The sequence below is a fragment of the Oncorhynchus keta genome, unplaced genomic scaffold (genome assembly GCF_023373465.1).
Source record: "Oncorhynchus keta strain PuntledgeMale-10-30-2019 unplaced genomic scaffold, Oket_V2 Un_contig_1189_pilon_pilon, whole genome shotgun sequence".
In the NCBI taxonomy this organism is placed as follows: domain Eukaryota; kingdom Metazoa; phylum Chordata; class Actinopteri; order Salmoniformes; family Salmonidae; genus Oncorhynchus; species Oncorhynchus keta.
In genome coordinates, this window is record NW_026277673.1 from 130852 (window position 1) to 275030 (window position 144179).

General features: G+C 45.8%; 5 protein-coding genes and 1 long non-coding RNA gene across 7 annotated transcripts; 3 read left to right on the forward strand and 3 right to left on the reverse strand.

Moving 5' to 3' along the window:
* Window positions 1-42122: 42122 nt before the first annotated feature.
* On the reverse strand, window positions 42123-55955 carry LOC127917727 (adhesion G protein-coupled receptor E1-like). Its single transcript, XM_052500745.1, has 17 exons — window positions 55826-55955; window positions 51625-51768; window positions 51344-51490; window positions 50924-50961; window positions 49865-49945; window positions 49318-49347; window positions 48549-48732; window positions 48220-48327; window positions 47865-48040; window positions 46979-47164; window positions 46666-46872; window positions 46163-46398; window positions 45898-45964; window positions 45607-45698; window positions 44843-45002; window positions 44665-44727; window positions 42123-44473 (listed from the first exon to the last, which is right to left on the reverse strand). Exons 5-17 carry the CDS (start codon window positions 49928-49930, stop codon window positions 44396-44398), a joined length of 1653 nt encoding a protein of 550 aa, XP_052356705.1. The 5' UTR covers window positions 49931-49945; window positions 50924-50961; window positions 51344-51490; window positions 51625-51768; window positions 55826-55955; the 3' UTR covers window positions 42123-44395.
* Window positions 55956-56207: 252 nt separating this feature from the next.
* LOC127917730 (adhesion G protein-coupled receptor E1-like) lies at window positions 56208-58503 on the reverse strand. Its single transcript, XM_052500749.1, has 6 exons — window positions 58473-58503; window positions 58341-58379; window positions 57645-58022; window positions 57191-57328; window positions 56705-56854; window positions 56208-56435 (listed from the first exon to the last, which is right to left on the reverse strand). The coding sequence occupies exons 1-6, from the start codon at window positions 58501-58503 to the stop codon at window positions 56302-56304; spliced, it is 870 nt and encodes a 289-aa protein (XP_052356709.1). The 3' UTR covers window positions 56208-56301.
* Window positions 58504-63771: 5268 nt separating this feature from the next.
* On the forward strand, window positions 63772-105995 carry LOC118382167 (general transcription factor IIF subunit 1-like). Its single transcript, XM_052500747.1, is given in 17 exon segments — window positions 63772-63969; window positions 64230-64304; window positions 65587-65633; window positions 66524-66596; window positions 70749-70786; window positions 70788-70873; window positions 70876-70939; window positions 71144-71314; window positions 71492-71700; window positions 98403-98418; window positions 99134-99274; window positions 102509-102567; window positions 102641-102766; window positions 103836-103909; window positions 104469-104610; window positions 104838-104991; window positions 105178-105995. Coding segments are annotated over 16 exon segments (1617 nt in total). The 5' UTR covers window positions 63772-63969; window positions 64230-64292; the 3' UTR covers window positions 105383-105995.
* LOC127917728 (dentin sialophosphoprotein-like) lies at window positions 72508-83382 on the forward strand. Its single transcript, XM_052500746.1, has 4 exons — window positions 72508-72709; window positions 76106-76265; window positions 77496-77603; window positions 82243-83382. The coding sequence occupies exons 1-4, from the start codon at window positions 72683-72685 to the stop codon at window positions 83265-83267; spliced, it is 1320 nt and encodes a 439-aa protein (XP_052356706.1). The 5' UTR covers window positions 72508-72682; the 3' UTR covers window positions 83268-83382.
* LOC127917729 (uncharacterized) lies at window positions 73087-75434 on the forward strand. Of its 2 annotated transcripts, none has more exons than XR_008097647.1 (3): window positions 73087-73400; window positions 74703-74756; window positions 75245-75434. It is a non-coding gene; the product is annotated as an uncharacterized LOC127917729 (long non-coding RNA). The 2 variants fall into 2 exon arrangements; XR_008097648.1 differs by lacking the exon at window positions 74703-74756 and adding an exon at window positions 75086-75193.
* Window positions 105996-106505: 510 nt separating the features above from the next.
* Window positions 106506-115798, reverse strand: LOC118378835 (GDP-L-fucose synthase-like). Its single transcript, XM_052500748.1, has 11 exons — window positions 115700-115798; window positions 114661-114823; window positions 114056-114170; window positions 113085-113213; window positions 112711-112784; window positions 110067-110200; window positions 109185-109249; window positions 109017-109083; window positions 108811-108890; window positions 108392-108491; window positions 106506-108157 (listed from the first exon to the last, which is right to left on the reverse strand). Exons 2-11 carry the CDS (start codon window positions 114813-114815, stop codon window positions 108102-108104), a joined length of 975 nt encoding a protein of 324 aa, XP_052356708.1. The 5' UTR covers window positions 114816-114823; window positions 115700-115798; the 3' UTR covers window positions 106506-108101.
* Window positions 115799-144179: the final 28381 nt, after the last annotated feature.

Genomic DNA, 144179 nt, shown 5'->3' on the forward strand with positions numbered 1-144179 from the left:
TCCATGAGGACACTGTTACATACTGTAACATCCTCCATACTAGTAGATGGAAAGCTTCCATGTAGACACTGTTACATACTGTAACATCCTCCATACTAGTAGATGGAAAGCTTCCATGTAGACACTGTTACATACTGTAACATCCTCCATACTAGTAGATGGAAAGCTTCCATGAGGACACTGTTACATACTGTAACATCCTCCATACTAGTAGATGGAAAGCTTCCATGTAGACACTGTTACATACTGTAACATCCTCCATACTAGTAGATGGAAAGCTTCCATGTAGACACTGTTACATACTGTAACATCCTCCATACTAGTAGATGGAAAGCTTCCATGTAGACACTGTTACATACTGTAACATCCTCCATACTAATAGATGGAAAGCATCCATGAGGACACTGTTACATACTGTAACATCCTCCATACTAAGAGATGGAAAGCTTCCATGTAGACACTGTTACATACTGTAACATCCTCCATACTAGTAGATGGAAAGCTTCCATGTAGACACTGTTACATACTGTAACATCCTCCATACTAGTAGATGGAATGCTTCCATGTAGACACTGTTACATACTGTAACATCCTCCATACTAGTAGATGGAAAGCTTCCATGTAGACACTGTTACATACTGTAACATCCTCCATACTAGTAGATGGAAAGCTTCCATGTAGACACTGTTACATACTGTAACATCCTCCATATTAGTAGATGGAAAGCTTCCATGTAGACACTGTTACATACTGTAACATCCTCCATACTAAGAGATGGAAAGCTTCCATGTAGACACTGTTACATACTGTAACATCCTCCATACTAGTAGATGGAAAGCTTCCATGTAGACACTGTTACATACTGTAACATCCTCCATACTAGTAGATGGAAAGCTTCCATGTAGACACTGTTACATACTGTAACATCCTCCATACTAGTAGATGGAAAGCTTCCATGAGGACACTGTTACATACTGTAACATCCTCCATACTAGTAGATGGAAAGCTTCCATGTAGACACTGTTACATACTGTAACATCCTCCATACTAGTAGATGGAAAGCTTCCATGTAGACACTGTTACATACTGTAACATCCTCCATACTAGTAGATGGAAAGCTTCCATGTAGACACTGTTACATACAGTAACATCCTCCATACTAAGGGATGGAAAGCTTCCATGTAGACACTGTTACATACTGTAACATCCTCCATACTAGTAGATGGAAAGCTTCCATGAGGACACTGTTACATACTGTAACATCCTCCATACTAGTAGATGGAAAGCTTCCATGTAGACACTGTTACATACTGTAACATCCTCCATACTAGTAGATGGAAAGCTTCCATGTAGACACTGTTACATACTGTAACATCCTCCATACTAGTAGATGGAAAGCTTCCATGAGGACACTGTTACATACTGTAACATCCTCCATACTAGTAGATGGAAAGCTTCCATGTAGACACTGTTACATACTGTAACATCCTCCATACTAGTAGATGGAAAGCTTCCATGTAGACACTGTTACATACTGTAACATCCTCCATACTAGTAGATGGAAAGCTTCCATGTAGACACTGTTACATACTGTAACATCCTCCATACTAATAGATGGAAAGCATCCATGAGGACACTGTTACATACTGTAACATCCTCCATACTAAGAGATGGAAAGCTTCCATGTAGACACTGTTACATACTGTAACATCCTCCATACTAGTAGATGGAAAGCTTCCATGTAGACACTGTTACATACTGTAACATCCTCCATACTAGTAGATGGAATGCTTCCATGTAGACACTGTTACATACTGTAACATCCTCCATACTAGTAGATGGAAAGCTTCCATGTAGACACTGTTACATACTGTAACATCCTCCATACTAGTAGATGGAAAGCTTCCATGTAGACACTGTTACATACTGTAACATCCTCCATATTAGTAGATGGAAAGCTTCCATGTAGACACTGTTACATACTGTAACATCCTCCATACTAAGAGATGGAAAGCTTCCATGTAGACACTGTTACATACTGTAACATCCTCCATACTAGTAGATGGAAAGCTTCCATGTAGACACTGTTACATACTGTAACATCCTCCATACTAGTAGATGGAAAGCTTCCATGTAGACACTGTTACATACTGTAACATCCTCCATACTAGTAGATGGAAAGCTTCCATGAAGACACTGTTACATACTGTAACATCCTCCATACTAGTAGATGGAAAGCTTCCATGTAGACACTGTTACATACTGTAACATCCTCCATACTAAGAGATGGAAAGCTTCCATGTAGACACTGTTACATACTGTAACATCCTCCATACTAGTAGATGGAAAGCTTCCATGTAGACACTGTTACATACTGTAACATCCTCCATACTAGTAGATGGAAAGCTTCCATGTAGACACTGTTACATACTGTAACATCCTCCATACTAGTAGATGGAAAGCTTCCATGTAGACACTGTTACATACTGTAACATCCTCCATACTAAGGGATGGAAAGCTTCCATGTAGACACTGTTACATACTGTAACATCCTCCATACTAGTAGATGGAAAGCTTCCATGTAGACACTGTTACATACTGTAACATCCTCCATACTAATAGATGGAAAGCATCCATGAGGACACTGTTACATACTGTAACATCCTCCATACTAGTAGATGGAAAGCTTCCATGTAGACACTGTTACATACTGTAACATCCTCCATACTAAGAGATGGAAAGCTTCCATGTAGACACTGTTACATACTGTAACATCCTCCATACTAGTAGATGGAAAGCTTCCATGTAGACACTGTTACATACTGTAACATCCTCCATACTAGTAGATGGAAAGCTTCCATGTAGACACTGTTACATACTGTAACATCCTCCATACTAGTAGATGGAAAGCTTCCATGTAGACACTGTTACATACTGTAACATCCTCCATACTAGTAGATGGAAAGCTTCCATGAGGACACTGTTACATACTGTAACATCCTCCATACTAGTAGATGGAAAGCTTCCATGTAGACACTGTTACATACTGTAATATCCTCCATACTAGTAGATGGAAAGCTTCCATGTAGACACTGTTACATACTGTAACATCCTCCATACTAGTAGATGGAAAGCTTCCATGTAGACACTGTTACATACTGTAACATCCTCCATACTAATAGATGGAAAGCATCCATGAGGACACTGTTACATACTGTAACATCCTCCATACTAAGAGATGGAAAGCTTCCATGTAGACACTGTTACATACTGTAACATCCTCCATACTAGTAGATGGAAAGCTTCCATGTAGACACTGTTACATACTGTAACATCCTCCATACTAGTAGATGGAAAGCTTCCATGTAGACACTGTTACATACTGTAACATCCTCCATACTAGTAGATGGAAAGCTTCCATGTAGACACTGTTACATACTGTAACATCCTCCATACTAGTAGATGGAAAGCTTCCATGTAGACACTGTTACATACTGTAACATCCTCCATACTAGTAGATGGAAAGCTTCCATGTAGACACTGTTACATACTGTAACATCCTCCATACTAAGAGATGGAAAGCTTCCATGTAGACACTGTTACATACTGTAACATCCTCCATACTAGTAGATGGAAAGCTTCCATGTAGACACTGTTACATACTGTAACATCCTCCATACTAGTAGATTGAAAGCTTCCATGTAGACACTGTTACATACTGTAACATCCTCCATACTAAGGGATGGAAAGCTTCCATGTAGACACTGTTACATACTGTAACATCCTCCATACTAGTAGATGGAAAGCTTCCATGAGGACACTGTTACATACTGTAACATCCTCCATACTAGTAGATGGAAAGCTTCCATGTAGACACTGTTACATACTGTAACATCCTCCATACTAGTAGATGGAAAGCTTCCATGTAGACACTGTTACATACTGTAACATCCTCCATACTAGTAGATGGAAAGCTTCCATGAGGACACTGTTATATACTGTAACATCCTCCATACTAGTAGATGGAAAGCTTCCATGTAGACACTGTTACATACTGTAACATCCTCCATACTAGTAGATGGAAAGCTTCCATGTAGACACTGTTACATACTGTAACATCCTCCATACTAGTAGATGGAAAGCTTCCATGTAGACACTGTTACATACAGTAACATCCTCCATACTAAGGGATGGAAAGCTTCCATGTAGACACTGTTACATACTGTAACATCCTCCATACTAGTAGATGGAAAGCTTCCATGAGGACACTGTTACATACTGTAACATCCTCCATACTAGTAGATGGAAAGCTTCCATGTAGACACTGTTACATACTGTAACATCCTCCATACTAGTAGATGGAAAGCTTCCATGTAGACACTGTTACATACTGTAACATCCTCCATACTAGTAGATGGAAAGCTTCCATGAGGACACTGTTACATACTGTAACATCCTCCATACTAGTAGATGGAAAGCTTCCATGTAGACACTGTTACATACTGTAACATCCTCCATACTAGTAGATGGAAAGCTTCCATGTAGACACTGTTACATACTGTAACATCCTCCATACTAGTAGATGGAAAGCTTCCATGTAGACACTGTTACATACTGTAACATCCTCCATACTAATAGATGGAAAGCATCCATGAGGACACTGTTACATACTGTAACATCCTCCATACTAAGAGATGGAAAGCTTCCATGTAGACACTGTTACATACTGTAACATCCTCCATACTAGTAGATGGAAAGCTTCCATGTAGACACTGTTACATACTGTAACATCCTCCATACTAGTAGATGGAAAGCTTCCATGTAGACACTGTTACATACTGTAACATCCTCCATACTAGTAGATGGAAAGCTTCCATGTAGACACTGTTACATACTGTAACATCCTCCATACTAGTAGATGGAAAGCTTCCATGTAGACACTGTTACATACTGTAACATCCTCCATACTAGTAGATGGAAAGCTTCCATGTAGACACTGTTACATACTGTAACATCCTCCATACTAGTAGATGGAAAGCTTCCATGTAGACACTGTTACATACTGTAACATCCTCCATACTAGTAGATGGAAAGCTTCCATGAGGACACTGTTACATACTGTAACATCCTCCATACTAGTAGATGGAAAGCTTCCATGTAGACACTGTTACATACTGTAATATCCTCCATACTAGTAGATGGAAAGCTTCCATGTAGACACTGTTACATACTGTAACATCCTCCATACTAGTAGATGGAAAGCTTCCATGTAGACACTGTTACATACTGTAACATCCTCCATACTAATAGATGGAAAGCATCCATGAGGACACTGTTACATACTGTAACATCCTCCATACTAAGAGATGGAAAGCTTCCATGTAGACACTGTTACATACTGTAACATCCTCCATACTAGTAGATGGAAAGCTTCCATGTAGACACTGTTACATACTGTAACATCCTCCATACTAGTAGATGGAAAGCTTCCATGTAGACACTGTTACATACTGTAACATCCTCCATACTAGTAGATGGAAAGCTTCCATGTAGACACTGTTACATACTGTAACATCCTCCATACTAGTAGATGGAAAGCTTCCATGTAGACACTGTTACATACTGTAACATCCTCCATACTAGTAGATGGAAAGCTTCCATGTAGACACTGTTACATACTGTAACATCCTCCATACTAAGAGATGGAAAGCTTCCATGTAGACACTGTTACATACTGTAACATCCTCCATACTAGTAGATGGAAAGCTTCCATGTAGACACTGTTACATACTGTAACATCCTCCATACTAGTAGATGGAAAGCTTCCATGTAGACACTGTTACATACTGTAACATCCTCCATACTAGTAGATGGAAAGCTTCCATGAAGACACTGTTACATACTGTAACATCCTCCATACTAAGGGATGGAAAGCTTCCATGTAGACACTGTTACATACTGTAACATCCTCCATACTAGTAGATGGAAAGCTTCCATGTAGACACTGTTACATACTGTAACATCCTCCATACTAAGAGATGGAAAGCTTCCATGTAGACACTGTTACATACTGTAACATCCTCCATACTAGTAGATGGAAAGCTTCCATGTAGACACTGTTACATACTGTAACATCCTCCATACTAGTAGATGGAAAGCTTCCATGTAGACACTGTTACATACTGTAACATCCTCCATACTAGTAGATGGAAAGCTTCCATGTAGACACTGTTACATACTGTAACATCCTCCATACTAAGGGATGGAAAGCTTCCATGTAGACACTGTTACATACTGTAACATCCTCCATACTAGTAGATGGAAAGCTTCCATGTAGACACTGTTACATACTGTAACATCCTCCATACTAATAGATGGAAAGCATCCATGAGGACACTGTTACATACTGTAGCATCCTCCATACTAGTAGATGGAAAGCTTCCATGTAGACACACTCTGGATAAGAGCGTCTGCTAAATGACTTAAATGTAAATGTAAAAATGTAGACACTGTTACATACTGTAACATCCTCCATACTAGTAGATGGAAAGCTTCCATGTAGACACTGTTACATACTGTAACATCCTCCATACTAGTAGATGGAAAGCTTCCATGTAGACACTGTTACATACTGTAACATCCTCCATACTAGTAGATGGAAAGCTTCCATGTAGACACTGTTACATACTGTAACATCCTCCATACTAGTAGATGGAAAGCTTCCATGTAGACACTGTTACATACTGTAACATCCTCCATACTAGTAGATGGAAAGCTTCCATGTAGACACTGTTACATACTGTAACATCCTCCATACTAGTAGATGGAAAGCTTCCATGTAGACACTGTTACATACTGTAACATCCTCCATACTAAGAGATGGAAAGCTTCCATGTAGACACTGTTACATACTGTAACATCCTCCATACTAGTAGATGGAAAGCTTCCATGTAGACACTGTTACATACTGTAACATCCTCCATACTAGTAGATGGAAAGCTTCCATGTAGACACTGTTACATACTGTAACATCCTCCATACTAGTAGATGGAAAGCTTCCATGAAGACACTGTTACATACTGTAACATCCTCCATACTAAGGGATGGAAAGCTTCCATGTAGACACTGTTACATACTGTAACATCCTCCATACTAGTAGATGGAAAGCTTCCATGTAGACACTGTTACATTCTGTAACATCCTCCATACTAAGAGATGGAAAGCTTCCATGTAGACACTGTTACATACTGTAACATCCTCCATACTAATAGATGGAAAGCATCCATGAGGACACTGTTACATACTGTAGCATCCTCCATACTAGTAGATGGAAAGCTTCCATGTAGACACTGTTACATACTGTAACATCCTCCATACTAGTAGATGGAAAGCTTCCATGTAGACACTGTTACATACTGTAACATCCTCCATACTAAGGGATGGAAAGCTTCCATGTAGACACTGTTACATACTGTAACATCCTCCATACTAGTAGATGGAAAGCTTCCATGTAGACACTGTTACATACTGTAACATCCTCCATACTAGTAGATGGAAAGCTTCCATGTAGACACTGTTACATACTGTAACATCCTCCATACTAGTAGATGGAAAGCTTCCATGTAGACACTGTTACATACTGTAACATCCTCCATACTAGTAGATGGAAAGCTTCCATGTAGACACTGTTACATACTGTAACATCCTCCATACTAAGAGATGGAAAGCTTCCATGGCAGAATAAAAGAGGTGTAGAAGAGAGGAGGATAAATGGGATACATTGAGACAGATACTCATGACTACTGTCACTGTGCTCCAATCCCAGTGTCCTGTTAAATGCGTGTGAATATGTGAGTGGTCGCCTGTTAACGACCTGACTGAGACAACCCACACTCCCCGGCAGCCCTGCATGACCTCGTGTGCAGCCACTTCCTTATTCCCGGTCTTTTTCTCTGTCCGCGTGTGTGTGTGTGTGTGTGTGTGTGTGTGTGTGTGTGTGTGTGTGTGTGTGTGTGTGTGTGTGTGTGTGTGTGTGTGTGTGTGTGTGTGTGTGTGTGTGTGTGTGTGTGTGTGTGTGTGTGTCTGTCCATTCTGCTCTTAGTGTCGTGACAGGGTGACCTATCAGTTGACTTCACACAATGTCCTCTGAAGTTGCTAATGTCTGTCCTAGGTTGGGGTTATGTTGATGCGAATGTTGTGAGAACATTCATGGGTCTTATTGGGCTCGCTCCATTGACCAGGATGATTCTGTCCGCCCTTCCCTCTCTCTCTCTTTCTCTCTCTCTCTCTCTCTCCCTCTCTGTATCTTTCGCTCTCTCTCTCTCTCTCTCTCTCTCTCTCTCTCTCTCTCTCTCTCTCTCTCTCTCTCTCTCTCTCACACTCTTTCTCTCTCACTCTTTCTCTCTCTCCTTCTAACCCCTGAGCGTAACAGTGCCCTGGGACATGTCCTCAAATTAGTGGGGCGTGAGAATCCTTCTCCCCCTGCTTCCTTTCCCTCCCCCTCTTTCTATCCCTCACTCTCCATTTTCCTTTACCTTTCTCTCACCTCATCACTCAACCATTCATCTTCCCCAACCCTCTGTCCATCAGCCTGTTTTATCATCCTATAAAAAACACTCTATCCATCCTCCCCTCCTTTGTGTTTGACTGTGGATAGCTGCTGTGCATCAGACCCTATCCCTCCATCTGAACACTATTAAACAGTCTATAGGCCACACACACACACACACACACACACACACACACACACACACACACACACACACACACACACACACACACACACACACACACACACACACACACACACACACACACACACACACACACACACACACACACACACACACACACACATACCGACACACACCTAATCACTATCTTTCTGCTTTTAACCATTTTATCTCTACACCCCATGCACCCCATCAGGCTGCTCACTACAGCGTTACCAGAAAATGGTTTGAATGGCTCAAAACACACACATCAGTGAAGATCTGGCTGCTTCACACGGTAATGGGACGGCATGGGGCAGGAATGGGTTGGAGAGTGAGAGAAGAAAAGAGAGAGACAGGAGACAGCATGGAACCTCTTTCAGAGAAGACTGAAGACAGTGTGCTGTGTATTTGGTCACCCCTGAGCTTGTTAAACCCACCCATTTACAGTAATCCACATCAGGGTAGCTAATCTCCCTCCCCACAGAGGCCTGCTAACACATGAACACCCTGCCACTACCACTGTCTCTCGCAATACTCCAAGTGGCTTCCTTTCCTCGTTTCCTTACAGAATTACTGCTACCATCCACTACCTTTGTGCCCCAGAGCAAGACACTTCCCTATATACTGTACCTCCAGAGGAGCTGCGCTGCAGCAGACTGGCTAACCTTGTGCTCCTAACACATTATTGTATGTTGAGTGTATGTCGTTGACGTCAGGGAGGGTTGGGATTGGTAGCAGAGCCAAAGACACATTTCCTTCACCAAATAAAGGACTATTCTAATTATGCTCATCAGTGCTCCCACGTTAATGGGAATTGTCTCATGCCAGCTAGACTTCTAGTTGGATGAGCAGAGAGGATGATGATTCACCATGACTGCATCAGGCCTATGTGTCATAACTTACCATGTTTGGTTTGAGCCTCAAATAGTGGGCTTTTGGGCCAAAGGAGAATTGAGGAATGGAGAGACGAAAAGAAGGCATCTACTAAGAACATAACTTAGCATCTACTAAGAACATAACTTAGCATCTACTAAGAACATAACTTAGCATCTACTAAGAACATAACTTAGCATCTACTAAGAACATAACTTAGCATCTACTAAGAACATAACTTAGCATCTACTAAGAACATAACTTAGCATCGACTAAGAACATAACTTAGCATCTACTAAGAACATAACTTAGCATCTACTAAGAACATAACTTAGCATCTACTAAGAACATAACTTAGCATCGACTAAGAACATAACTTAGCATCTACTAAGAACATAACTTAGCATCTACTAAGAACATAACTTAGCATCTACTAAGAACATAACTTAGCATCTACTAAGAACATAACTTAGCATCTACTAAGAACATAACTTAGCATCTACTAAGAACATAACTTAGCATCTACTAAGAACATAACTTAGCATCTACTAAGAACATAACTTAGCATCTACTAAGAACATAACTTAGCATCTACTAAGAACATAACTTAGCATCTACTAAGAACATAACTTAGCATCTACTAAGAACATAACTTAGCATCTACTAAGAACATAACTTAGCATCTACTAAGAACATAACTTAGCATCTACTAAGAACATAACTTAGCATCGACTAAGAACATAACTTAGCATCTACTAAGAACATAACTTAGCATCTACTAAGAACATAACTTAGCATCTACTAAGAACATAACTTAGCATCTACTAAGAACATAACTTAGCATCTACTAAGAACATAACTTAGCATCTACTAAGAACATAACTTAGCATCTACTAAGAACATAACTTAGCATCTACTAAGAACATAACTTAGCATCTACTAAGAACATAACTTAGCATCTACTAAGAACATAACTTACCATCTACTAAGAACATAACTTCATGTAAAAAGGATGTCAGAAGAAGAAAAAGTCCTGTCTGTATGTAATGCTCTAGGCTGTGATGATGTGGTCCTGTCCTGTGTTTTGTTATGTGTTATACTGTATGTCTAACCAGAGTATGGCTAGTAAGGTGGCTCTACTGTGTAGCCTGGGACAACTATGTTTATGTTGGTTAATGTTTGAACCATTTATTTAAGAGGACCACAATGGAAATACGTTTTCAAACCTTTTTGTGTCATCCTCGATGATCGTAAAAAATATATATTTATTTATTTATTTCACCTTTATTTAACCAGGTAAGCTAGTTGCGAAAAGTTCTCATTTGCAACTGCGACCTGGCCAAGATAAAGCAGTTTGACACATACAACAACACAGAGTTACACATGGAATGAACAAAACATACAGTCAATAATACATTAGAAAAAAAAGAAAACAAAGCCTACATACAGTCAGTGCAAATAAGGTCAAATAAGGGAGTTAAGGCAATAAATAGGCCATGGTGGCGAAGTAATTACAATATGGGAATCAAACACTGGAATGGTAGATGTGCAATTAGCATAATACAAAAATCCCCATCAAAATCTGTCTGTTTAAGATCTTGATATCTACATTTTGTATTCAATGCATTTCTATCGATTAATAGCAGTAAAACCAAATTCAATCAATGTAATCAAATTATTTTGTTGTATTTTTATATACTGACAGGGGTACTAAACTTCTAAATCAAATAGCTAAATTATCTTTGGATTGACCATCTTAAAACAATTCCATAACTTAGCTTAGTAGAAACCTGGCCCTGGGCCCTTAGACCTTGAGTGGACATCCACTCTACTACTAGAAGTTGTCAGACAGTCTCCTGGGAACGTTGTAGAACGGAACAAGAGAGAATAGGGAGCTAGCTGGAGAATCCTCTTCTCATAGTCATACTGGCGCAGACAGAGATGGCCGCCTCGCTTCGCGTTCCTAGGAAACTATGCAGTTTTTTGTTTTTTTACGTGTTATTTCTTACACTAGTACCCCAGTTCATCTTAGGTTTCATTACATACAGTCGAGAAGAACTACTGAATATAAGATCAGCGTCAACTCACCATCAGTACGACCAAGAATATGTTTTTCGCGACGCGGATCCTGTGTTCTGCCTTGCAAACAGGACAACGGAATGGTCCCATGTAGCGACCCAAAAAAACGACTCCGAAAAAGAGGGAAACGAGGCGGTCTTCTGGTCAGACTCCGGAGACGGGCACACCGTGCACCACTCCCTAGCATTCTTCATGCCAATGTCCAGTCGCTTGACAACGAGGTTGATGAAATCCGAGCAAGGGTAGCATTCCAGAGGGATATCAGAGACTGTAACGTTCTTTGCTTCACGGAAACATGGCTCACTGGAGAGACGCTATCCGAGGCGGTGCAGCCAACGGGTTTCTCCACGCATTGCGCCGACAGAAACAAACATCTTTCTGGTAAGAAGAGTGGCGGGGGCGTATGCCTAATGGCTAACGAGACATGGTGTGATGAAAGAAACATACAGGAACTCAAATCCTTCTGTTCACCTGATTTAGAATTCCTCACAATCAAATGTCGACCGCATTATCTACCAAGAGAATTCTCTTCGATTATAATCACAGCCGTATATATCCCCCCCCAAGCCGACACATCGATGGCTCTGAACAAACTTTATTTAACTCTTTGCAAACTGGAAACCATTTATCCGGAGGCTGCATTCATTGTAGCTCGGGATTTTAACAAGGCTAATCTGAAAACAAGACTCCCTAAATTTTATCAGCATATCGATTGCGCAACCAGGGGTGGAAAAACCTTGGATCATTGTTACTCTAACTTCCGCGACGCATATAAGGCCCTGCCCCGCCCCCCTTTCGGAAAAGCTGACCACGACTCCATTTTGTTGATCCCTGCCTACAGACAGAAACTAAAACAAGAGGCTCCCACGCTGAGGTCTGTCCAACGCTGGTCCGACCAAGATGACTCCACACTCCAAGACTGCTTCCATCACGTGGACTGGGATATGTTTCGTATTGCGTTAGATAACAATATTGACGAATACGCTGATTCGGTGTGCGAGTTCATTAGAACGTGCGTTGAAGATGTCGTTCCCTTAGCAACGATTAAAACATTCCCTAACCAGAAACCGTGGATTGATGGCAGCATTCGCGTGAAACTGAAAGCACGAACCACTGCTTTTAATCAGGGCAAGGTGACTGGTAACATGACCGAATACAAACAGTGCAGCTATTCCCTCCGCAAGGCTATCAAACAAGCTAAGTGTCAGTACAGAGTCAAAGTAGAATCTCAATTCAAAGGCTCAGACACAAGAGGCATGTGGCAGGGTCTACAGTCAATCACGGACTACAAGAAGAAATCCAGCCCAGTCACGGACCAGGATGTCTTGCTCCCAGGCAGACTAAATAACTTTTTTGCCCGCTTTGAGGACAATACAGTGCCACTGACATGGCCTGCAACGAAAACATGCGGTCTCTCCTTCACTGCAGCCGAGGTGAGTAAGACATTTAAACGTGTTAACCCTCGCAAGGCTGCAGGCCCAGACGGCATCCCCAGCCGCGCCCTCAGAGCATGCGCAGACCAGCTGGCCGGTGTGTTTACGGACATAGTCAATCAATCCCTATTACCAGTCTGCTGTTCCCACATGCTTCAAGAGGGCCACCATTGTCCCTGTTCCCAAGAAAACTAAGGTAACTGAGCTAAACGACTACCGCCCCGTAGCACTCACTTCCGTCATCATGAAGTGCTTTGAGAGACTAGTCAAGGACCATATCACCTCCAGCCTACCTGACACCCTAGACCCACTCCAATTTGCTTACCGCCCAAATAGGTCCACAGACGATGCAATCTCAACCACACTGCACACTGCCCTAACCCATCTGGACAAGAGGAAACCTATGTGAGAATGCTGTTCATCGACTACAGCTCGGCATTCAACACCATAGTACCCTCCAAGCTCGTCATCAAGCTCGAGACCCCGAGTCTCGACCCCGCCCTGTGCAACTAGGTACTGGACTTCCTGACGGGCCGCCCCCAGGTGGTGAGGGTAGGCAACAACATCTCCTCCCCGCTGATCCTCAACACTGGGGCCCCACAAGGGTGCGTTCTGAGCCCTCTCCTGTACTCCCTGTTCACCCACGATTGCGTGGCCACGCACGTCTCCAACTCAATCATCAAGTTTGCGGACGACACAACAGTGGTAGGCTTGATTACCAACAACGACGAAACGGCCTACAGGGAGGAGGTGAGGGCCCTCGGAGTGTGGTGTCAGGAAAATAACCTCACACGCCTCAACGTCAACAAAACTAAGGAGATGATTGTGGACTTCAGGAAAGAGCAGAGGGAACACCCCCCTATCCACATCGATGGAACAGTAGTGGAGAGGGAAGCAAGTTTTAAGTTCCTCGGCATACACATCACAGACAAACTGAATTGGTCCACTCACACAGACAGCATCGTGAAGAAGGCGCAGCAGCGCCTCTTCAACCTCAGGAGGCTGAAGAAATTTGGCTTGTCACCAAAAGCACTCACAAACTTCTACAGATGCACAATCGAGAGCATCCTGGCGGGCTGTATCACCGCCTGGTACGGCAACTGCTCCGCCCTCAACCGTAAGGCTCTCCAGAGGGTAGTGAGGTCTGCACAATGCATCACCGGGGGCAAACTACCTGCCCTCCAGGACACCTACACCACCCGGTGTTACAGGAAGGCCATAAAGATCATCAAGGACATCAACCACCCGAGCCACTGCCTGTTCACCCCGCTATCATCCAGAAGGCGAGGTCAGTACAGGTGCATCAAAGCTGGGACCGAGAGACTGAAAAACAGCTTCTACCTCAAGGCCATCAGACTGTTAAACAGCCACCACTAACATTGAGTGGCTGCTGCCAACACACTGACACTGACACTGACTCAACTCCAGTCACTTTAATAATGGGAATTGATGGGAAATGATGTAAATATATCACTAGCCACTTTAAACAATGCTACCTTATATAATGTTACTTACCCTACATTATTCATCTCATATGCATACGTATATACTGTACTCTATATCATCGACTGCATCCCTATGTAATACATGTACCACTAGCCAATTTAACTATGCCACTTTGTTTACATACTCATCTCATATGTATATACTGTACTCGATACCATCTACTGTATCTTGCCTATGCTGCTCTGTACCATCACTCATTCATATATCCTTATGTACATATTCTTCATCCCCTTACACCAACTGTGTATAAGACAGTAGTTTTGGAATTGTTAGTTAGATTACTTGTTGGTTATTACTGCATTGTCGGAACTAGAAGCACAAGCATTTCGCTACACTCGCATTAACATCTGCTAACCATGTGTATGTGACAAATAAAATTGAATTTGATTTGATTTGTATTACACACACACACACACACACACACACACACACACACACGTACTCTGACTGAATAACATTCCAACGCACCATGTTAGCAGACAGACAGGGACATACCGTATAGCGGAGCACAAAGGAGGATCTAACTACCACATGGTGGATAACTCTGGAGGTCCTGGAGGATCTAACTACCACATGGTGGATAACTCTAGAGATCCTGGAGGATCTAACTATCACATGGTAGATAACTCTGGAGGTCCTGGAGGATCTAACTATCACAGGGTGGATAACTCTGGAGGTCCTGGAGGATCTAACTACCACATGGTGGATAACTCTAGAGATCCTGGAGGATCTAACTACCACATGGTAGATAACTCTGGAGGTCCTGGAGGATCTAACTACCACATGGTGGATAACTCTGGAGGTCCTGGAGGATCTAACTACCACAGGGTGGATAACACTGGAAGTCCTGGAGGATCTAACTATCACAGGGTGGATAACTCAGAGGATCTAACTACCACAGGGTGGATAACTCTGGAAGTCCTGGAGGATCTAACTATCACAGGGTGGATAACTCTAGAGATCCTGGAGGATCTAACTACCACAGGGTGGATAACTCTGGAGGTCCTGGAGGATCTAACTACCACAGGGTGGATAACTCTGGAGATCCTGGAGGATCTAACTACCATAGGGTGGATAACTCTAGAGATCCTGGAGGATCTAACTACCACAGGGTGGATAACTCTGGAGATCCTGGAGGATCTAACTACCACAGGGTGGATAACTCTGGAGATCCTGGAGGATCTAACTACCACAGGGTGGATAACTCTAGAGATCCTGGAGGATCTAACTACCACATGGTGGATAATTCTGGAGGTCTTGGAGGATCTAACTACCACAGGGTGGATAACTCTGGAGATCCTGGAGGATCTAACTACAACAGGGTGGATAACTCTGGAGGTCCTGGAGGATCTAACTACCACAGGGTGGATAACTCTAGAGATCCTGGAGGATCTAACTACCACAGGGTGGATAACTCTGGAGGTCCTGGAGGATCTAACTACCACAGGGTGGATAACTCTGGAGATCCTGGAGGATCTAACTACCACAGGGTGGATAACTCTAGAGATCCTGGAGGATCTAACTACCACAGGGTGGATAACTCTGGAGGTCCTTGAAGATCTAACTACCACAGGGTGGATAACTCTAGAGATCCTGGAGGATCTAACTACCACAGGGTGGATAACTCTAGAGATCCTGGAGGATCTAACTACCACAGGGTGGATAACTCTAGAGATCCTGGAGGATCTAACTACCACAGGGTAGATAACTCTGGAGATCCTGGAGGATCTAACTACCACAGGGTGGATAACTCTAGATATCCTGGAGGATCTAACTACCACAGGGTGGAAAACTCTGGAAGTCCTGGAGGATCTAACTATCACAGGGTGGATAACTCTGGAGGTCCTGGAGGATCTAACTACCACAGGGTGGATAACTCTGGAAGTCCTGGAGGATCTAACTACCACAGGGTGGATAACTCTAGAGATCCTGGAGGATCTAACTACCACAGGGTAGATAACTCTGGAGATCCTGGAGGATCTAACTACCACAGGGTGGATAACTCTAGAGATCCTGGAGGATCTAACTACCACAGGGTAGATAACTCTGGAGATCCTGGAGGATCTAACTACCACAGGGTGGATAACTCTAGAGATCCTGGAGGATCTAACTACCACAGGGTAGATAACTCTGGAGATCCTGGAGGATCTAACTACCACAGGGTGGATAACTCTGGAGGTCCTGGAGGATCTAACTACCACAGGGTGGAAAACTCTGGAAGTCCTGGAGGATCTAACTATCACAGGGTGGATAACTCTAGAGATCCTGGAGGATCTAACTACCACAGGGTGGATAACTCTGGAGATCCTGGAGGATCTAACTATCACAGGGTGGATAACTCTAGAGATCCTGGAGGATGTAACTACCACAGGGTGGATAACTCTGGAGATCCTGGAGGATCTAACTACCACAGGGTGGATAACTCTGGAGGTCCTGGAGGATCTAACTACCACAGGGTGGATAACTCTGGAGGTCCTGGAGGATCTAACTACCACAGGGTGGATAACTCTGGAAGTCCTGGAGGATCTAACTATCACAGGGTGGATAACTCTGGAGATCCTGGAGGATCTAACTACCACAGGGTGGATAACTCAGGAGATCCTGGAGGATCTAACTATCACAGGGTGGATAACTCTAGAGATCCCGGAGGATCTAACTACCACAGGGTGGATAACTCTGGAGGTCCTGGAGGATCTAACTACCACAGGGTGGATAACTCAGAGGATCTAACTACCACAGGGTGGATAACTCTGGAGGTCCTGGAGGATCTAACTACCACAGGGTGGATAACTCTGGAGGTCCTGGATGATCTAACTATCACAGGGTGGATAACTCTAGAGATCCTGGAGGATCTAACTACCACAGGGTGGATAACTCTAGAGATCCTGGAGGATCTAACTATCACAGGGTGGATAACTCTGGAGGTCCTGGATGATCTAACTACCACAGGGTGGATAACTCTGGAAGTCCTGGAGGATCTAACTACCACAGGGTGGATAACTCTGGAAGTCCTGGAGGATCTAACTATCACAGGGTGGATAACTCTGGAAGTCCTGGAGAATCTAACTATCACAGGGTGGATAAATCTGGAGATCCTGGAGGATCTAACTATCACAGGGTGGATAACTCTGGAAGTCCTGGAGGATCTAACTATCACAGGGTGGATAACTCTGGAGGTCCTTGAGGATCTAACTACCACAGGGTGGATAACTCTAGATATCCTGGAGGATCTAACTACCACATGGTGGATAACTCTGGAGGTCCTGGAGGATCTAACTACCACAGGGTGGATAACTCTGGAAGTCCTGGAGGATCTAACTATCACAGGGTGGATAACTCTGGAGGTCCTGGAGGATCTAACTACCACAGGGTGGATAACTCTGGAAGTCCTGGAGGATCTAACTATCACAGGGTGGATAACTCAGAGGATCTAACTACCACAGGGTGGATAACTATGGAGGTCCTGAAGGATCTAACTACCACAGGGTGGATAACTCTGAAGGATCTAACTACCACAGGGTGGATAACTCTGGAGGTCCTGGAGGATCTAACTACCACAGGGTGGATAACTCTGGAGGATCTAACTACCACAGGGTGGATAACTCTGGAGGATCTAACTACCACAGGGTGGATAACTCTTGAAGAATCTAACTACCACAGGGTGGATAACTCTGTGAAGGTCCTGGAGGATCTAAATTCATCTTGGGTCTTCAATCTAGAGCTGTGTTGGAACAAAAGCCTGCACATACTGCGGCACTCCAGGACCTGTGTTACATAACTACATGCTAACTATGTAACTTTCCATAGAGTGTGACCATGTACTGTAAACTATGATTCCAGCTACATACTGTAAAGTTAATGGCAGCGAGAGTGAGGAGACAAGGAAAGGAAGCCATTTCAGATCAGTAGGGCATGCTAGTCTCTATAGATAAGAGAGGGTGTCATGTTCAAAGCTCCAAGAACTCAAACTCTCCTTCTAACTCCAACAGTTAACTTCTCATCTCACACATTCCCTTTTTTCTTTCCCAAGGCTATGTACTCTCTGCTAATGATGTCAATGCTTCAATAGTGGATAAAAAAGTGTGCATTTAACACATAAATCAGGCTTTCTAACAGGCCCGCCACGATCCTTGCTGCCTTTGTAGTGCATCCAACGTTAGATTAAGTGTCAGTGTTATTGAATTCATACTGTACCCTTGGGATGCCAGGGAGTGGAGAGGTTGTGGGAGGGGGTGCGAGGATCAGGGGGGGGGGCGTGTCTGCGTGTGTGCTCGTCCCGGGCCTGCGTATGTATGTTTGTGCGTGCGTGTGTACATGTGTGTGCGTTCGTTCGGTTAAATGAAATGAAATGACTGCAGTCTGAGAGACTTAGCTTTAGACTTCGTGTTAAGTGTTAAGGAGGATATGTCCGAGTCGATATTGACTCATGAGATAGAAGCCATTTGTTTTGCTATTGATTAGCTGATGCTCACAGCTTGTTTCCTGGTATTTGCTTGATCATGGAGCTCTAGGTGTGGGATAAATATTGAGAGCAGAGAATGAACACACTGCTGGATGACTGGCTGAATCATGCAGGAAATCCAGACAGAAACGACGTGATTGTAGCTCTCTGGCTGATACATCCTGTATACACATGCATCACTCAGCCGTGCCACAGTACTGACACAAGTCACCTGCAGTATGGTATAGGCAGTAGACAGACACACAAACATAGCACATAGGCTGCAATAGGACACAAATACAAAAGTACATGTTCATGCACACACACACTGCCCTGAGGACATCCATAGGTCTTGCGAGTGTCATTGTCACAGTTGATTCAGCATGTCTTTTTGTGTTTTAGTACTATATCTCTTGACACAATGATAAAAATAATCATGGCCTCTAAACCTTCAAGCTGCATACTGGACCCTATTCCAACTAAACTACTGAAAGAGCTGCTTCCTGTGCGTGGCCCTCCTATGTTGAACATAATAAATGGCTCTCTATCCACCACTAAAAGTGGCAGTAATAAAGCCTCTCTTGAAAAAGCCAAACCTTGACCCAGGAAATATAAAAAACTATCGGCCTATATCGAATCTTCCATTCCTCTCAAAATGTTTAGAAAAGGCTGTTGCGCAGCAACTCACTGCCTTCCTGAAGACAAACAATGTATACAAAATGCTTCAGTCTGGTTTTAGACCCCATCATAGCACTGAGACTGCACTTGTGAGGGTGGTAAATGACCTTTTAATGGCATCAGACCGAGGCTCTGCATCTGTCCTCGTGCTCCTAGACCTGAGTGCTGCTTTTGATAACATCGATCACCACATTCTTTTGGAGAGATTGGAAACCCAAATTGGTCTACACGGACAAGTTCTGGCCTGGTATAGATCTTATCTGTCGGACAGCCAGAAGAGGACTGGCCACCCCACATAGCCTGGTTCCTATCTAGGTTTCTTCCTAGGTTTTGGCCTTTCTAGGGAGTATTTCCTAGCCACCGTGTTTTCCCCCATGCATTGCTTGCTGTTTGGGGTTTTAGGCTGTGTTTCTGTACAGCACTTTGAGATATCAGCTGATGTACGAAGGGCTATATAAATACATTTGATTTGATGTCTGAAGGGCATCATTATGTCTCCCCCATCCTTACTCAACATTGACAGGAGGCTCCAAACAAAAGACAATTACTAAATTGACAAAAGTGGTAAATAGAATAAAGTCAACCAAAACGTGTAGCATAGGTTGTGCACTCTGCAAACAAAGTATACACGCCGACAATTAATACGGTAAAAGACTGGAATAATAAATCATATATTGAATTTATTAACAGAAATTAAAGTAACTAAACAAACATTGTAGATAAATTATAGGAATGAACAGTAAATGTACTAGTGGTGATATATGTTTTTATTTATTTTTATTTTACCTTTATTTAACTAGGCAAGTCAGTTAAGAACACATTATTATTTTCAATGACGGCCTGGGAACAGTGGGTTAAATGCCTGTTCAGGGGCAGAACGACAGATTTGTACCTAGTCAGCTCGGGGGTTTGAACTCGCAACCTTCCAGTTACTAGTTCAACGCTCTAACCACTAGGCTACGCTGCTGTCCCAAATGGGGGATTGATAGACACTAACAATCAAACAAAAACAATTCACACAATTAAGTTTTAAAACAATGAATGTGCACAAATTGTCAGGAGAGAGCACATTCTGGAGAGAGACGTGCATTGTGCATCTCAGCCACATTCCCCTTCTTCTTGGACTGTACCATCCCCGTGGCCTGCGCAATGAATTCATCTCAGCCACATTCCCCTTCTTCTTGGACTGTACCATCCCCGTGGCCTGCGCAATGAATTCATCTCAGCCACATTCCCCTTCTTCTTGGACTGTACCATCCCCGTGGCCTGCGCAATGAATTCATCTCAGCCACATTCCCCTTCTTCTTGGACTGTACCATCCCCGTGGCCTGCGCAATGAATTCATCTCAGCCACATTCCCCTTCTTCTTGGACTGTACCATCCCCGTGGCCTGCGCAATGAATTCATCTCAGCCACATTCCCCTTCTTCTTGGACTGTACCATCCCCGTGGCCTGCGCAATGGATTCATCTCAGCCACATTCCCCTTCTTCTTGGACTGTACCATCCCCGTGGCCTACGCAATGGATTCATCTCAGCCACAATCCCCTTCTTCTTGGACTGTACCATCCCCGTGGCCTACGCAATGAATTCATCTCAGCCTCATTCCCCTTCTTCTTGGACTGTACCATCCCCGTGGCCTGCGCAATGGATTCATCTCAGCCACATTCCCCTTCTTTTTGGACTGTACCATCCCTGTGGCCTGCGCAATGAATTCATCTCAGCCACATTCCCCTTCTTTTTGGACTGTACCATCCCCGTGGCCTGCGCAATGAATTCATCTCAGCCACATTCCCCTTCTTCTTGGACTGTACCATCCCCGTGGCCTGCGCAATGAATTCATCTCAGCCACATTCCCCTTCTTCTTGGAATGTACCATCCCCGTGGCCTGCGCAATGGATTCATCTCAGCCACATTCCCCTTCTTTTTGGACTGTACCATCCCCGTGGCCTGCGCAATGAATTCATCTCAGCCACATTCCCCTTCTTCTTGGACTGTACCATCCCCGTGGCCTGCGCAATGAATTCATCTCAGCCACATTCCCCTTCTTCTTGGACTGTACCATCCCCGTGGCCTGCGCAATGAATTCATCTCAGCCACATTCCCCTTCTTTTTGGACTGTACCATCCCCGTGGCCTGCGCAATGAATTCATCTCAGCCACATTCCCCTTCTTCTTGGAATGTACCATCCCCGTGGCCTGCGCAATGAATTCATCTCAGCCACATTCCCCTTCTTCTTGGACTGTACCATCCCCGTGGCCTGCGCAATGAATTAATCTTAGCCACATTCCCCTTCTTCTTGGAATGTACCATCCCCGTGGCCTGCGCAATGAATTCATCTCAGCCACATTCCCCTTCTTCTTGGACTGTACCATCCCCGTGGCCTGCGCAATGAATTCATCTCAGCCACATTCTCCTTCTTCTTGGACTGTACCATCCCCGTGGCCTGCGCAATGAATTAATCTTAGCCACATTCCCTTCTTCTTGGAATGTACCATCCCCGTGGCCTGCGCAATGAATTCATCTCAGCCACATTCCCCTTCTTCTTGGACTGTACCATCCCCGTGGCCTGCGCAATGAATTCATCTCAGCCACATTCACCTTCTTCTTGGACTGTACCATCCCGTGGCCTGCACAATGAATTCATCTCAGCCACATTCCCCTTCTTCTTGGACTGTACCATCCCCGTGGCCTGCGCAATGAATTCATCTCAGCCACATTCCCCTTCTTCTTGGACTGTACCATCCCCGTGGCCTGCGCAATGAATTCATCTCAGCCACATTCCCCTTCTTTTGGACTGTACCATCCCCGTGGCCTGCACAATGAATTCATCTCAGCCACATTCCCCTTCTTCTTGGACTGTACCATCCCCGTGGCCTGCGCAATGAATTCATCTCAGCCACATTCCCCTTCTTTTTGGACTGTACCATCCCGTGGCCTGCACAATGAATTCATCTCAGCCACATTCCCCTTCTTCTTGGAATGTACCATCCCCGTGGCCTGCGCAATGAATTCATCTCAGCCACATTCCCCTTCTTCTTGGACTGTACCATCCCCGTGGCCTGCGCAATGAATTCATCTCAGCCACATTCCCCTTCTTCTTGGACTGTACCATCCCCGTGGCCTGCGCAATGAATTCATCTCAGCCACATTCCCCTTCTTCTTGGACTGTACCATCCCCGTGGCCTGCACAATGAATTCGTCTCAGCCTCAGCAATGGATAGCTCCCTGAGATGGGCGTGAATAAGACCGGTGTCTCGTGTGCCATATATATATACTGTATATATACTGTGTACACTGAACAAACATGTAAATGCAACATGCAACAACTTCAAAGATTTGACTTACAGTTCATAGAAGGAAATAGAAGGAAATCAGTCAATTGAAATAAATTCATTAGGTCCTAATCTATGGATTTCACATGGGAATACAGATACCTTAAAAAAGGGGAGGGGCATAGATCAGAAAACCAGTCAGTATCTGGTGTGATCACCATTTGCTTCATGCAGAGTGACACATCTCCTTTACATAGAGTTGATCAGGCTGTTGAATGTGGCCTGTGGAATGTTGTCCCATTCCTCTTCAATGGTTGTGCGAAGTTGCTGGATATTGACGGGAACTGGAACACGCTGTCCTACACATCGATCCAGAGCATCCCAAACATTCTCAATGGGTGGTGTGTGGTGAGTATGCAGGCCGTGGAAGAACTGGGACATTTTCAGCTTGCAGGAGTTGTGTACAGATCCTTGCGTCATGGGGCCGTGTATTATCATGCTGAAACATGAGGTGAGGTGATGGAGGTGGATGAATGGCATGACAATGGATCTCGGCAGGGTATCTCTGTAGCTTATGCCTGCACATACCATAACAGCGCCACCACCATGGGGCACTCTGGTTACAACATTGACATCAGCAAACCTCTCGCCCACACGACTCCATACACGTGAACTGCGGTTGTGAGGTCGGTAGGACATCCTGCCAAATTCTCCAAAATGACTTTGGAGGTGGCTTATGGTAGAGAAGTTTACATTACATTCTCTGGCAACAGCTCTGCTGGACATTCTTGCAGTCATCAAGTCAGTTGCACGCTCATTCAAAAGACATCCGTGGTATTGTGTTGTGACAAAACTGCACATTTTCGAGTGGCCTTTTATTGTCCCCAACACAAGGTGCACCTATGTAATGAGCATGCTGTTTAATCAGCTTCTTGATATGCCACACCTGCCTGGTGGAAGGAATATCTTGGCAAAGAAGAAATGCTCACCAACAATGATGTAAAGAAATTTGTGCAAAACATTTGAGAGAAATAAGCCCTGTGCGTATGGAAGATTTCTGGCATCTTTAATTTCAGCTCATGAAACATGGGATCAACACTATTTTTCTTTACATGTTGCATTGATATTTTCTTTCCATGTATATATTTGCTACTGCTTGACAAAAAAATATTGGTCCTCCAACAACCTATCAACCAAACAATCGACCAGTCGAATAATTTGGATCAGCACTAGTCTACTTAGACGCACACAAACGTAGCCTGGTCCCAGATCTGTCTGTGCTGTCTTGCCAACTCGCATGGTCAGTGGCAAGACGGCACAAACAGATCTGGGACCAACAGAGTAACACCGACCACATGCAGAGTCAAAACACAGCACAAGCACACCTTGCATGAAGGATTGTTGTTCAGGATAAATGGAAAACACAAGCAGGTGGCCAAGCAGAACTCATGTCTGGTCTCTGATAAACAACAGATGACTGGTTGATGTAGAGGCTAGCCAGGCTAAGGCCCATGGTTGGCTGGGCTTTTGTTGCATTGTGTACTGTAAAGTTCTCCACAGGGTGTATAGATCTGCCAAGTAGCCAATCCCCACGCACAGGAGGTGAGCTGTTACAACTCAAGAAACATCCCATTTGGCTCCATTTCTCTCTCTTTTCTCTCTCTATTTCTCTCTCTCATTCTCTCTCTTTCTTAAAGCTGTCTCTCTCTTGTTCTCTCTCGCTCTTCCCCTCTCTTTCTCTTCCTCACTTTCTCTCTCTCTCTCTCTGTCAGTGTCTCTGAGCGTTACCACTACCACTGTTTTCCAACGATTTGTTGCACCGGGAACCTGAATTCTATGGTTCTCCTTCTTGAGGGACTACTTCTTTAAAACTAGCTGTTGAGAACTGACTGATTCTGTGTTAGAGGGATATCAAATGTCAAATGTCACTAATAGCACAGAGACTAGTGCTTCTCCATGGTTTAAGAGTGATATTTAATGTGCGTTTTGGCCACTGACTGTATTTGTCCCAATCCTAATTGGACAGCTAGACTCTATGGTCTATGCACTTGTTGGAAATCTGAGATGATTTAACAGGTGCAATCAATTTGGTAATAGTTCCACTTTGCCCTCTAATAGGCAAGGTAGAACAGTCCCCATATTGCTTATATCAATCAATGAATCTCAAGTGCAAAGGGTGTAGGGTCTAGAGGTCCACTTGGGTATGGGCCTTGGTACACAGATGTTTTCCCTGTTAGGAACAATGAAGATGTAGTGGTGTGAAGTCAGAACTCTGTGTAAACAGATCCGTCTGTGTGGCGGCTCAACAGATTGTGTTAGCTGGTGTGTGTGTCTCTATCTGAATTAGCCCTAATGGGCGGGAAAGATAAACTTACTGACAATATCAAAATGAATGTGACAGCCTCTCAATTCCCATTCAATTTTATGGCAAAGTTTTGTAGAGAATCTGTATAAAGTGTGAGGGTATTTTCTAGGTCAAAACAGGTGTTTGAACATTTTAGCTGCCCCCTGTTGCCTGTTGTTCTGTATTGCTAACTAAATGTGTATTGTCATCCAAGCCTTTCTCTGTGTCTGTTCTTTTGATATAGTTGTCAAGATGTGAACTTGTTGTCATACAGGGTTGTACTCATTATGGCACGAAACAGAAAAAGGTTTCAAAACATTTTGCAACAGAAAATGAAAATAAGTGTTTCTGATTGGTCAAGTGCAGGTAAACTTCCCTGTTTCAGTCAGTTTTTTCTCCGTTTTGGTGCCTAATGAAAACCCTGGTAACAAGCTGCTGAATGTCTACTCAAATCTATGAAATTAGGACATATTGGTTACTGCTGTACTCGTCAAAGTTTAGTCAACATCTCACATTTAGAGAGTTAGAAGTCCATGAATATGCAAGGGAAAATTCACATCAAAACAAAACCACTTAAGTCCCTTCACATGTCATTATAAAGCACTCTGAATTACAATATATTAAAGGAAAACACACACACACCACACATGCATACTGACAGATATGCACACCTGCACAAACACACATACACCACACATGCATACTGACAGATATGCACACCTGCACAAACACACATACACCACACATGCATACTGACAGATATGCACACCTGCACAAACACACATACACCACACATGCATACTGACAGATATGCACACCTGCACAAACACACATACACCACACATGCATACTGACAGATATGCACGCCTGCACAAACACACATACACCACACATGCATACTGACAGATATGCACACCTGCACAAACACACATACACCACACATGCATACTGACAGATATGCACACCTGCACAAACACACATACACCACACATGCATACTGACAGATATGCACACCTGCACAAACACACATACACCACACATGCATACTGACAGATATGCACACCTGCACAAACACACATACACCACACATGCATACTGACAGATATGCACACCTGCACAAACACACATACACTACACATGCAAACCGCAAACACACACATACAGACACGTATGAACACACACATACAGACACGCATACAAACCCACTGAGGGGAGAAGAGTCATTCTGTCTTATTACAACTACAGTTGGACAATACCAGTCTGCTTAGATAGAATGAAGGAGCTAAACTCCTCTCCTCTGAGGGACTGGTAGCTACAGCACACACACACACACACACACACACACACACACACACACACACACACACACACACACACACACACACACACACACACACACACACACACACACACACACACACACACACATACAGTACAAATGCAGAAACACAGAGATTATGTTTACAGTGCAATCCCAGCTGCTGTGGGTGACAGGGCTAAAATATTTATGCCCAGATCTTGGCACAGATACCAATATGTGTGTGGTGTGTCTGTGTGTGTGCATCTGCGTCTGACAGCAGAAGAGAGAGAAAAAGAGAGTGAAAAAAAGAGAGAGAGAGAGAGAGAGAGAGAGAGAGAGAGAGAGAGAGAGAGAGAGAGAGAGAGAGAGAGAGAGAGAGAGAGAGAGAGATGAGTGTGCAGCACAGATGCCAAACAGAACTGGGGCAGTACAAAAAACCAAAGGCATTATTCCAAACTCCCCTCTGCTTGTGTGTGTGTGTGTGTGTGTGTGTGTGTGTGTGTGTGTGTGCGTGCGTGCGTGCGCGCGTGCGTGTGCGTGTGCGTGTGCGTGCGTGCGTGCGTGCGTGTGTGTGTGTGTGTGCGTGCGTGTGCGTGTGCGTGTGCGTGTGCGTGTGTGTGTGTGCATGCATGCATGTGTTGGGTGGGTGTGTCGGTAGATTTATGTTTGCATGCTCATATGTGTTTGTTTGAGTGTGTTTTGTGCACTGTGTACAGGACAGTCAGTGGAAAATGCAACAGAGGCGCTACAAAAATGGCAAAGGGAAATAGATTTCTAGAAATACCACTAACTCTCCCTCTCCATTGTTCTATCCATCTACCCAACCTCACAAATACAGTATGGTCTACTTCTACCCTCCCCTTCATCGCTCCTCTCTCCCTCTCTCCTCACTCTCTACTCTCTACTCCCCCCTTCCTCTCTCCTCAGTCTCTACCCTCCCCTCCCTCTCTCCTCACTCTGTACCCTCTCCTCTCTCTCTCTCCTCACTCTCTACTCTCCCCTCCCTCTCTCCTCAGTCTCTACCCTCCCCTCCCTCTCTATCTCCCTCTCCATTGTTCTATCCATCTACCCAACCTCACAAATACAGTATGGTCTACTTCTACCCTCCCCTTCATCGCTCCTCTCTCCCTCTCTCCTCACTCTCTACTCTCCCCTCCCTCTCTCCTCGCTCTGTAACCCTCTCCTCTCTCCCTCTCTCCTCACTCTCTACTCCCCCCTCCCTCTCTCCTCACTCTCTACTCTCCCCTCCCTCTCTCCATTGTTCTATCCATCTACCCAACCTCACAAATACAGTATGGTCTACTTCTACCCTCCCCTTCATCGCTCCTCTCTCCCTCTCTCCTCACTCTCTACTCTCCCCTCCCTCTCTCCTCACTCTGTACCCTCTCCTCTCTCTCTCTCCTCACTCTCTACTCTCCACTCCCTCTCTCCTTACTCTGTACCCTCTCCTCTCTCTCTCTCCTCACTCTCTACTCCCCCTCCCTCTCTCCTCACTCTCTACTCTCCCCTCCCTCTCTCCTCACTCTGTACCCTCTCCTCTCTCCCTCTCTCCTCACTCTCTACTCTCCCCTCCCTCTCTCCTCACTCTCTACCCTCCCCTCCCTCTCTATCTCCCTCTCCTCATTGGAGGAGGAGGAGTGGAGGAGGGGGTAGTTGGCATGGAGCAGAGAGGATGCCAGATGGTGCCCCCTCTTGACACCAACAAGCTCTCACAGTCTCACGTCAGAATTAGACGTTCATCCATGTTTCTCAAATGTCACATTTCTAAGTTGTTCCAAACGTCAAATTTCTAAAAGTTTGGTTACTTCTCTATATTGTTCCAAGGTTACGTTTAGGCATTAACTCTGAATTCTTAAGGTGAGGCATTAACTCCAAATGGTTACGGTAAGGATTAAGGTTTGGGATAGGCTTTAGACAAAAATATAAAAAAAACAACTTTTTATTGCTGGAATTGAACATGCAAGCATTGGAACCAGAGGCAGATGCTTACACCCACAACGCCCTAGCAAAACCAAAACCTACTTGGAGGTAACAGCTCTAACAGCCCCTAGTGGCCGGTTTGCACGACATCTCCTGACATCCTCTCCTGACATCCTCAGACATGGACGGACACACACACACACACACACACACACACACACACACACACACACACACACACACACACACACACACACACACACACACACACAGAAACACACATACAAGTCTTTGTGCCAGACTTGTACAGGGTTCCTCCACAAACACACACACACACACACACACACACACACACACACACACACACACACACACACACACACACCACACACACACACACACACACACACACACACACACACACACACACACACACACACACACACACACACACACACACAATCAAACATACCTACACACAGAAACACACATACAAGTCTTTGTGCCAGACTTGTACAGGGTTCCTCCACACACACACACACAATCAAACATACCTACACACAGAAACACACATACGAGTCTTTGTGCCAGAATTGGACAGGGTCGGAGTGTTGTCACCAGTCTGCTACCAGTAGGCAACCTTAACACCTTCCTGTCAACAACCCACACACTCTCACACAACAAACACCACTTCATCGTCTCTACCAACATACCAGTATAAGCACCGTGGCACACCGGTGACAGGACTGGTGCACACACACACACACACACACACACACACACACACACACACACACACACACACACACACACACACACACACACACACACACACACACACACACACACACACACACACACACACACACACACACACACACACAGATAGTGGCTCCGCACACAGGCTGTCTGTCACACCTCCCACCACCAACCTGAATCACCAGACCACTAGCAACTCAATCAGACCTTCTAACCTACAGTAACACACACACACTCATACACACACACTCACACAGACACACACTCACACAGACACACACTCACTCACTCACTCACTCACTCACTCACTCACTCACTCACTCACTCACTCACTCACTCACTCACATAAACACACAGACACACACTCACACAGACACATGCATCGGTGCACACATGCACACAGACACACACACACACACACACACACACACACATACACACACACACACTGACATAAACACACACAAAGACACACTCACACAGATCACACAGATGCATGTATGGTGTACACATGTACACAGTCACACACACACATGAACACACACACCACCTATTACTCAATCAGACCTCAATTACTGCAACAGACTGGGAATGTCACCGGCACACGCAATCACTACTCAGTGTGTGTATGACAGGAATGAATTCACACACACACACAACACACTTTGAATCACCTCACGGTGCGTAGGTAGCAGTTCTCGACAACACCAGTAACACCTGTAATTATTGTCAGGTCATGTCACACTGCTGTCTAATTTGTATTACCATTACTGTGATAGTTCTTAATAGAAATGTCAAAAAATATTTTTCCTAATTGCTCTCAGGTCCTTGAATATATCTGTAATATAGGGACACAACTTTCACTGGGGATGGGGGGACATGTCCCCCCCACATTATGAAATTGTATTTTTGGCCTCCCCAGTTTTATCATTGGAATGTGATACAAAACGAGGCAACGGTGTGCTTTAGGACCATGCGGACACTTCTGAGCGGTTTGGCGTGTTTATCCGACTGGATAGAAAATGTAAGTAAAAAATAAATATTATGTACCCCCCATTGTACTGTTGGATAGAGGCGCGTGACCAGAAAGCATGGTTCAGTTTGTTTTCTTCCTGTATTGAACACAGATCATCCCATCTTCAATTTGATCGATATTTACATTCAAAAATACCTAACGTTGTATTACAACGGACTCTATATATGTGGTTATGTTAGCAGAGCCGTAGGGGGCTCTATATATGTGGTTATGTTAGCAGGATCGTAGGGGGCTCTATCTATGTGGCTATGTTAGCAGAGCTGTCGGGGACTCTATCTATATGGTTATGTTAGCAGAGCTGTAGGGGGCTCTATCTATATGGTTATGTTAGCAGAGCCGTAGGGGGCTCTATCTATGTGGTTATGTTAGCAGAGCTGTAGGGGGCTCTATCTATATGGTTATGTTAGCAGAGCCGTAGGGGGCTCTATCTATGTGGTTATGTTAGCAGGGTCGTAGGGGGCTCTATCTATGTGGCTATGTTAGCAGAGCTGTAGGGGGCTCTATCTATATGGTTATGTTAGCAGAGCTGTAGGGGACTCTATCTATATGGTTATGTTAGCAGAGCCGTAGGGGGCTCTATCTATATGGTTATGTTAGCAGAGCCGTAGGGGGCTCTATCTATATGGTTATGTTAGCAGAGCCGTAGGGGGCTCTATCTATATGGTTATGTTAGCAGAGCCGTAGGGGGCTCTATCTATGTGGTTATGTTAGCAGAGCTGTAGGGGGCTCTATCTATATGGTTATGTTAGCAGAGCCGTAGGGGGCTCTATCTATGTGGTTATGTTAGCAGAGCTGTAGGGGGCTCTATCTATATGGTTATGTTAGCAGAGCCGTAGGGGGCTCTATCTATGTGGTTATGTTAGCAGGGTCGTAGGGGACTCTATCGATGTGGTTATGTTAGCAGGGTCGTAGGAGACTCTATCTATGTGGTTATGTTAGCAGGGTCGTAGGGGACTCTATCTATGTGGTTATGTTAGCAGGGTCGTAGGGGACTCTATCTATGTGGTTATGTTAGCAGGGTCGTAGGGGACTCTATCTATGTGGTTATGTTAGCAGAGCCGTAGGGGACTCTATCTATGTGGTTATGTTAGCAGGGTCGTAGGGGACTCTATCTATGTGGTTATGTTAGCAGGGTCGTAGGAGACTCTATCTATGTGGTTATGTTAGCAGGGTCGTAGGAGACTCTATCTATGTGGCTATGTTAGCAGGGTCGTAGGGGACTCTATCTATGTGGTTATGTTAGCAGAGCCGTAGGGGGCTCTATCTATGTGGTTATGTTAGCAGAGCCGTAGGGGACTCTATCTATGTGGCTATGTTAGCAGAGTCGTAGGAGACTCTATCTATGTGGCTATGTTAGCAGAGCTGTCAGGGACTCTATCTATATGGTTATGTTAGCAGGGTCGTAGGGGGCTCTATCTAATATGGTTATGTTAGCAGGGTCGTAGGGGGCTCTATCTATGTGGCTATGTTAGCAGGGTCGTAGGGGGCTCTATCTATGTGGCTATGTTAGCAGGGTCGTAGGAGACTCTATCTATATGGTTATGTTAGCAGGGTCGTAGGGGGCTCTATCTATATGGTTATGTTAGCAGGGTCGTAGGGGGCTCTATCTATATGGTTATGTTAGCAGGGTCGTAGGGGGCTCTATCTATGTGGTTATGTTAGCAGGGTCGTAGGGGACTCTATCTATATGGTTATGTTAGCAGGGTCGTAGGGGGCTCTATCTATGTGGTTATGTTAGCAGGGTCGTAGGGGACTATCTATGTGGCTATGTTAGCAGGGTCGTAGGGGACTCTATCTATGTGGTTATGTTAGCAGGGTCGTAGGGGACTCTATCTATGTGGTTATGTTAGCAGGGTCGTAGGGGACTCTATCTATGTGATTATGTTAGCAGGGTCGTAGGGGGCTCTATCTATGTGGTTATCTTAGCAGGGTCGTAGGGGACTATCTATGTGGCTATGTTAGCAGGGTCGTAGGGGACTCTATCTTTGTGGTTATGTTAGCAGGGTCGTAGGGGACTCTATCTATGTGGTTATGTTAGCAGGGTCGTAGGGGACTCTATCTATGTGGTTATGTTAGCAGGGTCGTAGGGGACTCTATCTATGTGGTTATGTTAGCAGGGTCGTAGGGGACTCTATCTATGTGATTATGTTAGCAGGGTCGTAGGGGGCTCTATCTATGTGGTTATCTTAGCAGGGTCGTAGGGGACTATCTATGTGGTTATGTTAGCAGGGTCGTGGGGGACTCTATCTATGTGGCTATGTTAGCAGAGGCATAGGGGGCTCTATCTATGTTGTTATGTTAGCAGGGTCGTAGGGGCCTGTCTGGTTGCATTTTGGGGTCATAAAAAGCTAATGGGTTAACATTCAACACTGGCTGACTGGATGAATTGCCAAAGCCCTCTGGCCTATGGTCCATTCACCAGAGTGGATGGGTCATATTCAGGGGCTGGAGCAGGGGGTAGCATAGGTAACCCTGGGTTGACCCGGGCCTGGAGTGCTGCAAGGTTTAGTTCCAACCAGGCACCGCACCTGACGCTCCTGAAAACTCTGGAGGGCTGGATACTGTACAAGCACCATCATGTTTTAACCTGCCCTCTCGTGATACCCGCTGAATCAGCATGATGCACTGTCCATGGTGCTGACAGACAGCACTAGCCTTTTTCAACATGCAACTCTCTCTCATAAAGATCCCACTTGACACAGACATCAATTCAACTTCTATTCCACGTTAGTTCAACCTAATTTCACTGAAATGGTGGAAAGAACGTTGATTCAACCACTGTGTGCCTAATGGGATATTCTCACAGTGAAGACTAATAATATACCTAGTAAAATAGACATCATCTCATAAAGCTAACTTGAAGAAGTAACTGTAAAACAGACTAGATATACAGAAAGGAGAACTAGGCAGCCTAATGAAAACTCAGTGCAGTGATCATGATTCATATGTATGTCTTTGATTATAACAAATCAGGGTTCTGCGTTCAGCTCAGTTCTCATGCCATCCGTTCAGGGAAACGTGTGGGCGGGTGAATTGTTTTCACTGTCGGTCGGGAGTGTGATTGGTGTCTTAACTTCCAAATGGCAGACGGTGGAGAAGGGGACACCGTGGTGTGTCAACATCTGCTGATAGCAAGCCATCTCTCTCTCGCTCTCTCTCCCCCCTTAGCCTCCACACTCACACGCGTCGCAGACACATTTTCAGTATTATTTCAAGAAGTACAACCAATGCTGTTCAGCCAATACTCTTAAATACTTTCTCATATAATCCATATTATCCAACGTGCACACGCTTGCTTGTGACATTCGGTCAGCCTTGCGTTATGCAGAGAGAGAAAGAGAGAGAGAGAGAGAAAGAAAGAAATATATATAACACAAACTTGTCTAGAGAACACATCACATGCAGAACGTCACAGTATTATCCCCGCGTGATTCCCCTCCTCCCTCCAAATCCCCCTCTCACATCTGTCCATCCGCGCGCCCAACCGTCGATCTATCGACCGACACCGTCTTTCTCATTCTTTTTCCCAAGCAGCCTGAACACATATAATGTTTCGTATAGATGTATCGCCGCACAAACATATGCAACAACTGTAACTCAAATAGGCAACATTTCCATTATGCTATTGCGTCTTCCACGAATTATAGCCAAGATCATTAAACTGAATTCCAACATTTAAAAAACTAACAACACAATCACCAACACAAAATCGGCTATTGAAAGCAGTAGGCTTTGCCTACAGAACCATGTCGTCTACTCGTGCTGCTGCGTCGATAGACAGACAACGCAGAGCTTATGTTTAGGGCAGGTGGCTGCTCTGCAAGCAACAGCATTCGCCCGGTACCATCGATCCGTTTCCCTCTGAACTATTCATTACTATGCGACTACAGGAGCATGCCATTTACAAAATAATTCACATTCGCGTGGAAGGTAAACAAATTATTACAGTACCTCCTCTGATTTCCGTTCCAAAATATTCTTCCAACGCTTGAAGCAAAGAGGCAGATTTTTTTATATTCTCTGCCAACGCCGTAGTTCAGCTGCACAGCGCGCGAGTGATGAGAGCGCGCACGAGATAGAGAGAGCGACAGAGAGAGAGAGAGACCTCTATGTGGAGGTAATGCCACTCCTGCTTAGATTTAATTGCAATGGGCTCAGTGGAGGCTCCTCGGAGGAGGAAGGGGAGGACCATCATCCTCTGTTTGCAACTGTTGGACTAATGATTACAGCCTAGATAAGCTAGATGCTGTCAAGAGTGTGTAAGGCGGTATTGAATGTGCCACTGTCTGTCCATGTCCATCATAAACGGCACTGACCGCCACTGACTGGGCTATTTGCTACTAACATAACAACAACTAGACCTACTATAAATGAACAGTAGGCTAATGTCAATGAATATATCTTATTTGTCTGCAAATGTAATGTCTTAGACACATCTCACTTTGACACAATCAAACTAGTCATTCCTCAGAGTGATTTTATGGGTTTTATCAGGTAAATCTGGTATTCCACTCACTCAGCAATGCAGAGAGCCCCTAGCACCTGTAGAGGAGGTGGGTGCATTGACTAATCCTCTGATGCCCTCACCCTAACTCAATCCCTTTCTGACTCACCCTACCTCACCCCTCAACAGCTGTTACATACTGTGTACAACCTCAGCCTTCAATACCCCCCACACCCCAACCAACCTCACCCCTCAATAGCTGTTATATACTGTATACAACCTCAGCCTTCAATACCCCCACACCCCAACCAACCTCACCCCTCAACAGCTGTTACATACTGTGTACAACCTCAGCCTTCAATACCCCCACACCCCAACCAACCTCACCCCTCAATAGCTGTTATATACTGTGTACAACCTCAGCCTTCAATACCCCCCTCCCCAAACAAACTCACCCCTCAATAGCTCTGTTACATACTGTATACAACCTCAGCCTTCAATACCCCCCACTCCCCAACCAACCTCACCCCTCAATAGTTTTGTTACATGCTGTGTACAACCTCAGCCTTCAATACCCCCCACTCCCCAACCAACCTCACCCCTCAATAGTTCTGTTACATGCTGTGTACAACCTCAGCCTTCAATACCCCCCACTCCCCAACCAACCTCACCCCTCAATAGCTCTGTTACATACGGTATACAACCTCAGCCTTCAATACCCCCCTCCCCAAACAACCTCACCCCTCAATAGCTCTGTTACATACTGTATACAACCTCAGCCTTCAATACCCCCCACACCCCAACCAACCTCACACCTCAATAGTTCTGTTACATACTGTATACAACCTCAGCCTTCAATACCCCCCACTCCCCAACCAACCTCACCCCTCAATAGCTCTGTTACATACGGTATACAACCTCAGCCTTCAATACCCCCCTCCCCAAACAACCTCACCCCTCAATAGCTCTGTTACATACTGTATACAACCTCAGCCTTCAATACCCCCCACTCCCCAACCAACCTCACCCCTCAATAGTTTTGTTACATGCTGTGTACAACCTCAGCCTTCAATACCCCCCACTCCCCAACCAACCTCACCCCTCAATAGTTCTGTTACATGCTGTGTACAACCTCAGCCTTCAATACCCCCACTCCCCAACCAACCTCACCCCCTCAATAGCTCTGTTACATACTGTATACAACCTCAGCCTTCAATACCCCCACTCCCCAACCAACCTCACCCCCAATAGCTCTGTTACATACTGTGTACAACCTCAGCCTTCAATACCCCCACTCCCCAACCAACCTCACCCCTCAATAGCTCTGTTACATACGGTATACAACCTCAGCCTTCAATACCCCCCTCCCCAAACAACCTCACCCCTCAATAGCTCTGTTACATACTGTATACAACCTCAGCCTTCAATACCCCCCACTCCCCAACCAACCTCACCCCTCAATAGTTCTGTTACATGCTGTGTACAACCTCAGCCTTCAATACCCCCCACTCCCCAACCAACCTCACCCCTCAATAGTTTTGTTACATGCTGTGTACAACCTCAGCCTTCAATACCCTCCACTCCCCAACCAACCTCACCCCTCAATAGTTCTGTTACATGCTGTGTACAACCTCAGCCTTCAATACCCCCCACTCCCCAACCAACCTCACCCCTCAATAGCTCTGTTACATACTGTATACAACCTCAGCCTTCAATACCCCCACTCCCCAACCAACCTCACCCCTCAATAGCTCTGTTACATACTGTGTACAACCTCAGCCTTCAATACCCCCCACTCCCCAACCAACCTCACCCCTCAATAGTTCTGTTACATGCTGTGTACAACCTCAGCCTTCAATACCCCCCACTCCCCAACCAACCTCACCCCTCAATAGCTCTGTTACATACTGTGTACAACCTCAGCCTTCAATACCCCCCACTCCCCAACCAACCTCACCCCTCAATAGCTCTGTTACATACTGTGTACAACCTCAGCCTTCAATACTCCCCACTCCCCAACCAACCTCACCCCTCAATAGCTCTGTTACATACTGTATACAACCTCAGCCTTCAATACCCCCCACTCCCCAACCAACCTCACCCCTCAATAGCTCTGTTACATACTGTGTACAACCTCAGCCTTCAATACCCCCCACTCCCCAGCCAACCTCACCCCTCAATAGTTCTGTTACATGCTGTGTACAACCTCAGCCTTCAATACCCCCCACTCCCCAACCAACCTTACCCCTCAATAGCTCTGTTACATACTGTGTACAACCTCAGCCTTCAATACCCCCCACTAACCAACCAACCTCACCCCTCAGTAGCTCTGTTACATACTGTGTACAACCTCAGCCTTCAATACTCCCCACTCCCCAACCAACCTTACCCCTCAATAGCTCTGTTACATACTGTATACAACCTCAGCCTTCAATACCCCCCACTCCCCAACCAACCTCACCCCTCAATAGCTCTGTTACATACTGTGTACAACCTCAGCCTTCAATACCCCCCACTCCCCAACCAACCTCACCCCTCAATAGCTCTGTTACATACTGTGTACAACCTCAGCCTTCAATACTCCCCACTCCCCAACCAACCTCACCCCTCAATACCCCCCCCCCAACAATACTCTCCTCACCAACCAACCTCACCCCTTATCACCCCATCAATCTAGACAGAGATAGAAAGAAAAGGGGTAGGAGACAGGAGTAGGAGAGAGAGAAAAGCCCTTATGAGTGTCTGTGTGTCGTCTTCTGTTGGACGGGTGTTGGACCAGACCAGTGGTGATACAGGGAGTATGGAGCTGTGGCCAGAAACACCTGTCAGAGGATTATCCCACAGGAAAACATGGAACACTGAGGAAGCTGCATCTAATGGGAACTGTGTGTGTGTGTGTGTGTGTGTGTGTGTGTGTGTGTGTGTGTGTGTGTGTGTGTGTGTGTGTGTGTGTGTGTGTGTGTGTGTGTGTGTGTGTGTGTGTGTGTGTGTGTGTGTGTGTGTGTGTGTGTGTGTGTGTGTGTGTGAAAAAAGTGAATGAATTAATATATGGGAAGATGTACAGTATATTATCTCTTCAGGCTATGTGGGAAGATATGATATAAACAAGGGTAAAGAAGTGGGGATGTTGAACCAGTCTGGTACACATATATGAACATGCTCAAACTCAAATAGTACATCTCTCAAACTGTGTGTGTGTGTCTGTGTCTGTGCGTGTGTCTGTGCGTGTGCGTGTCTGTGTGTGTGTGTGTGTGTGTGTGTGTGTGTGTGTGTGTGTGTGTGTGTGTGTGTGTGTGTGTGTGTGTGTGTGTGTGTGTGTGTGTGTGTGTGTGTGTGTGTGTGTGTGTGTGTGTGTGTGTGTGTGTGTGTGTGTGTGTGTGTGTGTGTGTGTGTGCGTGCGTGCGTGTGTGTGCGTGCGTGTGTGTGCCAATGTCCTAGTGACTCAAGTATCGGGCTGAGTATGATAATACAAGGTAGAGAACTGAGAATGCTGCATAGATACGTGTATGATACACCCCTGTCATGTGCAGACGTGCAGTTCTCCACATCCAGCACCTAAAGCATCATCGGGGAGCAGTAAGACGACTTGATTGTTAAGAGAATCGTGTTCTCAATGTTCATAAACTGAACCTCAATTAAACTGCTCAGTCTGCAACCCAGAATTTGTAAGATTCTAGTTGAATGAAACAGACAGAGTCCCAGCCTACAATAGCCGGAATGTTTATTTACGAGAGCTCTGAAAATCATACAATGCACATAGCCTTTTATACCTCACATTTGGTCATACCATATACCATACCCCTTATAAATGCCCCTCTTCTCTAACAGTGTCAATGCTTTTTACAAGTCTACACCAACACATACGTTGCTTATCATATCCTGCAACATGTTACATAATCTACTGCAAGCCTAACGGTTTCTCCCCTTCCTGGGTGGGGAGACCTTCTTCCCTGTTATTAGTTTCACAGTGGTCACACGTTGTCTGCCACAGTTCCTTGTCTGGGGCGGCAGGGTAGCCTAGTGGTTAGAGCGTTGGACTAATAACCGGAAGGTTGCAAGTTCAAATCCCTGAGCTGACAAGGTACAAATCTATCGTTCTGCCCCTGAACAAGGCATTTAACACACTGTCATTGAAAATAAGTATTTGTTCTTAACTGACTTGCCTAGTTAAATAAAGGTAAAAAAACAGTTCCTCTTTTTCTATGCACAATTTTAGTCTTATGATTCAAATACATCTCACTCCATTATCCAGTGACAGGGTGGAATACTGTTATTAACATTAATTTTAAAGTATAAATCATTTAGTCATTATCTTACCTTAAACATACCATAACATTGATAGATTACAAACTATAAACTGATTCATCATAATTATGTCCCTAGACCAGAGACAGAGTGGGGGCAACAGGATCTCTTCCTGGGTCTTTTTGGTTCCAACCTTCAGGGCATGTGTTGAGAAAGAGAGCAACTGCGTTTGGGCTGATCTGTGACCCACTAGCACCTCCCTCGGTAAGAGGGGAATGATGCAACCTCACTTACACACCAGGATACTTTATTGACACACACGCACACGCACACGCACGCACACACACACACACACACACACACACACACACACACACACACACACACGCACACGCACGCACGCACGCACGCACGCACGCACGCACGCACACACACACACACACACACACACACACACACACACACACACACACACACACACACACACACACACACACACACACACACACACACACACACACACACATGCAAAGGTAGGTTGAATGGTAGTGGTTGTGAAACAGACGAAACAGAGGTAATGAATCCCCTGTACAGAACGCTATAACTGATAGCACAAGTAGACCAACAAGGATATTATCAAGGGAAGGATGAAAATGTACTCTGAACAAAAATATAAATACAACATGCAACAATTTCAAAGATTTTACTGAGTTATAATTCATATAAGGAAAACAGTCAATTGAAATAAATGTATTAGGCCTTAATCTATGGATTTGTCATGCAGAATACAGATATGCATCTGATGGTCACAGATACCGTAACCCTAGTCTAAACTGTGTCTAAGCAAGGGGAGAGGATCATATCAAAGATCATTTAGCTATTTGATTTCGAATTTAACCCCTTAAGGTATCAAAATATATATAAAAAAATGATTGGATGAAACATTGAATTTGGCAAAATATCTCCTTTCCATAAACAAATTGAACTGGTACCAGGGACCTTCAGAAGAGTGTTGTGAGGCTTGTGTCCTAGAGAAAAATGGAGAACACCGGTATGTTTGTGAGAGTCTCAGCTGTCCACAGAGTGGTTATATTAGTGTGTAGCCCAAACCATTTTGACACTATAGACAGAAGTTGGCAGAAGAGGCTGTTCCGACGTCAGACCAGTCTTGTGAGGTTTGTGGGCTTCCTTGAGCAAAATTGAGAACACCAGTGTGTTCTTTCAATAGAGTGGTCATAATCATTTGTAGGCAATTCGAACATTACAGACATTTTTGCGAGAAGACCGATTTTCAGGATGCTTCATGCTCTGACAAACCCCGCTCCAGCTCTGCCACCTTTCACCACAGATGCGGGAGGGATATTGGCGGATGCGGTGGATTGCCTCATGCTCTGACAAACCCCGCTCCAGCTCTGCCACCTTTCACCACAGATGCGGGAGGGATATTGGCGGATGTGGTGGATTGCCTCATGCTCTGACAAACCCCGCTCCAGCTCTGCCACCTTTCACCACAGATGTGGGAGGGATATTGGCGGATGCGGTGGATTGCCTCATGCTCTGACAAACCCCGCTCCAGCTCTGCCACCTTTCACCACAGATGCGGAAGGGATATTGGCGGATGCGGTGGATTGCCTCATGCTCTGACAAACCCCGCTCCAGCTCTGCCACCTTTCACCACAGATGTGGGAGGGATATTGGCGGATGCGGTGGATTGCCTCATGCTCTGACAAACCCCGCTCCAGCTCTGCCACCTTTCACCACAGATGTGGGAGGGATATTGGCAGATGCGGTGGATTGCCTCATGCTCTGACAAACCCCGCTCCAGCTCTGCCACCTTTCACCACAGATGCGGGAGGGATATTGGCAGATGCGGTGGATTGCCTCATGCTCTGACAAACCCCGCTCCAGCTCTTCCACCTTTCACCACAGATGCAGGAGGGGGATATTGGCAGATGCGATGGATTGAGCACTTGCAGAAAAACTGATATCTCTAGCTTAAACAAACAGATTTTGATGGGGATTGTTTTATTATGTTAATTCGATTTCTGGAAATTGTAGGCTAAGAGTTTTTAAAAGAAGGTAGGGGCGTGGATCAGAAAACCAGTCAGTATCTGGTGTGACCACCATTTGCCTCATGCAGAGTGACACATCTCCTTTGTGGAGATTTGATCAGACTGTTCCTTATGGCCTATGGAATGTTGTCCCACTCCTCTTTAATGTCTATTCGAAGTTGTTGGATATTGGCGGGAACTGGAACACGCTGTCGTGCACGTCCATTCAGAGCATCCCAAACATTCTCAATGGGTGACATGTCTGGTGAGTATGCAGGCCGTGGAAGAACTGGGACATTTTCAGCTTGCAGGAGTTGTGTACAGATCCTTGCGACATGGGGCCGTGTATTATCATGCTGAAACATGAGGTGATGGCGGTGGATGAATGGCACAACAATGGGCTTCAGTGAGGACGACGAGCAAGCAGGTGAGATTCCCAGAGACGATTTCTGACCGTTTGTGCAGAAAATCTTCAGTTTTGCAAACGCACAGTTTCATCAGCTGTCCGGGTGGCTGGTCTCAGATGATCCCACAGGTGAAGAAGCCGGAAGTGGGGCTCCTGAGCTGGTGTGGTTACACGTGGTCTGCATTTGTGAGGACAGTTGGACGTACTGCCAAATTCTCTAAAACAACGTTTATGGTAGATAAATGAACATTAAATTATTTGGCAACAGTGCTGGTGGACATTCCTGTAGTCAGCAAGCCAATTGCACCCTCCCTCAAAAGTTGAGACATCTGTGGCATTGTGTTGTGTGACTGCACATTTTAAAGTAGCCTTTTATTGTCCCCAGCACAAGGTGCACCTGTGTAATGGTCATGCTGTTTAATCAGCTTTTTGATATGGCCCACCTGTCAAGTAGATGGATTATCTTGGCAAAGGAGAAATGCTCAGTAACAGGGATGTAAACAAATTTGTGCACAACATTTGAGAGAAATAAGATTTTTGTGCGAATGGAAAATTTCTGGAAACTTTTATTTCATTTCATGAAACATGAGACCAACACTTTATATTATATTTTTGTTCAGTATATATGCTACCTGACATATTACAATACAGCTATAGACAAAGAAATTATACAACAATAGTAACAACTACGAAGAACTATATACAAATATCGCAAAACTCACTCTGCACGCACACCATCCCACAAGCTCAGAGATATGAGTCCAGCAGTTGTTGTGCAGGATAGAGATGAGCTTGCTGCTCTCTCTGTGACTGCTTGAAGTAGACCGAGGGGGAGGCATGAGTTTGTGATCTGGGACCCAAGCTGACTGCCTGTGATGACCCCACAGTGTCATAAGGCCCCTGGCAACCATGACCCCTAGCAACAAATTGTTGGCCAGGGTCCTAGGTGTTAAGGGCCAGTTTATGACCCCCCTGCCCTGCTTGGTTCCAGTGGGGGAGGGTAGCCTACTGCAGAAGTTAGAAAGAGAGGGTTGTGAGAGAGCTGTGATGTGGTGTGCTAAGAGTCTCTGGCAGGGAATTCGTAACATATTGGTCATATCACTGTATCACTAACTAACCCCCAGGCCTGTTGGACAGAAAGACCCACTACATCTCAGAGACTTTAAGCATAATTACAGACACAATATGGAAGAGTTTCACTGAAATCCCAATCGACCTCTGCCCCTTAGGATATGGAAACATATCACCCATCCAATTAAACAGCAAAGTAAAGCAATTACCATGTTATCCTATATGCACCTTCCAGAACTAAAGGAGTGCCTGGACGAGAGTTGAGGAGAACTGGAGTTTGATTTGGAATTCAGTAAATGTCTACCCACTGGGCAAAAACTGTTTGAATCAACATTGTTTCCATGTCATTTCAAACCCCCAAAATAAATGTGCTGATGTTGAATCAATGTGGAAAATAACATCAACATACAGTTAGGGCATTTTGTCTGTTTTTCACCCAACTTTTAACCTAAATCCAATGACATAGTGCATTTTTTGATTTCACTTTAAATTCACGTTAGTTGACAACTCAACCAAATGTCAATCAAAACTAGACGTTCAACTGACATCTGTGCCCAGTGGGTGATTAGTTAGCTGCCTAGCAACTTTGTATACTAAACACCCCCAGGCGCACTGCATCAATTTTAGTTTATTCCTGACTATTTTGACAAAGTCTAACTCATTCGAACTCAAAGAGCAGGGCTGTTAACCCAACAGCGTTTCACGGCTGACAGACCAGCACGACTCCAGCAAGCACTGCAGCTGGGTTCCCATGGTAACAGGCAAAGAGACTAGCAGCACTGTGACTCGGAGCAAAACACCCCACACCAGCCTCCTCCTTTTCCTCCACCTACTTCTTCTTTATCTTCATCTTCTTCTTCTTCTCTGTCCCACTATTGTACTCTCTTTCACTCCTGCGGCTGCATTCACCCGTCTGGGAATCTCCCTTTATTTCCATCCATCTCTGTATGCCTCTCTATCTCTTCCTCCAGTTGACTTGTCCTGACATCTATCTATCCATCTCCATATTTATGTCTTTCTCTATCTCCCTACAACCCCACCAGGTTTTCATTATTTGTTAATCAATTGAATCATGGCTGGAACAAAGGCCTTCACCCAATGGTATCTCTCCATCAACAGAAGACCTGTGTCCTCACTTTAACTCCTAACTCCAATGAGAGCAAGAGCATTGATGTTTAGGTGCTGTCACCGTGTGGTGAAAAGAGGGCATTACAACAGTATGCAAACAGTATTGTCTGTCTCCAACCGTGGCTCTCTTCCAGCTATTTTATTATAGCTCTGAGAGGATGCCCTCCTGTCCTCTCCTCACCCCTCCTGTGCCATCTGTCTGGAAACCCAGTCGCTATGCTCTCAAAACACTTCAGACTGCAGCCGACCGGGACTTTCTTATCTGGGCTCAGCCACAGGGATTCCATTGAATAAATCTTTATTGTCCCTGATGGACAATCCAATGGTAAACGCTAGACTCAAAGCAGGTAGAGACGCAGTTATTTATTTATATATAAACAACTGCAACCTACACATTTTAATTTGTTTATTTTGCACACAGGTAAATATGCTGTAACTACTGTGTATATAATTTATAAATATGAAATTCTATAAATACATTTGCAGGATAATAAAACATTGTTTTATGTAGATAAAGGAAATATTAGTAAATACAAAAGGTCAGGCTGTGTTATCTGAGTCATTAGCATCCATATAAACACACCTCACTCTCTCTCTCATACTTAGTGTGTACAGTGTGCATTGAAAGATATACCGTGGAGGCCCACTGCGCTGAAATGCTTTGAAGGTCTGATGGTATCGTATCATGTTGCTCTCATCCTGGCCGCGTTCCTTTGTTTTGTCTCTCTTCACCAGCCTTGTCCAGGTCTTCAGAGACGGAAGGTGCTTCTTTCTGTTGGAAAAACAAGACCTCAACAGGTTAGACTTTCTGTGGTAAAAGACTATGCTTACATAAGTTATATAAGGGACTTGGCCAGAGGGTCATTCAGTAACATTACATTCATCCTGGAAAGAAGAGGAAGCCTCACATAGATGTAACAACTAGTGATGAGTGAGGAAGGTATAGACTTGGTATAGACTTACCATAGAATCTGGAGTAGAGGAGCTGGAAGAACAGCCCAGCCACTTCCTGTACTCATCACGTACCTATGATACAATACAACAACAACAACACACCAACACTAATTATACACAGACCACACCGTGGAGGGTAGACAGAGGGGAGGTTAAGAACGTGTGTGTGTGGGGGGTGTAGGTCTACCTCCTTGTTGAAGAGACAGTGAACGATGTAGAGGAAGGTGCCCTGCTGGGAGTTGAGCACGATGAAGAGGTACTTGAAGACCATGGTGGACTGGAACAAGCCCAGCACCCAGGTACAACCCAGGATCACAAACTGTGCCAGGATCTTAAAGATGATCAGTCTGAAAGAGGGAGGGAGGGAAGTGAGGGGGGTGAGAGAGGGAGGAGGGAGGTGAGAGTGGACGGGGGAGAGAGAGAGGAAGGGTGGAGGGAAGGAGATGAGAGAGGGAAGGTGAGAGAGGGGAGGGAGGAAGGTGAGAGGGGGAGGGAGGGAGATGAGATGGGGAGGGAGGGAGAGAGGTGAGAGGGAGAGAGGGAGGTAAGAGAGTGGGAAAGGGAGGGAGGGAGGGAGATGAGAGAGGGGTAAGGTGAGAGAGGGGAGGGAGGGAGGTGAGAGAGGGGAGGGAGGTGAGAGGGGAGGGAGGGAGATGAGATGGGGAGTGAGGGAGGGAGAGAGAGAGGTGAGAGAGAGGAGGGAGGGAGGGAGGGAGGGAGGGAGGGAGGGAGGGAGGGAGGGAGGGAGGGAGGGAGGGAGGGAGGGAGGGAGGGAGGGAGGGAGGGAGGGAGGGAGGGAGGGAGGGAGGGAGGGAGGGGTATAAAACATCATATGGATTCATATGAAGAGACAAGAATACTAACACTACCACACATTCCCATCGGTATCAACAAACATACACATTACATATGGCTTAGTTACTGTATGTTCACAGACATATGTACACACACCTGGTGTCTTTGGACTGTGAGACATCACTCTTCATGTTAGCCAAGGTAGGTCTCAAACTCCAGATTGTAACGCAGAACAATATCCAGTTCAGCTGAAGAAGAAGCATAAGGAGGTCAGTGTGTGTGTGTATGTGTGTGTGTGTGTGTGTGTGTGTGTGTGTGTGTGCGTGTGTGCGTGTGTGCGTGTGTGTGTGTGTGTGTGTGTGTGTGTGTGTGTGTGTGTGTGTGTGTGTGTGTGTGTGTGTGTGTGTGTGTGTGTGCGTGTGCGTTAGTGCATGTAGATCCACTCACTGCTAGGACAGTACACACTGGCCCTAACACAGCCCAGGTAAAGTATTGTTCTGGCTTCAGCCAGCATCTGAAACCAGAAACAAATCAAAATGTCTTGTAAGTGTGTGTTACTGGAAGAGAGATTATATTTGTGTGCGTGTGTGTGTGTGTGTGTGTGTGTGTGTGTGTGTGTGTGTGTGTGTGTGTGTGTGTGTGTGTGTGTGTGTGTGTGTGTGTGTGTGTGTGTGTGTGTGTGTGTGTGTGTGTGTGTAAAATTTCTACTCACACTTTAGATCCCCCATAGCCGTCACGTTTCACAGCTGCAGACACACCCACGATCACCAGGGGGATGCCATAGCCAATCAGGAATAGGTATTTCTTCTGGAGACCTTCCCTCTGAATGACCTGGATCCTAGAGAGTCTCTGGACCAGCAGGTAGAGCTGGAGCGCCTCCAGCAGCATCCACAGGAAACTGGCCACTATCAGGAAGTGGAGGAGACCTGCCATGATGGAGCACACCAGCTGGGGACAGAGAGGACTACGAGATAGATATTAACACATAGACATGCTCACCCGCATGCATGCATGCTCGCAGGCGCACTTGCACACACACACACACACACACACACACACACACACACACACACACACACACACACACACACACACACACACACACACACACACACACACACACACACACACACACACACACACACACACACACACACACACACACAATGAAGAAGACATGTATATACAAATGAAGGTTCTTTCCTAACCCAGCACCTTGTGAGTGAGGTAGGTGTAATCCAATAGCAGCAGCAGATGGGACAGGAAGAGGCAGAGGCAGAGGTGGAGGCGGGCTGTGTTGTTGATCTTAGGGTTCCAGCTACACAGCAGGAAGGTGAGGATGGCCAGAGCAAAGAAGACCAGGCCCACAATCACACACATTCTGTTCACCCACTCTAGGAAGGGATTGTCCTCTGACACAGTCTGGAAGGATGGAGACACACACAATTAAGCATGAACACACATACTAACGTGTGCACCAGAACACAAACACACACAATCACAACCCACACAAACACAGAGCCTGTACCTCCCCTGTCTGCATGATGAGGGCAAAGGTGGAGAGGTGAGAGCAGCTACACACTGTGTAGTTCTCATCAGAGAACACAACCCAACAGCCGTTCACTGACCAATGCCTCCCCTTGGTTCCATTCTCATATTCCATTCCTCTGTCCTCCCAGTACACACAGGTCATCAGGCCAGGCTCAGCCAACCTCTGAGAGAGAGAGAGAGAGAGAGAGAGAGAGAGAGAGAGAGAGAGAGAGAGAGAGAGAGAGAGAGAGAGAGAGAGAGAGAGAGAGAGAGAGAGAGAGAGAGAGAGAGAGAGAGAGAGAGAGAGAGAGAGAGAGAGAGAGAGAGAGAGAGTTTAAATACTGACAGTATGCTATGAGGGATGGAGGGGTGTATAGACTGACACAGCTGGGGAGAGACGGAAAAGATGGGAGATGAACAGATTAAGGGAGAGTGAATAACCAGCACAGACCAGCAACATCAACACAGCACCTCAACTGATGGACAGAAAGAGAGAGAGTTCATAAACAAGTTATTCAAGTCAATCAATTAAAACAATTGTACACCTCTGTGAACTGATTTATCATCAGGGGTTTAAAATGCCCTAGTGGCACCAGGGACTTTAACAGGGACCAGCCAACCCTTTGATACAGGATGCAGTGGTGAGTATTAAAACTCTCACCAGTAATAAAATGAATGGCACTGTGTCCCCATTAACGAACAGCATCCAAAGATATAAGGGTAGTGGCTGCTGCAATCTGGTAAATGGTGTCACCATAACCAAGAACTGGCAGAACAGTTGACCAGACAGACAGACAGACAGACAGACAGACAGACAGACAGACAGACAGACAGACAGACAGACAGACAGACAGACAGACAGACAGACAGACAGACAGACAGACCCTCTTGTGGCTCATGGTGAAGTTGACAGGCTCAGAGAGCTGGGTGTGGTTGATCTTGGGCAGTGTGGCGGTGATGACATCAGACAACATCTCTGTGTGGTTTTCTGTCTGCAAGAAGCTAGCACCCAGAAGGCTCTCCATCCCACTGACTGTCAGGAATACTGCTGATGCTGTACCTAGGGAAACAGAATAGGGGGCTGTCGTCAAATAACACTCAGAACCTTCATCATCATCATCATCACCACCATCATCATCAATATCATTATCATCCGTATGATTCCCAATATAGTCATCGTCATGGTGATATTCTTCACTGTGATCTTAACCACCTGCTGCTGTGTCTGGTCTATCTCACCATTATTGTTTCTGGCCAGAGCCTTTAGGTTGATGTCCATGGTGTTTCCCCTGGCTGAGAGGGAAGAGGTGTCTGTACTGTTGGCCTCCATTACCTGCAGACTAATGTCTAACATACACATTTACAGTACAAGTATTATTTAATATGGGGAGAATGAGGGAGATAGTATGTGTGTGTGAGACACTAATGTCTGACACAGATACCAGTTATACTTCAACTTTTACTGACAAGGAAATAAACTAAAGCAATACTGCATTACTGCAGGAGGGGGAGAGAGAAAGGTGGTAGGGGCTGTATGTAGGTCCAGACTGCATAATGGTTCTTCTTACCCAGCTCAGGTGTGTGTATGGTTTTGTTGACCCGGCCCTGAGAAGGGTCCACTAAGGCATTCACCAGGAGCACTGAGATCTTCAGGACCACACTGCCAGACTCCCCGCCATCCTTTCCAGCCCCACTCCACCCCTGGCCTGTACTGGCCTGCTGCGCTGAGATGGTTCCCGCTCCTGACACCTTCTATGGAAATGGATAGATCGATCAAGTCGTGGAGGAATTCATTCATGAATGAGAACGGTTACATGCACACAATAAGGAGATTATTGTGGATAGTCAGGTTATTATAATAGTTTGTTTAAAACGTTTGCAGGCTTTGCAAGAAGAACGATTTCCCTTATAATCCTGTTTACACTGACACATCTGAGATCACGCTACTTTTGATAAATGCCAGAAATCGCCAATCCAATAAATAATTCAAACACGGTGACCATGTTATTTTTGAGAAGACTATTTGATTCAGAGTTCGGACATAAAAGTTTCTATGCGAAAAATATTTATAAGACGCATACAGTTTTTGCGAACTCACTTCACTCGCGCATTAGATGGAAACGTGTGGTACCCGGTGCTGGCACATGCACAGATTAAATACATTGCTGGAACGCCGATGAAGATAAGCAGAACTCGGCCATAATCAGTTTAATATTGAATTCTTACGGTGCATGTAAAGTTACTCAATGATAAACATACTGCCTTGACTAAGACAAACTAACTCTACTCTGATGATAATTATTTAAAACATGAGACAGAGTTGGAAGGGGGCATTACCAGGGCTGTCGATAGGCTGTTTGTCACTGACTGAGGAAAAAAGAAAATGGGAGAGAAAGAAGGGAGAGAGTAACGGGGGAGAGATACAATGACATTGGTTAGCATGTGGAGACATTAAACAGGACCCTCTGGGTAGGGAATAGAACTATGTACTGAAACCTGACCCATTTCCAAATGATCCACTAAGTGGCGCCAGAAATCAACGAACGAGCATGTCAGAGGCCGTATGTCTCAAGCGTCTCAGAGTAAGAGTGTTGATTAAGGATCAGTTGAAACTTTAAGATCACATGAACAAAATGATATGAACAGGGGGAACCTGATCCTGGATCAGCACTCCTACTCTGGCAGATTTGATACATATGGCTCAAGATCTACAGAAGTTAGTATTTTTTTAACCTTTATTTAACTAGGAAAATTAGTTAAGAACAAATGTGTATTTACTATGATGGCCAAACCCTCCTCTAACCCAGACGACACTGGGCCAATTGTGCGCCACCCAGTTTCTGGACAGGACTCGTCTACCAGATGTAAAGGTTGCTTTACTGACCCCCTCTGGTAGGACAATGTCAGGGTTCTCCATCAGCTGTTGGTTCATCTGGTTGAGGAAGTACATTTCCTTAGACTGGCCCTGCAGTGAGAACACAGATACAACATCAGCACAATATTTACACAACGTCAGCACATCAACATCAACACAACATCAATACAACATCATTACAACCAGATGACAATGTTGTTACAACTTTGTCGTCAGTGATACTTTTCCTACATCTTCATCCGACAGGATCCATTTTAAAGCCCACCATACTGTATGGGTGGTACTGGCACAGGATCCATTCTAAAGCCCACCATACTGTATGGGTGGTACTGGCACAGGATCCATTCTAAAGCCCACCATACTGTATGGGTGGTACTGGCACAGGATCCATTCTAAAGCCCACCATACTGTATGGGTGGTACTGGCACAGGATCCATTCTAAAGCCCACCAAACTGTATGGGTGGTACTGCCACAGGATCCATTCTAAAGCCCACCATACTGTATGGGTGGTACTGGCACAGGATCCATTCTAAAGCCCACCATACTGTATGGGTGGTACTGGCACAGGATCCATTCTAAAGCCCACCATACTGTATGGGTGGTACTGGCACAGGATCCATTCTAAAGCCCACCATACTGTATGGGTGGTACTGGCACAGGATCCATTCTAAAGCCCACCATACTGTATGGGTGGTACTGGCACAGGATCCATTCTAAAGCCCACCATACTGTATGGGTGGTACTGGCACAGGATCCATTCTAAAGCCCACCATACTGTATGGGTGGTACTGGCACAGGATCCATTCTAAAGCCCACCATACTGTATGGGTGGTACTGGCACAGGATCCATTCTACAGCCCACCATACTGTATGGGTGGTACTGGCACAGGATCCATTCTAAAGCCCACCATACTGTATGGGGGTGGTACTGGCACAGGATCCATTCTAAAGCCCACCATACTGTATGGGTGGTACTGGCACAGGATCCATTCTAAAGCCCACCATACTGTATGGGTGGTACTGGCACAGGATCCATTCTAAAGACCTGTGTGTTTCCAACCACGTACCTCTGGGGGAACTATGGCGGCTAGAACATCATCAACACCTGTGAGGGGGATGGGGGGGGAAGAGAGAGAGAGAGAGAGAGAGAGAGAGAGAGAGAGAGAGAGAGAGAGAGAGAGAGAGAGAGAGAGAGAGAGAGAGAGAGCGAGAGAGAGAGAGAGAGCGAGAGAGAGAAAAGAGAAAAGAGAAAAGAGAAAAGAGAAAAGAGAAAAGAGAAAAGAGAGAGAGAAATAAAGACAGAGAGAGAGAGAGAGAAGAGAAAGAGAAATAAAGACAGAGAGAGAGAGATAAATACAAAAGAGAGAGAAAGAGAGAGAAAAGAGAGAAAATAATATATCAAGTTCCCATCAGACCTCAGAAGCATTTCACTACACTGGACTTCTTCTGTACATAATATATTTCCAAACAATACAAGTATGACTCACTTTCACACACAGTGACGTCAGTTTCCCACAGTACTCCAGTGGAGGAGAAGTATCCTTCCACACAGGAACAGTGGAAGGTCCCTGGTGCATTGGTACACACAGAGTGGAGACCACATAGACCAGGGGTGTTAGCACACTCATCTATGTCTACAGGGAGAAACAAACACTGGGATATACACACATACAGTAACGGATACACATACAAAGATACACCACACATATACACACACACTTTTACATGCAAGCATACACGCGCACACTCAGTGAAGTATGTCACAGACCTAGGCATGGGTTTAAGGGGCTGGCTATGGCATCTGGGCTGGTGAGCAGGTAACCAAAGAGGCAGGTACAGCTGTGTGCTGCATAAGAGTTGGTACAGTTGGCATCGGGACCACACACGGTTTTGTTCAGACACTCATCAATGTCTGTAGGGTTCAAACCACAGATACAACTGATGAGAACAAGTTATGGTCTAGGTTATGTCCCAAAAGGCACCCTATTCACTATATACATACACCCTGTATACATATACACCCTATATACACATTCACTATATACATACACCCTGTATACATATACACCCCATATACACATTCACTATATACATACACCCTGTATACATCATATACATACACCCTGTATACATATACACCCTAAATACACATTCACTATATACATACACCCTCTATACATATACACCCTAAATACACATTGACTATATACATACACCCTGTATACATATACACCCTATATACACATTCACTATATACATACACCCTGTATTTATATACACCCTATATACACATTCACTATATATATATATACACGCCCTGTATACATATACACCCTAAATACACATTCACTATATACATACACCCTGTATACATATACACCCTAAATACACATTGACTATATACATACACCCTGTATACATATACACCCTATATACACATTCACTATATACATACACCTTGTATACATCATATACATATACACCCTATATACACATTCACTATATATATATATATACACACCCTGTATACATATACACCCTAAATACACATTCACTATATACATACACCCTGTATACATATACACCCTAAATACACATTCACTATATACATACACCCTCTATACATATACACCCTATACACCCTACATTCACTATATACATACACCTTGTATACATCATATACATATACACCCTATATACACATTCACTATATATATATATATATACACACCCTGTATACATATACACCCTAAATACACATTCACTATATACATACACCCTGTATACATATACACCCTAAATACACATTCACTATATACATACACCCTCTATACATATACACCCTATACACCCTACATTCACTATATACATATACCCTGTGAACATATACACCCTATATACACATTCACTATATACATACAGCCTGTATACATATACACCCTATATACACATTCACTATATACATACAGCCTGTATACATATACACCCTATATACACATTCACTATATATATATATACACGCCCTGTATACATATACAACCTAAATACACATTCACTATATACATACACCCTGTATACATATACACCCTAAATACACATTGACTATATACATACACCCTGTATACATATACACCCTATATACACATTCACTATATACATACACCCTGTATTTATATACACCCTATATACACATTCACTATATACATACACCTTGTATACATCATATACATATACACCCTATACACATATTCACTATATACATACACCCTGTATACATCATATACATATACACCCTATATACACATTCACTATATATATACACACCCTGTATACATATACACCCTAAATACACATTCACTATATACATACACCCTCTATACATATACACCCTGTGAACATATACACCCTATATACACATTCACTATATACATACACCCTGTATACATATACATACACCTTACATACACATTCACTATATACATACACCCTGTGTACATATACATACACCCTATATACACATTCACTATATACATACACCCTGTATACATATACATACACCTTACATACACATTCACTATATATATACACACTATATACATACACCCTGTATACATATACAGGGTGTATGTATATATACACCCTAAATACACATCCACTATATACATACACCCTGTATACATATACACCCTATATACACATTCACTATATACATACACCCTGTGAACATATACACCCTATATACACATTCACTATATACATATACCCTGTGAACATATACACCCTAAATACACATTGACTATATACATACACCCTGTATACATATACACCCTATATACACATTCACTATATACATATACCCTGTGAACATATACACCCTATATACACATTCACTATATACATACACCCTATATACATGCACCCCATATACACATTCACTATATACATACACCCTGTATACATATACATACACCTTACATACACATTCACTATATACATACACCATGTATACATCATATACATATACACCCTAAATACACATTGACTATATACATACACCCTGTATACATATACACCCTAAATACACATCCACTATATACATACACCCTGTATACATATACACCCTATATACACATTCACTATATACATACACCCTGTGAACATATACACCCTATATACACATTCACTATATACATACACCCTGTAAACATATACACCCTATACACATATTCACTATATACATACACCTTGTATACATCATATACATATACACCCTATATACACATTCACTATATATATATATATACACACCCTGTAAACATATACACCCCATATACACATTCACTATATACATACACCTTGTATACATCATATACATATACACCCTATACACATATTCACTATATACATACACCCTGTATACATCATATACATATACACCCTATATACACATTCACTATATATATATACACACCCTGTATACATATACACCCTAAATACACATTCACTATATACATACACCCTGTATACATATACACCCTAAATACACATTCACTATATACATACACCCTCTATACATATACACCCTATACACCCTACATTCACTATATACATATACCCTGTGAACATATACATACACCCCATATACGCATTCACTATATACATAGACCCTGTGTACATATACATACACCCTATATACACATTAACTGTGTACATATACCCTGTGTACATATACATACACCCCATATACACATTCACTATATACATACACCCTGTATACACATTCACTATATACATACACCCTGTATACATTATATACATACACCCTGTATACATATACACCCTAAATACACATTCACTATATACATACACCCTCTATACATATACACCCTGTGAACATATACACCCTATATACACATTCACTATATACATACACCCTGTATACATATACATACACCCCATATACACATTCACTATATACATACACCCTGTGTACATATACATACACCCCATATACACATTCACTATATACATACACCCTGTATACATATACATACACCCCATATACACATTCACTATATATATACACCCTGTATACATATGCACCCTAAATACACATTCACTATATACATACACCCTGTATACATATGCACCCTAAATACACATTCACTATATACATACACCCTGTATACATATGCACCCTAAATACACATTCACTATATACATACACCCTGTATACATATACACCCTATACACCCTACATTCACTATATACATATACCCTGTGAACATATACACCCTATATACACATTCACTATATACATACACCCTGTGTACATATACATGCACCCCATATACACATTCACTATATACATATACCCTGTGAACATATACACCCTATATACACATTCACTATATACATACACCCTGTGTACATATACATGCACCCCATATACACATTCACTATATACATACACCCTGTATACACATTCACTATATACATACACCCTGTGTACATATACATACACCCTATATACACATTCACTATATACATACACCCTGTGTACATATACATACACCCCATATACACATTCACTATATACATACACCCTGTGTACATATACATACACCCCATATACACATTCACTATATACATACACCCTGTGTACATATACATACACCCCATATACACATTCACTATATACATACACCCTGTGTACATATACATACACCCCATATACACATTCACTATATACATACACCCTGTGTACATATACATACACCCCATATACACATTCACTATATACATACACCCTGTGTACATATACACCCTAAATACACATTCACTATATACACCCTATATACATATATACATATACATATATACATAGGGAATAGGGTGCCATTTGGGATGTAAACCTAATCAGTGTCCCATGGTATGTTAACGACAACAGCAGTGAGACAACACAGTACCTATACAGGGGTTGGCCTTGCTGGGGTCTAGGACTGGGTTTGTGGGTGAGAAGCCTAGGAGACAGGTACAGTTGTGGGCTCCTGGTGTGTTGGTACAGACAGACTCCTGACCACAGATGGTTGAGTTGAAACACTCATCAATATCTGTGGGGGTTTAATAGTTGAATAGTTCAGTTAGCATATTAGCATCTTACGACAGGGTGCCAGGCAGCATCCAGGTTGACAACATTATGGTCAGTAGTGTATGATATAGATAATAATACACTGTAACATAAAATGCTACCATGAGTTCTTCCACCTCTTTTAGGAAGCACTGTAAATCAGCGTAAGTTAGATGTAATGATGCAATACACATGACTGTTGTTATCCATTCAATATGTTCATGTTTTACCGGTCCCTATCTAGATAAATGGTTTATATGGAAATATTTAAAAGGTTTAGTCAGATTTATCACAGAAAGCTCGTGTTAGTGCTGTTCAGAGACCTTGGCAGTCGAAGGGTCCGTCAGGCTTGTATCCATTGTAACAGGTGCAGGTGTAATTTCCTGGTGTGTTTGTACATTTACCAAAACCACCACAAACCTTCTCAATCTCCACACACTCATTCACATCTGGGGGGACATAGATTTAATATGCCAATATTTACAAAGTTCCACAAATCAAAGCACACAAAACTAGACAGCGTTCAGCAATTTTATTTTCTGTTTAAAAAACATCTTGCAGCAGACAGCAGACAGCAGACAAATTCACACATATATATTCACAGAGTTAAAAACAGCAAAACATGCAAGTATGTCGTTCATAGCAGCCCTGAAATTCAGACTCTGATCTCATGTTATTGATATGATTGGTGCAGTAGATGTATGAATGGGAAACATACCTGTGCAGGGGTTGCGGGTTGGGTTGAGTGCCAAGGCTGGGTCTGAGGGTACAAACCCCTCAAGACAGCTACAGTTGTAGACTCCTGGTAAATTAATACAGTTGGAATGTGGACCGCAGAGATTAGCGGTCTCCTCACACTCATTGATATCTGTTGGGGAGGGTTAGGACAGAGTTAGAGGCCATCTTCTACATCAAGGTTGGAAAAATACTGCCCCGGGCTGCTAGTCAATTCAATGCAGCTCGCAGTGGATTGTTTTCTAAGAAATACTTAGAATAACACATCTGCCATTTCTGAATCCTGATGTGGCTCTTGAGCCAAAAAGTGTGCCTACCCCTAGTCCTGTGCGACAGACAGACAGACAGACAGACAGACAGACAGACAGACAGACAGAGACAGACACAGACAGACTGATCAAACACTGTCTAAACTGATTTAACTGATAAAATCAGACAGCCCATTACATAGCTACTACGGCACTTCTACCTTGGCAACCGTAGGATTCGTTTGTGGGTAGATGTTTTGGAGGTATCTTGTATCCAGAGACACATTGACAGCCTCCAGTTTTGGTTGTACTACACTCTGCAAGGGGACCGCAGGAGTCTGCCACACAGTTCCTATGGTCTGAACAGAGAGAACAGACACACAGTCTACTTTAACAGTCTACTATTTTAGCTTGGAACAATGGGACAAGAGCAGGTTCACTTCAAGTCAGATATAATGTCTCTGTGACCTTAACAGATTGACTGCTTCATAAACAAGTAGCTTGCTTTCTGATTTACTACTCTTTTACTATACACCAATCCATCAATTAAACTTCAGATAAAGTACATTTTAACAGCTCAATATACTTAAGAGCTAAATAGACAATAAAATGTGTTTGGGAGGAGTACTGTACAAGTCAAATAAAAAGCAGGGGATTTCTCAACTCGCTACTCACATGTCACATAACCCATGTAGTTGATTGGGTGGTTGTTCATCTGCCTGTACACATAGAATCCTCCAGAAGAGCAGTAGATCACTTGAATAGCTACATTGTAATTACAGCAGGAACCTATGTTTGCACACGCGTTGCCCGTAGTTGGAGTCTCAGACTCAGACTGAGGATGTGTAAAGGTCAGATGGATGGGATAATATACCCCGCTGTAATAGAGTGGAGCACATTGTGGAATGACGGTGTCCCCTCCGATCCCGATGTAGCGAACCCATATGTTTGTTCGCTGTATGTCGGTATTGATGGGGTAGCCGGGGATAGAGGAAGAGCTGAAGACATAGTTACGTCGAGGCTCATTCAGGGCCATGTAGCCATCACAGGAACCTGGGTGGAAGAAGAAGACAATAGAGCCCCAATGCCAGGGTTTAGCTATGGGCCCACTGTTCCATCATCAGGAGAAACTGGAAACATTGCCCTACGATGAGTTACTTCTGTACTGTTAAACCTCCTACCACATATCAGAACTCATAATCAAACCGATCACATAGAATACAAATAAGGACATGCAGGGGTTATTTAAAGATCTTCCCACAGAGCATAGACATCAATTCAACGTCTATTCCACATTGGTTAAATGTAATTTCATTGAAATGACATGGGAACAATGTTGATTCAACCAGTCTGTGCCCAGTGGGTACTTACCATTAGGATAAGAGGCAGTCCCAATGATGAACAGAGAACCTGAAAGGAAGGAGAAGACACAAAGTCAAGGGCAGACAGTAATACTAGATGGTGATCATTTGGGATAAAATAATGAAATATCAGTTCACTCACCCAGGAGTAGAGACAGAGAACAGTAGCTCATCCTGACAGATCCCTCTTCCAGGGCTGAATACATTGAATACCTTCACCCTGTCTAACCCATACGTGCATCCCAAGAGAAACATCTCAATTTGCACACCATCCAAAACTCTGTTATCAGAAGGTTTGAGACTTATGCAAATGATCTTTTTTAGGTTTGGATACAAACCTCCATCTTAACAAAACAAAGTGAGGGAGACGGTGGCTGAGGTCAGAAGCTACTCTTTCACTGATGGCATGGAGGGGGAAGAGGGGGATGTCATCCATTTTGAGGCCTGCTCTGTGGTAAATGCTTAAGTAGCATAACACAGCCTCAGACAATTACAATAGGCAACTCAAATTGGCTTTGCAATTCAGAAGCCTAATAAGGATTTTCTTGTAATCTCTGGAAATATCCAACCATCAAGACTAGGCCTATAGCCTAGAGATGTTATGCTTGTGGTGTGGCTTCACCACAGATCAGATCTGGTCGTTGTTAGCCTACTGTAATTGAAATGCATCTTAAAAAATGATGACCTATCCCAGTAGCCCACTTGGCCCTTATAGCCTACATGGCAAAATATAACTACATATGAATGTTGGACAATCAACGAACAGGCCTATATGGTGAAGTGAGTGCTACAGGCTCCTCACACCACCAATATGCTGTCATTCACACAAGGGTTATTACAGATGGGATGGAGGCAACGATGAGTATAAACCTTAGATTAATCCCAGGGGCTGGTTTGAAGCCACTATGCAGCCATGTTTGTGCTCCTCCACCGTTGTAAAAAGGTTTTTGGAAGATATACTGTAGAAATGCATTTATTAATGTATACATTTGTTTTTGGCAAGTATATTCTATTACGGACACCCTAATGCATATTTTAAATTACATTATGTGAACTGAACATACTGTATATATATAAAAAATATATATATAAAAAAATATTTTTTCCTTGAAGTAAAACATTTTGAGAGCACTAATGTTACTGTCTCCACTACAACAACAAAATACATTTAATTACTGTAGAATTCCATTCATTCCTATGGAGGACACCTCTTTCTGAGGCGTGGCTTCATAGCCTATCATTGGCCAATACATAGCATCAGCAATCTAGGGTTTATATACGTCATTGCATGGAATCATGTGCCCTCTGCCTTGTTAAATAGATACATGGTGCTCCATACCCATTACAGCCTGGCTAATTGAAAGCAAGGAATTTTTCTACTAACCTGTTCTTGTCGATACTTTCTTTGTTCTGATTTGGTTAAAAGTCTATATTATAAATGTTTGTGTCCAGTTGCAGGTGGTTCTCCAAAAGTTAGAGAATATTCAGAAATATATTAAACCATGTATTGTATTAAGTGAGAAATGCTTATTGCATGTGTGTAGATCTTTGTTTTGGTAGCACTGTGTGACGTGCTGTCATCTACAACCTGTAGCTATAATCTAATAAATATCTGAGCACTTCAACCTGCCTTGCCTCTTGTTGAGTGTCTGTCCGTATGACTGCTAAGGTCTTTCTACAGAATACTTGAAGCTTAATTCAAATTTGCGGCAAGATAAAAGAGGTGCTCATAAAAGATTTGTGCCTATCACAGGTCCTTACGTTATGTTTTAATTCAGGTGAGGAGTTTACACAATTTACAATTTGTCAAATAAAATCACAGATTCTCAAAGTTTTGGATACTGTGAAAAACCCTTGTTGCCACTTAGACTCTCAGGTTTCAGAATGACAAGTGTGTGCACGTCAGGGCAGTGTTTATTAAACAAAGAATGTCTGTTAACATTGCTGCTGAGCTTGAAGACAGACAGGGATAAACCTTGACTTCTATCTCACCTGTTGACTCATGATGTTTCTCAGAGAACACACCTGAAGGGGACTGAGGGGGTTGGGGAAGCCTTTTTAGTTGATTTCCCTTACATACAGAATATTACACTGAACTGTTAATGCTGTTCTCTGTCTCAGTATGCATTTCTCTGATTGTTTTTCTTTTTTCAAGTGGTTTCTCACAGGTACAGGAAATGATTCAATGTGAAATGCAAATACTACAACTGAATGAATATAACTGAATGAATATGATTTCAATGTTATACCAGTACCTATAACTCCCTTCTGAACAAATGATAATCTTATTAAAAAGTTGGTCATACAAAACAGGGATAAAACCATGCTGATGGAGCGATACTGTGGATGGACTTGACAGAACAAAGACAGAAAGAAGAAGTAGAACCTAGAAATAAGTCAAATAGTGCGTCATTTCTCACTGTTTTGCCTGTGCTGTCAATTTGTCTTGTAAAGCTGGGCATGCTCTGTTGCATCTGATGATCTCTATGTAAATACAGCACGCTGACAAGACAAATGGAAAATAAAGAAACCAAGAACAAAAACAGGTTTTTCAACTCCCTGTGTTCATGTGAATAGGATTTGAGAAGGTAAATCGCAGCTGTCTTTGTGCAAACCTGGTTTTATTTGTAAATGTATTTTCCACCATTATCTGCAGTCCTCTCTCAACATGCTTTCAGGGGTTCAGGGTGGTTCATTTGAGTGATGAGGGAGGCCAAAGCAAAGATTCTATGTAAAGCCCACTTATGTCAATTCTCTGAGTCTTCATTTGTATAGTAGTCTATAATGTTTTTGTTTATTTGCTTCTTGATATTTCTGTAATAGTTGTAATAATTGCAACAAAAAAAATGTAGTTCGATGAGCATTTCCCAGTCCAGGGGCCTCATTTATCAAAGGTGCATGCACACAAAAAGACTCTAAACCTAAGGTGCATTCAGGTCACTTGAATGTTTGCTAAGTTGCAGAACGGTTTGTACTGAATGACATATTTACCCAAAACGTTCTTTCTTGTATGTAATTGAACAGACTTTGAGGTACTTTTGCTCCTGTTTGGTGGGTGTGGCGAGGTGTGGCTTGAAACAAGGAGTGACCTATTTAAAGGGCATTGGGCATGCTGACTGCGTTCCCCAATCCACAACCCAACTCCACACAGTTTTTCAACTGGTTGTTTAGTACAGCACCGTTTCTGTTCAATGAAACATTCCAGAATGTAAAGACTTACTGAACGCAGCCCTTGTGTATGCCAGTGTTCCTGCAAAAGTTGGTATTTATCAATTATGAACTTGACAGGAAAGTATATTTTTTTCCACAGTCCACATACTCTCAGATCATGCGTATGCACAACTTCTAGTGTATTGCAAGCAAATATTGTTATTTTGAGAGAAATGTTTAAAAAAATGTATGCAGATGAATTATAATAATGGTAGTTTAATCTAAACATTATAGTGTAGGCCTAGTGATAAAACAGATGCATTTGCTGTTGGTAAGGAGATCACAAGGCAGCATGTGGCTTATGTGCTTATTTTACTTGTATTATATACTCCTAAATCATAATCATATTGCAGGACGTCTCTCCTTTACTGACATGACTGACTTATTCCCACGACACAACAAATATTAGCCTAACATTTATCCATCACTCATTTAATAGCCAAACTTCCTTGAAAATAAATAGCTAGACAGGTAGCCTATTTAAAATATTTGACAGTTTAGGCTACAGTAGGCCAATTGCAGTGCAATTTGAGCACAACATCATAGCCTATTTAAATGTGGAGCCAATACCAAGGGAGGAGATAGAAACACAATAATCTATTGATAAAAAAAATAATCCGGGCTGCTCAAATTAGTATGATATGTTACGTTTGGCATGGTATGTATTAGTTTGTGGATGTCCATCATATGTTACTCATTACAATTCGTATAATTTATGTTACGAACTACAATTTGTATGATATGTTGCGAATTACAATTCGTTGTGGCTAATGATAGCTAGATGGTTAACTTTAGCTAGGCTATGGGTTAGGGGTTTAGGTTAGTGTTAAGGTTAGGGTTAAGGGTTAGGTTAAAGGGTTAAGGTTAGGGGAAGGGGAAGGGTTAGCTAACATGCAAAGTTGCTAAAAAAGTAGTATGCAGTTGCAAAGTTGCTAATTAACTAAAATGCCAAATGGTGTTTGTGATGAGATTCGAACACGCACCTTTGTGTTGTTAGACAATCACATTAATTCAAACACGCAACCTTTGGGTTGCTAGACAATCGAGTTATACACCCATCCATCCATCCATCCACCCCAACCAACCACCCCCCTTTAGTTTTGCCTTAAGTAACCTTCTGTCTTATGTAACCACACCACACCAAACGTAACATATTATATTAATTGAATATCCCAGATTTTTTACTATATTATGTCTAGTCTTTGAGACCAGGTTGAAATATTGTACAGGTTGTAAATATTTGTATTTTCCGTGGAAGTTTGCTGTAGCATTGTTCAAATAGACAATCAAACTCGCAAAATGTGCTGCCAGTGTTTGGCACTTGCTGTAAGCGGCATGCATTTTTTGTTAGAAAAGGTCACTGCAAAAGATAAAAACATTACACCAACTACTTTAGATAAATGTCATCTAATTTGCCATTGCATTATCTTTTAGAAACTTTCATAGCATCTTCAACATCTCCAAATCATACAGCAAGTGAGGGTGTTTTTGTACCATAAAAGGTGAATGGAGTGCGTTTTATAGGCAGGGTTGTAACACTCCTTCACAAGTGCACAAATATAGTATGGCTGTAATTTATCAAAGAAAATGTGTATATATTGCCCGATACAGTTTGATAAATAAAAATAATTTGTTGGTAAATAACTGAGTCTTGACAAATTTGCAGCAAGGTAGAACCACAGCAGATGTTCTCTCAACAGTTGTCAACCAGATGTTTTCAATCATTAATCTTCACCAAGGATTTAAAGTAATTGTACAGTGAAAATCTCACTTTTAAAAGTCAATTTCTGTTAACTTGTACGCAAATAATGTTGACCCGTTATACTCGTACTTGTGGCCAACGCATTAATTGGAGGAAAAAAAACACTTCAAAAATCACACCTCAAACTTTTATCTCAAACACTGTTTACAATATGCTTGCTATTTCCTCACAGAGCATGATGTCATCTAACTGCAATACTTATACTTTTTAGAAGGAATTGTAATGAATTATAGGTCATATTTCGTAGATAACTGGAAACAATGGACAGTTGTTTTAATAATAGGATATTCTTTGGTTTCGCGGCACGAGCCTATGGCACCATATCTACTAAGAACTAAGTGCTGTTTGAATTTGTTTTCCGGCCGACCATTATTCTTGACGGAACGGTTGGCGGAAAGCAGCAGGACTTGTCATGTGTTAGTGTTATTTTAGATCCTTAGTATGTCCCTACCGAAATAAAGGAAAAGGTTTATGGTTAGGTTGGGTAGGGACGTCCAAAGGATACCAGATAGTACTAACCCAAGACAAATATTTAACTAACGACTGCATGAGTAACGTTAGCTACCAGATATTAAGTGCTAGATACATTCTAATATGAACTGTTATCCATGACTTACGTTTGATTACCTATAAAGAAACATATTTTTGATTCGCACATTTTGAAGAGGTATGTTGACTGGGTCAATATATTTCTTGAGTGTCTTAGCCTACTGGTAACTAGCTACAGACTAACGTACAGTAAGTAGTAACTTAGCTCTATCAGAGGAAGAAGCGAAGCCTTTAATATCCAAAATATATGGTTCTATAGCTAACGTTCGTACATAAATGACCACATTTCTGCATATGCTGAGACCGAAGTCAGTTAAGCACGTCCTATAGTGTTCTATCTTGCTATGAACTGAAAAAAATGTCGTTATACTTCAACAGGTGATCACTTACAGGTGACTGCTTGACTAAGAATAGGGGCATACTGCCTCTATACAGTCGACAATGGCGTCATTGGTAAGTATTGGATGTATGGTTTACTTGTAGGGTCAACATGACGGTATCAGTCTACTGCTCAACACATTTGCTTCATCTGTTGCTTGCTTATCTCATTGTCAGGCTTGCTGGGCATTAATATGGAGATGGTCCTCCCTTTACTGCTATAGCAGCCTCCACTGTTCTGGGAAAGCTTTCCACTAGATGTTCGAACATTGCTGCAGGGATTTGCTTCCATTCTGAATTCAGCCACTAAAACATTAGTGAGGTCGGACATTGATGTTGGGCATTTAGGCCTGGCTCTCAGTCGTCATTCCAATTCATCCAAAAGGTGTTCCTTGAGGTTGAGGTCAGGGCTCTGTGCAGGCCAGTCAAGTTCTTCCACCGATCTCGACAAACTATTTCTGTATGGACCTTGATTTGTACACGGGGGCATTGTCATGCTGAAACAGGAAAGGGCCTTCCCCAAACTGTTGCCACAAAGTTTGAAGCACAGAATCGTCTAGAATGTCAATGTCTGCTGTAGCGTTAAGATTCCCTTTACCGAAACTAAGGAGCCTGAACATGAAAAACAGCCCCAGACCATTATTCCTCCTCCATCAAACTTTACAGTCTGCACTATGCATTGGGGCAGGAAGTGTTCTCCTGGCATCCGCCAAACTCAGATTCGTCCTTTAGACTGCCAAATGGTGAAATGTGATTCATCACTCCAGAGAACGCATTTCCACTGCTCCAGAGTCCAATGGAGGCAAGCTTCACATCACTTTAGCCGATGCTTGGCATTGTGATTTTAGGCTTATGTGCGGCTGCTCGGCCGTGGAAACACATTACATGAAGCTCCTGACAAACAGTTCTTGTACTACGTTGCTTCCAGAGGCAGTTTGGAACTTGGTAGTGAGTGTTGCAACTGAGGACAGACGATTTATACGGGCTTCAGCACTCGGCGGTCCCGTTCTGTGAGCTTGTGTGGCCTACCACTGTGCGGCTGATCCGTTGTTGCTCCTAAATGTTTCCACTTCACAATAACAGCAGTTAGAGTTGACCGGGGCAGCTCGAACAGCATACATTTTACGAACTGACTAGTTGGAAAGGTGGCATCCTTTGAAGGATTTAAAAATCACTGAGCTCTTCACTAAGGGCATTCTACTGCCAATGTTTGTCTATTGAGATTGCATGTCTGTGTGCTCAATTTTTATACACCTGCCAGCAACGAGTGTGGCTGAAATAGCCGAATCCACTCATTTGAAGGGGTGTCCACTTAACGTTTGTATATGTAGTGTAGCAAACTGTGTGTTTTTTACAGGGTGGTAGCAGTTCCTCTTCTACAGAGTACATAGTCCGGGTCCCCAAGTAAGTACTATCCAAGGCCTACAGCCATTGGGTTCTCATTTAACATTTGACCACAGCAGGGCCAATGTGTACAACATTCCCGACTCTCTGTCTAACCGTTAATAATCATTGCTTGCAATACGGTTTTGGAAACCTCACTCTACTTTCAAATCACCCCAAAATAATTTTCCAAGTACAAAAGACACTTAACGTGCATCATTTTAACACGGATTCCCACAGAGTTTTTTTTTTTGCGTTGCACATTTACCTGAACTATCTGAATTACGACACTTCCTGAGCTAATGGAAATGCGGGAGTGAACACACAAAAAAAAACATCTCAAACAAAAACCTCAGGTGATAAAACAGCTAACTTTCCCTAAGTGTATCTTCTGTATGTGTAGTGTTCCAAGCAGGACATACAATTTACTTTTTGGTTCACCAGCCATTGTGTCATGTAGATTTAAAAAATCTACCAGCCACTCAGATCTTTACATTACAGTATTAATCTAAAATATATTTTTTAAATAATTCCCTCCTCAATCTACATACAATGGTTTATAATGACAAAGCGAAAACAGGTATTTAGACATTTTTGCACATTTTATAAAAAAATTATAAATAGATCCCTTATTTACATAAGTATTCGGAGCCTTTGCTATGAGACCCTAAAATTGAGCTCCGTTGCATCCTGTTTCCATTGATCATCCTTGAGATGTTTTTACAACTTGATTGAAGTCCACCTGTGGTAAATTCAATTGATTTGACATGATTTGGAAAGGCACACACCTGTCTATGTAAGGTCTGTGGAAAAAGTCAAGAGGTCTGAATACTTTCGAATGCACTGTACATGATGTGGTATCTACATGAATCATGACATGGCTTACACCACTAACCTGTGTGTGTGTGTAGGAACACCAGTAAGAAGTACAGCATCATGGCCTTTAACTCTGGGGACAAAGTAAATTGCTCCTCCTGGACCCAGGTATGCAGGCCAACTCTCTGGGAAACTCCCTCTCATTACAACTTTCCTCAATAGGCTACTAGAACACTCAATGATTCTCTCTCCCTGTCTGTCTCTCCTTTGTTCTCTCTCCCTGTCTGTCTCTCCTTCGTTCTCTCCCCCTCCCCGTCTCTCTCTCTCCCCCTCTCTCTCTCTCTCTCCCTCCCCGTCTCTCTCTCTCTCTCCTCCCCGTCTCTCTCTCCCTCCCTCTCTCTCTCTCTCTCTCCCCTCCCCCCTCTCTCTCTCTCCCCTCCCTGTCTCTCTCTCTCCCCTCCCCCGTCTCTCTCTCTCTCTTCCGCCCCGTCTCTCTCGCTCTCCCCCTCCCCGTCTCTCTCTCCCCCCCCCCGTCTCTCTCCCTCCCCGTCTCTCTCTCCCTCCCCGTCTCTCTCTCTCTCCTCCCCTCTCTCTCCCTCCCCGTCTCTCTCTCCCTCCCCTCGTCTCTCTCTCCCCCCCCGTCTCTCTCTCTCCCCCCGCCTCTCTCTCCCCTCCCCGTCTCTCTCTCCTCCCCTCCCCGTCTCTCTCTCCCCTCCCCGTCCTCTCTCTCTCCCCTCCCCGTCTCTCTCTCTCCCTCTTCTGCCTCTCTCTCTCTCCCCCTCCCCGTCTCTCTCCCTCCCCGTCTCTCTCTCCTCCCTCCCCGTCTCTCTCTCTCCCTCCCCGTCTCTCTCCCCCCGTCTCTCTCTCCTCCCCGTCTCTCTCTCTCCCTCCCTCGTCTCTCTCTCTCCTCCCCGTCTGTCTCTCTCTCCTCCCCGTCTGTCTCTCTCTCCCCTCCCGATCTCTCTCTCTCTCTCCCTCCCCGTCTCTCTCTCTCTCTCCCTCCCCCTCTCTCTCTCTTCCGCCCCGTCTCTCTCGCTCTCCCCCTCCCTGTCTCTCTCCCTCCCCGTCTCTCTCTCTCTCCCTCCCCATCTCTCTCTCTCCCCTCCCCGTCTCTCTCCCTCCCCGTCTCTCTCTCCCCGCCCCGTCTCTCTCCCCCCTCCGTCTCTCTCTCCCTCCCCGTCTCTCTCTCCCTCCTCCCCTCTCTCTCCTCCCCTCCCCTCCCTCTCTCTCTCTCCCCTCCCCGTCTCTCTCTCTCTCCCCTCCTCCCCGTCTCTCTCTCTCCCCTCCCCGTCTCTCTCCCTCTCCCCCCCTCTCTCCCCTCCCCTCTCCTCCTCTCTCTCTGCCCCCTCTCTCTCTCTCTCCCTCCCCTCTCTCTCTCTCCTCTCTCCCCTCTCCCTCTCTCTCTCTCCCTCCCCCCTCTCTCCCCCGTCTCTCTCTCTCTCCCTCCCCGTCTCTCTCTCTCCCCTCCCTCTCTCTCCCTCCCCATCTCTCTCTCTCTCCCCTCCCCGTCTCTCCCCCGTCTCCTCTCTCTCCCTCCCCTCTCTCTCTCTCTCCCTCCCTCGTCTCTCTCTCCCTCCCCTCTCTCTCTCTCTCCCCCCTCTCTCTCTCCCTCCCCGTCTCTCTCTCTCTCCTCCCCCTCTCTCTCTCTCCCCCTCTCTCTCTCTCTCTCCTCCTCCCTCGTCTCTCTCTCTTCCTCCCCTCCGTCTCTCTCTCTCTTCCTCCCGTCTCTCTCTCTCTCTTCCTCCCCTCCCCTTCTCTCTTCCTCTCTTCCCCCCGTCTCTCTCTCTCTCCCCTCCCCTCTTCTCTCTCCCTCCCCCCTCCTCTCTCCTCCCCTCCCGTCTCCTCTCTCTCTCCCCCCTGCCTCTCTCTCTCTCCCTCCCCCGTCTCCTCTCTCTCTCCCTCCCCTGCCTCTCTCTCTCTCTCTCTCCCTCCTCTCGTCTCCTCCTCTCTCCCTCCCTCTCTCTCTCTCCTCCCTCTCCCTCTCTCTCTCCCTCCCTCGTCTTCTCTCTCTCTCTCTCCCTCCCTCCCTCTCTCTCTCTCTCTCTCTCCCTCTCCTCCCTCTCTCTCTCTCCCTCCCCGTCTCTCCCTCCTCTCCTCCCCGTCCTCTCCTCCTCCCTCCCCTCTCTCCTCCTCCCCTCTCTCTCTCTCTCTCTCTCCTCCCTCCCCTCTCTCTCTCCTCCCCTCCCCTCTCCTCCCTCCTCTCCCTCCTCCTCTCTCTCTCCCCCCTCTCTCTCTCTCTCCTCCCCGTCTCTCTCTCCCTCCCCCTCGTCTCTCTCCTCCCCCCGTCTCTCTCCTCCCTCGTCTCTCTCCCTCCCCGTCTCTCCCTCCCCGCCTCCCTCTCTCTCCCTCCCCTCGTCTCTCTCTCTCTCTCCCCTCCCCGTCTCTCTCTCTCTCCCTCCCCGTCTCTCTCTCTCTCCTCCCCCGTCTCTCTCTCTCCCCCTCCCCTCGTCTCTCTCTCTCTCCCCTCTCTCCCTCTCTCTCTCTCTCCCTCCCCCTCTCTCTCCCTCTCCTCCCCCGTCTCTCTCTCTCTCCCCTCCCCTCGTCCTCTCTCTCCCCCCCTCCCCGTCTCTCTCTCTCTCCCCTCCCTCGTCCTCCTCTCTCTCTCCCCTCCCCGTCCTTCTCTCTCTCCCTCCCTCCTCTCTCTCTCTCCTCCTCCCCTCTCTCTCTCTCTCTCCCTCCCCGTCTGCCTCTCTCTCTCTCTCCCTCCCCTCCCTCGTCTCTCTCTCTCCCTCTCCTCTCTCCCTCCCTCTCTCTCTCTCTCTCCCCTCCCTCGTCCTCTCTCTCTCCTCCCCCTCCTCTCTCTCCTCCCTCCCCTCTCTCTCCCTCCTCCCTCTCTCTCCCCTCCCCTCCCTCTCTCTCTCTCCTCTCCCTCTCCTCTCTCTCTCCCCCCTCCCCGTCTCGTCTCTCTCTCTCCCCTCCCCCTCCTCTCTCCTCCCCGCTCTCTCTCTCCCTCTCTCTCTCTCCCTCTCCTCCCCTCCTCTCTCTCTCTCTCCTCCCCTCCCTCTCTCTCCCTCCTCTCTCTCTCTCTCTCCCCTCCCCTTCTCTCTCTCTCTCTCTCCCCCTCCCCTCTCTCTCTCTCTCTCCCCTCCCCGTCTCTCTCTCTCTCCCCTCCCCGTCTCCTCTCTCTCTCCTCCCTCCCCGTCTCTCTCCCCTCTCTCTCTCTCCTCCCCCGTCTCTCTCTCTCTCTCCCTCCCCGTCTCTCTCTCTCTCCCTCCGTCTCTCTCTCCTCTCCCTCCCCTCTCTCTCTCTCTCCCCTCCCCTCCTTCTCTCTCTCTCCCTCCCCGTCTCTCTCTCTCTCTCCCCCCTCCCTCGTCTCTCTCTCTCTCCTCTCCCCCTCCCCTCTCTCTCTCTCTCCCCTCCCCTCCCCTCTCTCTCTCTCTCCCCCTCCCCTCTCTCTCTCTCTCTCTCCCCTCCCCGTCTCTCTCTCTCTCCCTCCCCTCCCTCTCTCTCTCTCTCCCTCCCCTCCCCTCTCTTCTCTCTCTCCCCTCCCCGTCTCTCTCTCTCTCCCTCCCTCCCTCTCTCTCTCCCCTCCCCGTCTCTCTCTCTCTCTCCCCTCCCCTCCTCTCTCTCTCTCTCCCCCTCCCCGTCTCTCTCTCTCTCCCCTCCCCGTCTCTCTCTCTCTCTCTCCCCCTCCCCTCTCCCTCCCCTCCCTCTCTCCCTCTCTCCCCTCCCCTCTCTCTCTCTCCTCTCCCTCCCCTCTCCTCTCTCTCCCCTCCCGTCTCTCTCTCTCTCCCTCCCTCCCCTCTCTCCCCCTCCCCCTCTCTCTCTCTCCCCTCCCCCTCCCTCTCCTCTCTCTCCCCTCCCTCCCCTCCTCCTCTCTCTCTCTCTCCCCCTCCCCGTCTCTCTCTCTCTCCCTCCCCGTCTCTCTCTCTCTCTCCTCCCCGTCTCTCTCTCTCTCCCCTCCCCCTCTCTCTCTCTCTCCCCTCCCTCTCCCTCCTCTCTCCCCTCTCTCTCCCCTCTCTCTCTCTCTCTCCCCTCCCCCTCTCTCTCTCTCTCTCTCTCCCCTCCCCGTCTCTCTCTCTCCCTCCCCTCCCCTCCCCTCCTCTCTCTCTCTCTCCCTCCCCGTCTCTCTCTCTCCCCCTCCCCCCGTCCTCTCTCTCTCCTCCGTCTCTCTCTCTCTCTCCTCCCCCCTCTCTCTCTCCCTCCTCTCTCTCTCCCTCCCCCCGTCTCTCTCTCCCTGTCCCCCTCGTCTCTCTCTCCTTCCTCTCCTCCCCTTCTATTATTTATATTACCTTCTACACTTCATCTCCCTACTCTGCTCCCGTTGTCCCATCCGTCTCACGCTCTGTCTTCTCTCCTCCCTCCTTTCCCCTCCCCCAGGCTCGTATGGAGCGGGACATGAGTAACAGGAGGATGTATGGTGGAGGAGACTGAGGAGGGGGCGGCAGGCAGTGAGTTTGGGAAGAAGCAGAGGGAGGAGGCACGCAGGAAGAAGTTTGGAATCGTCACCAGGAGTTCAAGGTGGAGGACCAACCCTGGATCCTCAAGGTCAACGGCAAGGCAGGGAAGAGGTGAGGCAGACAAACACACACACAATGGCAAGGCAGGGAGGAGGTAGGCTACACACAGGCCTTGAGCTTACCTTTACTTAGCTCTGGTTCTCTCACAAATACTTACCAAGCCATCCTTTGTCTTTCTGTCGATCCGAGGGCAAGGAGGAACTCCCATAGAGCCTGAACTATCCTTTTATATCAACATGTTTCTCTCTGTTTCAGGTTCAAGGGTACGAAGAAAGGGGGCATAACGGAGAATGCGTCCTACTACATCTTTACCCAGTGTCCCGACGGGGCCTTTGAGGCCTTCCCCGTCAACGGTTGGTACAACTTCGTGCCCCAGGCCAAACACCGCACGCTGACCGCCGAGGAGGCAGAGGAGGAGTGGGGCAGGTGAGGAGAGGGTGAAGTGGAGGGGAGACAGGTGTGGGGGAGAGAGACAGGAGAAGGGGAAATACTGAGGGGAAGAATAAAGATAGGGGGTGCAAATTCACCCCTCAGGTAAAAACACTAGGGGGTAGATGTGGGGGAACGTACTGGGGTACACACTACTTCTCCCCCCCCTCTCAGGAGGAACAAGGTGGTGAACCACTTCAGCATCATGCTCCAGAGGCGCCTGCGGGAGCAGGAGAGAGGGCCGGACGATGATGACGAGGAAGGCGAGAAGGGGGGGAAGAAGAAAAAGAAGAAGGGAGGAAGAGGAGGGGACCTGCGCATCCATGACCTGGAGGATGACCTGGAGCTGAGCAGTGATGAGAGCGACAGCAGTGGAGGAGAAGGTGAGGAGAGAGGAGAGCTGAGCAGTGATGAGAGAGACAGCAGTGGAGGAGAAGGAGAGGAGAGCTGAGCAGTGATGAGAGAGACAGCAGTGGAGGAGAAGGTGAGGAGAGAAGAGAGCTGAGCAGTGATGAGAGCGACAGCAGTGGGGGAGAAGGTGAGGAGAAGAGAGTTGAGCAGTGATGAGAGAGACAGCAGCGGAGGAGAAGGTAAGGAGAGAAGAGAGCTGAGCAGTGATGAGAGAGACAGCAGTGGGGGAGAAGGTAAGGAGAGAAGAGAGCTGAGCAGTGATGAGAGAGACAGCAGTGGGGGAGAAGGTAAGGAGAGGAGAGCTGAGCAGTGATGAGAGAGACAGCAGCGGAGGAGAAGGTAAGGAGAGAAGAGAGCTGAGCAGTGATGCGAGAGACAGCAGTGGAGGAGAAGGTAAGGAGAGAAGAGAGCTGAGCAGTGATGCGAGAGACAGCAGTGGAGGAGTAGGTGAGGAGAGGAGAGCTGAGCAGTGATGAGAGAGACAGCAGTGGAGGAGAAGGTAAGGAGAGAAGAGAGCTGATAGTGATGAGAGGGACAGCAGTGGAGGAGAAGGTAAGGAGAGAAGAGAGCTGAGCAGTGATGAGAGAGACAGCAGTGGAGGAGAAGGTAAGGAGAGAAGAGAGCTGAGCAGTGATGCTCAGAGACAGCAGTGGAGGAGAAGGTGAGGAGAGGAGAGCGGAGCAGTGATGAGAGAGACAGCAGTGGAGGAGAAGGTGAGGAGAGAAGAGAGCTGAGCAGTGATGAGAGAGACAGCAGTGGAGGAGAAGGTGAGGAGAGAAGAGAGCTGAGCAGTGATGAGAGAGACAGCAGCAGAGGAGAAGGTGAGGAGAGAAGAGAGCTGAGCAGTGATGAGAGAGACAGCAGTGGAGGAGAAGGTAAGGAGAGAAGAGAGCTGAGCAGTGATGCGAGAGACAGCAGTGGAGGAGTAGGTGAGGAGAGGAGAGCTGAGCAGTGATGAGAGAGACAGCAGCAGAGGAGAAGGTGAGGAGAGGAGAGCTGAGCAGTGATGAGAGAGACAGCAGTGGAGGAGAAGGTAAGGAGAGAAGAGAGTTGAGCAGTGATGAGAGAGACAGCAGCAGAGGAGAAGGTGAGGAGAGAAGAGAGCTGAGCAGTGATGAGAGAGACAGCAGCAGAGGAGAAGGTAAGGAGAGAAGAGAGCTGAGCAGTGATGCGAGAGACAGCAGTGGAGGAGTAGGAGATGAGAGCTGAGCAGTGATGAGAGAGACAGCAGTGGAGGAGAAGGTAAGGAGAGAAGAGAGCTGAGCAGTGATGAGAGAGACAGCAGTGGAGGAGAAGGTAAGGAGAGAAGAGAGCTGAGCAGTGATGCGAGAGACAGCAGTGGAGGAGAAGGAGGAGAGAAGAGAGCTGAGCAGTGATGAGAGAGACAGCAGTGGAGGAGAAGGTGAGGAGAGAAGAGAGCTGAGCAGTGATGAGAGAGACAGCAGTGGAGGAGAAGGTGAGGAGAGAAGAGAGCTGAGCAGTGATGAGAGAGACAGAAGTGGAGGAGAAGGTGAGGAGAGAAGAGAGTTGAGCAGTGATGAGAGAGACAGCAGCAGAGGAGAAGGTGAGGAGAGAAGAGAGTTGAGCAGTGATGAGAGAGACAGCAGCTGAGGAGAAGGTAAGGAGAGAAGAGAGCTGAGCAGTGATGAGAGAGACAGCAGTGGAGGAGAAGGTGAGGAGAGAAGAGAGTTGAGTGATGAGAGAGACAGCAGCTGAGGAGAAGGTAAGGAGAGAAGAGAGTGGAGTAGTGATGAGAGAGACAGCAGTGGAGGAGAAGGTAAGGAGAGGAGAGGAGAGAAGAGAGCTGAGCAGTGATGAGAGAGACAGCAGTGGAGGAGAAGGTAAGGAGAGAGAGGAGAGAAGAGAGCTGAGCTGAGAGAGACTGCAGTGGAGAGAATGAGGAGAGGAGAGCGGAGTAGTGATGAGAGAGACAGCAGTGGAGGAGAAGGTAAGGAGAGAAGAGAGCTGAGCAGTGATGGACAGCAGTGGAGGAGTAGGTGAGAAGAGAAGAGAGCTGAGCAGTGATGAGAGAGACAGCAGTAGAGGAGAAGGTGGAAGAGAAGAGAGCGGAGTAGTGATGAGAGAGAGCAGTGGAGGAGAAGGTAAGGAGAGGCAGAGGAGAGAAGAGAGCTGAGCAGTGATGAGAGACTGCAGTGGAGGAGAAGGTGAGGAGAGAAGAGAGGATGAGAGAGACAGCAGTGGAGGAGAAGGTAAGAGAGAAGAGAGCTGAGCAGTGATGAGAGAGACAGCAGTGGAGGAGAAGGTGAGAAGAGAAGAGAGAGCAGTGATGAGAGAGACAGCAGTAGAGGAGAAGGTGAGAAGAGTAGTGATGAGAGAGACACAGTGGAGGAGAAGGTAAGAGAGAAGAGAGCTGAGGTGAAAGAGACAAGGGAGAGGAGAGAGTGATGAGAGAGACAGCAGTGGAGGAGAAGGTAAGGAGAGAAGAGAGCAGTGATGAGCAGTGATGAGTGAGAGACAGCAGTGGAGGAGAAGGTAAGGAGAGAAGAGAGCTGAGCAGTGATGAGAGAGACAGCTGAGAAGGTGAGGAGAGAAGAGAGCTGAGCAGTGATGAGAGAGACAGGTGGAGGAGAAGGTGAGAGAAGAGAGTTGAGCAGTGATGAGAGAGACAGCAGGGAGCAGTGAGAGAGAGAGAGAGTTGAGCGAGATGATGAGAGAGACAGCAGCTGAGGAGAAGGTAAGGAGAGAAGAGAGCTGAGCAGTGATGAGAGAGACAGCAGTGGAGGAGAAGGTGAGAGAAGAGAGTTGAGCAGTGATGAGAGGGATGAGAGACATCCATGGAGGAGAAGGACCTGAGAGGAGAGAAGAGAGCTGAGCAGTGATGAGAGAGACAGCAGTGGAGGAGAAGGTGAGGAGAGAGAAGAGAGCTGAGCAGTGATGAGAGAGACTGCAGTGGAGGAGAAGGTGAGGAGAGGAGAGCTGAGCAGTGATGAGAGAGACAGCAGTGGAGGAGAAGGTGAGGAGAGAAGAGAGTTGAGCAGTGATGAGAGAGACAGCAGCAGAGGAGAAGGTGAGGAGAGAAGAGAGCTGAGCAGTGATGAGAGAGACAGCAGCAGAGGAGAAGGTAAGGAGAGAAGAGAGCTGAGCAGTGATGAGAGAGACAGCAGTGGGAGGAGAAGGTGAGGAGAGAAGAGAGCTGAGCAGTGATGAGAGAGACAGCAGTGGGAGGAGAAGGTAAGGAGAGAAGAGAGCTGAGCAGTGATGAGAGAGACAGCAGTGGAGGAGAAGGTAAGGAGAGAAGAGAGCTGGGAGCAGTGATGCGAGAGACAGCAGTGGAGGAGAAGGTAAGGAGAGAAGAGAGCTGGAGCAGTGATGAGAGAGACAGCAGTGGAGGAGAAGGTGAGGAGAGAAGAGAGCTGAGCAGTGATGAGAGAGACAGCAGTGGAGGAGAAGGTGAGGAGAGAAGAGAGCTGAGCAGTGATGAGAGAGACAGAAGTGGAGGAGAAGGTGAGGAGAGAAGAGAGTTGAGAGATGAGAGAGACAGCAGCAGAGGAGAAGGTGAGGAGAGAAGAGAGTTGAGCAGTGATGAGAGAGACAGCAGCTGAGGAGAAGGTAAGGAGAGAAGAGAGCTGAGCAGTGATGAGAGAGACAGCAGTGGAGGAGAAGGTGAGGAGAGAAGAGAGTTGAGCAGTGATGAGAGAGACAGCAGCTGAGGAGAAGGTAAGGAGAGAAGAGAGTGGAGCAGTGATGAGAGAGACAGCAGTGGAGGAGAAGGTAAGGAGAGGAGAGGAGAGAAGAGAGCTGAGCAGTGATGAGAGAGACAGCAGTGGAGGAGAAGGGTAAGGAGAGGAGAGGAGAGAAGAGAGCTGAGCAGATGAGAGAGACTGGTGGAGGAGAAGGTGAGAGAGGAGAGCGGAGTAGTGATGAGAGAGACAGCAGTGGAGGAGAAGGTAAGGAGAGAAGAGAGCTGAGCAGTGATGAGAGACAGCAGTGGAGGAGTAGGTGAGAAGAGAAGAGAGCTGAGCAGTGATGAGAGAGACAGCAGTAGAGGAGAAGGTGAGAAGAGAAGAGAGCGGAGTAGTGATGAGAGAGAGAGCAGTGGAGGAGAAGGCAGAGGAGAGGAGAGGAGAGAAGAGAGCTGAGCAGTGATGAGAGAGACAGCAGTGGAGGAGAAGGTGAGGAGAGAAGAAGAGAGTGATGAGAGAGACAGTGAGAAGGTGAGAGAAGAGAGCAGCAGTGATGAGAGCGACAGGTGGAGGTGAGAAGAGAAGAGAGCTGAGCAGTGATGAGAGAGACAGCAGTAGAGGAGAAGGTGAGAAGAGAAGAGAGCGGAGTAGTGATGAGAGAGACAGCAGTGGAGGAGAAGGTAAGGAGAGAAGAGAGCTGAGCAGTGATGGAGAGACAGCAGTGGAGGAGTAGGTGAGGAGAGGAGAGCTGAGCAGTGATGAGAGAGACAGCAGTGGAGGAGAAGGTAAGGAGAGAAGAGAGCTGAGCAGTGATGAGAGAGACAGCAGTGGAGGAGAAGGTAAGGAGAGAAGAGAGCTGAGCAGTGATGCGAGAGACAGCAGTGGAGGAGAAGGTAAGGAGAGAAGAGAGCTGAGCAGTGATGAGAGAGACAGCAGTGGAGGAGAAGGTGAGGAGAGAAGAGAGCTGATGAGAGAGACAGCAGTGGAGGAGAATGAGAGAGACAGCAGTGATGAGAGAGAAGAAGTGGAGGAGAAGGTGAGGAGAGAAAGAGAGCAGTGATGAGCAGTGAGGAGAAGGTAAGGAGAGAAGAGAGACAGAAGACAGCAGTGGAGGAGAAGGTGAGGAGAGGAGAGAAGAGAGTTGAGCAGTGATGAGAGAGACAGCAGCAGAGGAGAAGGTGAGGAGAGAAGAGAGTTGAGCAGTGATGAGAGAGACAGCAGCTGAGGAGAAGGTAAGGAGAGAAGAGAGCTGAGCAGTGATGAGAGAGACAGCAGTGGAGGAGAAGGTGAGGAGAGAAGAGAGTTGAGCAGTGATGAGAGAGACAGCAGCTGAGGAGAAGGTAAGGAGAGAAGAGAGTGGAGTAGTGATGAGAGAGACAGCAGTGGAGGAGAAGGTAAGGAGAGGAGAGGAGAGAAGAGAGCTGAGCAGTGATGAGAGAGACAGCAGTGGAGGAGAAGGTAAGGAGAGGAGAGGAGAGAAGAGAGCTGAGCAGTGATGAGAGAGACTGCAGTGGAGGAGAAGGTGAGGAGAGGAGAGCGGAGTAGTGATGAGAGAGACAGCAGTGGAGGAGAAGGTAAGGAGAGAAGAGAGCTGAGCAGTGATGAGAGAGACAGCAGTGGAGGAGTAGGTGAGAAGAGAAGAGAGCTGAGCAGTGATGAGAGAGACAGCAGTAGAGGAGAAGGTGAGAAGAGAAGAGAGCGGAGTAGTGATGAGAGAGAGCAGTGGAGGAGAAGGTAAGGAGAGGAGAGGAGAGAAGAGAGCTGAGCAGTGATGAGAGAGACTGCAGTGGAGGAGAAGGTGAGGAGAGAAGAGAGCGGAGTAGTGATGAGAGAGACAGCAGTGGAGGAGAAGGTAAGGAGAGAAGAGAGCTGAGCAGTGATGAGAGCGACAGCAGTGGAGGAGTAGGTGAGAAGAGAAGAGAGCTGAGCAGTGATGAGAGAGACAGCAGTAGAGGAGAAGGTGAGAAGAGAAGAGAGCGGAGTAGTGATGAGAGAGACAGCAGTGGAGGAGAAGGTAAGGAGAGAAGAGAGCTGAGCAGTGATGCGAGAGACAGCAGGAGGGGAGGAGTGGGTGAGGAGAGGAGAGCTGAGCAGTGATGAGAGAGACAGCAGTGGAGGAGAAGGTAAGGAGAGAAGAGAGCTGAGCAGTGATGAGAGAGACAGCAGTGGAGGAGAAGGTAAGGAGAGAAGAGAGCTGAGCAGTGATGCGAGAGACAGCAGTGGAGGAGAAGGTAAGGAGAGAAGAGAGCTGAGCAGTGATGAGAGAGACAGCAGTGGAGGAGAAGGTGAGGAGAGAAGAGAGCTGAGCAGTGATGAGAGAGACAGCAGTGGAGGAGAAGGTGAGGAGAGAAGAGAGCTGAGCAGTGATGAGAGAGACAGAAGTGGAGGAGAAGGTGAGGAGAGAAGAGAGTTGAGCAGTGATGAGAGAGACAGCAGCAGAGGAGAAGGTGAGGAGAGAAGAGAGTTGAGCAGTGATGAGAGAGACAGCAGCTGAGGAGAAGGTAAGGAGAGAAGAGAGCTGAGCAGTGATGAAGAGACAGCAGTGGAGGAGAAGGTGAGGAGAGAAGAGAGTTGAGCAGTGATGAGAGAGACAGCAGCTGAGGAGAAGGTAAGGAGAGAAGAGAGCTGGAGCAGTGATGAGAGAGACAGCAGTGGAGGAGAAGGTAAGGAGAGGAGAGAAGAGAGCTGAGCAGTGATGAGAGAGACAGCAGTGGAGGAGAAGGTAAGGAGAGGAGAGGAGAGAAGAGAGCTGAGCAGTGATGAGAGAGACTGCAGGAGGAGAAGGTGAGGAGAGGAGAGATGGAGTAGTGATGAGAGAGACAGCAGTGGAGGAGAAGGTAAGGAGAGAAGAGAGCTGAGCAGTGATGAGAGAGACAGCAGTGGAGGAGTAGGTGAGAAGAGAAGAGAGCTGAGCAGTGATGAGAGAGACAGCAGTAGAGGAGAAGGTGAGAAGAGAAGAGAGCGGAGTAGTGATGAGAGAGAGCAGTGGAGGAGAAGGTAAGGAGAGGAGAGGAGAGAAGAGAGCTGAGCAGTGATGAGAGAGACTGCAGTGGAGGAGAAGGTGAGGAGAGAAGAGAGCGGAGTAGTGATGAGAGAGACAGCAGTGGAGGAGAAGGTAAGGAGAGAAGAGAGCTGAGCAGTGATGAGAGCGACAGCAGTGGAGGAGTAGGTGAGAAGAGAAGAGAGCTGAGCAGTGATGAGAGAGACAGCATAGAGGAGAAGGTGAGAAGAGAAGAGGGTTGAGCAGTGATGAGAGAGACAGCAGCGGAGGAGAAGGTGAGGAGAGAAGAGAGCTGAGCAGTGATGAGAGAGACAGCAGTGGGGGGAGAAGGTAAGGAGAGGAGAGCTGAGCAGTGATGAGAGAGACAGCAGCGGAGGAGAAGGTAAGGAGAGAAGAGAGCTGAGCAGTGATGAGAGAGACAGCAGTGGGGGAGAAGGTAAGAGAGAAGAGAGCTGAGCAGTGATGAGAGAGACAGCAGTGGGGGAGAAGGTAAGGAGAGGAGAGCTGAGCAGTGATGAGAGAGACAGCAGCGGAGGAGAAGGTAAGGAGAGAAGAGAGCTGAGCAGTGATGAGAGAGACAGCAGTGGGGGAGAAGGTAAGGAGAGAAGAGAGCTGAGCAGTGATGAGAGAGACAGCAGTGGGGGAGAAGGTAAGGAGAGGAGAGCTGAGCAGTGATGAGAGAGACAGCAGCAGAGGAGAAGGTGAGGAGAGAAGAGAGCTGAGCAGTGATGAGAGAGACAGCAGCAGAGGAGAAGGTAAGGAGAGAAGAGAGTTGAGCAGTGATGAGAGAGACAGCAGCAGAGGAGAAGGTGAGGAGAGAAGAGAGCTGAGCAGTGATGAGAGAGACAGCAGCAGAGGAGAAGGTGAGGAGAGAAGAGAGCTGAGCAGTGATGAGAGAGACAGCAGTGGAGGAGAAGGTAAGGAGAGAAGAGAGCTGAGCAGTGATGCGAGAGACAGCAGTGGAGGAGTAGGTGAGGAGAGGAGAGCTGAGCAGTGATGAGAGAGACAGCAGCAGAGGAGAAGGTGAGGAGAGGAGAGCTGAGCAGTGATGAGAGAGACAGCAGTGGAGGAGAAGGTAAGGAGAGAAGAGAGTTGAGCAGTGATGAGAGAGACAGCAGCAGAGGAGAAGGTGAGAGAGAAGAGAGCTGAGCAATGATGCGAGAGACAGCAGGAGGAGAAGGTAAGGAGAGAAGAGAGCTGAGCAGTGATGCGAGAGACAGCAGTGGAGGAGTAGGTGAGAGAGGAGAGCTGAGCAGTGATGAGAGAGACAGCTGGAGGAGAAGGTAAGGAGAGTAGAGAGCTGAGCAGTGATGAGAGAGACAGCAGTGGAGGAGAAGGTAAGGAGAGAAGAGAGCTGAGCAGTGATGAGAGAGACAGCAGTGGAGGAGAAGGTGAGGAGAGAAGAGAGCTGAGCAGTGATGAGAGAGACAGCAGTGGAGGAGAAGGTGAGGAGAGAAGAGAGCTGAGCAGTGATGAGAGAGACAGAAGTGGAGGAGAAGGTGAGGAGAGAAGAGAGTTGAGCAGTGATGAGAGAGACAGCAGCAGAGGAGAAGGTGAGGAGAGAAGAGAGTTGAGCAGTGATGAGAGAGACAGCAGCTGAGGAGAAGGTAAGGAGAGAAGAGAGCTGAGCAGTGATGAGAGAGACAGCAGTGGAGGAGAAGGTGAGGAGAGAAGAGAGTTGAGCAGTGATGAGAGAGACAGCAGCTGAGGAGAAGGTAAGGAGAGAAGAGAGTGGAGTAGTGATGAGAGAGACAGCAGTGGAGGAGAAGGTAAGGAGAGGAGAGAAGAGAGCTGAGCAGTGATGAGAGAGACAGCAGTGGAGGAGAAGGAGAGGTGAGGAGAGGAGAGCGGAGTAGTGATGAGAGAGACAGCAGTGGAGGAGAAGGTAAGGAGAGAAGAGAGCTGAGCAGTGATGCGAGAGACAGCAGTGGAGGAGTAGGTGAGGAGAGAAGAGAGCTGAGCAGTGATGAGAGAGACAGCAGTGGAGGAGGAGGAGAGGAGAGGAGAGCTGAGCAGTGATGAGAGAGACAGCAGCAGAGGAGAAGGTGAGGAGAGGAGAGCTGAGCAGTGATGAGAGAGACAGCAGTGGAGGAGAAGGTAAGGAGAGAAGAGAGTTGAGCAGTGATGAGAGAGACAGCAGCAGAGGAGAAGGTGAGGAGAGAAGAGAGCTGAGCAGTGATGCGAGAGACAGCAGTGGAGGAGAAGGTAAGGAGAGAAGAGAGCTGAGCAGTGATGCGAGAGACAGCAGTGGAGGAGTAGGTGAGGAGAGGAGAGCTGAGCAGTGATGAGAGAGACAGCAGTGGAGGAGAAGGTAAGGAGAGAAGAGAGCTGAGCAGTGATGAGAGAGACAGCAGTGGAGGAGAAGGTAAGGAGAGAAGAGAGCTGAGCAGTGATGAGAGAGACAGCAGTGGAGGAGAAGGTGAGGAGAGAAGAGAGCTGAGCAGTGATGAGAGAGACAGCAGTGGAGGAGAAGGTGAGGAGAGAAGAGAGCTGAGCAGTGATGAGAGAGACAGAAGTGGAGGAGAAGGTGAGGAGAGAAGAGAGTTGAGCAGTGATGAGAGAGACAGCAGCAGAGGAGAAGGTGAGGAGAGAAGAGAGTTGAGCAGTGATGAGAGAGACAGCAGCTGAGGAGAAGGTAAGGAGAGAAGAGAGCTGAGCAGTGATGAGAGAGACAGCAGTGGAGGAGAAGGTGAGGAGAGAAGAGAGTTGAGCAGTGATGAGAGAGACAGCAGCTGAGGAGAAGGTAAGGAGAGAAGAGAGTGGAGTAGTGATGAGAGAGACAGCAGTGGAGGAGAAGGTAAGGAGAGGAGAGGAGAGAAGAGAGCTGAGCAGTGATGAGAGAGACAGCAGTGGAGGAGAAGGTAAGGAGAGGAGAGGAGAGAAGAGAGCTGAGCAGTGATGAGAGAGACTGCAGTGGAGGAGAAGGTGAGGAGAGGAGATGGAGTAGTGATGAGAGAGACAGCAGTGGAGGAGAAGGTAAGGAGAGAAGAGAGCTGAGCAGTGATGAGAGAGACAGCAGTGGAGGAGTAGGTGAGAAGAGAAGAGAGCTGAGCAGTGATGAGAGAGACAGCAGTAGAGGAGAAGGTGAGAAGAGAAGAGAGCGGAGTAGTGATGAGAGAGAGCAGTGGAGGAGAAGGTAAGGAGAGGAGAGGAGAGAAGAGAGCTGAGCAGTGATGAGAGAGACTGCAGTGGAGGAGAAGGTAAGGAGAGGAGAGGAGAGAAGAGAGCTGAGCAGTGATGAGAGAGACAGCAGTGGAGGAGAAGGTAAGGAGAGGTGAGGAGAGAAGAGAGCTGAGCAGTGATGAGAGAGACAGCAGTGGGGGAGAAGGTGAGGAGAGAAGAGAGCTGAGCAGTGATGAGAGCGACAGCAGTGGAGGAGTAGGTGAGAAGAGAAGAGAGCTGAGCAGTGATGAGAGAGACCGCAGTAGAGGAGAAGGTGAGAAGAGAAGAGAGCGGAGTAGTGATGAGAGAGACAGCAGTGGAGGAGAAGGTGAGGAGAGGAGAGCTGAGCAGTGATGAGAGAGACAGCAGTGGAGGAGAAGGTGAGGAGAGAAGAGAGCTGAGCAGTGATGAGAGAGACAGCAGTGGGAGGAGAAGGTGAGGAGAGAAGAGAGCGGAGTAGTGATGAGAGAGACAGCAGTGGAGGAGTAGGTGAGAAGAGAAGAGAGCGGAGTAGTGATGAGAGAGACAGCAGTGGAGGAGAAGGTGAGGAGAGAAGAGAGCTGAGCAGTGATGAGAGAGACAGCAGTGGAGGAGGAGGAGGAGGAGGAGAGAAGAGAGCTGAGCAGTGATGAGAGACAGCAGTGGAGGAGAAGGTGAGAAGAGAAGAGAGCTGAGCAGTGATGAGAGAGACAGCAGTGGAGGAGAAGGTAAGGAGAGAAGAGAGCTGAGCAGTGATGAGAGAGACAGCAGTGGAGGAGAAGGTAAGGAGAGAAGAGAGCTGAGTAGTGATGAGAGGGACAGCAGTGGAGGAGAAGGTGAGGAGAGAAGAGAGCTGAGCAGTGATGAGAGAGACAGCAGTGGAGGAGAAGGTAAGGAGAGAAGAGAGCTGAGCAGTGATGAGAGAGACAGCAGTGGAGGAGAAGGTAAGGAGAGAAGAGAGCTGAGTAGTGATGAGAGGGACAGCAGTGGAGGAGAAGGTGAGGAGAGAAGAGAGCTGAGCAGTGATGAGAGAGACAGCAGTGGAGGAGAAGGTAAGGAGAGAAGAGAGCTGAGCAGTGATGAGAGAGACAGCAGCAGAGGAGAAGGTGAGGAGAGAAGAGAGCTGAGCAGTGATGAGACAGACAGCAGTGGAGGAGAAGGTAAGGAGAGAAGAGAGCTGAGCAGTGATGAGAGAGACAGCAGTGGAGGAGAAGGTAAGGAGAGAAGAGAGCTGAGTAGTGATGAGAGGGACAGCAGTGGAGGAGAAGGTGAGGAGAGAAGAGAGCTGAGCAGTGATGAGAGAGACAGCAGTGGAGGAGAAGGTAAGGAGAGAAGAGAGCTGAGCAGTGATGAGAGAGACAGCAGCAGAGGAGAAGGTGAGGAGAGAAGAGAGCTGAGCAGTGATGAGACAGACAGCAGTGGAGGAGAAGGTAAGGAGAGAAGAGAGCTGAGCAGTGATGAGAGAGACAGCAGTGGAGGAGGTGAGGAGAGAAGAGAGCTGAGCAGTGATGAGAGAGACAGCAGTGGAGGAGAAGGTAAGGAGAGAAGAGAGCTGAGCAGTGATGAGAGAGACAGCAGTGGAGGAGAAGGTAAGGAGAGAAGAGAGCTGAGCAGTGATGCGAGAGACAGCAGTGGAGGAGTAGGTGAGAAGAGAAGAGAGCTGAGCAGTGATGAGAGAGACAGCAGTAGAGGAGAAGGTGAGAAGAGAAGAGAGCGGAGTAGTGATGAGAGAGAGCAGTGGAGGAGAAGGTAAGGAGAGGAGAGGAGAGAAGAGAGCTGAGCAGTGATGAGAGAGACTGCAGTGGAGGAGAAGGTGAGGAGAGAAGAGAGCGGAGTAGTGATGAGAGAGACAGCAGTGGAGGAGAAGGTAAGGAGAGAAGAGAGCTGAGCAGTGATGAGAGCGACAGCAGTGGAGGAGTAGGTGAGAAGAGAAGAGAGCTGAGCAGTGATGAGAGAGACAGCAGTAGAGGAGAAGGTGAGAAGAGAAGAGAGCGGAGTAGTGATGAGAGAGACAGCAGTGGAGGAGAAGGTAAGGAGAGAAGAGAGCTGAGCAGTGATGCGAGAGACAGCAGTGGAGGAGTAGGTGAGGAGAGGAGAGCTGAGCAGTGATGAGAGAGACAGCAGTGGAGGAGAAGGTAAGGAGAGAAGAGAGCTGAGCAGTGATGAGAGAGACAGCAGTGGAGGAGAAGGTAAGGAGAGAAGAGAGCTGAGCAGTGATGCGAGAGACAGCAGTGGAGGAGAAGGTAAGGAGAGAAGAGAGCTGAGCAGTGATGAGAGAGACAGCAGTGGAGGAGAAGGTGAGGAGAGAAGAGAGCTGAGCAGTGATGAGAGAGACAGCAGTGGAGGAGAAGGTGAGGAGAGAAGAGAGCTGAGCAGTGATGAGAGAGACAGAAGTGGAGGAGAAGGTGAGGAGAGAAGAGAGTTGAGCAGTGATGAGAGAGACAGCAGCAGAGGAGAAGGTGAGGAGAGAAGAGAGTTGAGCAGTGATGAGAGAGACAGCAGCTGAGGAGAAGGTAAGGAGAGAAGAGAGCTGAGCAGTGATGAGAGAGACAGCAGTGGAGGAGAAGGTGAGGAGAGAAGAGAGTTGAGCAGTGATGAGAGAGACAGCAGCTGAGGAGAAGGTAAGGAGAGAAGAGAGTGGAGTAGTGATGAGAGAGACAGCAGTGGAGGAGAAGGTAAGGAGAGGAGAGAAGAGAGCTGAGCAGTGATGAGAGAGACAGCAGTGGAGGAGAAGGTAAGGAGAGGAGAGGAGAGAAGAGAGCTGAGCAGTGATGAGAGAGACTGCAGTGGAGGAGAAGGTGAGGAGAGGAGAGCGGAGTAGTGATGAGAGAGACAGCAGTGGAGGAGAAGGTAAGGAGAGAAGAGAGCTGAGCAGTGATGAGAGAGACAGCAGTGGAGGAGTAGGTGAGAAGAGAAGAGAGCTGAGCAGTGATGAGAGAGACAGCAGTAGAGGAGAAGGTGAGAAGAGAAGAGAGCGGAGTAGTGATGAGAGAGAGCAGTGGAGGAGAAGGAGAGGAGAGGAGAGAAGAGAGCTGAGCAGTGATGAGAGAGACTGCAGTGGAGGAGAAGGTGAGGAGAGAAGAGAGCGGAGTAGTGATGAGAGAGACAGCAGTGGAGGAGAAGGTAAGGAGAGAAGAGAGCTGAGCAGTGATGAGAGCGACAGCAGTGGAGGAGTAGGTGAGAAGAGAAGAGAGCTGAGCAGTGATGAGAGAGACAGCAGTAGAGGAGAAGGTGAGAAGAGAAGAGAGCGGAGTAGTGATGAGAGAGACAGCAGTGGAGGAGAAGGTGAGGAGAGAGGAGAGCTGAGCAGTGATGAGAGAGACAGCAGTGGAGGAGAAGGTGAGGAGAGGAGAGCTGAGCAGTGATGAGAGAGACAGCAGTGGGGGAGAAGGTAAGGAGAGAAGAGAGCTGAGCAGTGATGAGAGCGACAGCAGTGGGGGAGAAGGTGAGGAGAAGAGGGTTGAGCAGTGATGAGAGAGACAGCAGTGGGGGAGAAGGTGAGGAGAAGAGGGTTGAGCAGTGATGAGAGAGACAGCAGCGGAGGAGAAGGTGAAGAGAGCTGAGCAGTGATGAGAGAGACAGCAGGGGGAGAAGGTAAGGAGAGAAGAGAGCTGAGCAGTGATGAGAGAGACAGCAGTGGGGGGAGAAGGTAAGGAGAGAAGAGAGCTGAGTAGTGATGAGAGGGACAGCAGTGGGAGGAGAAGGTGAGGAGAGAAGAGAGCTGAGCAGTGATGAGAGAGACAGCAGTGGAGGAGAAGGTAAGGAGAGAAGAGAGTTGAGCAGTGATGAGAGAGACAGCAGCAGAGGAGAAGGTGAGGAGAGAAGAGAGCTGAGCAGTGATGAGAGAGACAGCAGTGGAGGAGAAGGTAAGGAGAGAAGAGAGCTGAGCAGTGATGAGAGAGACAGCAGTGGAGGAGAAGGTAAGGAGAGAAGAGAGCTGAGCAGTGATGAGAGAGACAGCAGTGGAGGAGAAGGTGAGGAGAGAAGAGAGCTGAGCAGTGATGCGAGAGACAGCAGTGGAGGAGTAGGTGAGAAGAGAAGAGAGCTGAGCAGTGATGAGAGAGACAGCAGTAGAGGAGAAGGTGAGAAGAGAAGAGAGCGGAGTAGTGATGAGAGAGAGCAGTGGAGGAGAAGGTAAGGAGAGGAGAGGAGAGAAGAGAGCTGAGCAGTGATGAGAGAGACTGCAGTGGAGGAGAAGGTGAGGAGAGAAGAGAGCGGAGTAGTGATGAGAGAGACAGCAGTGGAGGAGAAGGTAAGGAGAGAAGAGAGCTGAGCAGTGATGAGAGCGACAGCAGTGGAGGAGTAGGTGAGAAGAGAAGAGAGCTGAGCAGTGATGAGAGAGACAGCAGTAGAGGAGAAGGTGAGAAGAGAAGAGAGCGGAGTAGTGATGAGAGAGACAGCAGTGGAGGAGAAGGTAAGGAGAGAAGAGAGCTGAGCAGTGATGCGAGAGACAGCAGTGGAGGAGTAGGTGAGGAGAGGAGAGCTGAGCAGTGATGAGAGAGACAGCAGTGGAGGAGTAGGTGAGGAGAGGAGAGCTGAGCAGTGATGAGAGAGACAGCAGTGGGGGAGAAGGTGAGGAGAAGAGGGTTGAGCAGTGATGAGAGAGACAGCAGTGGGGAGAAGGTGAGGAGAAGAGGGTTGAGCAGTGATGAGAGAGACAGCAGCGGAGGAGAAGGTGAGGAGAGAAGAGAGCTGAGCAGTGATGAGAGAGACAGCAGTGGGGGAGAAGGTAAGGAGAGAAGAGAGCTGAGCAGTGATGAGAGAGACAGCAGTGGGGGAGAAGGTAAGGAGAGAAGAGAGCTGAGTAGTGATGAGAGGGACAGCAGTGGAGGAGAAGGTGAGGAGAGAAGAGAGCTGAGCAGTGATGAGAGAGACAGCAGTGGAGGAGAAGGTGAGGAGAGAAGAGAGTTGAGCAGTGATGAGAGAGACAGCAGCAGAGGAGAAGGTGAGGAGAGAAGAGAGCTGAGCAGTGATGAGACAGACAGCAGTGGAGGAGAAGGTAAGGAGAGAAGAGAGCTGAGCAGTGATGAGAGAGACAGCAGTGGAGGAGAAGGTAAGGAGAGAAGAGAGCTGAGCAGTGATGAGAGAGACAGCAGTGGAGGAGAAGGTAAGGAGAGAAGAGAGCTGAGCAGTGATGCGAGAGACAGCAGTGGAGGAGTAGGTGAGAAGAGAAGAGAGCTGAGCAGTGATGAGAGAGACAGCAGTAGAGGAGAAGGTGAGAAGAGAAGAGAGCGGAGTAGTGATGAGAGAGAGCAGTGGAGGAGAAGGTAAGGAGAGGAGAGGAGAGAAGAGAGCTGAGCAGTGATGAGAGAGACTGCAGTGGAGGAGAAGGTGAGGAGAGAAGAGAGCGGAGTAGTGATGAGAGAGACAGCAGTGGAGGAGAAGGTAAGGAGAGAAGAGAGCTGAGCAGTGATGAGAGCGACAGCAGTGGAGGAGTAGGTGAGAAGAGAAGAGAGCTGAGCAGTGATGAGAGAGACAGCAGTAGAGGAGAAGGTGAGAAGAGAAGAGAGCGGAGTAGTGATGAGAGAGACAGCAGTGGAGGAGAAGGTAAGGAGAGAAGAGAGCTGAGCAGTGATGCGAGAGACAGCAGTGGAGGAGTAGGTGAGGAGAGGAGAGCTGAGCAGTGATGAGAGAGACAGCAGTGGAGGAGAAGGTAAGGAGAGAAGAGAGCTGAGCAGTGATGAGAGAGACAGCAGTGGAGGAGAAGGTAAGGAGAGAAGAGAGCTGAGCAGTGATGCGAGAGACAGCAGTGGAGGAGAAGGTAAGGAGAGAAGAGAGCTGAGCAGTGATGAGAGAGACAGCAGTGGAGGAGAAGGTGAGGAGAGAAGAGAGCTGAGCAGTGATGAGAGAGACAGCAGTGGAGGAGAAGGTGAGGAGAGAAGAGAGCTGAGCAGTGATGAGAGAGACAGAAGTGGAGGAGAAGGTGAGGAGAGAAGAGAGTTGAGCAGTGATGAGAGAGACAGCAGCAGAGGAGAAGGTGAGGAGAGAAGAGAGTTGAGCAGTGATGAGAGAGACAGCAGCTGAGGAGAAGGTAAGGAGAGAAGAGAGCTGAGCAGTGATGAGAGAGACAGCAGTGGAGGAGAAGGTGAGGAGAGAAGAGAGTTGAGCAGTGATGAGAGAGACAGCAGCTGAGGAGAAGGTAAGGAGAGAAGAGAGTGGAGTAGTGATGAGAGAGACAGCAGTGGAGGAGAAGGTAAGGAGAGGAGAGAAGAGAGCTGAGCAGTGATGAGAGAGACAGCAGTGGAGGAGAAGGAGAGGTGAGGAGAGAAGAGAGCGGAGTAGTGATGAGAGAGACAGCAGTGGAGGAGAAGGTGAGGAGAGGAGAGCGGAGTAGTGATGAGAGAGACAGCAGTGGAGGAGAAGGTAAGGAGAGAAGAGAGTGGAGTAGTGATGAGAGAGACAGCAGTGGAGGAGAAGGTAAGGAGAGGAGAGAAGAGAGCTGAGCAGTGATGAGAGAGACAGCAGTGGAGGAGAAGGAGAGGTGAGGAGAGGAGAGCGGAGTAGTGATGAGAGAGAGCAGTGGAGGAGAAGGTAAGGAGAGGAGAGGAGAGAAGAGAGCTGAGCAGTGATGAGAGAGACAGCAGTAGAGGAGAAGGTGAGAAGAGAAGAGAGCGGAGTAGTGATGAGAGAGAGCAGTGGAGGAGAAGGTGAGGAGAGAGGAGAGCTGAGCAGTGATGAGAGAGACAGCAGTGGAGGAGAAGGTGAGGAGAGGAGAGCTGAGCAGTGATGAGAGAGACAGCAGTGGGGGAGAAGGTAAGGAGAGAAGAGAGCTGAGCAGTGATGAGAGCGACAGCAGTGGGGGAGAAGGTGAGGAGAAGAGGGTTGAGCAGTGATGAGAGAGACAGCAGTGGGGGAGAAGGTGAGGAGAAGAGGGTTGAGCAGTGATGAGAGAGACAGCAGCGGAGGAGAAGGTGAGGAGAGAAGAGAGCTGAGCAGTGATGAGAGAGACAGCAGTGGGGGAGAAGGTAAGGAGAGAAGAGAGCTGAGCAGTGATGAGAGAGACAGCAGTGGGGGAGAAGGTAAGGAGAGGAGAGCTGAGCAGTGATGAGAGAGACAGCAGCGGAGGAGAAGGTAAGGAGAGAAGAGAGCTGAGCAGTGATGAGAGAGACAGCAGTGGGGGAGAAGGTAAGGAGAGAAGAGAGCTGAGCAGTGATGAGAGAGACAGCAGTGGGGGAGAAGGTAAGGAGAGGAGAGCTGAGCAGTGATGAGAGAGACAGCAGCGGAGGAGAAGGTAAGGAGAGAAGAGAGCTGAGCAGTGATGAGAGAGACAGCAGTGGGGGAGAAGGTAAGGAGAGAAGAGAGCTGAGCAGTGATGAGAGAGACAGCAGTGGGGGAGAAGGTAAGGAGAGGAGAGCTGAGCAGTGATGAGAGAGACAGCAGCAGAGGAGAAGGTGAGGAGAGAAGAGAGCTGAGCAGTGATGAGAGAGACAGCAGCAGAGGAGAAGGTGAGGAGAGAAGAGAGCTGAGCAGTGATGAGAGAGACAGCAGTGGAGGAGAAGGTAAGGAGAGAAGAGAGCTGAGCAGTGATGCGAGAGACAGCAGTGGAGGAGTAGGTGAGGAGAGGAGAGCTGAGCAGTGATGAGAGAGACAGCAGCAGAGGAGAAGGTGAGGAGAGGAGAGCTGAGCAGTGATGAGAGAGACAGCAGTGGAGGAGAAGGTAAGGAGAGAAGAGAGTTGAGCAGTGATGAGAGAGACAGCAGCAGAGGAGAAGGTGAGGAGAGAAGAGAGCTGAGCAGTGATGCGAGAGACAGCAGTGGAGGAGAAGGTAAGGAGAGAAGAGAGCTGAGCAGTGATGCGAGAGACAGCAGTGGAGGAGAAGGTGAGGAGAGGAGAGCTGAGCAGTGATGAGAGAGACAGCAGTGGAGGAGAAGGTAAGGAGAGAAGAGAGCTGAGCAGTGATGAGAGAGACAGCAGTGGAGGAGAAGGTAAGGAGAGAAGAGAGCTGAGCAGTGATGAGAGAGACAGCAGTGGAGGAGAAGGTGAGGAGAGAAGAGAGCTGAGCAGTGATAAGAGAGACAGCAGTGGAGGAGAAGGTGAGGAGAGAAGAGAGCTGAGCAGTGATGAGAGAGACAGAAGTGGAGGAGAAGGTGAGGAGAGAAGAGAGTTGAGCAGTGATGAGAGAGACAGCAGCTGAGGAGAAGGTAAGGAGAGAAGAGAGCTGAGCAGTGATGAGAGAGACAGCAGTGGAGGAGAAGGTGAGGAGAGAAGAGAGTTGAGCAGTGATGAGAGAGACAGCAGCTGAGGAGAAGGTAAGGAGAGAAGAGAGTGGAGTAGTGATGAGAGAGACAGCAGTGGAGGAGAAGGTAAGGAGAGGAGAGGAGAGAAGAGAGCTGAGCAGTGATGAGAGAGACAGCAGTGGAGGAGAAGGTAAGGAGAGGAGAGGAGAGAAGAGAGCTGAGCAGTGATGAGAGAGACTGCAGTGGAGGAGAAGGTGAGGAGAGGAGAGCGGAGTAGTGATGAGAGAGACAGCAGTGGAGGAGAAGGTAAGGAGAGCTGAGCAGTGATGAGAGAGACAGCAGTGGAGGAGTAGGTGAGAAGAGAAGAGAGCTGAGCAGTGATGAGAGAGACAGCAGTAGAGGAGAAGGTGAGAAGAGAAGAGAGCGGAGTAGTGATGAGAGAGACAGCAGTGGAGGAGAAGGTAAGGAGAGGAGAGGAGAGAAGAGAGCTGAGCAGTGATGAGAGAGACTGCAGTGGAGGAGAAGGTAAGGAGAGGAGAGGAGAGAAGAGAGCTGAGCAGTGATGAGAGAGACAGCAGTGGAGGAGAAGGTAAGGAGAGGTGAGGAGAGAAGAGAGCTGAGCAGTGATGAGAGAGACAGCAGTGGGGGAGAAGGTGAGGAGAGAAGAGAGCTGAGCAGTGATGAGAGCGACAGCAGTGGAGGAGTAGGTGAGAAGAGAAGAGAGCTGAGCAGTGATGAGAGAGACAGCAGTAGAGGAGAAGGTGAGAAGAGAAGAGAGCGGAGTAGTGATGAGAGAGACAGCAGTGGAGGAGAAGGTGAGGAGAGGAGAGCTGAGCAGTGATGAGAGAGACAGCAGTGGAGGAGAAGGTGAGGAGAGAAGAGAGCTGAGCAGTGATGAGAGAGACAGCAGTGGAGGAGAAGGTGAGGAGAGAAGAGAGCGGAGTAGTGATGAGAGAGACAGCAGTGGAGGAGTAGGTGAGAAGAGAAGAGAGCTGAGCAGTGATGAGAGAGACAGCAGTGGAGGAGTAGGTGAGAAGAGAAGAGAGCGGAGTAGTGATGAGAGAGACAGCAGTGGAGGAGAAGGTGAGGAGAGAAGAGAGCTGAGCAGTGATGAGAGAGACAGCAGTGGAGGAGGAGGAGGAGGAGAGAAGAGAGCTGAGCAGTGATGAGAGAGACAGCAGTGGAGGAGAAGGTGAGAAGAGAAGAGAGCTGAGCAGTGATGAGAGAGACAGCAGTGGAGGAGAAGGTAAGGAGAGAAGAGAGCTGAGCAGTGATGAGAGAGACAGCAGTGGAGGAGAAGGTAAGGAGAGAAGAGAGCTGAGTAGTGATGAGAGGGACAGCAGTGGAGGAGAAGGTGAGGAGAGAAGAGAGCTGAGCAGTGATGAGAGAGACAGCAGTGGAGGAGAAGGTAAGAAGAGAGCTGAGCAGTGATGAGAGAGACAGCAGTGGAGGAGAAGGTAAGGAGAGAAGAGAGCTGAGCAGTGATGAGAGGGACAGCAGTGGAGGAGAAGGTGAGGAGAGAAGAGAGCTGAGCAGTGATGAGAGAGACAGCAGTGGAGGAGAAGGTAAGGAGAGAAGAGAGCTGAGCAGTGATGAGAGAGACAGCAGCAGAGGAGAAGGTGAGGAGAGAAGAGAGCTGAGCAGTGATGAGACAGACAGCAGTGGAGGAGAAGGTAAGGAGAGAAGAGAGCTGAGCAGTGATGAGAGAGACAGCAGTGGAGGAGAAGGTAAGGAGAGAAGAGAGCTGAGTAGTGATGAGAGGGACAGCAGTGGAGGAGAAGGTGAGGAGAGAAGAGAGCTGAGCAGTGATGAGAGAGACAGCAGTGGAGGAGAAGGTAAGGAGAGAAGAGAGCTGAGCAGTGATGAGAGAGACAGCAGCAGAGGAGAAGGTGAGGAGAGAAGAGAGCTGAGCAGTGATGAGAGAGACAGCAGTGGAGGAGAAGGTAAGGAGAGAAGAGAGCTGAGCAGTGATGAGAGAGACAGCAGTGGAGGAGGTGAGGAGAGAAGAGAGCTGAGCAGTTATGAGAGAGACAGCAGTGGAGGAGAAGGTGAGGAGAGAAGAGAGCTGAGCAGTGATGAGAGAGACAGCAGTGGAGGAGGTGAGGAGAGAAGAGAGCTGAGCAGTGATGAGAGAGACAGCAGTGGAGGAGAAGGTAAGGAGAGAAGAGAGCGGAGTAGTGATGAGAGAGACAGCAGTGGAGGAGGTGAGGAGAGAAGAGAGCTGAGCAGTGATGAGAGAGACAGCAGTGGAGGAGGTGAGGAGAGAAGAGAGTTGAGCAGTGATGAGAGAGACAGCAGTAGAGGAGAAGGTGAGGAGAGAAGAGAGCGGAGTAGTGATGAGAGGGACAGCAGTGGAGGAGGTGAGGAGAGAAGAGAGCTGAGCAGTGATGAGAGAGACAGCAGTGGAGGAGGTGAGGAGAGAAGAGAGCTGAGCAGTGATGAGAGAGACAGCAGTGGAGGAGGTGAGGAGAGAAGAGAGCTGAGCAGTGATGAGAGAGACAGCAGTGGAGGAGGTGAGGAGAGAAGAGAGCTGAGCAGTGATGAGAGAGACAGCAGTGGAGGAGGTGAGGAGAGAAGAGCTGAGCAGTGATGAGAGCGACAGCAGTGGAGGAGAATGTGAGGAGAGAAGAGAGCTGAGCAGTGATGAGAGAGACAGCAGTGGAGGAGAAGGTGAGGAGAGGAGAGCTGAGCAGTGATGAGAGAGACAGCAGTGGAGGAGAAGGTGAGGAGAGCTGAGCAGTGATGAGAGAGACAGCAGTGGAGGAGAAGGTGAGGAGAGCTGAGCAGTGATGAGAGCGACAGCAGTGGAGGAGAAGGTAAGGAGAGGAGAGCTGAGCAGTGATGAGAGAGACAGCAGTGGAGGAGAAGGTGAGGAGAGGAGAGCTGAGCAGTGATGAGAGAGACAGCAGTGGAGGAGAAGGTGAGGAGAGGAGAGCTGAGCAGTGATGAGAGAGACAGCAGTGGAGGAGAAGGTGAGGAGAGAAGAGAGCTGAGCAGTGATGAGAGAGACAGCAGTGGGGGAGAAGGTGAGGAGAGGAGAGCTGAGCAGTGATGAGAGAGACAGCAGTGGAGGAGGTGAGGAGAGAAGAGCTGAGCAGTGATGAGAGAGACAGCAGTGGAGGAGAAGGTGAGGAGAGAAGAGAGCTGAGCAGTGATGAGAGAGACAGCAGTGGAGGAGAAGGTGAGGAGAGCTGAGCAGTGATGAGAGAGACAGCAGTGGAGGAGAAGGTAAGGAGAGAAGAGAGCTGAGCAGTGATGAGAGAGAGCAGTGGAGGAGAAGGTGAGGAGAGAAGAGAGCTGAGCAGTGATGAGAGCGACAGCAGTGGAGGAGAAGGTAAGGAGAGAAGAGAGCTGAGCAGTGATGAGAGAGACAGCAGTGGAGGAGAAGGTGAGGAGAGGAGAGCTGAGCAGTGATGAGAGAGACAGCAGTGGAGGAGAAGGTGAGGAGAAGAGAGCTGAGCAGTGATGAGAGACAGCAGTGGAGGAGAAGGTGAGGAGAGAAGAGAGCTGAGCAGTGATGAGAGCGACAGCAGTGGAGGAGAAGGTAAGGAGAGAAGAGAGCTGAGCAGTGATGAGAGAGACAGCAGTGGAGGAGAAGGTGAGGAGAGGAGAGCTGAGCAGTGATGAGAGAGACAGCAGTGGAGGAGAAGGTGAGGAGAAGAGAGCTGAGCAGTGATGAGAGAGACAGCAGTGGAGGAGAAGGTGAGGAGAGGAGAGCTGAGCAGTGATGAGAGAGACAGCAGTGGAGGAGAAGGTAAGGAGAGGAGAGCTGAGCAGTGATGAGAGAGACAGCAGCGGAGGAGAAGGTGAGGAGAGAAGAGAGCTGAGCAGTGATGAGAGGGACAGCAGTGGAGGAGAAGGTGAGGAGAGGAGAGCTGAGCAGTAATGAGAGAGACAGCAGTGGAGGAGAAGGTGAGGAGAAGAGAGCTGAGCAGTGATGAGAGAGACGGCAGTGGAGGAGAAGGTGAGGAGAAGAGAGCTGAGCAGTAATGAGAGAGACAGCAGTGGAGGAGAAGGTGAGGAGAAGATAGCTGAGCAGTGATGAGAGGGACAGCAGTGGAGGAGAAGGTGAGGAGAGCTGAGCAGTGATGAGAGAGACAGCAGTGGAGGAGAAGGTAAGGAGAGAAGAGAGCTGAGCAGTGATGAGAGAGAGCAGTGGAGGAGAAGGTGAGGAGAGAAGAGAGCTGAGCAGTGATGAGAGCGACAGCAGTGGAGGAGAAGGTAAGGAGAGAAGAGAGCTGAGCAGTGATGAGAGAGACAGCAGTGGAGGAGAAGGTGAGGAGAGGAGAGCTGAGCAGTGATGAGAGAGACAGCAGTGGAGGAGAAGGTGAGGAGAAGAGAGCTGAGCAGTGATGAGAGACAGCAGTGGAGGAGAAGGTGAGGAGAGAAGAGAGCTGAGCAGTGATGAGAGCGACAGCAGTGGAGGAGAAGGTAAGGAGAGAAGAGAGCTGAGCAGTGATGAGAGAGACAGCAGTGGAGGAGAGCTGAGCAGTGATGAGAGAGACAGCAGTGGAGGAGAAGGTGAGGAGAAGAGAGCTGAGCAGTGATGAGAGAGACAGCAGTGGAGGAGAAGGTGAGGAGAGGAGAGCTGAGCAGTGATGAGAGAGACAGCAGTGGAGGAGAAGGTAAGGAGAGGAGAGCTGAGCAGTGATGAGAGAGACAGCAGCGGAGGAGAAGGTGAGGAGAGAAGAGAGCTGAGCAGTGATGAGAGGGACAGCAGTGGAGGAGAAGGTGAGGAGAGGAGAGCTGAGCAGTAATGAGAGAGACAGCAGTGGAGGAGAAGGTGAGGAGAAGAGAGCTGAGCAGTGATGAGAGAGACGGCAGTGGAGGAGAAGGTGAGGAGAAGAGAGCTGAGCAGTAATGAGAGAGACAGCAGTGGAGGAGAAGGTGAGGAGAAGATAGCTGAGCAGTGATGAGAGGGACAGCAGTGGAGGAGAAGGTGAGGAGAAGATAGCTGAGCAGTGATGAGAGGGACAGCAGTGGAGGAGAAGGTGAGGAGAGGAGAGCTGAGCAGTGATGAGAGAGACAGCAGTGGAGGAGAAGGTGAGGAGAAGAGAGCTGAGCAGTGATGAGAGAGACGGCAGTGGAGGAGAAGGTGAGGAGAGCAGAGCTGAGCAGTGATGGGAGAGACAGCAGTGGAGGAGAAGGTGAGGAGAAGATAGCTGAGCAGTGATGAGAGGGACAGCAGTGGAGGAGAAGGTGAGGAGAGGAGAGCTGAGCAGTGATGAGAGAGACAGCAGTGGAGGAGAAGGTGAGGAGAGCAGTGATGAGAGAGACAGCAGTGGAGGAGAAGGTGAGGAGAAGATAGCTGAGCAGTGATGAGAGGGACAGCAGTGGAGGAGAAGGTGAGGAGAGGAGAGCTGAGCAGTGATGAGAGAGACAGCAGTGGAGGAGAAGGTGAGGAGAAGAGAGCTGAGCAGTGATGAGAGGGACAGCAGTGGAGGAGAAGGTGAGGAGAGGAGAGCTGAGCAGTGATGAGAGAGACAGCAGTGGAGGAGAAGGTAAGGAGAGGAGAGCTGAGCAGTGATGAGAGGGACAGCAGTGGAGGAGAAGGTGAGGAGAGGAGAGCTGAGCAGTGATGAGAGAGACAGCAGTGGAGGAGAAGGTGAGGAGAGGAGAGCTGAGCAGTGATGAGAGAGACAGCAGTGGAGGAGAGGAGAGCTGAGCAGTGATGAGAGAGACAGCAGTGGAGGAGAAGGTAAGGAGAGGAGAGCTGAGCAGTGATGAGAGAGACAGCAGTGGAGGAGAAGGTGAGGAGAGGAGAGCTGAGCAGTGATGAGAGAGACAGCAGTGGAGGAGAAGGTGAGGAGAGGAAAGCTGAGCAGTGATGAGAGAGACAGCAGTGGAGGAGAAGGTGAGGAGAGGAGAGCTGAGCAGTGATGAGAGAGACAGCAGTGGAGGAGAAGGTGAGGAGAGGAGAGCTGAGCAGTGATGAGAGAGACAGCAGTGGAGGAGAAGGTAAGGAGAGGAGAGCTGAGCAGTGATGAGAGAGACAGCAGTGGAGGAGGTGAGGAGAGAAGAGAGTTGAGCAGTGATGAGAGAGACAGCAGTGGAGGAGAAGGTAAGGAGAGGAGAGCTGAGCAGTGATGAGAGAGACAGCAGTGGAGGAGGTGAGGAGAGAAGAGAGCTGAGCAGTGATGAGAGAGACAGCAGCAGAGGAGAAGGTAAGGAGAGGAGAGCTGAGCAGTGATGAGAGAGACAGCAGTGGAGGAGAAGGAGAGGAGAGCTGAGCAGTGATGAGAGAGACAGCAGTGGAGGAGAAGGTGAGGAGAGGAAAGCTGAGCAGTGATGAGAGAGACAGCAGTGGAGGAGAAGGTAAGGAGAGGAGAGCTGAGCAGTGATGAGAGAGACAGCAGTGGAGGAGAAGGTGAGGAGAAGAGAGCTGAGCAGTGATGAGAGAGACAGCAGTGGAGGAGAAGGTGAGGAGAAGAGAGCTGAGCAGTGATGAGAGAGACAGCAGTGGAGGAGAAGGTGAGGAGAAGAGAGCTGAGCAGTGATGAGAGGGACAGCAGTGGAGGAGAAGGTGAGGAGAGGAGAGCTGAGCAGTGATGAGAGAGACAGCAGTGGAGGAGAAGGTGAGGAGAAGAGAGCTGAGCAGTGATGAGAGAGACAGCAGTGGAGGAGAAGGTGAGGAGAAGAGAGCTGAGCAGTGATGAGAGGGACAGCAGTGGAGGAGAAGGTGAGGAGAGGAGAGCTGAGCAGTGATGAGAGAGACAGCAGTGGAGGAGAAGGTAAGGAGAGGAGAGCTGAGCAGTGATGAGAGGGACAGCAGTGGAGGAGAAGGTGAGGAGAGGAGAGCTGAGCAGTGATGAGAGAGAGCAGTGGAGGAGAAGGTAAGGAGAGGAGAGCTGAGCAGTGATGAGAGAGACAGCAGTGGAGGAGAAGGTAAGGAGAGGAGAGCTGAGCAGTGATGAGAGAGACAGCAGTGGAGGAGAAGGTGAGGAGAGGAGAGCTGAGCAGTGATGAGAGAGACAGCAGTGGAGGAGAAGGTGAGGAGAGGAGAGCTGAGCAGTGATGAGAGAGACAGCAGTGGAGGAGAAGGTGAGGAGAGGAGAGCTGAGCAGTGATGAGAGACAGCAGTGGAGGAGAAGGTGAGGAGAGGAGAGCTGAGCAGTGATGAGAGAGACAGCAGTGGAGGAGAAGGTGAGGAGAGGAGAGCTGAGCAGTGATGAGAGAGACCGCAGTGGAGGAGAAGTTTTTTTTGTGTGTTTTTTTTCACCTTTATTTAACCAGGTAGGCAAGTTGAGAACAAGTTCTCATTTACAATTGCGACCTGGCCAAGATAAAGCAAAGCAGTTCGACAGATACGACACATGGAGTAAAACAAACATACAGTCAATAATACAGTATAAACAAGTCTATATACGATGTGAGCAAATGAGGTGAAGAGGTAAAGGCAAAAAAAAGGCCAGGGTGGCAAAGTAAATAAAATATAGCAAGTAAAACACTGGAATGGTATATTTGCAATGGAAGAATGTGCAAAGTAGAAATAAAAATAATGGGGTGCAAAGGAGCAAAATAAATAAATTAATTAAATACAGTTGGGAAAGAGGTAGTTGTTTGGGCTAAATTATAGGTGGGCTATGTACAGGTGCAGTAATCTGTGAGCTGCTCTGACAGCTGGTGCTTAAAGCTAGTGAGGGAGATAAGTGTTTCCAGTTTCAGAGATTTTTGTAGTTCGTTCCAGTCATTGGCAGCAGAGAACTGGAAGGAGAGGCGGCCAAAGAAAGAATTGGTTTTGGGGGTGACCAGAGAGATATACCTGCTGCAGCGCGTGCTACAGGTGGGAGATGCTATGGTGACCAGCGAGCTGAGATAAGGGGGGACTTTACCTAGCAGGGTCTTGTAGATGACATGGAGCCAGTGGGTTTGGCGACGAGTATGAAGCGAGGGCCAGCCAACGAGAGCGTACAGGTCGCAATGGTGGGTAGTATATGGTGCTTTGGTGACAAAACGGATTGCAGGAGCTGAGCAGTGATGAGAGCGACAGCAGTGGAGGAGAAGGTGAGGAGAGATGGACGAAGGTGAGGAGAGATGGACGAAGGTGAGGAGAGATGGACGAAGGTGAGGAGAGATGGACGAAGGTGAGGAGAGAGGAGAGCTGAGAGAGGAGTGATGAGCAACAGTGGCGTGCGATTCATCTTTCCTCGATTCGTTGCATCCTCTCGTCTTGACCTTCTCCAATACAGTTGAGAACGAGGCGAGGAGATGGGATGTGAGGAGTCGCAGAAAGGTCAACTGAGATTGAGTAGAGGAAAGTGACAGCAGCTTCTGTGGAGAGAAGGATGGAAGAGAGGATGGGAGGGAGGATGAATGGAGGGATGGATGGAGGGAGGGAGGAATGAGGGATGGATGGAGGGAGGGAGGATGGATGGATGGAGGGAGGGAGGATGGATGAATGGAGGGATGGATGAATGGAGGGAGGATGGATGGATGGAGGGAGTAGAGAAGGATGGAAGGAGAGAGTAGAGAAGGATGGAAGGAGGGAGTAGAGAAGGATGGAGAGAGGGAGGTGAGAAGGATGGAGAGAGGGAGGTGAGAAGGAAGGAGAGAGGGAGGTGTGAAGGAAGGATGGAGGGAGGGAGGTCAGAAGGAAGGATGGATGGAGGGAGGGAGGGAGGGAGGAGAGAAGGATGAAAGGGAGGTGAGAGGGAGGGAGGTCAGAAGGAAGGATGGATGGAGGGAGGAGAGAAGGATGAAAGGGAGGTGAGAGGGAGGGAGAGCCCAGTAATGATTAGAATGAAAGCAGAGTAGAAAGAGGCATGGGAGTCATTCAACCTCAAAAAGCACAAGAAAGGTTTTGGACACCCACCAATCAGATTGATCTGAAATGGTATCTGCAGTTAGAAACAGATCAAATTAGAATTTCTTGAACATTATTTTTCTGAAAGACAATTAGAACTCAAATTGAAAGCTTGTTGATTGCACCCAAATTGGCCATTTAAATTGATAGGATTTATATCATATTCAATAAATATAGTTCCTAACATCTGATATGGACCAAACTTCTTAATGATTAAGACGTGAGGAATCCAAACAAATGGTGAAAATCACCACAGACCCCTTAGTTATCTGGACTTCACAGAGACACACACACAACAAATGAACACCGATGCAATGTATTTTTATTTTTTTTTACAAATATTTTACATTATAATTTGGGTAAACAACATGTAGGCTACAGCAAAGTGTTTCTGATATATTGCGATATGATATCGATATTTAACAGGAAAAAATGCAACCGACATCAACGTGGATTATCCATGTCGGTGCTCATCACTAGTATACAGTGTGTATGAACCACGTGTCTGTTAGCTGAAGACGCATCTCAATGTCCAACAAATAAGTACATTTTACATGTTCAACTGTTGAATTGTTAGAAGGTGCATCTCTCTTTACGTTCCCTCTTTTCTCTCCCCCTCTTCCTGTCAGATGGAGACAGCAAGTCCAAGAAGAAAGAGGGGGATGTGAAGGGGAAGAAGAAGAAGAAGAAGAAGAGGGGAAGTGACAGCGAGGCTAATGAGGACAGTGACGATGGAGACTTTGAGGGCCTGGAAGTCGACTACATGTCAGATGAGAGCAGGTGACACACACACACACACACAGACTCAAAGATAAACATACAGATAAACACACACACACACGCACGCACAGACTCAAAGATACACACACACACACACAGACTCAAAGATACACACACACACACACAGACTCAAAGATACACACACACACGCACAGACTCAAAGATACACACACAGACTCAAAGATACACACACACACACACAGACTCAAAGATACACACACACAGACTCAAAGATACACACACACACAGACTCACAGATACACACACACAGACTCGCAGATACACACACACACACGCACACACACACACAGACTCACAGATAAACATACAGATACACACACATACAGACTCATAGATACACACACAGACTCACAGATACACACACACTCACAGATAAACATACAGATACAGACACACACATACAGACTCACAGATACACACACACACACACACACACAGACTCAAAGATACACACACACACAGACTCACAGATACACACACACAGACTCGCAGATACACACACACACACACACACACGCACACAGACTCACAGATACACATACACACAGACTCACAGATAAACATACAGATACACACACATACAGACTCATAGATACACACACAGACTCACAGATACACACACACACACACTCACAGATAAACATACAGATACAGACACACACATACAGACTCACAGATACACACACACACACACACACACATACAGACTCACAGATAAACATACAGACTCATAGATACACACACAGACTCACAGATACACACACACAGACTCACAGATACACACACACAGACTCACAGATACACACACACAGACTCACAGATACACACACACACACACACACACACAGACTCACAGATACACACACACACACACACACACAGACTCACAGATACACACACACACACACACACACACACACATACAGACTCACAGATACACACACACACATACAGACTCACAGATACACACACACACACATACAGACTCACAGATACACACACATACAGACTCACAGATACACACACACACACACACACACACACACACACACACACACACACACACACACACACAGACACATACAGACTCACAGATAAACATACAGACTCACAGATAAACATACAGATACACACACATACACACACACACAGACTCACAGATACACACACACAGACTCACAGATACACACACACACACACACACGCACACACACACACCCACAGACTCACAGATACACACACACACACATACAGACTCACAGATACACACACATACAGACTCACAGATACACACACACACACACAGACACATACAGACTCACAGATACACACACACACATACAGACTCACAGATAAACATACAGATACACACACATACACACACACACAGACTCACAGATATACACACACACACACAGACTCACAGATACACACACACAGACTCACAGATACACACACACAGACTCACAGATACACACACACACATACAGACTCACAGATAAACATACAGATACACACTCACACACACATACAGACTCACAGATGCATACACTGCATTCGGAAAGTATTCCGACCCTTTTACTTTTCCCACGTTTTATGTTACAGCCTTATTCTAAAATTGATTAAATACATTTTTAAAATCCTCAACAGTCTACAGACAATACCCCATAACCCTATAAAGTTTAAATAAATGTTTGCTATGAAAATCTAAATTTAGCTCAGGTGCATCCTGTTTCCATTTATCATTCTTTTAACCTTTTATTTAAAACCAGGCCGGTCAGTTAAGAAAAAAATATTATTTACAATGACGGCCTTCTCCAGCCAAACCTGGACAACGCTGGGCCAATTGTGCGCCGCCCTATGGGACTCCCAATCACGGCCGGTTGTGATACAGCCTGGAATCGAACCAGGGTCTGTAGTAATGTGTCTAGCATACAGATGCAGTGCCTTAGACCGGTGTGCCACTCAGGGGCCTCTCAAGCTCTGTCAGGTTGGATGGGGAGCGTCGCTTCACAGCCGTTTTCAGGTCTCCAGAGATGTTCATCCTTGAGATGTTTCTACAACTTGATTGGAGTCCACCTGTGGTAAATTCAATTGATTGGACATGATTTGGAAAGGCACACACCTGTCTATATAAGGTCCCACAGTTGATAGTGCATGTCAGAGCAAAAACCAAGCCATGAGGTTGAAGGAATTGTCCGTAGAACTTTGAGACAGGATTGTGTGGAGGCACAGATCTGGGGAAGGGTACCAAAAATGTTTCCCAAGAACATTTATGCAGCATTGAATGTTCCCAAGAACACAGTGACCTCCATCATTCTTAAATGGAAGAAGTTTGGAACCACCAAGACTCTTCCTAGAGCTGGACGCCCTGCCAAACTGAGCGGACCTAGGTCAGGGAGTTGACTACGAACTCGATGGTCACTCTGAAAGAGCATTTGAGTTCCTCTGGAGTTTGCTAAAAGGCACCTAAAGGAATCCCAGACCATGAGAAACAATATTCTCTGGTCTGGTGAAACCAAGATTGAACTCTTTAAATGCCAAGCGTCACATCTGGAGGAAACCTGGCATCATCCCTACGGTGAAGCATGGTGGTGGCAGCATCATGCGGTGGGGGATGTTTTTCAGCGGCAGAGACTGTGAGACTAGTCTGTATCGAGGGAAAGAGGACCTGAGCACAGAGAGATCCTTGATGAAAACCTGCTCCAGAGCACTCAGGACCTCAGACTGGTGCGACGGTTCAAATTCCAACAGGACAACGACCCTAAGCACAGAGCCAAGACAATGCAGGAGTGGCTTCAGGACAAGTCTCTGAATGTCCTTGAGTGGCCCAGCCAGAGCCTGGACTTGAACCTGATCGAACATCTCTAGAGAGACCTGCAAATAGCTGTGAAGCGACTCTCCGCATCTAACCTGACAGAGCTTGAGCTCTGCAGAGAAGAATGGGAAACTCCTCAAATACAAGTGTTGTAGCATCATACCGAAGAAGACTTGAGGCTGTAATCACTGCCAAAGGTGCTTCAACAAAGGACTGAGTAAAGGGTCTGAATACTTTCAGAATGCACTGTACTTCTATTGACAGCTGTATGGTCACACACCAGAGACACTTGTAGAGCCATACACACACTTCCTGCAACCTCGTTTATTTTCTCACATCTGTTTCTCTTTCATCCCTTCCTCGCTCTCTCGCTCCTTACTCCCTTGTTCCTGCAGTTCAGAGGAAGAGGTCGGCGAAGAGAAGGCCAAGTCCAATAAAGAGGCCGTTCCCAAAGGTCAGAGGGCACCCCCATGGAAACCATACGTGTTCATGTGTGTGAATTCTAAGAACTTTAACTCTGTTCACAGGAATCGACGAGGCATCGGAGAGTGAGGAAGAGAGCGAGGAGGAGAAACCGAACGAGGAAGAGGGGAAAGAGGAGGAGGAGGAAGAGGAAGGGAAGAAGACCCCAGTCCAGACGAAGAAGAAGAGAGGTAGCAGTTGTTCTTCTTCTTTAGAATCTTTACTGATCAGCTATCACAGGGAAGTGGCAAGACTTGAACCCACGGAAATATACTGGGTTTTTGTTGAAGGGGGCTATGATGTGATAATGTTGTGTGTTTTTGTTGAAGGGGGCTATGATGTGATAATGTTGTGTGTTTTTGTTGAAGGGGGCTATGATGTGATAATATTGTGTGTTTTTGTTGAAGGGGGCTATGATGTGATAATGTTGTGTGTTTTTGTTGAAGGGGGCTATGATGTGATAATGTTGTGTGTTTTTGTTGAAGGGGGCTATGATGTGATAATGTTGTGTGTTTTTGTTGAAGGGGGCTATGATGTGATAATGTTGTGTGTTTTTGTTGAAGGGGGCTATGATGTGATAATGTTGTGTGTTTTTGTTGAAGGGGGCTATGATGTGATAATGTTGTGTGTTTTTGTTGAAGGGGCTATGATGTGATAATGTTATGTGTTTTTGTTGAAGGGGGCTATGATGTGATAATGTTGTGTGTTTTTGTTGAAGGGGGCTATGATGTGATAATGTTGTGTGTTTTTGTTGAAGGGGGCTATGATGTGATAATGTTATGTGTTTTTGTTGAAGGGGGCTATGATGTGATAATGTTGTGTGTTTTTGTTGAAGGGGGCTATGATGTGATAATGTTGTGTGTTTTTGTTGAAGGGGGCTATGATGTGATAATGTTGTGTGTTTTTGTTGAAGGGGGCTATGATGTGATAATGTTGTGTGTTTTTGTTGAAGGGGGCTATGATGTGATAATGTTGTGTGTTTTTGTTGAAGGGGGCTATGATGTGATAATGTTGTGTGTTTTTGTTGAAGGGGGCTATGATGTGATAATGTTATGTGTTTTTGTTGAAGGGGCTATGATGTGATAATGTTATGTGTTTTTGTTGAAGGGGCTATGATGTGATAATGTTGTGTGTTTTTGTTGAAGGGGGCTATGATGTGATAATGTTGTGTGTTTTTGTTGAAGGGGGCTATGATGTGATAATGTTGTGTGTTTTTGTTGAAGGGGGCTATGATGTGATAATATTGTGTGTGTGTTTCAGACAGCAGCGGTGAGTCGGACACTTCGGAGGACAGCGACATCGATGGAGAGGCAGCCTCCGCTCTCTTCATGGTGGTGTGTGTGTGTGTGTGTGTGTGTGTGTGTGTGTGTGTGTGTGTGTGTGTGTGTGTGTGTGTGTGTGTGAGAGTGTTAGTTTGTGTGTGGTCCCTTTTGTAGTACCACTGTTCAATGTCAACCCCATTTCCCTGTCTTTCTTGCAGAGATGGAGTCTTGATATCGTGTTCTTGATCTGGGTTACGGTGCCTAAGATCTGGGGCTTTTCTAAAAGTCTTGAACAAGACTCTGGTAGTTGATGAACCTGATACCATATTTTGTAGTTTCTATGTGGCACAAAAGGGGTGACACAACACACAATGTCCAGGGTATCTTGCTTCCCTAGTGTGGCAGCAGTGTGGGCACAAAAACAGGCCTTTTTAACCCTTTGATGTGGTTGGTGTTGGTCTGGCTCTCTTGGTATTCCACATTTCAACTGGTGTTGGTGTGATAATGGTCTGCAAACACTGGGTCTTTCTTGGTCTGGGTCCTGAGAGGTTGAGAGTGGCTCTCATGGACTTTGCTCTTGACTACCACTCTTAACGTTCCCCATTTCCTCACTACCCCCGCCCCTCCCCAGAAGAAGCGTACTCCTCCTAAGCGTGGTGGTGGGCGTGGCTCTGGGAGCAGCTCCAGGACTGGCAGTCGCCCTGGAACACCGTCCATAGACTCCGCCTCCACTTCCAACACACTCCGAGCCGCCGCTAGCAAACTGGAGCAAGGTACACACACACGCATGCACTCACACACATATTCACAGATGGGAAATAGATTTTTATATTTGTAATGTTTTCATTTATATTTACATATTCACAGGATCTGAAAGTCTTATTTTGTTTGTGGCACCTGAAGGCTATGTCTGACCTCAGCACTGCATGCTAACTCTTCTTTATTGAACAATAAAGGGTTGTTAAAACTGCGTCCGTCACCCTGCTCCCTCCCCTCACAGGTAAGAGACAGGTGGTGGGTGGTAGCTCTGAGTCTCCAGCTGCCAAAAGGCTGAAGATGGAGTCCAGCAGTACGGCTGTCACCACCCAGAGTCCTGCCCCCTCAGGGAAGAGCACGCCACAGCCCCCCTCAGGCAAATCAACCCCCAGTTCCAGGTATATTCCTTCTCTTCAATCTCTCCTGTTTGTTCACTTTTCTCACCCTTACCCTCTCTAGCTCACACACACTCTCCCTCTGTCCTCTCTCCCACACGCACGGTCTTTCTTCTTATTCTCTCCCCCCTTCCACCACACACCCTCTCCCTGGTGTTTTGTCCCACTCTCCATCCTGCCTCTCCACAGTGACGTTCAGCTGACGGAGGAGGCGGTGCGTCGCTATCTGATCCGGAAGCCCATGACCACCAAGGACCTGCTGAAGAAGTTCCAGACCAAGAGGACTGGCCTGAGCAGCGAGCAGACGGTCAACGTCCTGGCCCAGATCCTCAAACGCCTCAACCCCGAGAGGAAGAACGTCAACGACAAGATGCACTTCTACCTCACAGAGTAAACCGGGCTCGTGTTCATTAGGGCATGCGTTTTAAAATGGAGACTGAGTCCAAGTTCCTCTTTCAGTCCCTTTGGTACCTAATGAACACGGCCTAGGGAGGGAGGAGGAGATGAATAGGAGAGGAAGAGCATGAGCGCAAAGTCCTCATTGATTGATCAGCGGAAGGAGAAGGATAGAACAGGGTCCTTGGAAGAGAGTGGAATAAGGTAGAAAGAAAAGTGTTACGCAACTGATTTGAGATGCGGTGTGTAAACTAGCCTCATTGTCTCTCTCTAGAAATGGTTTGAAGTCAACTGTACCTGTGGCAGTCCTTTCAGGTTAAACAACTTACTCTTACAAGATGTAGGTTTATCAATGAATTACGCAGATGTGAAGGTATCAAGGAAAACATTCTGTGTACATCTTTCCTGCTGACTCATCTCCCACCACAACCCACTGGATTCAACCACAACCCACTGGATTCAACCACAACCCACTGGATTCAACCACAACCCACTGGATTCAACAAGACAAGTGTGGGTTATTTTGTACGATCTCCCCAGGCCTCTCTTTCTCATTTTAGAAGTCTTTTTTGTTTATTTTAATTTGTAATAAAAACCCTGCTGTTGCCATGGCTGGTCTCTTTGTCATGTTTCTGGTTGGTTTGCATAATTAGAAGCAAAACACTGGACAATGATGTCATACATCTTAAGGCTCTTCAATGAAGACACACTAATATTCTTTGAGGTTCTGCCAGAAGTCTACTGTGCTATCCAGTGGATTCATTGGAAATCTACTTTGCAGCAACTGTTGTGTATGTACTTACTTGGATAAGATGAGTGTGCACTTCAATGACAGTACTGTTGGCCTGTACTACTTCATGCCATGGAGAAGTGGTTGTGTAGTAGAGAAACCATGTCAAGCAGAAGTCATTCATCCTTATTCAGCATGACATGACAGGTGTAGGCATATTAATGTTACACCTTCCTCTCCTGAGGAAAATGACTTGATGTGCCAAGTAGAGTCAAATATACTGATGGCACATCTGACCGTTTATTAATGGAGCGATTACTGGCAGATCCCAAATGATCTTGGCTTCCTCAGTGTTATCGTCAAACTTTGTTGATTTTTGAAACTGTTTGACCCCTAAAAACCTGCTTCTTCCTGTCCTGTTTCTACAATGTATTGATTTAATTTTTTTACAGTGAGGTGGAGCGACCAGTGATGTCCTAATTCTCAAGATTCTTCAGGAAGTTGACTTTATGTTAGTTTCTGATATGTTCATCCCAGATAAATCACAATCTTTTAACACAAACCAGTATTATGATCTGCAGTGTGGACCGAGGCCAGTGAATGATGAGAAACAGTTGGCTCCAATGTTTAGATCCAGGCTACTTTACTGTAGGCTTATACTTGTTGTTTTGTAGTGAGAAAACATGTCACACAGCATCACTCTCAACGACTGACACCTCATTCTTACATCAAGAAAAAAATCCATATTTTTGTCAATATTCAATCACAAATAGATCATACACTTCAACTATATATGTTAGATATTAAAATTAAAATAATGTGATGTATTTGAGTGTAAACACATGACTGCAGTATTGCTCATAGTAACTGGTAGTAATACTGTAGGGGATCAGGTGGCTGGACCAGTTCAGACACCATCAGGGAAGGACATGTAAAAAAGGGATTGTCATCAGGGATTGACCTTAAGGGTTGCCCTATTGCTTGGAGCAAATGAACTGAGCAGTCGGGCATGTTGAACCTGCTCTGAAGTTTCCCCAGGGGGTTTTTCTGGTTCCTCCCCATTGTTTAAGTGAAAGACGGAGAATTTATGGCATCCAGACAAGTTGAACCTGCTCTGGTTGCCCCATTAGGCAGGGGATTTTTCAAAACGGAATTTCAGTAGCCTAACATAGGGGCTACACTTACATTTTTTTGGTCCTGCTCCACAGGAAGTATAACTATTGGTCAGGGTGAGCAGAGCGCCAGACAATACTATATCCTATTGCTCTCGATTGTGAGCTGTGCGTCTAAATCTTAGTCTCCCAGAGCCGGTATGCTTACAACCAGGTTGTAGAAGGGTCTCATGCGCTGCAAAAGTTACGCATTCAAACTGATTTTTCTACTTCATAGCATGCTAGCAGATACCCATAGACTTCCAGTCATTGTGCTAACACTAGTTAGCATTGGCTCACAAAATGACCTCTAAGTTCCTTCATACTGGACAAAGAGACATAAAAATGGTATCCAGGAGTTCAACAGCCTCTGGGGAAGTAGATAATGGGCCTCATTGCCAAAATCCCAAAGTATCTATGTGACCATTTTGCTTGTAAACAATTACTTGAAAATGTTCTGTCAAGTGACAGTAATCATCAGGCAACCAACAAAAAAAACTGCTGTCCAATGGGCAAGAGCTTTTAAAACCTTAATGTCAATCCCTGACATCAACGGTGCAAATAGAGGAGAAAGGATCCAAAATGGTTGCCAGATAGTTCTGGGGAGAACAACAAGGTGGGGTATTGTGAGTGCAGAAGGGTCCTGTGTGCCTTTACTTCATGCCCACTGATCTGACAGAAATTAACCGGCCAGATGGTGAAACCTATCCAGAACTTTCACTAATCAGTTGGCATGAAGACAAGGACACAAGACTTGGAAGGCACAGTAATAGTATTGGGATGTAACCCTGATCTTTTTCATTAAACAATATTCATGTCTGGACCTTCATTGGTCTTCATGTTCGGGCAATGTCGTAATTGTTCACGAACCAATCACAGGTCTTCTTGATACCTGTAAGGGAGGAGAGACACAGTCAGTCATCTATGGATACTGTGCATTTTGGAAGAGTGGTTTAATCACTGTGAACGTTACTTTCATCATAATCATAAAACGACCAATAACCAGATAGGCATCAAATATCATGCTGTAATGCGTCTGTGTTATTTACAAGGCAACTAATTCCAACTACAATATTGAGTTGTTTTCTGGACAGGAAATACAACCCTTAATATTTGTATCTCTGACCTTCAGAGAGCGGCGTGAAGGTGAAGTCAGGGAGGTAGTGTCGCAGCTTGGCGTTGCTGGCCGTCTTCTTCATCTGACCATCTGACTTGCTGGTGTCGAACTGATGTCATAGGTCAAGGGCCACAGAAGGCAAAGCACAGGGAGTTGACATAGTTACAGTGCAACGGATATGGGGGACAGCCAGTCCGAGTGGCCATTTAATGTACTACATCTGTACGTCTTTCAGTCCCACAGGTGTAATGAACCTTTAGATATGTTTGCTGGTGTTGTACTAAGGATTCTACTAGATTGGTTCTAGACACTGATCTAAGGTCAAATTTGAATAATAGTTAAGGTAAGAAATTGGTGAAGATACGTTGATCCTAGATCTGTGCCGAGGAGCAACTCCTATCAGGCGTACACAGCCTGTGGAAGGATACAACTATTTGACCTTTGAAGTCCAGGGCATCTGCAATCATCTCTACGGCGTCCTTGATGGGGAGCTCCTCCTCCTCCCCCACTGTGAGAAACAAGTGACAGAGGAGCTTGGTCCAGTTACATATGGTACACACACACATTGACTGATCACACACACACACACACACACACATTGACTGATCACACACACACACCATGTTGGACTCACCAGAGAGAATGATGGGGTCAATCTCATCATACTCCCGCAGCACCCAGAGGAACAGACGTGCAACATCCTGAGAAAACAAACACACACACAGATTTAATGTGCACACACACATATCTGACACACACACACACACACACACACACACACAGAGTAATTCACTAAACATACCAGAGAGTAGATGAATTGTCTCCTGGGTGTTCCGGAGCCCCACACCTGTAGTGGGGTTCCCTCCTCTGTTAGAAGGAGAGTAGAAAGGAGTATGTGTTTGTATCTGTCTGTCTGTGTGTGTGCACGTCAAATCAAATCAAATTGTATTGGTCACATACACATGGTTAGCAGATGTTAATGCGAGTGTAGCGAAATGCTTGTGCTTCTAGTTCTGACAGAGCAGTACGTTTTTTCTTTTTTCTTTCACCTTTATTTAACCAGGAAGGCTAGTTGAGAACAAGTTCTCATTGGCATCTGCGACCAAGATAAAGCAAACAAATTCACAACAACTTCCTTATATACACAAATGTAAAGGGATGTACATATAAATATATGGATGAGCGATGGCAGTGCGGCATAGGCAAGATGCAGTAGATGGTATAGAATACAGTATATACATATGAGATGAGTTATGTAGGATATTTAGACATTCTAAAGTGGTGTTATTTAAAGTGACTAGTGATACCTTTATCAAATCCATTTATTAAAGTGGCCAGTGATTTGAGTCTGTATGTAGGCAGCAGCCTCTCTATGTTAGTGATGGCTGTTTAACAGTCTAATGGCCTTGAGATAGAAGCTGTTTTTCAGTCTCTTAGTCCTTGCTTTGATGCACCTGTACTGACCTCGTCTTCTGGATGATAACGGGGTGAACAGGCAGTGGCTCTTTTTGGTTTTCCTGTGACATCCGCTGCTGTAGGTGTCCTCTGTGTGTGTGTGTGTGTGTGTGTGTGTGTGTGTGTGTGTGTGTGTGTGTGTGTGTGTGTGTGTGTGTGTGTGTGTGTGTGTGTGTGTGTGTGTGTGTGTGTGTGTGTGTGTGTGTGTAGTATTGTGAGTGTTACTTACTTTTAGCAGCATATGTCTTATGCATGAGCGCTGAGAGCACGTGACCATTTTCAAAGTTGAAGTTGTCATAGGGACCATACACGTTAGTCGGGATTACGGCGGTGTAGCGACGCCCATGCTGCGCAAAGTATCCCCTGTTGTCAATCAAGTCCACACACACACACACACACACAGACACAGACACACACACACACACACACACACACACACACACACACACACACACACACACACACACACACACACACACACACACACACACACACACACACACACACACACACAATCATGTTGTGGTTAGAACATTAATGACCCACTCCAGCTATTTTTTTAAACAATATTCTAAGTACACATACAATACAAGGTACAAACCCTTAAAACCTCTTGCGACGACCAATCCCGGATCCGGGATCGTAATCATAGCCTCAAACGAATTAGCATAACGCAGCGGACATAAATACCCCTAGAAACTTTTCCTATTCATGAAAATCGCAAATGAAATGAATTAAATATATTCAAACACAAGCTTAGCCTTTCTTTAACAACACTGTCATCTCAGATTTTCAAAATATGCGTTACAGCCAACGCTAGACAAGCATTTGTGTAAGTTTAGCATGGCATAATGCTATGCTAGGCTCTGCTGGCAGCAGTCAACATTTTCACGAAAATAAGAAAAGCAACCAAATTAAATAATTTACCTTTGAAGAACTTCAGATGCTTTCACTCAGGAGACTCCCAGTTAGATAGCAAATGTTCCTTTTTTCCAAAATTATTATTTTTGTAGGCGAAATTGTTTGTTCATCATGCTTGGCTGAGAAATCGACCGGAAAATGCTACCTCTACAACCGCCGAACTTTTTTCAAAATTTGCTCCATAATATCGACAGAAACACGGCAAAAGTTGTTTAGGATCCATCCTCAAGGTGTTTTTTAACATATATATTCGATAATATATCCGTCGAGGCAATTGGTTTCTCATAAGAAGCGATTGGAAAAATGGCTAACTCAGTATTTTACGCAAGATTTTCTACGGGTGACACCATGTGACCAGTTGCTATATATGGTCTCTTATTGCTATTCTTCAATGGAAATGCGTAAAAAGACGTCACAATGCTGTAGACACCTTGGGGAATACGTGGAAAACGTAAGCTCATTCGTAGCTCATTCACAGCCATATAAGGAATCATTGGCATGAGGCGGTTTCAAAAAAATGCGTCACTTCCTGGTGGTATTTTTATCTGGGTTTCACCTGTAACATCAGTTCTGTTGCACTCACAGACAATATCTTTGCAGTTTTGGAAACGTCAGAGTGTTTTCTATCCAAAGCTGTCAATTATATTTATAGTCGAGCATCTTTTCGTGACAAAATATCTTGTTTAAAACGGGAACGTTTTTCATCCAAAATTTTTAATAGCGCCCCCTAATGCTTAACTGGATTTAAGTTTTTTTTTTTTTTTTTGACACAATGGCGAAATTCAAGGAGTTGGCAATTCAAGGGGTTAGTCTGATGGATGCATACCAATGTCATCGGCCTTCCCTCTTGCTTCCCAGAACAATAGCAGAGCAGAGCATGTTCCCTGGAAGTTGTGGGAACATATGTTTTTGGTTTCCCACTGGTTCTGGGATCAAAAGCCTAAGTTTCCTGACCGGTGAAACTTACCTTTTTTTTTACATTCTGAGAACATTCATTTTTTGTTTCAGGGACGTCCTGAGAACGTTTTACAATAATTCCCTGAAAGTTTTCCTGGGAGGTTTTATTAATGTTCTGATAATGAAATTATAGGTTATTTGAATGTAATTAAATAATATTCTGAGAACATGTTTCAGTAAGACTTTCAATAACACTGCTAGCTTAGGTTAACTGTTTTGAACACCAAGCACAGATGGGACACATGGAAAATTAAATAGTTTAGGCATTAATCATGCAAACACATCTCTTTTTTATTGTCACAAGGAGCCTATAAGATTTAAACCTATGATCTTATGTTTCCTATCCATGGACTCAGTCCACTGCACCACCAGGTTGGCGCTAGCATGCCATGTTTTGTAACTTGTACAAAGCTGTGTATTTTAGTCTATTCAAACAGACCCCATTTCAAAGGAAACAAGTGCTCATAAAGATCAGGTGTGGCCAATTAGCGGGTGCGGCCACTTCCTGAACTCACTTAACAAGATAGAGGATATAGAGAGTTTTGTTGACACTGAGAACGGAATGTATATGTTAATAAATAACATTTTTAGAACCCTCTTGTGGTTTTAATGGACATTTTTCTTAATGTTCTGAGAATATTACTAAATAGAACCATGAGGAAACCTGTAGGAAACGTTACGCTGAAGTACTGAAATTCCCACAGAAGAACGTTGTTTCTTAACTTTCTGAGAGCATAACTTTAAATAGAACTACGAGGAAACCTGAAGGAAATGTTATGCTAAAGTACTGAAATTCCCACATAAGAAACATATGGTTCTCAGAACATTATGTGCTAGCTGGGCTGTGCCATGTAATGAGGGACCTGCACCAGCTACTGAAATGCATCTTTTGTTAAGTTCATCAGGTGATAAATGAGGTGCAAGGGAGGCTGGAGTGGGTCTTTCAAATGTGTGCTAATGTACCTGCACAGGTAACAGATTAGTCACCAGCTCACCTGTTCTGAATATCAATCATTCTTTTGGCATGTGAGTAGCCAAAGTTTGAGTCATGTGGAGGCCCATTGTGGATCTGTGGGAAGGGGAAGAAAGCATGAGTGATCCTACACCATCTTTTATTAAAAATCCCAGTTTGGAGGGCCAGAGGTTCCCAAACATAGAGTAGTTCTACTGTCACTGGGCACATACTCGGTCCCAAATGGCACCCTAAACTGTTGAACTCCTACCTTTGACCAGGGTCACTAGGTCTCTGGTTAAAAAGAATGTACTATATAGAGAATTGGGTGCCATTTGAAGCCACCATAGTATTTTAGTGTTAAGGTTAAACACAACATAATCTCATTGATTTGGCCTTACTGGTTGTTCAACTCACCATGCTCTCATCAATAGGGTATGTGGTCTTGTCAGGAAAGATGCAGCTGGACAGACAGGAAACCACCTTGGTGACGCCCCTTTCGTGAGACGTCTGCAGCACGTTGTCATTGATGCGAAGGTTGTCCCTCTGTGAAGGCAAAACACTGTGGTCTCAATTCAATAAAACCTGTATTACGACTCTTACACAATAACTTGTTTTTACACAATAACTTGTTTTACCACAAATAAATAAAAATAATGCACTTGGAGACAGTGATAAGAAGCTCTCCTGTAAACACTCCTCACTAACACCCCGTCTGTGAGGAGCACGCGCATCAACTCAGCCTTCGTCTGCGAAACCATCTCTCACTCTCACTCACTCTCAAAGAATGCTAACTTTTATTTTTTCAGTTGTGATATTCACATACTGTTATTACGCTGTAGCCCATCATTGTAAATACATATTTGTTCTTAACTGACTTGCCTAGTTAAATAAAGGTTAAATAAAACAATAAAAAAATAAAAAAATAAACAGATGGATTAATATATTTGCCAACAAAGTCACTGTGTAAACTTCGCTTTGACAAGTTCAATTGAATTTCAGCCTAAGTAGTTGCCCGGCCAGGCGAACATGGACATTTATATTCAGGTCATTCAGCAGAAGATCTTTTCCAGAGCTGCTTCCAGTCGGTGCATTCAACCAGTAGCTAGATAAGACAAACCATTTCACGGACTGGCCTTTAGGTAGTTCAGGCAAAATATCAGATGGGCTGGTTCCATCTTCAGCCCATCGGCCTGTCTAAACTGGGGGTTTTGTACACAAATATCATTATTTGGTTAACAATTGGGGCGCCAGGCAAAGAAATGGGCCAGTGAGTTAGAAATGCCCGTTCCGAATTTCTGGACCCAACCCTGATTTAACAAATGTAGTTTGGGACAGAAACGGATAGCCTAGGTATTAAAACAAACTGGGTAGTTAGGTAAGCTCACCAGAAAGTGTAGGTTCTCCTTCATGTGAAGATAGAGTCCTCCCACCTTGGCAGCCAGGTGGATGACATGGGTGGGCCGATACTTCTCAAACACTGCTCTTGTCTGTTGTAGATCTCTGGCAGAACAATTGTCATCATCACCATCCCATTTAATGGAAACACATCAATCTCATAAAAGTATGCATGCACGAATGTAATTAGCTAAACATTTAATGTGGTTCCAACAGGAACTATATAGAAACTCTAAATATATACTGTTTCTATGCATCAATCTACATATCTATAGAATAGATTAGAAAATAATAGAATAGCAGAGAATAGAATATTTTTTCCACGAGTGAACTTATTTTGTTCCTGTTGGAACCACAAAACCAGCCACAGATGTAAAAGGGTCATAACAGGATTTCTCACAGTGCAACATGACATACATTACCTATAGAAATATGTTATATAGAACAGACATGCTGGTGTTTCTCGTGCATGTAGAATCTGGGAACATGGCATCGCTATATAGGCAAGTCATTTTTATCTGCAACGACCAAAGCCTCAGACCAAAGCCTCAGACCAGCTCTGCTGAGAATATGAGGTTCATGTGACATAACTTACACGAGGTTGGCCTCTTTGGAGCAGAGGAAGGTCCACTGCTCGCCCTCGAGACAGCCGCCTTCTTGTTTCACCACGTGCTCGATGGCCTTCCCGACCAATCCGGATCCGCCCGTGACGAGCACGCGCATCGGCTCAGCCTTCGTCTGCGAATCCATCTCTCACTCTGATCAAAGAATGCAAACTTTAATTTTTCAGTTGTGATATTCACATACTGTTATTACGCTGAAGCCCTAAACAAAGTAGGCTGATTTGAATGACAGTGTGATCGTGGCCCTATTTATAGTCTACCTCAGAACGTAATAATGATACTACAAAAATAAGAATAGTTATACATGTAGGCTAATAAGGAATAAATAACATGCTATACATCAAACGCAAGTTTAACTGTATTAACACACTTTTCGTTTCATTTACAATTTCTTTGTAGCCTATTTTGTTAATCATGGAGGCTACTTTCTTGTATTTATGTCCTTTCTATATTTATGGACTTTTTTCTTTTGAAATAAGATAAATTTGCCATATTAAAAATTAAGCTCAAGAGTGAATTGAATTGTGATCATGTTCATTTTAGCAAAAGGACAAATAGCTTATGCCAATACCGACAGATACCGTATTTCATTTTAAAATTGACAATATGTGTTTATTCGAAATATCGGTTGGTCTCATTCGGCCTATATTACAAACAGTATATTACAACATCAGTTGTCAGTCTACACCACTGACATTATTTTAGCAACACAAACAAGAGTAGGCTAAAAGTAGCAAAATTTCGAAAGAAAATGTCTGAGCCTACTATTTTAAATAAAATGTAGCCTAGGCGACATTGTTGAAGTCAAAAGCACCCATTCATTCAACCAAAAGGCCTATAAATAGGACTTACAGAACAAACATTTATAAAGGCAAAACATTTCTAATATTAATCCTTACAGTTTCTGTGAGCTAATTGAATTATAATCAGTCACATTATTCATTCGGCAAGACCTTCGTGTTATTTAGTATGTATCTTATCAAAACACAAAATAAATGTATGAATTCAAACCTGTAAAATGTTTTGTTAGAATTTTCCTCCTCGAATAATGTCGGTATTAGACGCTCAAGTACATAAATGAGGTATAGGCTCTCTCTCTTGTCTTGCACACTAACCTGTCAATCGGAAAGCAGCAGGAGGGCGGAGTCGCTCTAATAGGCTACCTCTGAGCTACACTCTTAGAGAAAAAGGGTTCTACTGAGAGTAGTAGCCTTACAGGTTACTATCCCAGTTTCTCGCACCATCACTCACGTATCACATTAAGAAAATACCAGGACTGTTAAGATAGGTTTGCTGGAGAACAAAAAAAAGTTTTCCCCACCATAAATGTAATATAACTTATGTCTGGTACCTGCATAGGCAATTTTACCGCATTTATGGTGTTGACTCTATATTGCTATGTTTTATGGCGTTGTACCAGATCCGCACTACATAACAAATTCAGTATAGACTCCTAAAACATTTTTGAGAAAACCACATTTAATTAAAATATACTGACACACGTAGATTAAAAAATATATATTTGACTATCTTTTGTTTCACAGTTGCGGCATTGTATCTAAAAATGTAGGCAGGCATAACTTTTAATAATATACCATGACGAGTATGATTGATTAGAGAAAAACAAATCCCCACTGTGAAGAGCCAGGTATAGTGACTTTAACCCCCCTTCTCTGTCATTTGCAGATTACAGAGCTATTTTCACACAGGATATACCATTATGGCTGAATGCTAGAACTGCTCTAAAAAAAAGCATGCAGCAGTGAGTTCGTATTTCATCACTACTAGCCTGGGGTCAAATGTTTTTGGCTGCTTAGAACTTTTGGAAATGAAGCTTCTCCTCCCAACCATGCCATTCTGCTCAAGAACTGACCACCAACTTTTCCCACTTCCTGGAAACATCAAAAACTGCCATTGGATAAACTATATCTACTTGAATATAAAGTTGAACCCACCCTTCCAAAATCAAATCAAATCGTATTTGTCACATGCGCCGAATACAACAGGTGTAGTAGACATTACAGTGGAATGCTTACTTACAAGCCCTTAACCAACAACGCAGTTAAGAAAAATACCAACAAAAAAAAGAAATAAAAGTAACAAATAATTCAAGAGCAGTAGTAAATAACAATAGCGAGGCGATATACAGGGGGTACAGGTACAGAGTCAATGTGCGGGGGCACATTAAAATGAAAACGATTATTACATGCCAATTGTGCCAGCCTTATTCCAAACACGTTCGATAATAGCAACCGGTTGGCTGGTTAAACAAAGGTTAGCATTGCATTTTCAAAAATGTAATATCGAAGTCAAGAAAGCTTGCCAGCAGCCAGAGTCACTTGCAGCAAGCAACAAGTGCTGTTGTGTAATTATCTCTAATGACTGTAATTTGCTCAATAATTGAGAAATAAAGATGACTTCATTAGAGATAATATATCCCCCTCTTTTATATTACTGGTATGTAATAAAAACACACAAATATCATGATATTATCACAAGGTGCCAGATTACGTTTATACAACGTTTTTTTCTGCATGTCTAAGCATACGTCTTGAGCTGTCTGTATTCTCCTGACTGGTGGTTCTGTTTAATACTGTGTTACTAGAATCACCATCACTGCCCAACACTATTTTTTTTACATGGAAACATAGGGTTAGGTTGTAAAAAAAAAACGAAAATATATTAGGTTGTTGAAAAATATAAAATATATAACACCTAATATTTGTTTGTTTAAAAAAAAATATTGTTTAAAAAAAGCAAATATATATATATATATTTATTTAAACAAACAATTTAAACAACCTAACCCTAAAAACAAATGGGGAAAAAATAGGTTTAGCTTTTCCATTTAAAAAAATAGGGTTGGGCAGTGATGGTGATCCCCGTTGGATTCGAACCCACAACACTAGCGATGCAAACGCCATGCTCTATCAACTGAGACACATAATCATATCACATCATTACAAACCACTTAATGCCGCAATGTACTCAATTGCTGTATTGTGCATTGTTTTCTTCATGTTGATGGAAAGTCTACTGGTACATATAGATGACCAGCCTATGTACAATACAGTGTGGTTTGTCAGGATGGTCAATTAATACTGCACAAAAAGTGTTTGTATTTTTATTTTTTTATTTCACCTTTATTTAACCAGGTCGGCTAGTTGAGAACAAGTTCTCATTTACAACTGCGACCTGGCCAAGATAAAGCACAGCAGTGTGAACAGACAACAACACAGAGTTACACATGGAGGAAACAATAAACAAGTCAATAACACAGTAGAAAAAAATAGTCTATATACAGTACATTGTGTGCAAAAGGCATGAGGAGGTAGGCGGATAATTACAATTTAGCAGATTAACACTGGAGTGATAAATGATCAGATGAGCATGTGCAGGTAGAGATACCGGTGTGCAAAAGAGCAGAGAAGTAAATAAATATAAACAGTATGGGGATGAGGTAGGTCAATTGGGTGGGCTATTTACCGATGGACTATGTACAGCTGCAGCGATCGGTTAGCTGCTCAGATAGCAGATGTTTAAAGTTGGTGAGGGAGATAAAATTCTCCAACTTCAGCGATTTTTGCAATTCGTTCCAGTTACAGGCAGCAGAGAACTGGAAGGAAAGGCGGCCGAATGAGGTGTTGGCTTTAGGGATGATCAGTGAGATACACCTGCTGGAGCGCGTGCTACGGATGGGTGTTGGCCATCGTGACCAGTGAACTGAGATAAGGCGGAGCTTTACCTAGCATGGACTTGTAGATGACCTGGAGCCAGTGGGTCTGGCGACGAATATGTAGCAAGGGCCAGCTGACGAGAGCATACAGGTCGCAGTGGTGGGTGGTATAAGGTGCTTTAGTAACAAAACGGATGGCACTGTGATAAACTGCATCCAGTTTGTTGATTAGAGTATTGGAAGCTATTTTGTAGATGACATAGCCGAAGTCGAGGATCGGTAGGATAGTCAGTTTTACTAGGGTAAGTTTGGCGGTGTGAGTGAAGGAAGCTTTGTTGCGGAATAGAAAGCCGACTCTAGATTTGATTTTAGATTAGAGATGTTTGATATGAGTCTGGAAGGAGAGTTTACAGTCTAGACAGACACCTAAGTACTTATAGATGTCCACATATTCTAGGTCGGAACCATCCAGGGTGGTGATGCTAGTCGGGCATGCGGGTGCAGGCAGCGAACGGTTGAAAAGCATGCATTTGGTTTACTAGCGTTTAAGAGCAGTTGGAGGCCACGGAAGGAGTGTTGTATGGCATTGACGCTCGTTTGGAGGTTAGATAGCACAGTGTCCAAGGAAGGGCCAGAAGTATACAGAATGGTGTCTTCTGCGTAGAGGTGGATCAGGGAATCGCCCGCAGCAAGAGCAACATCATTGATATATACAGAGAAAAGAGTCAGCCCGAGAATTGAACCCTGTGGCACCCCCATAGAGACTGCCAGAGGACCGGACAACATGCCCTCCGAATTGACACACTGAACTCTGTCTGCAAAGTAGTTGGTGAACCAGGCAAGGCAGTCATGGTCTAGTAACGACTAGTAAAGGCCCAGTGTACTTTAAAAAAAATTAATACTTTAAAAAAAAACATTTTTCAGGGGGTGCACCCTCAGCAACCCGACTTCCCGAGACTATGTATGTGTATGTGTATATATTTATTATACTATCACCGATCCCCTGCAGTACCTCCGCGGACCACCGGTTGAATACTTCTGCGCACTTCTGCGTAGCCTTCCACTGCTGAGTTATGCAGTTTTCACAGCAGATACTTTTCAGAGCTGATCTGATTGGTCAAAACACCAATTAGTGAATTGGAGTGCCTGTGTAAACGCAACCTAACATGCCTAAGACTTTACATCCAAATTACAACACAGTACGTAGGATCAGAACACACATCATCAATACAGGCACATAACATGGCATCATAATTAATACATTAATCACATTTAATCTGGCACCTTATAGTCGCTAGTTAAAGTCTACACACCCCTTACACAGTATTCACACTTTTAAAATTACATCGTAAAAGGGAATCAATTGGATTTCCTACCAATCTATCTATACAACCTACTCCAAATTTTCAAAGTGAAAAAACATTTAATAACATTTTCCAAATGACTAAAAATATAAAATGATGATGTATTGATTGCGTTGGCCTTCACTACACAGAGTTAATATTTGGTGGAAGCACCTTTGGCAGCCATTACAGCTGTGAATCATTTGGAATAAGATTCTACCAACCTTGCAGAATGAATTCAAACCTTGCTGAATGAATTCAACCTTGATGCTGCCACCACAGTACTTTAAAATATAAAGGAATTAATAACAATGCATTCATTGAGACAATGACATCAATGACCCAACCCAAGCTCAGCCCAGATAATCCCTACCATCGTGTTGCTGAGTTGTGGTAATGCTGCAGTAAATTTACATTGTCCCAGGAGTATTGGCAGTCACAATGTAAGTAACCTAATTTATGTCCCTCTAACTCCCCTGAATGCCTCTGTTGATCCTACATCTAGTGTATACAGTAATCATACGCCTATGAACCAAAGTTATACTGTTAGCACTGAGGCAGTGTGCCCTAGTAGGAAGTCCACTGTGTGCAGCTCACCGTGCACTATCAGCTCCAAAATAAATAACATTGACATATCTCCTTCTGATAAGCATCCCAGAAAAGTGCTAAAAATATATCCCACATTAACATACAGTGCCTTCGGAAAGTATTCAGACCCTAACCCTAACCCTAACCCTACAGCTAAAATTGATTATAGAAAACAAATTCCTCAGCAATTTACACACAATACCCCATAATGACAAAGGGAGAACAGGTTTTTAGTAATTTTACCGAATTTATTAAAACTAGAAAACAGAAATACCATTTTTACGTTAAGTATTCAGACCCTTTTGTATGACACTCGAAATTGAGCTCAGGTACATCCTGATTACATTGATCATCCTTGAAATGTTTCTACAACTTTATTGGAGTCCACCTGTGGTAAATTCAATTGATTGGACATTATTTGGAAAGGCACACACCTGTCTATATAACATCCCACAGTTGACAGTGCATGTCAGAGCAAAAACCAAGCCATGAGGTCGAAGGAATTGTATGTAGAGCTCCAAGACAGGATTGTGTCGAGGCAGAGATCTTGGGAAGGGTACAAGAAAACATTTCTGCAGCATTGAAAGTAACCAAGAACACAGTGGCCTCCATCGTTCTTGGAACCACCAAGACTCTTCCTCGAGCTGGCCGCCCGGCCAACCTGAGCAACCAGGGGAGAAGGGCCATGGTCAGGGAGGTGACCAAGAACCCCATGGTCACTCTGACAGAGCTCCAGAGTTCCTCTGTGGAGTTGGGAGAACCTTACAGAAGGACAACCATCTCTGCAGCACTCCACCAACCAGACCTTTATGGTAGAGTGACTAGACAGAAGCCACTCCACAGTAAAAGGCACATGGCAGCCCGCTTGGAGTTTACCAAAAGGCACCTAAAGGACTCTCAAACCATGAGAAACAAGATTCTCTGGTCTCGTGAAAGCAAGATTGAACTCTTTGGCCTGAATGCCAATCGTCACGTCTGGAGGAAACCTGACAACATCCTTACGATGAAGCATGGTGGTGCCAGCATCATGCTGTGGGGATGTTTTTCAGCGGCAGGGACTGGGAAACCAGTTAAGATTGAGACAAAGATGAACGGAGCAAGGTACAGAGAGATCTTTGATGAAAACCTGCTCTAGAACGCTCAGGACCTCACACTGGGGAGAAGGTTCACATGCCAACAGGACAACGACCCAAAGCACACAGCCAAGACAACGCAGAAGTGACCCAGCCAGAGCCTGGACCTTAACCCGATGGAACATCTCTGGAGAGACCTGAAAATAGCTATGCAACAAAGTTCCCCATCCAACCTGTCAGAGCTTGAGAAGATCTGCAGAGATGAATGGGAGACACTCCCCAAATACAGGTGTGCCAAGCTTGTAGCGTCATACCCAAGAAGACTCGAGGATGTACAGAGTACTGAGTAAAATGTCTGAATACTTATGTAAATGCAATATTTCATTTTTTAAATGTAAAAATAAGTAAACACTTCTAAAATCCTGTTTTCGCTTAATCTTTATGGGGTATTGTGTGCGGATTGACAAGTGGGGAAAACTATTTAATAATCAAATTTCAAATGTATTTATATACCCCTTGTACATCAGCTGATATCTCAAAGTGCTGTACAGATACCCAGCCCAAAACCCCAAACAGCAAGCAATGCAGGTGTAGAAGCACGGCGGCTAGGAAAAACTCCCTAGAAAGGCCAAAACCTAGGAAGAAACCTAGAGAGGAACCAGGCTATGTGGGGTGGCCAGTCCTCTTCTGGCTGTGCCGGGTGGAAATTATAACAGAACATGGCCAAGATGTTCAAATGTTCATAAATGACCAGCATGGTCGTATAATAATAAGGCAGAACAGTTGAAACTGGAGCAGCAGCACAGCCAGGTGGACTGGGGACAGCAAGGAGTCATCATGTCAGGTAGTCCTGGGGCATGGTCCTAGGGCTCAGGTCCTCCGAGAGAGAGAAAGAAAGAGAGAAGGAGAGAATTAGAGAATGCACACCTAGATTCACACAGGACACCGAATAGGACAGGAGAAGTACTCCAGATATAACAAACTGACCCTAGCCCCCCGACACATAAACTACTGCAGCATAAATACTGGAGGCAGAGACAGGAGGGGTCAGGAGACACTGTGGCCCCATCCGAGGACACCCCCGGACAGGGCCAAACAGGAAGGATATAACCCCACCCACTTTGCCAAAGCACAGCCCCCACACCACTAGAGGGATATCTTCAACCACCAACTTACCATCCTGAGAGAAGGCTGAGTATAGCCCACAAAGATCTCCGCCATAATCCATTTTAGAATAAGGCTGTAACATAACAACATTTTGGAAAAAGTCAGGGGGTCTGAATACTTTCCGTAGGCACTGTATGTAGCCTAAAAAACAAGGTTCATGAAATCAATAACTTGCTAGTAACAAATGGCATTCATTTTCTGACTGACTATCTCTGAAACTCACTTAGATAATACCGTTGATGATACAGTGGTATCAATACATGTTTATAACATCTACAGAAAGACAGATATGCCAATGGGGGCGGTATTGCTGTCTATATTTTGATGAGGATATTTAGAGCCACATTTCTGTAAAGCTTACAGAGGATCTTATGTTAAATCCTTTTGATTTCTGACTCTTTTGGGTAAAACACTGGGGTAAATCCTAATTGAAAACACCTAAAATGCACCTAAAGCCCATTCTTGTGGGTAGCTGCTATAGACCATCAAGTGCTCACAGTCAGTATCTGGGTAACATGTGTGAAATGGTTGATAATGTATGTGATATCAACAAAGAGGTATATTTTCTGGGTGGCCTTAATATTGACTGGCTTTTATCAAGCTGCACACTCAAGAAACAGCTTCAAACTGTAACTAGTGCCTGCAACCTGGTTCAGGTCATCAGACAACCTACCAGGGTATTTAAAAATAGCACAGGAATGAAATCGATATGTATTGATCACATGTTTACTAACGCTGCAGAACTCTGCTTTAAAGCAGTATCCAAATCCATCAGATGTAGTGTTCATAATATAGTAGTCACGTCTTGGAAAACCAAAGTTCCAACGGCTGGGCCTAATATAGTGTATCAGAGGTCATACAATACGCTTTGTAGTGATTCCTATGTTGATGATGTAACTAATATTTGCTTGTCTGTAATGACGAGCAACCAGACACTTGACACATTTATGAAATTGATAATTCCAGTTACTAATAAGCATGCACCCACTAAGACAATGACTGTAAAACATGTTAAATCCCTGTGGATTGATGAGGAATTGAAAAATGGTATGGTTGAGAGGAATGAGGCAAAAGGAATGGCAAGTAAGTTTGGCTGCACAACCGATTGGCAAACGTACAAAAAAATAGAGAAATGAATAAACTGAATAAAAAGAAGAAGAATCTATACTATGAAGCAAAGATAAGTGATATAAAGAATGATAGAAAACAGCTTTGGAGCACCTTAAATTACATTTTGGGCAAGAAAGGCAAACTCAGCTCCATCATTCATTGAATCAGTTGGCTCATTGATCACAAAACCCACTGATATTGCCAGCTACTTTAATGATTTTTAAAAAATTGGCAAGATTAACAATTTAGGCATGACATGCCAGCAACAAATGCAGTCACTACACATCCAAGTATAACTGACCAAATTATGAAAGACAAGCATTATAATTTTGAATTCCAAAATGTGAGTGTGAAAGAGGTGAAATAATTTCTATCGACAATGACAAGTCGTCGTCACCGGCATACTAGCCGCCACCGATCCCTTTTTCATTTTCTGTTTGTTTTGCCTTATTAGTTGCACCTGTGTCTATTTGTGTGTGCTTGATGGGCTTCCTTATTTAAAGGGCGTATACTGTGGGAGTGAGATGTACATATAGGGAGAAACATAATACTGTACCACCAGAGAAAGATACACTTAGAGTGCATTTGCCATTCTGGTAAAATGCATTGTCTATTGTATTGGACAGGAAACCAAAGTAAGGCCATGAGAGCATAGGACAGCTGGACATACCAAGGTCAGAGGGACACACAAAGGAGGGAGTCAGCCAAATGACCAACTGATGGACTATAGACATAGGACATATTTTTAGGACATGAAGAGAAGAGACACATAGTCTACTAGTCCTAATAAGGACAGACATACCAAAGACCACATCAAGCTGAACATAAGGGGCATGTATTATTTTTGGGACATGAAGAGGTCCTGTCACCATTATAACTTGACTGAAAGCAGATATGGGCTTTATTGGGCGTGAACAAGCAGGATGCACAGATTGGGATATAATGGTGGCAGATGGACTGAGGGAAGTAACTTCATTTGCATGTGGGATGGACTCATATGTTGTATGTGTATAAATCAGAGCCAGTGCTCTGGAAAAGTGTGTGTTCCTCGGACCATCTAGGCTTCTGATATGTTTGTATTAAAAGCCTTTATTGAATTCACAAGTTCTTGTAAGTGTTATATTTTGTAATGATCCTCCACGACAATACCCGCACTTGTTTTGTGCGGGATTATTCTTTTTTATTTATTTCACCTTTATTTAACCAGGTAGGCTAGTTGAGAACAAGTTCTCATTTGCAACTGCGACCTGGCCAAGATAAAGCGTAGAAATTCTACACATATAACAACACAGAGTTACACATCGAATAAACAAAACATACAGTCAATAATACAGTAGAACAAAAGAAAACAAAAAGTCTATATACAGAGAGTGCCAACGAGGTAAGTTAAGGAAATAAATAGGCCATGGTGGCGTAGTAAATTACAATATAGCAATTAAACACTGGAATAGTAGATCGGCAGAAGATGAATGTGCAGGTAGAGATACTGGGGTGCAAAGGAGAAAAATAAATAAATACCAGTATGGGGATGAGGTAGGTAGATAGCCCATCTGTAAACAGCCCATCTATGTACAGGTGCAGTGATCTGTAAGCTGCTCTGACAGCTGGTGCTTAAAGCTAGTGAGGGAGATATGAGTATCCAGCTTCAGAGATTTTTGCAATACATTCCAGTCATGGGCAGCAGAGAACTGGAAGGAATGGCATACATACATATATATATTTTTTATATTTTTACTTTCACTTTCTAAGCTAGAGAATGCAGATAGCTAGTTCAGCTTACTCAAACACCAGTTCAAACAGAGAGGGATGCTATGTTAGCTAGCTGGCTATGGCTATCCAACACTGGAACTCTTCCAATTCAAGGTAAGTTTTTGGTTTTATAAATGTATTGCCACCCAACGATATAACTGCTAAACTGGTTGCTGTACAGTGTACTGCATGATTGTAGCAGGTATACTGACACATTAGTTCTAGTAGCTATGTTGACTATGACTTTAATATGGTGAAAAGGATGTAGGCTGTGTGTAGCAGTTAGCGGTTATGGTTTGAAAGTTTGGCATGGAAATATTTTTTTGGGCCTGGTCAGGCAGCTGTTGCATTATGCACTGAAGTCCACATGCAAAGGAAAAATCTGAGAGGAGAGCATAAATGCGAGAGGAATTATACTGTATATACAATGAGCAAAGGTATTGTGGTTTATATGTGGCTGCTAGTTCTGTGTTTGCGTGTGATCAGGGGTGTATTCATTCTGTAGATTATGTTGAAAAACCTTTCTTGAACGGAAGCAAACGGAATGAAATGGGGATAAACATAACTGAATTTGTTCAAAAGTAACTCTTGTTTGCAACTGTTGGACTAATGGTTACACCCTAAATCAGCTGCAGGCAAGAGTGTGCAAGGCAGTATTGAATGTGTCACATTGATTACTCAAATTTCTCTTGACCTGTGATCCTTTTTTTTTTTTACCTTTATTTTCCTAGGCAAGTCAGTTAAGAACAAATTCTTATTTTCAATGATGGCCTAGGAAGAGTGGGTTAACTGCCTGTTCAGGGGCAGAACACCTTGTCAGCTCGGGGATTTGAACTTGCAACCTTTCGGTTACTAGTCTAACGCTCTAACCACTAGCCTACCCTGCCGCCCCAACCTACGAACCTTTCATTCGTAGGCTAGCTTGTACCAACCTTATGATGGGTATAGGGAAAATCATTTAGTCGCATCATGTAGCAGCCTAAACCTATCGATGTTACCTTGACCAGGCATTCATCCTCCCTCACCAAGCGCATCACACTGTCTGACAACAAACTCAGCCCTGCTATAGTGCTGCCACAGAACTGACAGAGAGAGAGGACAGGAAGGGAAAGAAAGGGTCAGGGAGACAGTGAAAGAGAAAGGCAGGATGAAAGATAAAAAAAACAGGGGTGAGGGGGGGATGAGAGAATGACTGAGTTTCAAACTGCATTGAAAAAGTATTCACATTCACATTGTGCCCAGTCAATAATCATGCACACAGAACACCGTGTTCCATATTTATCATGCCTTTCATCTCAGGTTAATATGAGAGCCATCTACCTACCTTGACACTGTCGATATGTGGTTTGATGTATCCAGCCTTGTCCAGGTCCAGGACATGCACAGGGCCTAAGAGAGGGCTGCCCTCAGAGAAAGCCACAGCTCGGAGGCGATCCATCACCCCCCCACACACCTCTCCCCACTGAGCACGCTCTGTCTCCCGGTAACCATGGATCGCCTGGTGAGCACAATGTTGAAAGAATGAATGAAAAAATGTAACTAAATGATGGTAGGGGCCTCAAGGGAGTGATCATTGTCAACAGGGGTGGGATTGTGGAGGGGGACTGGGTTCCAGGGGTGAAATTATTTGGATAATTTACATTGATTTCAAGGATTTTACATAATCAGAGAGTGATTTAATTTTCCAATTTTCATCCCTGATTGCCAACAAACACTGTTCTGGGCATGGATTCATCACTAGAATGTTTGTAGGAGCTTCATTAAATCTCAGAGTTGTTCCACAAAACCATCGTCATTAAAATTGCAATTGAAAATGTGTGTTATTTACCGACTGCCTCAGACCACTCGTAGATCAGCTAAGTGCGTCGTTGGAAGATTTTTTGCCCTTTCGGCATCAAACATAGATTCAAGCTGTTTATCCGTCTTGCTGGGAACGCCGATTACTTCGGAACAAAGTTGACTACAAATACAAAGTTGCCAATTTCTTTGCAGTTGTTTCAAACAAGCAAAGGATAAAAATATGCTTCAAATAAAAACTGAGATAACTACATTAATAGGCTACAGTAGGCTATAGGCTACAGTAGGCTATAGGCTACATTAGGATATAGGCTACATTAGGCTATAGGCTACATTAGGCTATAGGCTACAGTAGGATATAGGCTACATTAGGCTATAGGCTACAGTAGGCTATAGGCTACAGTAGGATATAGGCTACAGTAGGATATAGGCTACAGTAGGCTATAGGCTACGGTAGGATATAGGCTACGGTAGGATATAGGCTACAGTAGGATATAGGCTACAGTAGGATATAGGCTACAGTAGGCTATAGGCTACAGTAGGATATAGGCTACGGTAGGATATAGGCTACAGTAGGATATAGGCTACAGTAGGATATAGGCTACGGTAGGATATAGGCTACGGTAGGATATAGGCTACGGTAGGATATAGGCTACAGTAGGATATAGGCTACGGTAGGATATAGGCTACAGTAGGATATAGGCTACAGTAGGATATAGGCTACGGTAGGATATAGGCTACAGTAGGATATAGGCTACAGTAGGATATAGGCTACAGTAGGCTATAGGCTACGGTAGGATATAGGCTACGGTAGGATATAGGCTACAGTAGGCTATAGGCTACAGTAGGATATAGGCTACAGTAGGATATAGGCTACAGTAGGCTATAGGCTACATTAGGCTATAGGCTACAGTAGGATATAGGCTACAGTAGGCTATAGGCTACATTAGGCTATAGGCTACATTAGGCTATAGGCTACAGTAGGATATAGGCTACAGTAGGCTATAGGCTACAGTAGGATATAGGCTACATTAGGCTATAGGCTACAGTAGGCTATAGGCTACAGTAGGCTATAGGCTACATTAGGCTATAGGCTACAGTAGGATATAGGCTACAGTAGGCTATAGGCTACATTAGGCTATAGGCTACAGTAGGCTATAGGCTACATTAGGCTATAGGCTACAGTAGGCTATAGGCTACAGTAGGATATAGGCTACGGTAGGATATAGGCTACAGTAGGCTATAGGCTACAGTAGGATATAGGCTACAGTAGGATATAGGCTACAGTAGGCTATAGGCTACATTAGGCTATAGGCTACAGTAGGATATAGGCTACAGTAGGCTATAGGCTACATTAGGCTATAGGCTACAGTAGGATATAGGCTACAGTAGGCTATAGGCTACATTAGGCTATAGGCTACAGTAGGATATAGGCTACAGTAGGCTATAGGCTACAGTAGGCTATAGGCTACATTAGGCTATAGGCTACAGTAGGATATAGGCTACGGTAGGATATAGGCTACAGTAGGCTATAGGCTACAGTAGGATATAGGCTACAGTAGGATATAGGCTACAGTAGGCTATAGGCTACATTAGGCTATAGGCTACAGTAGGATATAGGCTACAGTAGGCTATAGGCTACATTAGGCTATAGGCTACAGTAGGATATAGGCTACAGTAGGCTATAGGCTACATTAGGCTATAGGCTACAGTAGGATATAGGCTACAGTAGGCTATAGGCTACAGTAGGCTATAGGCTACATTAGGCTATAGGCTACAGTAGGATATAGGCTACAGTAGGCTATAGGCTACATTAGGCTATAGGCTACAGTAGGCTATAGGCTACATTAGGCTATAGGCTACAGTAGGATATAGGCTACAGTAGGCTATAGGCTACATTAGGCTATAGGCTACAGTAGGCTATAGGCTATATTAGGCTATAGGCTACAGTAGGATATAGGCTACAGTAGGCTATAGGCTACATTAGGCTATAGGCTACAGTAGGATATAGGCTACAGTAGGCTATAGGCTACAGTAGGATATAGGCTACATTAGGCTATAGGCTACAGTAGGCTATAGGCTACAGTAGGCTATAGGCTACATTAGGCAATAGGCTACCGTAGGATATAGGCTACAGTAGGCTATAGGCTACATTAGGCTATAGGCTACAGTAGGCTATAGGCTACAGTAGGATATAGGCTACGGTAGGATATAGGCTACAGTAGGCTATAGGCTACAGTAGGATATAGGCTACAGTAGGATATAGGCTACAGTAGGCTATAGGCTACATTAGGCTATAGGCTACAGTAGGATATAGGCTACAGTAGGCTATAGGCTACATTAGGCTATAGGCTACAGTAGGATATAGGCTACAGTAGGCTATAGGCTACATTAGGCTATAGGCTACAGTAGGATATAGGCTACAGTAGGCTATAGGCTACAGTAGGCTATAGGCTACATTAGGCTATAGGCTACAGTAGGCTATAGGCTACAGTAGGATATAGGCTACAAAGGCCAGTGGAGGCCTCTCAGAGGAGGACCATCCTGCTCAGTGAATTTGTTAAAAATACATATACTCTGTAGGGTATCACCATGGTGTAGCCAGAGGACAGCTAGTTTCCGTCCTCTTCTGGGTAAATTGACTTCAATACAAAACCTAGGAGGCTCATGGTTCTCACCACCGTCCTTATACTTACACAGTAATTATGACAATTTTCAGAGGACATCCTTCAACCTATTATAGCACTTTCAGCATGAACTGACATGTTGTCCACCCAATCAAAGGATCAGAGAATTAATCTTGTACTGAAAGCATGAACTCCAGCTAGCTATCACCGCAGTGCATAAAATGTGGTGAGTAGTTGACTCAAGAGAGAGAAAGCAACAGGTGAACAGTTTTGAACAAATACATTAGTTTAAAAATGAAGGAGAAGAATGAGAGCTAGCTATCCTTGGTATTTTTTTTCACTTTCACTTAGCTAGCTAGTTTAGCCTACTCAAAACACCCAGCTCAGACAGAGAGGGATGCTATGTTAGATAGCTGGCTATGGCTATTCAACACTAATAATGTAATGGGTTGTAATGGGTTTACTAACGCGTTAGTTCTCGTAGCTATGTTGACTATGATGTTAGCTAATACGGTTACAACGATGTAGGCTGAGTGTAGCGGTTAGCAGTTATGATATGAAGGTTTGGCTTAAGTTTTTTGGCCTGGTCAGACAGCTGATTTGTTGTGCACTGAAGTCCACAAGGGAAAAGGTGAGAGGAGGAGAGAGTGTAGAAGTGAGAAGGAATTATACAACGAGCAAAGTGATCACACTGTTTGTATGTGGCTGCGATCAAAGTGAACTGTGATCAGGGGTCTATTCATTAAAACACATTTCTTAAATGGGAGCAAAAGGAATGGGGATGAATATACCTGAATTTGTCCAAAATAAACATTTGTTTGCAACTGTTGGACTAATGATTACACCCTAGATCAGCAAGATGCAGGCAAGAGTGTGCAAGGCAGTATTGAATGTGTCATTGTCTGTCACCTTGACTACTAAAATTTCTCTCGAGCTGTGCACTTACGTTTCAAACTTTCATTCAGAGAATAGATTTTAGCAACCTCATGATGGGTATAGGGAACCTGTCAATGTTATATTGAGCTGGGTGAATGGAATATGAATGACAGTCATCTAATATGTTGTAATAGAAATAAGGCGATGCTCATCATAAAAATAATCAACCTCCCTCATATAAAACAGCGCCGACCACCACTGACATAGGCATTCAGTGGGGCAAAAAAGTATCTAGTCAGCCACCAATTGTGCAAGTTCTCCCACTTAAAAAGATGAGAGACGCCTGTAATTTTCATCATATGTACACTTCAACTATGACAGACAAAATGAGATGAAAAGAAATCCAGAAAATCACATTGTAGGATTTTTAATGAATTTATTTGCAAATTATGGTGTTGTGTTTCCAAGGCAACTCGTTGGAGGGAGCATACTACGTGGCACTATATACAGAGGAGAAACACGATGATATACTGAGAAGGGCAAGAGCAGTGGGAGGTGAGAGGCCGATGAGCCACTATGAAATAACAAGCCTGGCGAAGAATAACTTTAGGGTTGTAACTGTCAACATTTACAACCCTTACGTTAAGGACGAAGAGGTGAGGGCCTTTCTGGGGAGATACATGGATAACGTCTCCTCAGCAAGGCACCTCAAAGACTCCCTTGGGTTTTGGAATGGGAGGAGAGGCTTCCAGGCCCTCCTCAGGGAGGACCCAAAGGGACATGGTGGCTACCTCCATCCTCCTGCTATGTTCTCCCTAGGGGCTGACAGGGGGACGTTGTTTTATGCACGTCAGCCCCCATTTTGCAGGCGCTGTATGGCCTACGGCCACATATTCGCTTCGTGCAGCACAAGAAAATGCAGATTTTGTGGATCTGAGGAACACGAGGCGAGGGATTGTGACAAGCCTAAGGCATGCCACGGGTGTGGCTCGTCAGCACACCTGTGGCGGGGGTGCCCGGCTCGTCAGAGTTCATATGCGTCTGCGGCTGGGGGGGGAGCAGGAGCGGGGGATGGGGGAAGAAGATGGTCTGGTAGATGGTGGTCTGCACACTACTCCGAAAATGGCCGGTCCTTCAACTCCAGGGTGGTTGAGCGGAGGCTCGACTATATTTTTGTACCCAGGTCTTTGGGTAAGTTGTCTGGGCGGCTGTTGCCTGTTTTCTTTTCGGATCACGACGGGGTGCTCCTGCAGGTGGGGTCGCCAGTCTGCCTCTTTGCTAGGGGGTATTGGAAGTTAGATTGGGATGTGCTGGAGGAGCAGGCTTTTGTGGACGGGTTTTATGGTTTCTTTTGGAGGCTTGAAGGCCTCCGGTCCATGTGCGAGGGGGTGTTAGAGTGGTGGGAATTAGTTAAGGTGAGGATTAGGGCTTTTATAATAGGGTATTGCAAGAGGGAAAAAAGGGAGGAGAGGAGGGAGGTGGATCGTATCCAAAGGTTAATTGAACTCGAGTACGAGGCAGGCAACCTCGGCGGGTCGTTTGATTGGGAGAGATCCGCAACCCTAAAGGCGCAGCTCAGGGAGTTGCAGGAGCGGAAGGCTCGAGCTTTCCTGGAGCGTGCGCATAGTGGCTTTCTAGAACACAATGAGACTTGTTCTGCTATGTTCTTTAAGTCGGTTAGGGCCAGACAGAGTAGGAAGGTAATGCATGGCGTTAGTGAAGAAAATGGTAGTATAGTTAGAGAACCAGAGGATATGGTCAGGGTGACAACTGATCATTTCCAAGGTTTATTTAAGGAAAGGAAAATAGATGTAGAGCAGGGAAATGTGTTTTTAGAACACTTGTCCAGGCGGTTGCCGGAGGACATTAGAGAAGTGATGGAGGCCCAGATTTCACTAGAAGAGGTTGAGAGCGCTCTTAGGAGGATGGGAAAAGGGAAGGTGCCTGGGATGGATGGGCTGCCGGCTGAGTTTTATCTCAAGTTTTGGGGTATACTTGGACCAGTGGTCCTCGAAGTCTTGAAGGCCATCCTTGAGACGGGGGTCCCGGGGGTATCAATGGCTGTTGGTGTGCTGTCACTTTTATATAAGAAGGGGGAAGTAACAGACCTTGGCAACTGGCGGCCGTTGACCATGCTGTGTGTAGATTACAAGCTACTTGCAAAGGTTTTAGCAGACCGGTTGCGCACACAGCCCTTCCCTACGTCGTCCATGAGGATCAGACGTGCGGGGTTGAGGGCCGCTCTATTAGATGGAACCTACAGTTAATCAGGGACTCCATCGCTTGGGTTGAAGATAGAGGACTGCCTTTAATGGTAGCAGCGCTAGATCAGGCAAAAGCCTTTGATCGCGTGAATAGATCCTTTTTATTCAGAGTGATAGGTCGATTAGGATTTGGGGAGAAGTTCATAGGATGGATTCGTACATTATATGTCGGAGCGGGGTGCAGAGTTAGTGTAAATAGTCACTTGGGTGACGTTTTTGACCTCTCGTCTGGGGTCAGGCAGGGGTGCCCACTCTCGGCTCTCCTCTTCGTTCTGTACATGGAGCCTCTGGGGGCTGCCATTAGGGCAGACACAGGGGTGGAAGGCTTGTTGATCCCTGGAAGTGGTGGGCAGCGTGTTAAGATGACGCAGTACGCCGACGACACTTCCTTGCTGCTGTGCAAGGACTCGTGCCTGACAAAGTCCCTTGCCATCTTTGGGGATTTCACCCGAGCGTCGGGAGCAGTTCTGAACCATGTAGAGTCTTCCGTCAAGTTTTTTGGAAGATGGCGCGGTAGAACGGATGTGCCTGGGGGGTTATCTCTCTGTGAGGGGGCCCTGAGGATTCTCGGGGTCCATTTTGAGACCTCCGGCTCAGCGACGCTAAACTGGAACATGCGTATTGCAGTGGTACAGAGGAAGCTAGCAATGTGGAAGGCTAGGTATTTGTCTTTTATGGGCAAAGTCCTGGTCCTAAAGGTGGATGTGTTGCCGTCTCTTTTGTATTTGGCGTACATCTACCCATTGCCGGCTTGTCTGAGGAGGCCTCTAGTGAGGCTTGTGTTTCAGTTCATGTGGAGTGGCAGGTGCGAGTGGATCGCCAGGGCACGCATGATCTGTCCCATCGGGGAGGGAGGTAGGGGGGTACCACATTTCCCCCTCAAGCTGGACACAATTTTTGTTTCTTTCTTGTTAACGGAGCTTGCTCATCCAGTGATACACCCGTCCGGTTACCTCCTGCGGGTGTTCTTCTCGTATCAGGCGAGAAGCGTAATGGTGTGGTCAAACACGGGTCCTCGGGCGGAACAGCTGCCTTGGCACTTTGGTCATGCGGCCAAGTGGCTGCGTGCGCACCCTGAGGTTGAAGTTGCCCGAGTAGGTTTAGATCACAGGCACCTGTACGAGGAGGTCAGAAAGGCAGGGAGTCCGGCGCCTGTAGTGGGCATCTCGGAAGTGGTCTGGGAGGGAGTGCAGGCGCGGGGTCTGGACAACAGGCTCAAGGACCTGAATTGGTTGAGCCTCCATAAGTGCTTGCCGGTACGTTCCATCATGTACCGGTATAGTTTGGTGCAATCCCCCACCTGTCCAAGATCCTCTTGTGGCAGGGAGGAGACTGTGTGCCATGTCTTTTGGGACTGTGCCTTTGCCGGAGTAGTATGGGCTAGGGCACGGGTGTTGTTAGGTTTGGTAAAGGGGGATTTTGTATTGACGTGGGCCAGGTTAGAGAGAGGTGTAGGGAGAGCGAGAGGGACGGATAGGGACAGGTTTCTGCTCTGGCTTCTCATGAGTCTCTTTAAAAGGGGGCTGTGGGAAGCCAGGCAGAACATGGTGAAGACAGGGAGAGATTGGGGGGTGGAAGGGATAGTGAGGAGGGTGGAAGGAGATTTGAGGGGGAGGATGAAGAGGGAGGAGAGGAAGTGGGGGCAGCATGCTGCTCGGGAGAGGTGGAAGGGGGTTTAGGGCTGGTTGTCATTTAGATTTGTAAGGGGATAGATTAGGGACGGGGAGATAGGGAAAGGTATTTTGTAGGGTGACGGAGAGGGAAGATGCTCCCCTGAGGTTTTGTTTGGGGTTTATGTTTAGTTAAATTAGTTGAATTAAAATACCATTATTTGAGTATGTATGAAAATTATGATTTGTAAAGAATGAATGGTATTGAAGATAATAAAATAATTTTTATAAAAATAAAAAAATAAGGCTGTTTAGGTTTGTCACGGTACGTTTATTGTTTTGTTCGTGTTGTCATCTTTATTAAAGATGTATACAAATAACCACGCTGCATTTTGGTCCGCCTCTCCTTCGACGGAAGAAAACCGTAACAATTGGGGAGGTTTAAGCCCCCTTGACTGATGTAGAGGTATTTTATAAAGGAAAACCATTTGTTTTTGGAATTTTCAAAATACTTTAATTATTAATTTCCATGCCTGGAAATGCCCTTGTCCGGATCAAAGGATCTCAATTTCAAACTCTCCAAAAAAGTGTTTTCAAAACAGGCAATTATGGATATTAACTGAAATATTATCTAACGTAGTTTCTTGCAATAGCCCTCTGTGACATTTAAGAATATTTCTCTCAAAACTGTGATTCCTAAAAAGATGTGTCAGGAGACTATATGAACTCCATCAGATTTGTCTAAAATGAATCAGGAATGAGCAGGGTCAGCTATACCATAAGGACCCCTTTTTCATGTCCTCATTACTTAGTGCAACAAGAACACTCATGGTCTGTAAAGTTCTCTACTTTTGATAGATTTAAACAAGCAATATTGTAATAACCATGGTCACAACCATAAACTGTCAACCTCATCTACCTGATAGAATATGAATTTTGGTTCAAATATGTTTATTTGAGAATAGCTACTGTGTATACCACTTGAATGAAGAAGAAAAAATCTATTTTTGTCAACTGTAAAACATCAACTCCATAAAATGTCTGTCTAATGTCAACTACATCAGAGTGCTGAAAGTTCGAATAGAATGAATATGTTTTTATTGGGGATTTTCAAATGAATAATTTTTCAGATTTTATAATGTGTAATTACACTGTAACAAGTATTGTAGTTAACTAAAAACTCAAAGTTACAGTGTAATAACAACATGCAACTGGTAGTAATTTTGGTCTTTCATTACAGAAGTGTAACAGCGAATGCTTGTTTAAAAATAATGATACATGTAACCTTTATTTAACTAGGCAAGTCAGTTAAGAACAAATGTTTATTTACAATGACGGCCTACCCCGGCCAAACTCTAAACCGGACGACGCTGGGCCAATTGTGTGCCGCCCTATGGGTCTCCCAATCACGGCCTGTTGTGATACAGCCTGGAATTGAACAAGGGTCTGTAGTGATGCCTCTATCACTGAGATGAGGTGCCTTAGACCGCTGTACCACTGACATGTTACCATGCTTGTTACAAATGGGCAGGTTTCCACTAAATTCACCAACTTATTGTTTCGCTTTTTCTCAACTGCATCCGATTCATTAACAACTGTGACAAAGGTTGCGATCCCTTGTGGAAGCACTGGGTGTCTGAGAGATTATAGCCCATGCTCAATAGGCTCTAATTACTTAACCATGACTTTGCACTATTTAAAATATATATCCACTCATTGTTGCTAGCACTTGCCCCCAAAAGCGTACCATCTGTTTTAACTTGGTTGGGCTCACGGAAACAGATGTAGTGCGAGTGTCATCTCAGATGAGGAATAAGACACTATTTCTACATGTAATGTTTGCCTACGTACAATGTAATTACTAATTGTTACGCAGGATTTAGCTAGTTAAAAGGATGTGTATCTTGAGGGGTACTTACTTGTAATGAATGTGTACTTATCCAGTACATTACCCATTCTGACAACCTGGTCTCATTTTAAAGCTTCTGGAAGCACCATCCGAGTGGGAGAATAAACTAGTATGCTATAGAGTACATGTAATATTCACATAAGTACAATGTAATTACTAGGTGTTACACAGGATTTGGCTGAAGGGTACTAACTTGTAATTACGGTGTACCAATAGCCAGTGGTAGAAAAAGTATCCAAGTATCATACTTGAGTAAAAGTAAAGATACCTTAATACAAAATGACAGAAGTAAACGTGAAAGTCATTCATTAAAATATTCTAAAAATCAAATTGTGCCAAATGCAACAGTGAAATGCTTACTTACGAGCCCTTAACCAACAATGCAGTTCAAGAAATAGAGTTAAGAAAAAATGTACTAAATAAACGACAGTCATTTTAAAAATAAAAGTAACACAATAAAATAACAATGACGAGGCTATATACAGGGGGTACTGGTACCGAGTCAATGTGGAGGCTATATACAGGGAGTACCGGTACCGAGTCAATGTGGAGGCTATATACAGGGGGTACTGGTACCGAGTCAATGACGAGGCTATATACAGGGGGTACTGGTACCAAGTCAATGTGCGGGGGTACAGTTTAGTGGAGGTCATTTGTACATGTAGGTAGGGGTAACGTGACTATGCATAGATAATAAACAGTGAAGTAGCAGCAGTGTTAAAAAGGGGTGGCCGTTTGAGGGTAGAAGCTGTTAAGGACTCTTTTGGACCTAGACTTGGAGCTCCGGTACCGGTTCATGTGTGGTAGCAGAGAGAACAGTCTATGATTTGAGTGATTTTTTTGGGGCATTCCTCTGACACCGCCTAGTATATACCTGTAGATCCAGGACCTACAGGGCCATACACATGACCCTCTGTAGTGCTTTACGGTCGGATGCCAAGCAGTTGCCATGCCAGGTTGTGAGGCAACCGGTCAGGATGCTCTCAATAGTGCAGCTGTAGAACCTTTTGAGGATCTGGGGACCCATGCCAAATCTTTTCAGTCTGCTGAATGGGAAAAGGTGTTGTCGTACCCTCTTCACAACTGTCTTGGTGTGTTTGGACCATGATAGTTTGTTGGTGATGTGGACACTCTCGACCTGCTCCACTACAACCCTGTCAATGTGAAAAGTATTTTGGTTTTTAAATATACTGAAGTATCAGAAGTAAGTCGATAAAATGCTATTGTTTTTGTTGTCCGTAACTTATGCCTGCCCATACCATAACCCCACTGCCACCATAGGACACTCTGTTCACAACATTGACATAAGCTCGCCCACACGACACCATACATGCTGTCTTCCATCTGCCTGGTATAGTTGAAACCACGATTAATTCGTGAAGAGCACACTTCTCCAGCATGCCAGTGGCCATCAAAGGTGAGCATTTGCCCAATGAAGTCGGTTACTACGCAGTCAGGTAAAGACCCTGGTGAGGATAAGGAGCACGCATATGAGCTTCCCTGAGACTGTTTCAGAAACTTTGTGCAGAAATTCTTCGGTTGGGCAAACCAACAGCTTCCTCAGTGGTCCAGTGGGTGGCTGGTCTCAGATTATCCCTACGGTGAAAAAGCCGGATGTGGAGGTCATGGGCTGGCGTGGTTACACGTGGTCTGTGGTTGTGAGGCAGAGTGGACTTTCTGCCAAATTCTGTAAAACTACATTGGAGGCAGCTGTGTAATATTACAAATAAGTCGATAAAATGCTATTGTTTTTGTTGTCCGTAGCTTATGCCTGCCCATACCATAACCCCACTGCCACCATAGGACACTCTGTTTACAACTTTGACATAAGCAAAGTTGGAGGGAGAAACCAAACAGGTTAAAATATGTTGTTTGAAACGGTTGTCAGGCCTCTGCTTCATACTGCTTACGCAGCTGATTCAGCAAGATACAAGGTTACAACATGTTCAGTTAGATTAGATCAGTTAAGAGTTCAACCAAAACAATGTAAATGTCACCCAAGCATCCCCAGGTGGAGTAGTCTAGAAACCCAACCCTAGGCAACAGTGATTAGGGTCTGGTTCCAATGATTGACTCTTTTGGCAGTAGAGTACAGAGCAGAGCAGTACATTATAGTTTAATTCAGTAGAGTATAGTACAGTGCTGTAGAGTTTAATTCAGTAGAGTACATTGGAGTAAAGTAGGGTACAATAAAGTACACTATGCTTTACTTTTCTTTACTTTACTCTACTCCACTACTCTACTATGCTCTACTGTATTGTACTATACTTTGGTATACTCTAATTGTGTTTACTGTACTGTGTACCTACTGTAATGTACTATACTCTGCAGTGCTCTACTGTATTGTGATGTACTGTGCTGTCCAATACAGTAGATGTGTATGTATGAATGGTTCAGATTGACTGCACCAAAAGAAGACGGATGGTCCGGACAGGACCAAAAGAAGACGGATGGTCCGGACAGGACCAAAAGAAGACGGATGGTCCGGACAGGACCAAAAGAAGACGGATGGTCCGGACAGGACCAAAAGAAGACGGATGGTCCGGACAGGACTAAAAGAAGACGGATGGTCCGGACAGGACCAAAAGAAGACGGATGGTCCGGACAGGACCAAAAGAAGACGGATGGTCCAGACAGGACCAAAAGAAGACGGATGGTCCGGACAGGACCAAAAGAAGATGGATGATGTTTTCAGACAAAACCTTTGAGGTGGTTTTAGTTAAGGTAGTTCATGGAAACTAGCCATTTGCGAAATGCACTCATTAAAAATAAGCTGTGTGATCTCCATCTTGTTAGCGAAAATGTGGTATTTTATTCAAGCGCATAAAGAAGTGTCGTCGGTAGTGACGTAGTTACTCTATGAAAAGAGTCCATAATTGAAACCAGACTCTAGTCACTCTGTTCCCTAGGGTCGGGTTTTCCAGACTACCCGTGTGGTACCGATCAAGAATCTCCTCAGGGCCGCCCATCAAACATTTAGGCAAATGTTTATATGTGTACTTCACTAAAATGTTGGGGGTAAAAATCACGGTATAATGCTTGTTTGAATGTCAACCCCAATACATGTTAATTTCATCTTCAAATCAAATCAAATCAAATCAAATTTTATTTGTCACATACACATGGTTAGCAGATGTTAATGCGAGTGTAGCGAAATGCTTCTGCTTCTAGTTCCGACAATGCAGTGATAACCAACAAGTAATCTAACTAACAATTCCAAAACTACTGTCTTATACACAGTGTAAGGGGATAAGGAATATGTACATAAGGATATATGAATGAGTGATGGTACAGAGCAGCATACAGTAGATTGTATCGAGTACAGTATATACATATGAGATGAGTATGTAGACAAAGTAAACAAAGTGGCATAGTTAAAGTGGCTAGTGATACATGTATTACATAAGGATGCAGTCGATGATGTAGAGTACAGTATATACGTATGCATATGAGATGAATAATGTGGGGTAAGTAACATTATATAAGGTAGCATTGTTTAAAGTGGCTAGTGATATATTTACATCATTTCCCATCAATTCCCATTATTAAAGTGGCTGGAGTTGGGTCAGTGTCAATGACAGTGTGTTGGCAGCAGCCACTCAATGTTAGTGGTGGCTGTTTAACAGTCTGATGGCCTTGAGATAGAAGCTGTTTTTCAGTCTCTCGGTCCCAGCTTTGATGCACCTGTACTGACCTCGCCTTCTGGATGATAGCGGGGTGAACAGGCAGTGGTTCGGGTGGTTGATGTACTTGATGATCTTTATGGCCTTCCTGTAACATCGGGTGGTGTAGGTGTCCTGGAGGGCAGGGAGTTTGCCCCCGGTGATGCGTTGTGCAGACCTCACTACCCTCTGGAGAGCCTTACGGTTGAGGGCGGAGCAGTTGCCATACCAGGCGGTGATACAGCCCGCCAGGATGCTCTCGATTGTGCATCTGTAGAAGTTTGTGAGTGCTTTTGGTGACAAGCCAAATTTCTTCAGCCTCCTGAGGTTGAAGAGGCGCTGCTGCGCCTTCTTCACGACGCTGTCAGTGTGAGTGGACCAATTCAGTTTGTCTGTGATGTGTATGCCGAGGAACTTAAAACTTGCTACCCTCTCCACTACTGTTCCATCGATGTGGATAGGGGGATGTTCCCTCTGCTGTTTTCTGAAGTCCACAATCATCTCCTTAGTTTTGTTGACGTTGAGTGTGAGGTTATTTTCCTGACACCACACTCCGAGGGCCCTCACCTCCTCCCTGTAGGCCGTTTCGTCGTTGTTGGTAATCAAGCCTACCACTGTTGTGTCGTCCGCAAACTTGATGATTGAGTTGGAGGCGTGCGTGGCCACGCAGTCGTGGGTGAACAGGGAGTACAGGAGAGGGCTCAGAACGCACCCTTGTGGGGCCCCCGTGTTGAGGATCAGCGGGGAGGAGATGTTGTTGCCTACCCTCACCACCTGGGGGCTGCCCATCAGGAAGTCCAGTACCCAGTTGCACAGGGCGGGGTCGAGACCCAGGGTCTCGAGCTTGATGACGAGCTTGGAGGGTACTATGGTGCTATGGTGTTTAATGCCGAGCTGTAGTCGATGAACAGCATTCTCACATAGGTATTCCTCTTGTCCAGGTGGGTTAGGGCAGTGTGCAGTGTGGTTGAGATTGCATCGTCTGTGGACCTATTTGGGCGGTAAGCAAATTGGAGTGGGTCTAGGGTGTCAGGTAGGGTGGAAGTGATATGGTCCTTGACTAGTCTCTCAAAGCAATTCATGATGACGGAAGTGAGTGCTACGGGGCGGTAGTCGTTTAGCTCAGTTACCTTAGCTTTCTTGGGAACAGGAACAATGGTGGCCCTCTTGAAGCATGTGGGAACAGCAGACTGGTATAGGGATTGATTGAATATGTCTGTAAACACACCGGCCAGCATGCTCTGAGGGGGCGGCTGGGGATGCCGTCTGGGCCTGCAGCCTTGCTAGGGTTAACACGTTTAAATGTCTTACTCACCTCGGCTGCAGTGAAGGAGAGACCGCATGTTTTCGTTGCAGGCCGTGTCAGTGGCACTGTATTGTCCTCAAAGCGGGCAAAAAAGTTATTTAGTCTGCCTGGGAGCAAGACATCCTGGTCCGTGACTGGGCTGGGTGTCTTCTTGTAGTCCGTGATTGATTGACTTCACCAATCAACTGCATTAGGCTAACGCCTAAAAACGACATGTTATATGGCTATCTCCACCAGGTTAACAGAACGGGAGTAAGGCAAGCAGACACTTTTTCTAAACACAGAAAGGACAACTTTGAAATATTATGCAGTGAAAACAGCCAACAATCCAACTGAGATTTTAGTATCCACATTGTGGGCCTCTTCACATAAATCATGACAGATTTGACAAAGATTACATTTTTTCATTTCTGCTTCCTTGTTTCTAATGTAATGAGAGACTGGTAGAGGCCTACTGGCTGGATTTACTTGTCTCAGAAACCCAGACATAGGAGTAAGAGCACGAGGTCTTGGGAGGATTCTCAGATTCTCATAGACATGACAAAAAGTGAAGACATTTTTCTGGTTGGGGTTTCGACCTGAAACCGGTTCAGCAAGGTGTAAGGTTACAGAAGGTTCAGATTGAAAATGTAGTCTTTGTGATGTGTGTGTTGTGGTGTAGGTGGTCTGTGTGTGTTGTGGTGTAGATCTGTGTGTGTTGTGGTGTAGGTGGTCGTGTGTGTTGTGGTGTAGGTGGTTTGTGTCTGTTGTGGTGTAGGTGGTCTGTGTGTGTTGTGGTGTAGGTCTGTGTGTTGTGGTGCAGGTGGTCTGTGTGTGTTGTGGTGTAGGTGGTCTGTGTGTGTGTGTGTGTTGTGGTGTGGTGTAGGTGGTCTGCGTGTGTGTTGTGGTGTAGGTGGTCTGTCTGTGTGTGTGATGTGGTGTAGGTCTGTGTGTTGTGGTGCAGGTGGTCTGTGTGTGCTGTGGTGTAAGTGGTCTGTGTGTGTGAGTGTTGTGGTGTGGTGTAGGTGGTCTGCGTGTGTGTTGTGGTGTAGGTGGACTGTCTGTGTGTGTGTTGTGGTGTAGGCGGTCTGTGTGTGATGTGGTGTAAGTCTGTGTGTTGTGGTGCAGGTTGGCTGTGTGTGTTGTGGTGTAGATGGTCTGTCTGTGTGTGTGTGTTGTGGTGTAGGTGGTCTGTGTGTGATGTGGTGTATGTCTGTGTGTGTTGTGGTGTAGGTGGTCTGTGTGTGTGTTGTGGTGTAGGTGGTCTGTGTGTGTGTTGTGGTGTAGGTGGTCTGTGTGTGTGTTGTGGTGTAGGAGGTCTGTGTGTGTGTTGTGGTGTAGGTGGTCTGTGTGTGTTGTGCAGGTGGTCTGTATGTGTTGTGGTGTAGGTATGTGTGTGTTGTGGTGTAGGTGGTCTGTCTGTATGTGTGTTGTGGTGTAGGTGGTCTGTCTGTGTGTGTGTTGTGGTGTAGGTATGTGTGTGTTGTGGTGTAGGTGGTCTGTCTGTATGTGTTTTGTGGTGTAGGTGGTGGTGTGTGTTGTGGTGTAGGTGGTTTGTGTGTGTTGTGGGGCAGGTGGTCTGTATGTGTTGTGGTGTAGGTATGTGTGTGCTGTGGTGTAGGGGGTCTTTGTGTGTGGTGTAGGTGGTCTTCGTGTGTGTTGTGGTGTAGGTCTGTGTGTGTTGTGGTTTAGGTGGTCTGTGTGTATGTTGTGGTGTAGGTGGTCTGTCTGTGTAGGTCTGTGTGTTGTGGGGCAGGTGGTCTGTGGTGTAGGTGGTCTGTGTGTGTTGTGGTGTTGGTGATCTGTGTGTGTTGTGGTGTAGGTGGTCTGTGTGTAGGTATATGTGTTGTGGTGCAGGTGGTCTGTGTGTGTTGTGGTGTAGGTGGTCTGTGTTGTGGTGTAGGTGGTCTGTGTGTGTTGTGGTGTAGGTCTGTGTGTTGTGGTGCAGGCGGTCTGTGTGTGTTGTGGTGTAGGTCTGTGTGTGCTGTGGTGCAGGTGGTCTGTGTGTGTGTTGTGGTGTAGGTGGTCAGTCTGTGTCTGTGTGTTGTGGTGTAGCAGGTCTGTGTGTGATGTGGTGTAGGTCTGTGTGTTGTGGTGCAGGTGGTCTGTGTGTGTTGTGGTGTAGATGGTCTGTCTGTGTGTGTGTTGTGGTGTAAGTGGTCTGTGTGTATGTTGTGGTGTAGGTGGTCTGTCTGTGTGTGTTTTGTGGTGTAGGTGGTGTGTGTGTGTTGTGGTATAGGTCTGTGTGTTGTGGTGCAGGCGGTCTGTGTCTGTGGTGTAGGTGGTCTTTGTGTGTGTTGTGGTGTAGGTGGTCTGTGTGTTTGGTGTAGGTGGCCTGTGTGTTGTGGTGTACGTGGTCTGTGTTTTTTTAATTTGACCTTTATTTTACTAGGCAAGTCAGTTAAGAACAAATTCTTATTTTCAATGACGGCCTAGGAACAGTGGGTTTACTGCCTGTTCAGGGGCAGAACGACAGATTTGTACCTTGTCAGCTTGGGGATTCTAACTCGCAACCTTTCTGTTACTAGTCCAACACTCTAACCACTAGGCTACCCTGCCGCCCCAGTGTTGTGTGTTGTGGTATAGGTGGTCTGTGTGTGTGTTGTGGTGTAGGTGGTCTGTGTTTGTGGTGTAGGTGGTTTGTGCGTTGTGGTGTAGGTGGTCTGTCTGTGTGTTGAGGTGCAGGTGGTCTGTGTGTGTTGTGGTGTAGGTGGTCTGTGTGTGTTGTGGTGTAGATCTGTGTGTGTTGTGGTGT

What these genes read in the sequence shown, in the direction of transcription:
- LOC127917727 (XM_052500745.1), bottom strand. Translation starts at nt 49,930, where the DNA reads ATGTACTTCCTCAACCAGATGAACCAACAGCTGATGGAGAACCCTGAC. An exon ending in ACATTGTCCTACCAGAGGGG is followed by an intron (nt 49,348 to 49,864) that starts GTCAGTAAAGCA and finishes TTTTTTCCTCAG; the next exon opens with TCAGTGACAAACAGCCTATC. An exon ending in ACTGTCTCTTCAACAAGGAG is followed by an intron (nt 44,728 to 44,842) that starts GTAGACCTACAC and finishes ATTGTATCATAG; the next exon opens with GTACGTGATGAGTACAGGAA.
- LOC127917730 (XM_052500749.1), bottom strand. Translation starts at nt 58,503, where the DNA reads ATGAGCTACTGTTCTCTGTCTCTACTCCTGG. An exon ending in TTCTCTGTCTCTACTCCTGG is followed by an intron (nt 58,380 to 58,472) that starts GTGAGTGAACTG and finishes CCTTCCTTTCAG; the next exon opens with GTTCTCTGTTCATCATTGGG. An exon ending in GACTGCCTCTTATCCTAATG is followed by an intron (nt 58,023 to 58,340) that starts GTAAGTACCCAC and finishes TCTTCCACCCAG; the next exon opens with GTTCCTGTGATGGCTACATG.
- LOC127917728 (XM_052500746.1), top strand. Translation starts at nt 72,683, where the DNA reads ATGAGAGAGACAGCAGCAGAGGAGAAG. An exon ending in AGACAGCAGCAGAGGAGAAG is followed by an intron (nt 72,710 to 76,105) that starts GTGAGGAGAGGA and finishes GTGGAGGAGTAG; the next exon opens with GTGAGGAGAGGAGAGCTGAG. An exon ending in AGACAGCAGTGGAGGAGAAG is followed by an intron (nt 76,266 to 77,495) that starts GTAAGGAGAGAA and finishes GTGGAGGAGAAG; the next exon opens with GTAAGGAGAGAAGAGAGCTG.
- LOC118378835 (XM_052500748.1), bottom strand. Translation starts at nt 114,815, where the DNA reads ATGGATTCGCAGACGAAGGCTGAGCCGATGCGCGTGCTCGTCACGGGC. An exon ending in TCCAAAGAGGCCAACCTCGT is followed by an intron (nt 114,171 to 114,660) that starts GTAAGTTATGTC and finishes TTGTTCTGCCAG; the next exon opens with AGATCTACAACAGACAAGAG. An exon ending in ACTTCAAAGGTCAAATAGTT is followed by an intron (nt 108,492 to 108,810) that starts GTATCCTTCCAC and finishes CTATGACATCAG; the next exon opens with TTCGACACCAGCAAGTCAGA.